Below are 121,896 nucleotides of genomic sequence, written 5' to 3' on the forward strand. Positions count from 1 at the left end.
CTCTCAGAGGAATAAAAAATAACAGGTGTCGACAAGAACGTAGAGAAGTTGGAACCCTCGTGCACTGCTGATGGGAATGTAAAATGGTGCAGCCATTATGAAAATGAAAAACCAGTATGGGGATTCCTCACAAAATTAAAACCAGAACTGCCATATGATCCAGCAATCCTACTTCTGGGTATATATCCGAAGAAACTGAAATCAGGACCTCGAAGAGATATCCACTTCTGTGCGTGTCTGCACGTTTTTGTGGACCGATCTTTTGTTCTTAGAGATGACCCAAAATAGGCATTCGGGGACTAGGGGACTTCTACTGAGGCATCAGGCGTTGTGTCATTATATGTTATAAATAAGGATGCAGGTGTACATATCTAGCTTGTAAGGCTTGGAAGACTAGTTCTGGAAGATGCCCTGAGAAACAAGGGTTCCATGGTCACATGCGTTTGGGAAATTCCATATTAAAGAGAAATTCCATATTAAATTTTGTTTAATGTTTACTTATTTTTGAGAGAGAGAGAGAGAGAGAGAGAGAGAGAGACAGAGTGTGAGCGAGCGAGGGGCAGAGAGACACACAGAATCCGAAGCAGGCTCCAGACTCTGAGCTGTCAGCACAGAGCCCAACGTGGGGCTCGAACTGTTGAACCTTGAGATCATGACCTGAGCTGAAGTCGGACGCCCAACCGACTGAGCCACCCAGGCGCCCTGAGAAATTCCATATTAAAGAGAAAATTCCATTTTAAAGGTTTCTAAACATGCTTTTAAATGCTAAAGTACATAGTCACTCTGAAAACGTGGAAAGAGTACGCAGAATTCCGCAGACTCATTTAATGTTGCAACTCTTCTGGATCCTTCCTTTGAGGAAGATTCTGCAGTGACCGCAGGTAAATGATGAGCTAGAAGAATTTTGCGTGAATTCATCCTGGCTGGTGTTAGAGAGAGCTGAAGGCTGGCAGAGTTATAGAGGTTCTTCCTTTTCATTCCTTCATTCATTCTTTCACTCATTCACTCACTCAGCATAGACCATTAAATGTATATTAAGAGCTAGGTGTTGTTAGAGACACTGATGATATAAAGATGGGTGAGAACGGGCTGCACCCTCACCCGCACGTAGTCCAGGAAAATCCAAATGCTAGAAGCCCCACCAAACCGACTAGAGGCAAAAAGTGGAAGTTATGGGCTCAAAGAGTTGAAAAGTCCAGGGAATTGGTGGGAAGGTGAAATGAGAAATTATTACAACGGCCCAAGAAACAGATGACGAGGGCCTGGGGCAGCAGAGGGAGGAAGGGATCCAAGAAACATTTCACCTATGAAATATTGGATTTGTCCACTCAACCAATACATGACCCTGGAATGCTGTTTTATGCTAGGCACGGCAGGGACACTGAACAAATAAATACAAGACATGGTCTTGAGCTTATGGGGGTTTACACATAGTTGCTTCACTAATTATCAACTATCTTCTCAACAAGGCTAACGAATTTTGTCAGAAAATGAAAATGGCACTCAGACGCAGGTGTGCAGAATGCAGAGCAGGAACGGAGAAGACCGGCCGGCTCCTTCTGTGCCAGTTGTCACAGGATGTGCTACCTCTGGGGACCCAGACAACCACTGGGTGACAGAGTGAAACGCTGCACCTTTTTTTCCCACGATAACTGGAATAATCCCAGCACAAGAGAGGAAGGAAATCGAACAAAACAGGAACAAGGGTGGGGTGGGATTCAACAAGCCAAACAGGACAACAAATTGTAAGACGCAGTAGCCCCTGCCAAGTTCTGCTGTGCCAAAGGGAAAGAATCTGCGCCAGGAATCAGGTGTGACTGCGGACATTCGGAAGGATGAATGAATTCCTCAACATGCTTTAGGAACGGAGGCTCCCTAAAATAGCCCTCTGGGCCCCCTATCACTTCCTCACCCCTCAAACTAAACAGCAGCCAACAAAGATGTGAACCATGAGTGCAGGTCCAAGGTACATACGCTCGTAGAGGAAAGAGGTTGGAGTCAGGGGTGAAATTCAAGGTTCATGTTTTACTAGTTTCTTCCCGGAATTTGTGGGTCTTGGGGTTGCAAACCGAGACCAAATGTTCCCTTTGAGCATTCTGGGCTGCGTAATTATTATTTGCATTTGTGTAGGGGTTGGGGAAAGCAGGCTGGCTGGAGAGTGTGTCCTTTCGTTTGCAAGCATTTGGAGGCTTCTTCCAGGCAGCTTTGGAAACCCAGTCCCCAGGAAGGCAGCCCTGTTCCTATTGATACTTTCAGGAGTCCTTCAACCCCCCTGCTTGAAACCTATCAATGATTTCCCACTGCTCTGGGGTAAAGGTTACAGTGATTCTTCACAACCATATGGTCCTGCTTTCTCTCTAGCTTCACAGTATCCATGCCTCTCCTTGTTCTCTGAAGTACATCTCACTGATGCTCTTTAAGTGTTAGTTCCTTCTACCGCAGGGCCTTTGCATATGCTATTTCCATTGCCTAGACCTCATTTTACACCTGCTTCACCAAACTAACTCCTGTTTATTCGTCAGATCTCCACTCACTTACTTGTCTCCTCCTCAGGGATGCCTTTTCCAGGGCTAATTTCTCCATTATACACAGCAGGTACTGCGCCTAGGGTCCACGGAAAACTGTTTAATTTCTTTGAAAATCAGAACAAAGTGACTCTAATAATAACCATATAATGATGAATCACTATATATATATATATATATATAATGAATGAATTTATACCAATTCAGTTGCAAAATGTAATTTTTTTTTTTTTTAATGAGAAAAGGGCCCATGAAGGCCTTTGCTGACCTCCTCTCAACCTCCCAGCAGCACTGGCCAGGTCTCCCCATCAGATGCTCTCATTGTGCCCTGAACTCTTCCATCATAGCACTTGTTACCAGGGCCCCTGGGTGGCTCAGTCGGTTGAGCGTCTGACTTCAGCTCAGGTCATGATCTCACAGTTTGTGAGTTTGAGCCCCGCGTTGGGCTCTGTGCTGTCAGCTTGGAGCCTGGAGCCTCTGCTTCTGATTCTGTGTCTCCCTCTCTCTCTGCTCCTCCTCTGCTCTGTCGGGCTCTGTCTCTCTCTCCAAAATAAATAAACATTAAAAAAAAATAAATAAATAAATAAAAAGCACTTGTTACCGTGGTCATTATGCACATGTCCTCTAAACTACAAGCTCCATGAGAGCAGGGACCACATCAGACGTGTCTCCATACGTCATCCTAACGCGGCACCTGACATGTCGGGCATGCTCAACGGATATCCACTGCAGGTGAGGCTAAGCCAAGGCCGTCTACCTGCATGGCTCAGCCATGTTCCAAACAAGAACACTCACTCGATCTGCTTTTAACCGCCTGGCTGGGTTACAGGACGGGAAGCAAGAGGAAAGACTCACAGTGGACATGGGGGAACCGACGGGGCCAAACTTCTCCCCTGGGGGAGCAACATGGGAGGGGCAGCAGAGACGGAGAGTAAACAAACATTTCCTTGTCTGGTAGGTCATTCTGTAATTATGTGCAGGTCAAGCACTTTAGACTCCCGGAAGTCAGACAATATCTGCTTCCAGAGGCCATTAATGGTCAAGGGCCCCCAGAGTGAAGAGGGACTTTCATTAGAAGGTCTCGTCCTATTCAGGCAGGAAGCATGCTAAGTGACAGTCCAGAGTGAAACAACGGGGCAGGCCATAAGGAGTAGGAGGGGGTTCTGACCACAGAGCTCAGAGAAGAGGAGGGGGAACAAAAACATACAAATGGGGAATCGGCCAGGTGTGGTCTGAAGTCCTGGGCAAGGGTGGGGGGAGGGCGGGAGGGCGACCATGGTTTTGACGCTATGCTCTTGGGGAGGGAAGTTGGCGAGGGGGATGGAGAGCAGTGCCCGTCTCCACAGGATGCTCTCCACGGAGGGAAACCGTGAACAGCCAGTGAGAGAGAGGACAGCAGGAGGCCGCTAAGAGAAAGCAGATGAGGCTGCTGGGACTCGTCTTGCTCGCTGGATGCCCTCCTTCACTCTCTCTCGCAAAGATGGTAGGGGACTTTGAGCTCACCCTCATGGCTGGGTTGCAGTGCTCCAGGAGGGATGGGGCTGGGGGCTGAAGAAGGTAAAGGGGAGGCCTGGTGGACAGCCAGAAAGAGAACTTAACCACACACACGCACACACACACACACACACACACACACACACTCAAAACCCCCCAACTGGTAGCAAACAGGATGGGCGGGTGGCCGCATGCCAAGATCCTTTGGGTTCACATGTGACTCGGGCCTGGTGGCACAGCGGCCCCGGCTTCCCCTCGCAGGAACTAGGCAGATTATAGGAAGAGGCACCGGCATTCTTAAAATTCCCCTGTCCTCACAGACCTAAAATTAACGTGACTGTTTCTGGTGCTGGATATGGATTCGGAACGTGTTCGTAAACAGCGTAATAAGGGTCCAGGGATCCGTTATCTGAACTGCACTTAGCTTTGCCTACAGCAGCCGACGGCCAACGCACTCAACAGGTCGTAATTATCATCACTGTCCTCTGTAGTCAAGGATGGACAGTGACTGATGTTGTCCGGGTACGCGGCAAAGATCACCACATGAACGAACCATGTAATGTTCCTCTTTAAACAGCTTTCTGAGGTATCATTCCCATGCCATACAATTCAATGGTTTTTGGGTACATTCACAGCATTGTGCAACCATCGCCACAATCTAATTTTAGAACATTTTTGTCTCCCCTAGAAGAAACCCCATACCAGCAGCAGTTAGACCCAAGTTCCCCTTCCCTCCATCCCCTGGAAACCACTAATCTCCTTTCTGTCTCTATGGCTTTGCTTATTCCGTATATCTCACACACAATGTGGTCTTTGGGAGCTGGCTGCTTTCACTTAGCATAACGTTTTCAAGGTTCATCCATGTTAGAACATCGCTCAGTGCCACATCACTCATTTTCATGACTAAATATTATTCTGTTGCAAGGACATGCCACGTTTTGCTTACCCATTCATCACTGGTGGACATTCGGGTGGTTTCCACCTTTCGGCTGTTGGGAATTGTGTGGTGGGAACACGGGTGCACTCCTTCAGGCAATGTCCACAATGGCTACTGCACGGATTTTCCCACGACTTCAAACCCTGCATATCTTTTTTGGACCTAAGAGTGTATGAAAACACACTCGACTTTCAATGTTACCTTTTCCTGAAAGGCAGTTTTGTGTGGAGGGATCATGGTAACCTATGGGCTGAAACGGTGGACGTGGTGATGAGACAATACTTTAGTGATCTGGAAAAAATACAACTGCTGAGCTAGGCAGTATTTTTCACGTGACGACTTCGCAGCATGTGTTAATTTGCACAGGTGCTCTTATGGGGCAGGCCATGTGCAGAGGTTGCAAACCTGGGGCCCACAGGCCAAATTCAACCCCACAGGCCTGCTGTATGAGGCCAGCATATATCTTCAAATTATCTTATCCAACATTAAAACAGGATAAAAATCTTAAAAATAAACAAAAAGTGAAACGGATAAAAAAATCTTGATTTCTACCTTCTCTTGAAGACGTAGGAACTCTAGCCCCATAAGTACTTGCCCTTTAAGATGGGGTCACCCTCTCCCTGTTGCCCAGACCCCACGGCTCCCTTTCATCCCCTTGGTTCTGAGGTTCAGCTGTCAATTATCATTCACGTGCACTGGCGTTCTTCTGACGACAGAGAACCAGTTGTCTGCAGCCAGGCCTCCACCAAATGTGAGGAAATCTAGCTGAGCAAGCTTTGAGACAAACGGAGAAAGCACATTTCTTTGTGGAGAAAAAATTACTTCTTTACGATTTAATATGCACAACCATGTACCTGCTACTCATATACATAGTGTGCATCTCTCCTGAACGATGCTCATCTGTCCCCTCCCCACAGGTGCTGGGGTTCTGTAGCCCTTGGCCTACAGTCTTCCCACGTGTGTTTGCAGCCTGTCTCTTATCAGAGTGGATCTACATGCTCTCTGAGGACCTCTAAATTCTTCAGTAGCCCCAGCCCCTAGTTCCCTACAGCACCTACCTGGGACTGTTGACCAAAGATGCCTCGATGGGTGACAGGCTGTCAATTCCAATGACGTCTCTGAAGATGATAACAGGTACCTTTATTAAGTACCTACTGTGTGCCTGGCTCTGTTCTAAGCTCCTAGGTACTCAGGTACTTAGGTTTTCACCTACCTCACCAAGTGACAAGCAAGGTAAGTAAGTTACTCAAAGTCACCCAGTAAACAGTGGAGCTGGGGTTTGAAGTCAGGTGGTCAGATTCTGGAACCCACCCTCTCAACCACCAGTTCACACGGCCATTGTGGCTTTGGTGTAAGATGTCTTTTTTAACCTAGTGGGAAAAACTGAGGCATGAAAGAGACCCAAGTCTCATCCAGGATCAAATAGAGCCTGATCGTCCAGGACTTTATTCCAAATGAACCAGCAGCAAATCCCCCCGTCCGTTTTGTGTAGATACCTGCTTCAACTTGACAGAGACCTTCCCATTCCAAGCCCATCGTTATTTTCCCAAGTGTTGGAGATTTGGGGATAGCAATGAATAATAATTGGGGGGATACAAGAACCCCACTCAGAAAAAAATGTTTAGAAAGCTTCCTTTCTTCGTACTACAAGTTAAAAAAAAAAAAAAAAAGAGAGATGCCTTGGTGGTTCAGTCGGTTTAAGAGTCCAACTTCAGGTCTGGTCATGATCTCATGATTCGTGAGTTCGAGCCCCACGTCGGGGTCTGTACTGACAGCTCCGAGCCTGGAGCCTGCTTAGGATTCTGTGTCTCCCTCTCTCTCTGCCCCTCCCCTGTTCGCATGCTCTCTCTCTCTCTCTCTCTCTCTCTCTCTCTCTCTCTCAAAAACAAATATTTAAAAATTAAAACAACAACAACAACTGTGTCCCACAAGGAGATACACTGTAATTCTTTTTTTTTTCAATAATTTTTAAAGTTTTTACTTATTTCTTTTGAGAGAGACAGAGTGTAAGCTGGGGGCGGGGGGGGGGGGAGAGAAGGCGAGAGAGAATCCCAAGCAGTCTCTGCAGAATGCACGGTGCCCGACGCAGGGTTCAAACTCATGGAACCACGAGATCATGGCCTGAGCCGAAATCCAAGAGTCAGATGCTTAACTGACTGAGCCAGCCAGGTGCCCCTACAGACTGTAATTCTTACAACCTAAATTAGTTACAGGCTGGACACGTCTGAGACACAGCAACAGTATCAAGAGGCGGCTCATAGCTTCAACTTTCCACCCATAGCACTTTTCGGGGTTTGTCAAGTGCGATAACATCCACTTTTCCCTTTACTCTAGAAACCTCTTGAAACAGCGCATGGAGGTAGGTATTGTGGTCACAGACAGGGACAGTGTGGCTCAGAAAGGTGAAGGAGTGAGCTGAAGGTCCCAAAGTCACATGCGCCCAATCAACAGCATAGCAGGGGTCAGATTTAGCTCATTCCGTACAACAGGACAATTAGCAAATATGTGCTGGGGCCTGGGAGAGGCACTAGCAACATGGAGACAAATCAGATATGCTTCTCTGCCTGTGGGGATAGGGGCTCTGTGCTTGGCTCACCCCCATGCCTCCAGGTGCCCCCAGCTGGCTGCTCTGGGTCCAGCCGGCTGTGGGAGTGGCCCTCCCTCGAGAACTGTCCCTACCAGGGCCCTCCCTCCTGCTAGTGGCTGCCCCAGCACAGTGAAGCCTGGGCACCAAGGAGTCTAAACAGGTTTCCCTGAAAGCCAAAAAATTAAGCTGGACCCCTCTATCACTCCTTATACAAAAATAAATTCTAAATGGATTAATGTTCAATTTAAAAATTAAAGCCATAAAAAGGCCAGGGAGAAAAAAAAAATGGTCATTAAAAATATATACAATCATGGAGAGGAAAAGGCAAACACAAAACCCAAAAGCCATAAAGAAAAGATTAATATATCCAACTACACAGAAATTAAAATCTCCTGTATGGTGAAAAACCGTACAAATGCAAACAATAAACTGGAAAAATATCTGTAACACATTTCTTCAGTGTTCAAAGAGCTCTTATATATCTCTATAAAAAAGACCAAGCCAAAATACGACACGTACAAAGGACGCGAAAAACCAGTTCATAAAAGAAATATAAGCGGCCAATAAACACATGAGAAAAGAAAAATGTGCTCATAATGTATGTGAATTAGAGCGAGCCAATTTTTCAGCCGTCAGACTGGCAAAGATGAAACAGGTTGACGATGTCCGAAACGGGTGAGCATGTGGGGTCGGCACTTTCACGCAGCCTTGGGGAGAGCAAACTGGTCAGCAACAGCCAGTGGGATCTCAAGGATGCACATCCGGGGACTGGCAGGGCCACCTCCAGCCATTTATTCTACAGAGACGTTTTGCCCTAGCACACTCCACAACGTACCTGGAAGGATGCTGCAGCTCCAGCACCATTTGTAGGAGATCAGACACGACCCAATATTTACCGGCAGGCAAATGATGAAGTAACTGAAATTACGTATTCTCCAGCCATGTAAACGAAGTAAGAAGTCTGCAGGTGCTCATCTGGAGAGGCCTCCAGCGTATGCAGAAAACAAACAAACAAACAACGAAAAACCAGCAATACCCAGAACATCGTCTGACTGGACCTGAACGCCGCGGCACCTCCCTCTCCTGCCTTATTCCAGCTCTAGTCCCAGGTCGGGGATAACTCACTCACTCAATGACCTTGGGTAAGTCACTCAGTCTCTCTGTGCCTCAGTTTCCTCCCCAGAGAATGGAGACCGTAACAGCGCCCCTGGCATAAGATGCAATGGGATAATGCACGGAAAGCACTTAAAAGAACTCACGGTACCTGGTAAACACTATCTAAATGTTGGGCTTTTAGGGGCGCCTGGGTGGCTCAGTCGGTTAAGCGTCTGACTTCAGCTCAGGTCACGATCTCACGGTCCACGAGTTCGAGCCCCGCATCGGGCTCCGGGCTGATGATGGCCCAGAGCCTGGAGCCTGCTTCCAATTCTGTGTCTCCCTCTCTCTCTGCCCTTCCCCCGTTCATGCTCTGTCTCTGTCTCAAAAATAAATAAACGTAAAAAAAATATTAAATAAATAAATGTTGAGCTTTTAAAAAATATTATCATAAAAGAAAAGAGCGAGAAGGAGAACAGTGTTAGACAGCATGCTATATAGCTGCTGTCCTTCAGGGAAAGAAAAGTAACATATGTAAGTTTTAGTGTGCATGTGCATAAACTATCTGTGACTGAAGGCAAGAAAACGGTGACTTTAGAAGGTAGCAGAGAGGCTGGGGGCAGGAGTGGGAGAGAGAAAAGCCCTTCTGAATGTTGAACCATTTTATATATATACATATATAGCACAAAATCTCAGGAAAGCTGTACAAGAAATTGGTACCAGTGGTTACACCTGGGAGTGAGGAGTTAGAAGACTTTTGCTCTCATTTCTGCCTTCATACCACTTAATTTCTTTCTTAATGTTTATTTTTGAGAGAGAGAGTGTGTGAGCAGGGGAGGGGCACAGAGAGAGAGAGAGACAGAGACAGAGAGAGAGAGAGAATGAATCCGAAGCTGGCTCCAGGCTCCGAGCTGTCAGCACAGAGCCCAAACCGGGGCTCAAACTCACAAACCACGAGATCATGACCTGGGATGAAGTCAAGACACGTAACCGACTGAGCCACCCAGGAGCCCTTCATGCCATTTAATTTTTTTACGCTTAGATGCCTGTGTGAGCTTTATAGCAAAACAACAGAAAGCATACCCTAGCTAAAAAAGATAAAGAAAAGAAAAAGGCTTCCTGTCCACCTCCCGTGTGAGGCTCATCTTCCCCAATAATCTGTTCTTTCAGCCGAGCAGCCAGCCATACTGGAAGCTGGGCCAGAAGCGGGGTGGGCGGCCCTTGAATCCGACGGGCAGTCGTGGTTCCGGGTTGCAGTCCGGCACTGGGTGTTCCTCCAATCCATCTCCCATGGGTAATGGAATCAATGTCCACTTAAAAAACCTCTGCCTACAGGAGAAAGTCCAAACTCTGTAGCACAGCACGCAAAGTCCTTTGCAGTCCCCACACCTCTGCAGCTTCATCCTGTATGCCAGAGTCATACCAAGCAGTGCGCTGCCGGGGGAAAGTGGGCATGGGGAGGAGACCGGCGGACCTGAGGGGAAATCTCAGTTCACCACTCGTTAGTTGGCCTTGACCTTGGCCAAGCAATGCAGCACCTCCCAGCATCATCTGAAAAGCAGGGATAATACCAAGCTAGCACTTGAAGGATGTTGGAGAATTCAATGAGCTGATCTCATTGACTCATTGACTGCTCTAAAGCAGTCAGCATACAGGCATATAGAATTATCCAATGATGCTGTTTGATGGCTCCAGCAACTTGTCAAGTCTTCTGGTCTAGGTAGAAGCTCTTCCTTCTGCCCCATAAGCTCCTTCCTCCTCTTCTGCCTGGCAAATGTCTCGTGAAGCCTTTCCTGACTCCCTCTTTGCATTCCCGTAATGTTAATTCACTTGCCCGTGGGGACACCACTTTGCGCTATAATCACGTTACAAGAGGGCACGCGTGGTGTCTTATTTATCACTTGCTACAGATCCAGGCAGACTAGGTGCTCAGTAAATGGTTTTTGAACAAATACACTTGCTCGCCGACCCTCAGTGAACCTCTGGGCACAAACTTTATCGTGTTCATTTACAGAAGGGGGTTAACTGAGAAAAAAGAAAAATATGCTTCCAATTCAAGGAAGCAGAAGAGGGCTGCAGTCAGCAACCAGAGGCTGGTCTTTTGTCTACAAGAAAGTCACAAAGACCTTTGCCACTGGCTTCATAATGCTTTGCCATTTCTCACTGAGGAGACTTGCCTTTAATGCGTACCTGTTTGCATACAATGTAACCCCTGGGCACAATAATGCTGCCTTCTCTTTCAAATGAAATGTTTATGATGAAATGGAGAGGCAACAGGAACCATTTTGCTTTCCAATTACCGATGCACTAAGGCACCAGCACCTGAGAAATATCAACCTTGTTCTCTTCCTGTCTGCGACCCCGGAAAATGTCAGAACAGATGTTTCCAAATTGTGTATGAAAAAAACCCACAAACCATCGATATAGGGCTCACTGCCCAGCCCCCATGTGCCTGGCGGCAGCCTGGAGTGCGATTTGATGGCGGTGGAGGGAAGCCCTTCAACGAGGGGTCCACGTGGGAACAGCCCAAAGGGCAGAACGGGGAGGGAGGGGGACGCAGGGCCCTGAGCCTGCCTCGGAGGGAGGGAGGCTGGCATGGCTGGATCTGGGTCCACGCCTGTCAAACAGTGGGAGAATGGAGGAGCGTGGGGAGAAAGGAAGAAAGGGAAGGCACAGGACAAGAAGGAAGCTGCGTTTACTTAGCAGCTCCCATGTGCCTAGTGCTGTGTTGAGGGCTTTTGTGTATATGATCTCGTTTCATCCCGACATCCACTGTGGGAGGTGGGTGTTCCCATTTTGCAGATGAAACTGAGTCCAGAGAGGGACACACGTACAGATGTGCAGCAAGTGGCAGTCGGAATTCCACCCAGCTCTGGGGGGGCCTCAAACCCAGCCGTTTGGACATCAACCCCAGCAGCAGACAAGGCAGGACTTCACCCTAGGCAAGGAGGGGGCACTCTTCGGCTGTTCGTGCATGCCTCTGCCCAGCAGCGCTAGCCTTCCTGCAGGCCCGAGAAAAGCCATATCCGAAGGCAGGAGGAGGCGGTGCTGCCCCCTAGTGTCGGGCGGAACACACACACACACACACACACACACACACACACACACACACACCTCCCTCCCTGTCTCAGGGCAGCTCTTCCCCTTGGAAGCTGCCTTAGATATCCATGCGGCATTAATCAGCATTTCAACTTCCTAATAACAGAGAGGCACTCTGTCATTCACCCTGTCTCAAAATGCTGGGGGTGGCCCTGGCCCAGCGGTGCACATAAAGAGGCCAAGTGTGGATGTGCCCAGGGAAGTCCTTATATGTCCTGGGTTCTCAGAATTAGTGCAACTAGATTCCAGCGCCCTCTTTTTCTTTTAAAAAAAAATATGATGATCAACTTTATTAGAGCAGAAGCTCTGATCCCAAGCACATCTGTGCAGCAACACAGCATGCTGGGAAGGCCAACACTGCCCCCACCCCACCTTTAAAGACAGAATGACTCACCCACATAGCAGGGCAGGAGCTCCGTGTTTGCTTGGGGCGGGGGGGGGGCGGCTTTCTCTGGTGGGGAAAAACCAAAGTTTATGTATAATTGATGCAAGATGTCATTTTTTGGATCAGATAAAAGATTTTCTGGTCTTCATCCTGCTAAAGAGACTTTCTATAAATTTCTTTTTATAGAATAAGTGCACAGTAATCAGAAAAGAATCCCACTCCAGATAAGCCCATGCTTTACAACAGAATCTTGGGCTTCCTCCTCTCCCTCAACAAGGCATGGATCCCACCTTCAGGACACTCTGAACGCTCTGCAACTTTCTGGAAATTTCCCTGACCCTTGTTTGCCGCAGTTCCTCCTACCTGTAAAATGGAGCCATCATGCTAGGTACCACTCCTGAAGAGATTTCCAGGAAGTTTTAGGCTCTTAAGGGAAGTTTCAAATATCCTGGACTTGGGATTCTCATTACAATAGCCTGTCTCACCTTCAAAGCACACTAGCATTAACTAGATCTGCCTAATTACACTGCAGAGCAATGGCTTGCATTTATGTTGCCTGCACGTGACGGAAATTGGGGTGGTCATTTGTCAAAAACGTTCCTGCGCCCGAGAGATAGATACATAAACTTTCAGTCTTTTCTGATTATCGGTGAAGGTGTTGTGTGTGTGATGTGTGTTTCAAAGGTCCAAATACCGGGTGCGTGACAAAAGAATGGTTCCTCTTTGCAATATGCCAGCTGTCATGGGTTTCTAGGCAAGATATTATCTCTGATAAATAGATATGGACAATAGATAATGTCTATATTAATATCACTAAAACGTGGTCCTCTCCTGCAGCTCACCCGAGACGAGGACAACAGTGTATAAAGAGGCAGATGCCAGACAAGAGACTTTTTTCTCGTGACAGTCTGAGCTCCCCTGCTGCAATTAACTTTTTCTCCCCTCCTTCTCCTCCTTCATCTCATGCAATGTGGTTCAGAAAAAGGGGGCCTGCATTTTCCTCCTGCTGATGGAAGTTGATTAGCAGTCAGGTGGAGTGATGCTCAGGGGACAACACAGCGGATTAATTAAATCACTTCTACTGGCTAAGTGGTGACACTTTGATTTATAGCAGAACTCACTCAACCAGACAGCAGCTTTTCTTGCGTGCCGAAGGAAGGGGGCCAAAGTGGCCACTGGTTGGAGGCCGAGGGCTTTGCAAACTTTAAAGACAAGCATCCTAGTCATTAAAGCAGAGGCCCCCCCACTGGGCTCCTCTCTCCGGGATGGGAAGGCCCGCAGGCTCGGGAGAGAAACCAGAGAGAAGGGAGCAGCTGAGGCAGGCCCCTACTCTGACAAGGAGCCAGAGGACCCGGTTCAGAACACACAGAACTCTATTACACCCCTGCACAAAAGCGGCCTTGAAATGGGTTGGCCCGATTTTCCAATTTTCTCCAGGCCTGTTGGTTTTGTTGTTTTTTGTTTTTTAAGTCATCTCTATGCCCAACGCCCAGCGTGGGGCTTGAACTCACGATCCTGAGGTCAAGAGTCTCACACTCCACTGACTGGGCCAGCCAGGCACCCCCACCCCGACCCGAGTCTGTTCTCACTGAACTGTTCCTTGGTATCACACCCTGGCTCACCCTCAAGAAACAGCCCCATGACGGTCCTGTCAAGCGGACTCGGGTGTTTGTGGCTCTTTTCCATTACTGCACGGCGTCTTCTCAATGAGGAGCCCGCAGACCAAAATGCACGCAAGAGCTGTGCTTCTGGTGCCACATTTTATGTGATGAGGTGGCTACATCTGTGGCGAATCCTATTTCGCTCTTTGCTTTGGCTGCTGAGCGGCTCAGAGCTGACCGTGCAGCCCAAACCACATGCTCTCACACACGCCCCGGGCATGAACTCCTTATGGATCCACGTGGACATCTCTCCCAACTCTGCTTCATCTGGAAAACCCCCGTTTCTCTGATCTTGAAATGTTTTGGTCGGGGGGGGTGGGGAGAGCTGTCTCCAATTCCCTTAGGGACGAGGATGAACAGGATGACGGTCAAAACCCTGGATCGTAGAACATATTGAGCAAGTCCTGGTTCTCTGATAACCTGTTCAGAGTAGGGTGCTTGTTAAGATACAAGTTCCCGAATCCCACTCCAGACCCTTCTGAACCAAAAGAGCTCAAGACCGGGCCCGGCAATTTGCATTTTTAATAGATTCCCCTGAGCAATCCCGGAGCTCACCAACATTTGACAACCATCGTTTGTAGAGTCAGACAGCCCCAAAACCCAACCTCGGTTCCACTAATTAATAGCACATTAGGAGACGCGACGTTCCTCACCTCCCCAGGCTTCCTTTCTCTCAACTCTAAGACGGCGCTGGTGAGAAGGAAGCTAGATGTCGGTCCGTAAGTAAACACCTGACATGGCTGACTGGCAACCTGTAAGACTTAATACGTGGCAGACAGCCCGGATGTCTGCGTAAACGTGGTGTGGTGTAGACGTACGATGGGATGCCGTTCGGCCTTACAGGGGAAGTACGTTCTGACGCAAGCCACAGCACGGATGAACCTTGAGGACATCATGCCGGGTGAAAGAGACCAGACGCTGAAGGACAAAGACCGGATGATTCCAACTGCGTGAGGTACCCAGAGTCATCAAATCCACAGAGACGGGAAGTGAAACGGTACGTGCCCAGGGCTGCAGGACACGGGGAGTCATGTTTCATGGGGACAGAGTTTGGGAAGATGACAAGTTCTGGAGATGGATGACGGTGACGACTGCGCAACACTGTGAGTGTGCTTAGTGCCGCTGCACGTCTAAAAACGGCTAAGATGGTCAATTTTATGTTGAGCGTATTCTACCGCAATAAAAAATAAAAATTAAATGAAAATAAAAACCACCGCCACCTCTCACTTGCTCTCTCTCTCTCTCTCTCAAAAATAAATATGATATTAAAAAATTAAAAATAAAATAGTTTTGGGGTGCCTGGGTGACTCAGTCGGTTGAGTGCCTGGCTCTTGATTTCGGCTCAGGTCGTGATCTCACGGTTCATGGGTTCGAGCCCTGGGTCGGGCTCTGTGCTGATGGTGCAGAGCCTGCTTGGGATTCTCTCTCTCTCTCTCTCTCTCTCCCTCCCTCCCTCTCTGTTCTTCCCCTGCTTGTGCTCTCGCGCTCTCTCTCTCTCAAAACAAATAAACAAACTTAAAAAAAAAAACACACACAAAAAACACCACCACCGCCAAATGGAATTAACGTGGGACACCCCCAGCCCCCTTTCCCACTCGGCCCTCAACGTCCTCCAGAGTCCATTTAGAACAGAGTGTGTGCTGAGGTGCAGGAGGAAGGGGCAAGGGAGGAGGGAGAGAGAAATGACAGGAACTGGCCCTCTCCCGGTTCCTTCCTAACTCAGGAGTCCGAAAACTCCCCGTGGCGCCACAGAGCGCTTATCCCAACTGTGAAGGAAGCTGACGGAACATCAAATATTAAAAGGGTAGAGCAACCAGCATAGTTTTCCATATAAATGACTCTATGAACATATATGAAGATGGCTTTTAAAATTCAAATATAATTATTTTTTAAAAGGCATCCTGTGCGCACCGTCTCTCTCCCCACGCTGACACTTCTGGGCTGTTGTCATGCTCCAGTGAGGTGCCTGCTGGCAGCCAGCCCAAAGCACTTTGTAACATGCCCTCCAGATCCTAAGTGAAAACTGATCAAAGAATTGGCACCAGCAAAGACATGACTGAAATCAGCTCTCAAAGGGGTGGGGCTGGGCTATTGTCCCTCTTTGTGGGAACAGCTGCTTAACGGGGAATTGGAGCGGCGTGATTATAATATGCATACGGACTGCTCTGTTAACAGAAGCCGGCTTAAAGTACTCCAGGGGCCTCCACCTTGCGTTTTGGCAAAGGGCTCTGCGAGGATGCTGTGTCAAACCTTTTTGAAAATGTCTCCTTGACACGCAGGGTGAGTAAGGGCGCCTGTGAATCTCATTACAGCCCCACACCTCCCTCTGCCGTTCTGCTCCCTCTTCTTGGCTGCTGAGAGGGAGCTCCACGAGGGTCATCCTGCCCCCAGATCAATCAGGACAGAGGCAACGCACGCAAGGTGAGCGGCGGGCTACCTGCGTGGACCCGGGAGCCGGCCCCTGAGCCCTTCGGGGAAGGGCCATCTGATCGTCTGCAGGTGTGCAGACCCCCCAGGGGTGAGTGCAGTGTTCCCCCAAGTCCTGACGAATGATACCACACCTCTGAGCAATCAGTCCTCACTGTGCCTGCACGGCACTGGCAGTCCCCGAGTGGAAAAGGAAACCGAAACAGGCTGTCCCGGCGCTGGGGGCCAGGAGGAGCCCCGTGGACACACCTGACCTCTGGCTCCCTAGCCCAGGGCAGGAGAGTGAACCGCCCCGGCCTCAGAGGCAGCGCCGGGCCCTCGCCCGTTCCTTATCAGGCATGATCTCACCAGTGGAGGAAACTGCTCATCAGGATGATTAAAGCAATTTCACAGAGGTCTCCTAGCCAGAAGGTGGCGAGCCTGGGACCCGCCAGTCTGCCTCACTCCCCGGCCTTTTGTTTTGTGGGTGGGTTTTGTGTTTAACTGTACCCACCCAAAGGAAACGGATGTGTTCCTTTTTCTAAAGGGAGAAGCTGGCTGCTCCCTAAGCCCAGCCTTGCCCCAGTTCAGGACGATTTCGCTGCCTCCTCTGTCGGCTGGCAGCTAAAAGGCCCCCTGGCCTCCATCTCCAGTGACTGTGAGTAGACACGCAGGGAGAGGGGGAGGAGGGAACAGTTTTAAAAATGAATATATGCATGTGTCTCTCCTGCTAATCACCGGAATGCATTTTCAGGAGAGGTGAGCAGAGGGGATTAGCTGCAGGACTCCCATTAATGCTAACTTTATTTCAGTAATGAGGTGCCAAGGTATGGAACAATCACGGGGGCTAATACGGTGTAATCACAGTGATGAGATGCGCGTGCTGGGAAGGGAGGGAGAGGGGGTGAGAGTCAGGACGCCTGACACGGTGGAGGCAGCAGGAGTCAAAGGCAGGAGGCAGGTGAGTCAGGCCAGGGGCTGAGCCGGCGAAATGGGAACCCAGATAAAGGGGGAATAACTACTCCTCGTGATCACGGACAGCGGCCAGGCCAGGAGCGCTGTTCATTTCATTTCAATCCTCACAACGAAACAGAGAGGTAGGTATTACCCCCACTGGACAGATCAGCAAACTGAGTTTTAGGAAAGGTAACTTGCCCAAAGTCGTGCAGCTAGGGGAGGGACCTGTCTGAAGTCAGATTTCTCCTCATCACTACACTTGACCGTGAGTGCTCCACCTCCACCGGGGACAGAGGGCGGGGAGGGGGGTAATGTGCAAACACCAGGGGCTACATCGGCAGCACGGGAGAGAGAAACAGCTGTGCGCACGCGCCCAGCCCATTGCACTGTGTGCGCCTGCGTTCCTGGGGCTCTGCACGCTACGTCACGGCTGACCCTTCGGAGGTCTGAGTAACACGGGAGAGGGGAATGAACTTGACCATCTTCATCGACCAGGTTCTAGATACCACTCGCAGCCACAAACGAAAGCTAGAGTGTTCTCTGAATCTCCAGACCTCCCCACCCTTCAGTTGGCAAATGCTTACAGATCCGGGGTAACTCACTCTTAACAGAGCTTTGTGTCTCTCCAACTGTGCTCTGCAAGCTCATGTGGGCACCTGCGGAAAACAGGTAAGCACGGAACTGGGGAGGGCCCTGGGGCTGCCCTTTACCAAGACCCCTGGCCGAGGTTTCCAGAAGGTTTCTCTGTGCTTTAAAGACGCTTTTGCAGGCATCCAAGGCACAGAATTTCTATGTCTGTGGCCAGCGAAACACACTCTGTAGGTCCAGTCTTGCCCAAAATCCATGAGGCCATTTGCCCCACTGGTTGTTCAGAAGGACAAAGTTCAGAGCATTCAACACATTTATTAAGTACCCACTGTGCACCAAGCTCTATTCTAGGCCCTGGAAATATAGCAGGGGACAAATCAAAATCTCGGCTTTCATAAAGCTTGCCTTCCAGTGAAGAAGACAAATAGACTGGATGTCTTACCAGAGAGTGTGGTGAAGAAAAATAAAGCGGGAGGAGGAGAGCGGTGGTTCTCAACCAGGACGATGTTGCCCCTCAGAGGACACTGGCAATGTCTGGAGACCTTTTTCATTGTCGCAGTTGGGTGGGTGGGGTCTGTGCCGCTGTGATCTGGGGCGGGGGGGGGGGGGGATGCTGCTGCACATCCCCCAACGCCCAGGACAGCCCCCACCACAGTCGTCCCGCCCCAAGTGTCACTAGTGCCGAGGCTGAGGACCCCTGACCCAGAGAGGACAGGTGTGCTCTTCAAGGTGGGGTCGGGGAAGGCCTCTAGAGAGGGGCATCTGAGCAGAGAGCTGGGACGACGAAGGACGTCTGTGGGCAGAGGGGACAGGTGCAGAGGCGAGGCAGGCACTCAGCGCACACCTAAGGTCGAGCAGGAGTTCCACCTAAGTGCCATGGTGCGGGGGGGTTCCCAGCAGGACCATGAGATCTCCCACTGATACTTCCGATGACTCCCTCTGGCCGCTGGGTGGAGGACAGTCTGTGGGGCGCAAAGGGGAGCAGGGCACCAGAGGGAGGCTAGTCACACAAGCGTGTCTATTCAAGACGCAGGGGCTTGAACGAGAGTAGGAGGGGCTGGACGGCAAGAAGTGGTCAGTTCACAACATGCGGTCAAGGTAGGGCTGCCTTTGGGACCTGCTGATGGTTGACATGAGGGTGTGAGACACAGGGAAGAGGCAGGAGTGGCTTGTGGAGCCACTTTCCATTAGGGCCCTGCTCCAAGCGTCTCCCTGAAAAACAGGACTCCTAGCCCTCCCCTTAACCCAGGGCTTCTCGATGAGGGGCAATTATCCCCTCAGGGGACATTAGGCCATGTCTGGAGACAGCTTTTGGTCATCACCATGGGGAATGACGGCTGCTACCAGCATCTAGTGGGTAGAGGCCAGGGATGCTGGTCAGCATCCTACAAGGCACCGGACGGCCCTCTCCCCCCACAACACACGTACACAGAACCATCTGATCCCAAAAGTCAACAGTGCAGAGGCTGGGGACCCCTGCCCTAAGCCCCACCCCCACCCCCGGCTGCCTCCTCTTGCACGGGCGGCCCCCCCCAGTTTGGCAAGGACTTCATCAGAGCCTGGAGCTTCCAAATCCATGCACGTCGGTGGCTAAGGTCCATATTAACTACATCTCACTTGCTTCTGACGGTGACACAGGTCGGGTGCTGCTGCTGTGGCCGCTGCCACCGCATGAAACAGAAATGTTGGAGAGCACATTCATTACCCAGCTGTTAAGAGCATGCACACGTCTCTCCTGGACTGGGGTACCTGAGAGCCAGCCCTGCTCTGTGATTGAGTGACTGCCAGCCGCCTCCTCTCTGTAACCTTGACGCACCAGGGCAGGGCCTCTGGGGCACAAGCCAAAAAATCCAAAAGGCAACGTCGGCCGCAACACATGGATGGGTTAATTTGTTTCATGTCCCCGTCGCCGCTGAGCTCTCTTAGGGAAAAAAGGAAAAAAAAAAAAAACCTCAAAACCTCCATTTACGGGGTTTAATATCCCAGCTGCTAGGAACCAGATTAGGCAGAAGGAAGAAAATGTGACGTCGATGCAGAGATCCATTTATACTCAGTTATGTTCGCCGAAAAACCAGTTTTTGATCTGCAGGTTATTCTTGCTGGCTTGGACCTCGAGCAACAAAATATCACACTTCCAGGTGGTATCTTTAAGGAAAGCTAATTAGGATTCTTGGCACCTTGTAGCACGAAACATTTTACAATTTTCTTCAAAGCAATTTGCCAACATTAGCTAATTAAAACGCCCAGCCTTCCGTTGAGGGACAATGGGAAGACAGCAGAATCTTCATTTCTCAGCATCTGCTGTAGGTTTAAAACTCCAAATTCCTGTTGCTTCCACTCGGTTGAGGTCCTTCTCTCTGAAGGTGGCCTTTCATGGTATTTAGCAACATTTCCGGGAGCACGGAGGAAAACATTCCAGCTTTTCTAGCACTTCATCTCTAAAATAAGAGACAACACTCAGAAAGGAGGTGGAGCAATGAAGGTGGTTCGGTGAGCCAGAGGTCAGCAACCTAAGGCCCGCAGGCTGAATCCGGCCCTCTACCTGTGTCTTTAAATAAAGCTTTATTGCGACGCAGCCATGCACACTGGTGTATATACTGTCTATTGCAACAACAGAGCTTAAGCAGTTGCAACGGAGATCATACAACCTCCAAAGCTGGAAATATTTACTCTCTGGTCCTTTATGGAAGAAGCCATCTCTTCGCATCAGCCAAACCACGATCATCCACCATGATGGTGCCTCTGTCCGTCCTCAGGTGTCTACACCATCAGTGGGACTTCCGTTGAAGTCCTCGACTCAGCACTCTCGGCCAAAACACGAGAACGAGCAAACCCACATAGGGAAGAAAACCTTGCGCACACTTCCACAGTAGACTCAGGGGCAGGGTTCAGCAGTGCCGTGCACATGTTGTCAGTAAAAGGTGGCTGAGAGCCCGAGAAAAAGCAGACTACCTTCATTTTAAGCCACTTCAGGCCTAACACTACTGCATCATGGTTTGAGGGGCCGTGTGGAAGAAGAGACCATGCTGGGGCTGGGGCTGGATTCCACTCCTCCCATAACCTCGTTACAGTTATGAGCATCAGCCCCCAGATGAAGGCCTTTGAGTAAGTTTGACAGTAGAAAAATTGTTAGGTTTATTTGCTTATTTTGAGAGAGAAAGAGAAAGCATGAGAGGGGCAGGAGCAGAGACGGGGAGAGAGAGAATCTCAAGCAGGCTCTGCAGTGTCGGCACACAGAGCCTGACATGGGGCTCGAGCCGGTGAGATCATGACCTGAGCCGAAATCAAGAGCCGGATGCTTAACTGCCAGAGCCACCCAGGCGTCCCTAGCAAAGTTCTCTTTTAAAAAGGGAACCTGAATTTACTTCTCAATGTAAAAGTGAGAATTTGGAAATGTCAAAACCCAACAGAGTCCTTCTCCCTCTTTATTTCATTTTCCTAAGAACGGCAGGATGAGTCTCCCCCTGCAATTTATCCCAAACATTTCTCTCTCCCCAGTCCCTGCGACCCAGTGTGAAAATTCCATGCTCCGAATTCATTCCCCTCTGCTGGGCACCCCCCTGGGGGAGGCCTCTCTCAAATGCAGGTGTTTGAGGAGGAGCACGTGTGCGGGGCTCTCCAGCTCACCCAGAGGCCTAGCACAGGGGGAGCACAGCAGTCACCAGCAGGGTCAATTTCATCTGGGTCCTGAGGTGTCTGAGGGCAGGACCACTGTGACTTGTTGGTCTGGGGATGGCAGAGATGCTTCTAGAAGCCCCCTGACATTCCCCCCCTCCGGCCTCTCTGGCACATTTGCCTTTATCCAACATATTGTCTATGTGGAGTAGCTTGAAGGGTCCTTATTCATCAGGACAGAGTTGTTTTAACAGGGCATGCGGGAAAAGCTCTGATGCTCGCCACACTCCCAGCACTGCCCTTGTTCTTTTTTTTTTTTTTTTTTAATTTTTTTTTTCAACTTTTTAATTTATTTTTTGGGACAGAGAGAGACAGAGCATGAACGGGGGAGGGGCAGAGAGAGAGGGAGACACAGAATCAGAAACAGGCTCCAGGCTCCGAGCCATCAGCCCAGAGCCTGACGCGGGGCTCGAACTCACGGACCGCGAGATCGTGACCTGGCTGAAGTCGGACGCTTAACCGACTGCGCCACCCAGGCGCCCCAACACTGCCCTTGTTCTAAGGCCACTCTGCAAATCGGTCCCTTGAGGAATGAGCCGGTGACGGTGAAGCCAGGGGCAGCCAGCAGCGAACACAAGTGCCCCTGCACCATCATTTCGGAATAAGGTAGAAGACGATGCACGTGGCCCACAAACCCATAAATTGACATTTTTTTAGGATCAGGAACTTGCAGGGTAGAATGAAGCAGACTCTAGCGGACATCTAAGGTAGAAAGGGCACCGAAGTGAGGAAACCACAGACTCCACGCTTTTAGCTCAGTCCAAAACCCTCATTTCACATTCTGAGTCCACTCAGCCACACTGCCCGCTAGAAGCTTCTGAAGGCAAAAGGACTTCGTCGAAAGCCCTTTCACTAGCCTGAAAGCCACAGAATCATAACAGCTCAGGGCTGGGAGATGGAAAAGATTATTTGTTGAACATAGCGTGTGCAAGAAAGTTTACATACATGGTCGATATAATCCACCCCCCCCCCCAAAAAAAAAACCTATACGGAAAGCATTATGTCTCTTTTGCAGGGAAGGAAATCAAGCTTCAGAGTGACTAAATATTCATGTAAAATGATGCTACTAGACAGGGGCAGAACTGGGGTTTAAGCCCGGGTCCACCTGGTGAGCCCAGCTCTCCAGACTGGATTTTACTTCCTCTGTGAGGATCCCAAGTACAATCCCCTAACCTCCTCACACACCAGCCCTTTGCTAATCTTTATTGTGCATATTTTAAAAAGTTTTATTGAGATATTATTAATATGTTATAAAATGCAACCCGATTTCAAATGGTATTCTTTTTTTTTTTTAAGTTTAGTTTCTTTTATTTTTGAGAGAGAGAGAGAGAGAGAGAGTGTACAAGTAGGGGTAGGAGCAGAAAGGAGGAGACCAAGGACCCAAAGAAGGCTCCACGTTGCCAGTGTAGATCCCAACATGGGGCTCGAACGCACAAACTGTGAGATCATGATCTGAGCTGAAGTCAGACACTTAACCGACGGAGCCACCTAGGCGCCCCTCAAGTGGTATTCTTAGTGTGTTCCGAGTTGTGCCAACATCCCCAAAATCCACTTGAGAGTATCGTCATCACCCCAAAAGAAACCCCCTACCCCTTAGCAGTCCCTCCTCATCTTTCCCCTTCCCCTCAGCCCCCGGCAACCATGAAGAATCTGCCTTTGATCTCTACAGGTTTGCTTACTCTGGACATCTCATATAAACGGAGGTGTACAACACGTGGCCTTTTTGTGGCTGGCTACTTTCCCTTAGCATCATCCATATTTTTCCAGGTTCATCCACATTGTAGCAGATGCCAGTGCTTTGTTCCTTTTGGGGGCTGACTAGTATTCCGTTTAGGATGTACCACATTTTGTTTATCCATTTATCTACTGTCGGGCACTCGGGCGGCTTCCACTTCCTGGCTGTTGTGAGTGGTGTTGATGTGAATATTCGTGTACAGACTTTTCTGCACATTTTTTGACAAGTCACATTTTTATACTCCTTTTATTAAAGGGTGAAATAAATTAGAAACACGTGCTCTTGGGGCACCTGGGTGGCTCGATTGGTGAAGCACCCGACTCTTGGGTTTCAGCTCAGCTCACGATCTCATGGTGAGTTTGAGACCACGTTGGGCTCCATGCTGACAGTGCAGAGCCTGACTGAGATTCTCTCTCTCTCCCTCTCTCTGCCCCTCCCCTGCTGCTCTCTCAAAATAAATAAATAAACAAAAAACACGTATTCTCTCATTGAACAACATCATAAATACTCATTGAAATAACTGCAGCATTTAGGACAGAAGCAGCAGCTAGGTGTGGTGAAAAGAAGGTGGGTCACGAGTTGGGATGCAGAAGTTTTTTTTTTTCATTCATTCAATAAATACTTATTAAAATAGAGTATATGACATTATACTAGGTACTGATGATTTCACATCCTGGCTGTTCTATCATTCATTAAAAAAAAAAAATCAGGTTGTTGCCCATGCTGTTCTAGAAAACATACAAAGGTCAGTTCTTTTTTTTTTTTTTAATTTTTTTTAACGTTTATTTTTATTCTTTGAGAGACAGAGAGAGACAGAGAGACAGAGAAACAGGGAGACACAGAATCTGAAGCAGGCTCCAGGCTCTGAGCTGTCAGCACACAGCCCTCAAAGGTCAGTTCTTTGTCTTCACAGGGCCTCATTGTTCTCATCAGCAAAGTGGGCACAGTCTACCCCGGAAGAGCTGGCAGCAAGTAGCAGGTATAATGACACATCTGGATGGATTCTGGAGCATTGGAGACCCGACAAACACAATGATAACGTTACCCGTCGGGCACAACAAATGCCTCCTACTCATCTCCCTTCCCTCACCTGTGGTACAGTACTTCCTAGTTAATGACGTTTTTCATGCCCCAGGTAGCGCCCATGGAGCAAGAACCACCCAGGCTTCCTTGCCTTGTAGAAAACAGATTTTGTTTAATAAAGGGTTTCATATTTAAACACTACCCCCAAAGGTGGGAAGAGCTTCAAAGCAACAGGAGTAGGCCCGAATGGAAAGAGTTGGCCGGTAGTCCTTGACAATGTGCTCTAAGTGCGATCTTCCTGTTCCTGGCGCCGCACTTTCCCACCTCTGCCAGCAGATGGCGACATGTCCTGCAAGGTTGTGTTAGTTGTGACTTTTGGCCATGAAATGACAGGGCAGAGGACACGCTTAGGTATGCTGCCTGGAGATTTGAGCACCTCCCCAGCCACTATGCAGAGGTCTGAGCACAGCCGAACACATTGGTGGGGGAGAAAAAGCATGTGGAACAATGAAGTGTTTATAAAGGCTACAGGAGGGGCACCCGAGTGGCTCAGGTGGTTAAGTGCCGACTTTGGCTGAGGCCATGATCTCACAGTTCGTGAGTTCAAGCCCCTCGTATGGCTCTGTGCTGACAGCTCAGAGCCTGGAGCCTGCTTCAGATCCTGTGTGTCCCTCTCTCTCTCTGCCCCTACCATGCTCATGCTCTGTCTCTCTCTCAAAAATAAATAAACGTTAAAAAAAAAATTTTTTTTAGAAAGGTTATAAGATGGGACAAAATGACTATGGTCTAACTGCAGCTATCCACCAGTGGGGGAGGGGGAATCATTTAAAACAAATGCCTTAATGCAAGTTAGAATCAAATAATTATTCCCTTATGCTACATCCATTCCAAGGAGTATGATCACACATTAAAAAGCAAATGGTATTAGACAGGACACCAAAAACAAAGTACGAAAGTAACAAAGTAACAAAGTAACAAAATAACAAAAGTTAAATTGAACTTCATCAAAATCAAACCTTTATGCTTCCAAGAACACCATCAAGAAAGTGAAATGACAAGCCACAGAATGAGAAAAATATTTGCAAATCATGTATCTGATAAGGGACTGACATCAAAACTGTATGTAAAGAACTCCATCAACTCAACACTAAAAAGACAACCCAACTTAAAAATGGGAGGATGAGGACAGGCCTCTCTCCAAAGAGGACATACAAATGTACAACATCATTGGCCACCAGGGATATGCAAGTCAAAACCACAGCGGGATTCCACGTTATAAACACAGGATGGCCATAATCAGTAAGATGGACAATACCGAATGCTGGAGAGGATGTGGAGACACGGAAATCCTCGTACACTGCAAGTGGGAACGCAAAATGGTACAACTCTCTTGGAAAACAATCTGGTAGTTTCTCAAAAGGTGAAACGCAGAGCTCCCAAATGACCCGGAAATTCCAGTCCTTGGGATACACCCAAGGGAACTGAAGACGTATGTCTACACAAAGCTTACACATGAATGTTCATAGCAGCATTACTCCTGAGGGCCAAAAAGTGGAGACCACCCACGTGTGCATCAACTGAAGAGTGCACAAACAAATGTGCATTTGTTTTCTACACAAAAGAATATTATCTAGCGATAGTAAAGAAGTTGATGCATGCTACAACACGGGTAAACTGAAAATATGCTGAGTGAGAGAAGCTAGTTACAAAAGACCACATATTGCATGATTCTATTTATATGGAACCTCTAGAATGGGTCAATCCATAGAGGCAGAAACTAGATGAATTGTTGCCAGACACTGGGGGGAGAAAGAATGGGGAGTGACTACTAATAGGCATGGGGTTTCTTTGGGGGGGGGTCACAAAAGTGTCTAAAATGAACTGTGATGGGTGCATAACTGTGAATATAATAAAATCACTGAACTGTATATACACTTTAAAGGGGTGGATTGTATGGTAAGTGAGTATATCCTGATAACATTGTTACAAAAAAAATAATGACATGGTAGACTAACATAGAAAACCACTTCCATTACCTTGATAAGTGAAAAAACAAAAATAGTTAGAGGGCTGCTGGGTTGTACAACCCAGGGGTGGGGGTGGGGGGCAACATTCTCTTTGTTACCATGGGAATGGTGCCCCCCACCCCAGGAGTTGTGAAATGAAACGTGGGGCCCCACCTGTCTTCACAATCCTGGCTATCTACTCCACAGCCAGCCCAGCACGCACACCACTTCCTGTGCTTGGTGATCTCCCAACTCCTACTTCAAAGCCCCATTCGAGGGCCTTCATTTGGTTACAAAATGATAAAACAGGATCCAAATTTTCTTTTTTGTGAAATATATTAATATATAAGTGTGTGTATATGAAAATAGACACATACCCAGAGTGGTTATCTACAGATAAAAGAATCATGAGAGCTTTTAATCTTTTTCATACCGCCCTAATTTTCTATAATGCAGTGTATTATTTTGTAATTAGAAAAAATTACAAATATTAGGAAAAAAAAGTATGTATGTCTAAACATGTCATTTTACTCTCTAAGTCTGCCCTCTCAGCCTCACCCACACAGCAATACTTCCTCTATCCTCACATTTATGATCCCATATGGCAGGTAGTGACATAACTGCCTATCTCTCACAACACACCATATTTTCTGGAAGCAGAGACCATTTCTAATTCATCGTTCTGTCCAACATCCAAATATGCCTGGTTTTGGTATGCTCACTACACATAGTATAGATCTAAGTATCAGTCAGTATCCTCTGTCAAAAGCCTGTACAAAAATTTCATTTTAGACTTTGCATTGAGGAAATGCTTTGTGTTTATGTCATTAATACTTTGCATTAACATGAGGGATTATTTCTCTTTTTGCCCTTGCTGCCAGGAAACTCAATTGCGTCACCTGTATTGTTCAACTGCATGTCTGCATTCTATTTTAAAGTTGTTCTAGGGGCGCCTGGGTGGCTCAGTCGGTTAAGCGTCCGACTTCGGCTCAGGTCATGATCTCGCGGTCTGTGAGTTCGAGCCCCGCGTCGGGCTCTGTGCTGACGGCTCAGAGCCTGGAGCCTGCTTTGGATTCTGTGTCTCCCTCTCTCTCTGACCCTCCCCCGCTCATGCTCTGTCTCTCTGTCAAAAATAAAACATTTTTAAAAATTTTTTAAAAATAAATAAATAAATAAAGTTGTTCTAGGGGCGCCTGGGTGGCTCAGTCGGTTGGGCGTCTGACTTCGGCTTGGGTCGTGGTCTCGCAGTCTGTGAGTTCGAGCCCCACGTTGGGCTCTGGGCTGACAGCTCGGAGCCTGGAGCCTGCTTCATATTCTGGGTCTCCCCCTCTCTCTCTCTGCCCTCTCCCGCTCATGCTGTCTCTGTCTCTCAAAAATAAACACTAAAAAAAAAAAAAAAAAAAAAAAAAAAAAAAGTTGTTCTAATTTTATTTCTATTTTACTAATCAGTATTATATATAAACATGTATTTTCTCAAATCCTTTTAGAAAATAATCAAGCTGTACAGGTGTAGGTCTGTGAATGAAGTAGGAATAAACATGTGGTGCCTGTGCCGTTCGAGCGTAAAAACGCAAGTGACACTTTATCTTAAGGGTAAATCAATACCTAAGGATGCTCAGGTACATTCCCCAAACCAGAGGCTTGGGATCCACTCAATTTTACATTTCAGAAGGTCATCTTCCACTCCTGTGTGCTCCCCAGCATCCAGCCCAGAGCTAGGCACACGGCAGGCGTCGTTAAATACCTGCAGAATGAATGGCTGGGGCTGGTAGTGTGGTGCCAGTCCCATTCAAGGGGTGGCAGGTTTAACCCAGGCCTTCTCCACTCGGCACCAGAGGCTCCGGGGGCCGGCTAACCGTCTGTGGAGGGGGGCTGTCCTTTGCGCCGTAGGACGTCGAACAGCCTTCCCGGCCTCTAGGAGATGCCAGTTGTGACTCCACATACACACTGGTGACCATCGAAAACGTCCGCAGACACTGGCAATGTCTCCTAGGGCGTAAAATCCCCTTCTGGTTAGACACTGCTGGTTTCAACCAACCTCTGCAGGTCCTGGCAACCAGCGCCTACAATCCTAGAGGGCTGGGGCCAGAAGGTTCCTTGTGCATGACCGTGGGCCCCACTCACAGATGGGCCAACGGGCCCAGAAGGGAGGAGACACGCGGAGCCAGAACGACTCCAGCGGTGCAGCCGTGTCTTCCCCTGCCCGTGCTGTCCTTTGGCTCAGGCTGCTGTCGGCAGGCTTGGCTTCTCCTGTGGTCCTTCGCCTTGGCTCGCAGACAGCCACCTGCTTGCACCACTGGTGTCTCTCTCTTCTTGTAAGGACACCAGTGCTGTCAGATTACAACCCACCCTAACGGCCTCATTTTCAGTCACCTCTTTGAAGGCCTCATCTCCTCCCAGGTACAAGGGCTTCGGACTTAGGCATATGAATTTGGTGGGAAGACACAATGCAGCCCATTACAAGGACTCTGCCTGGTGGAGAGTAAGACACAGCCCTCTCACTAGTACGGAAAGGGTTAAGTTCCCCTTCTAGTACAGTCTTCAAAAGCCCTTTCCGGCAGGGACCAGCAGCGAAAAGGTGAAACATTTTGCTTAAATCAAGGATCATCCAATCCTGGGGCCAAAGTGCAAATGTGAGAGCGAATGCCGACCGGTCCTCCCCCAGCACCTGCCCCCTGCCTTTCGTGCTCAGAGCCCCGTGCGGCGTTTACTCCATCACAGGGGCTAAAACAAGAAAGGTCTGGGTTCAGTCTTGGTCGTTTAAAACAAGACAGTGTGTCCCCATGCAACGTATTGAATCTTCGGGCTCGTTTCCTTAAAACGGGAATGAAAAGACCGACCTCCCTCCCTCATAGGAGTGGTTGTCAGGATTAAATAGGCCTCTAGCACCAGAAATGATTAGAAGAGGGTTGCTGTTATCACCGTCTGCCAAGGCCGTGTGCTGCCCACTCAGCCTGCGCGCACCTTTTGGAGATCTCAAGCGTGCATGTGGCTGCAGCGTCCCACGGCGTGGCCCGAGGAAGCTCACCTGTGCATCCAAGACTTCCTCTACAGAACGGGGAGAAAGAGCACCTGCCTCAGAAGACGGATGCAGAACGGGACACTGGGAGCGCTTCCAAGGCGCTGTCCTCTCCTGGGTAAGGACGGTTAAGAGACCTCTCTCCTTCTCCTCTCGGTGAACGGGGAGGAAAAAGAAAGTGGGTAGCATGGGCACCAGAGGCAGATCAAAGGCTGCTCTCCCGGGTGTCCGTGCACAAAATCAACAGCCCCGATGTGTCCTCAGCGGCAGCGGGCTCCCCGTCGACAGAAACCGCTTCATTGTTTTAAGGAGAGGGAGATCACGCGGGCTCCAGGCCCTCGGTCGCTTGACTAGCGGTGTGCTGGGACAGAAAACCTATGGAATTGGTGCCACCAAGTGGCACAGAGAGCAATTGTTGGTGTCTGTGCCACCAGCACCTCGTTCTCTCCTCTCCATCCCTCTTCCTTCCACCTCTCCATCCTCTCTCCCCCTCTGCCCTTGAAATGGCGCCCACGAGCATCGTTTAACCAGGCGGCTGTCCTTGGGGGTCTGCAAAGGCTGCAGACGAGAGACAGGGCTTTGAGATCTCATCTGACTTAACTCCACAGTTCCTCCCTGCGCTAAATCAGGTCAATGAGCTTATTTGTGTCGAATAAATGAGCCCAGCCGACTGCTGAGCTGCTGCAAGACTATTTATCTCGGGCTTCCAAGCTGGCACTTAGCAGGCCACAGGCAAAGCAAGGACAGGCACACGTGTCAGGGACTGAGCTCCGAGGGCATCCCCGAATTCTGCCCGGTGCAGACCTCCCAGGAGAAATGGAGTCCAGCACACGAGGAGAGCGAGCACGGCGGATCCCAGCCTCAAACAGTGCCCGCCGGAAGGCTCCATGGAGCACATGGGAGTATCTTTAAAAGCAGAGGTCCCTCGTGCCCTCAGAAACCATCACACTGCCAGACACTTGTCAAAGCAGAGCTGGAGCTTCGGGGGACACTTGGGCTGCCCTGAGCTCAGATCATCCTTCCTCCACACCAGATGTCCAGTAAGACGATCCACACATCTTTACCCAAACTTTTCACACAGCTTCCCCTTCCTTTCTGCATCTGAATGGCCTGCGTATGAGGAGATCTGGCGGGCTCGTCCCCGTCCTTCTCTCAGCTCGCAAGGGGAAGCCTGGGCCAGGCTCCGTCCCCGGCAGGCTTCGTGCAGGTCCGCTCTGGACAAGCCGAAGCGCCTACCACTTACTTGCACACAACAAAAAGCCACCGCATGGAAACAGCCATCCTCGTGTGCAACTCTGAAAGGGCTTTCGAAGCCTCTAACCTGGCTTTATTTCAGAGGCCGGATCATAGAAGCAAAAACCTGCACTTTCCTACTCTACAATTAACTATAATTGCGTTACATCAATCTAACAGGGACTGTTTATTTTTAAATATTATCTACAGGATTCTACTTGATTGGCATACTAACATAAAATGTTTATGTACAAAATACAGGCAAAACTTACATCGAAAATGACATGGTTATCTTTGGGGCCTAGGAGTCTAGTTTGGCACAATTTAATTTCAGTGTAGTTTCCTATACTGTAAGGTTTCTACTTTGTAATCACAAAAAGAAATGAAAGGAAGACCTTTTACCGAGGAACGACTACACAAGCCCTTCTTCGGAATTCCAAGATGCTCTGGGTAACTCAGGTTAAGCACACCTGAATAACTTAGCACCATACTCAGGCACAGCCGCGTATACAGCTCTGTGATTCCCTGCCAAAAGGCAGCTGTTTCTTATGATGGAAAACACAACAGCTGTTTTCACAGGTGCAGAGCAGCAATCCATGAGAAGCCGGTCCCAGCAGAGAAGAATACAGTGTCTATTTAACATTCGAGGAGGAAGAGGCAGAAAGCGGTGAGCCCCGGTTGAAATCTTCGCGAGAGAAGGGGGAAGCCCTGCTTTCAGGAAAACGGGTCTCCGATGGCTGGTCCGCTTGCCCTGTGAGGATCAGAGCCCCAGGATCCAGAGCCTGGGAGGCACGAGTTCCGGTCTTGCTTTCACACACGGCGGCATCTCTGGCTGGTCCCAAACAGAATTTCCCATCTGCGAGATACCTTGGCCATCACCCTCATTTCACCAATGAGGAAAGCAACGCCAGGAAACATTACTTTACTCCCAGTCTTTAATGCCTGCACGCTTGTCAATAAAATGAGGCAGCCACCCACACACCTCATACCGCTGGTGTTCTGCTTACACACACCAGCGCCCTTAGTAACAGTGGGGTGTGGCCGACATAGTCTGAACCCCCAAATTTCACTGAGAGCCAACGCAACCGTTTCTCACTCAGCCAACACAACTTTTGATGTCGTGACAACCCGGACGGCAAGCTGACCAGAGCTTGCCTGCTCCACCTTGCGTAAAAAGTCAACAAACTGGGGCACCTGGGTGGCTCAGTCGGTTGAGCATCTGACTTAGGCTCAGGTCATGATCCTGAGGGGTTCATGAGTTCGAGCCCCACATCGGGCTTGCTGCTGTCAGCCTGTCAACGTACTGCCTGCTTCGGATCCTCTGTCCTCCTCTCTCCACCCTTCCCCGACCTGCGCTCTCCCAAAAATAAATATTAAAAAACAAAAAAACAAAGTCAACAAATTAGAAAAGTCCAAAGCCGAAGGAACTTTTCCCCGTCTCAAAAACGTTTGTTTCTTTATTATAATATTAAAGGCTGGCCTTTCATTTTTAGAAAGTCCAGCAGCTCAGCTCTATCACTGGATAGGAATCAAGCCGTACGCACAAAATAACGGACAAGGGCCCCTGGGACAGTTGTCCCCACTCAGCATACCGCCAGCCCCGATCCCTCCTGGTGCCTGTGAAAGTGGACTGACCAAGGAACTTCGCAGATGCGTGACTGCGCAGGAACAGGGAGACCAGCACCCACGGCTGCTCCGGCACCCTGATAACAAACCATGCGGGACAAATCCAAGCAGAAGGGCCTCGAAGGCAATGTGCCCACAAGCCACGCGGTCGGGAAAGCACTCGTGTAGGAAAGACCCTCATGATCCACTGGCAAGAAAAGCGTTACTATATCCTTGTGCGGCACCTTCTTATAGCAGAGCAAACGGAATCTGCAGCGGCATCTCCCAACTCCCTCTACCCCCCCAGTCACCCCACACAAGGAGCTGCTGGGGGGGGGGGGGGACCTGGAGAACAAAGCTGTCATGTTGGGGAGGGGACTGTTTGTGAACCTGCAGGCCATCCCACAGCGGAGCGTCTGCTCTGGGATCACACTAGTGTGCTAAGGACATCATGGCAGAGTAATAATGCTGTTCGTGGAGGCAGCACTGGGCTGGGAGAGACCAGTGAGGGAAGTAGCAGGTCCCCTGGGATTCCAGGGTAATTTAATCAGCGGCGCTTTAGCACGGCTGAAAGCAAGGGCAGGGAAATAATAAAGTCAGCTCCAAGCTCCCGGTAGCTTCTCTGTTCCACCTAAGGGGGAAATGTGACCTGAGGGTAGGGCCTCCACCTACGCCCCGCTGACATCTGCAGCCAGGTAAACCATGTCATGGGGCCCACCTGTGCGTGGCAGGATGTTTAGCAGCGTCCTGGCCTCCACCCACGAGAGGCACCATCCTCCCCCAGTTGTGACAAAAATGTCTCCAGACCTTGCCAAAGGTCCTTTTGGGGACAGAAGTGCCCCCGCCATTGCTGTCCTAGGTCAACTGGAAAAGTTAGCCCTCACTTAAAAATGCTAAAAAAAAGAAAGAAAAGTTGGGGCACCTGGGTGGCTCAGTTACGCATCTGACTTCGGCTCAGGTCACAATCTAGCGGTTTGTGAGTTCGAGCCCCACATCAAGCTCTGTGCTAACAGCTTCAAGCCTGGAGCCTGCTTCAGATCCTGGGTCTCCCTCTCTCACTGCCCCTCTCCCATTCACACTCTGTCTCTTTCTCAAAAATAAACATTAAAAACAAATTTTTTAAATGCTAAGGAAGAAAAGTTGGCCAAGGTCAGGGACAGTTCACTACATTTGAAGAATGGCCAATTAGTACATGGAGGAGTTAATGTCAGTAGCAATTAAATAAATACAAATTAGAACACTGACATCCATCAGCAGAGTTAAATGATAACGTGAGGGTCTCAGGGGCATGGCAAAAAAAAAAAAAAAAAAAGACACTCCCACAATTTTTAGGTCACAGTAAAAACTGGTGAAAATAGTTATCAGATGAATATACAAACACGCATTTAAAAGTGCTATTATCAATGCATTGTTTGTAGCAGCCAAAAAACAAATGTTAATAAGCTAAGTGTCCTCAGCAGGGGGTTAATAACACTATTGTAATCCACAAAATTGACACCATGTGGTCATTACAATTATTACAGGCCTATATGTTCACATAGGAGGATGCCCATTACAGGACTGTCTTCAAGAGGAAAACGGGCGCCTGTTTCTGCCTGAAAAGTCATGGGAGAAGAGAAAAAAGACTGGGGCTGATCTCTGGGTCATGGGATTTTCGGTGACTATTAATTTCATCTTTACCTATTTCTGAGTTATCTGAAGTTCTTCATCGTGAGCATGAGTTCCTTTAAAACTAGTAATAAAGATAATGCCGGGAATTCTGTGATCGCCACCCTTCCACCTGAGGGGCCCACGGCCCCCCGCGTTGTAACCACCTGACACTGTCCCCCTGCTGGGCTGCAGACGGCGGACTTTGTGCTGAGCACTAGGCTTCACTCGCGCGGATACCTCACACGGGTGACCCCACTTTCCAGGTGAAGGGCCTGGGACTCGGGAGAGGAGACCACCCAGAGCCCCCGGTCAGCAAGCAGTCACTAACCACGAGACTGAGTTCTCTCCCGCCCGCGAGGGAGCCGCCAGCACCACAATAAGCAACATCTCGGCACGTGTACAATTTATCTGCAAATCCCAACGCCAGGAAAAGCCTCGCTGGGGATCCTGCAGGTGGCACCGCCGAGCCCACGGTTCTCTGCAGCCACACCAACTGAGGCACTTCCCGGAGGCCCGCAGTCCGCCTTCGGGAGCATATGGACAGCTGACGTCCAGGCTCTAAAACCCTAACCCCCGCTTTCCAAGAGGTGTCGAGCTCCCGCCGCGATGCGATGCCAGTCCCACGTTGCCAGGTCCAGGGCTGCCCTGAGGCCCCGGCCTGGTGGAGGCAGCTCACCCCTCCTTCGTACCTGCCTGCCTCGGCACCTGACACACTCTGCTGTTTGTTTCCCTGTTGGGACAGATCTTTGCGCTCCAGCAACAAGCAACGCAATTAAGATTCAGAACTGGGGGAAATGCTCTAAATTGTCCTCTTACCTTTTGCCCCAAACACTCATCATTTAGAAACTTTTTTTTAATTTTTGAATTTTTTTTAATGTTTATTTATTTTTGAGAGGGAGAGAGAGAGAGAGAGAGAGGGCGGGGGGGGGGGGGGAGGGGCAGAGAGACAGAATCCGAAGCGGGCTCCAGGCTCTGAGCTGTCAGCACGGAGCCCAATGCGGGGCTCAAACCCACAAGCAGTGAGATCATGACTTGAGCCGAAGTCGGATGCTCAACCGACTGAGCCACCCAGGCACCCCGTAACTTTTTTTTTTTAACTAAAGGTATTTTTGTCCCTTCTTTCAGGTTTCCCTAAAATCCCAGCATGTGTCATGTGCTTTGCTAAACTCTGGCCATGCAGAACTAAGGTGAGGTCCCTGATTCTAGAAACCCTCAGTCAAGGAAAAACAAACCACAGCGTGCAGAGCAGGGAGAGGTTCTGGGCTGGAAGGCTGGGGAGGCGGAACAATGTCCCAAGTCCTTCAACGACTTCATTATGTAGTCTTCAGTGTTGTGAGTTTCCAAACCAGTGAACTTAAGTTAAACAAACAAACAAACAAAACATATTCCAGGGCCAAATGAAAATGACTTTCAAATTACTGACCCAATTTGGCTACTGAGGCCCCCTCTCCTCTCTTTTGACCTGGACAACGGAAATCTACACTCTCAAGGGGGGGGACCGGTGGGGGGGATGATCACGGCAGAGCTGGCGGTGGAGCTGGCGAGAGGCGATAGCAGACCTGAAGCCAGAGATGAAGTTCTTGTTCTCGTTCTGTGGTCGAATCTCAGTAGGACTCTGGGAATTCGCTTCGCTTCTTTTTCCTCATCTGTGGGGTGGGCATACATGCGAGCTTAACTCTCTCACACAGCTGTAGGTACTGTTTATGAAAGCACTGAAAACACAGAATGTGCTCCTCGGTATTTCAAGTACGAAGTAAAGAGGTGTGGGTTGGTCCTCGATACGCGCTGTTTGCACATTCAGTCTACGTTACCCTGCTCAGAAGTTCAAATAAGCTCCAAGGAGAGACTGACACCAGTGACAACCACGTAAGACAGACTCCCACACCAGACTGAGTCACCAAAAAGAATGAGATGGTAAAACACCCAGACATGCACCTTTCTCTCACAGACGAAGTTTGATTTAGCACCGTGAATACACACAGAATCCAGAAAGTCCAATGCAAATTAAATAGATTTTCGGGGGAAAAAAACATTAAAAACCAATTGCCAGACAGTTCGCCCCCGGAGAAAGCTTATTTAGGGGGACAAACCACTTTGGGAAGATAAATATAAGATGTAACAGGAAGTTAAGGGAAATTTTAACTGCTACATACTGCAGAAACACACTGGAAGGCAAACACGGTCCAAAGAAAAAGCCGTGCTTGGGAAAAAAAAAAAAAATACATATACATATACATATATATATATATATATATGCATATACCTATGTACATATATATACATATATCTCCAAAGTGGATTGTAGAACTAATGCCCTGCTCCAAGGTCAACAACTTGAACAACCAAAAAATGAAAAATACCTTGCCCAAGTGAGGGGCTCCAGGAAAGATCTGTGCGTTAATGTCTCCTGAGAGCAAAGAGCCATACTATTTGAGGGGCAGGATGTCTTTGAGGACCAAAGATCTGAGACCTTGAGCTTGAGAGAATCAGTGTCACATGAGAAATCCTGGGGGGTGCCTCGAGCATGTGGACGCACAGCCGCATGTCCAGCATTCACGGACTCGTCCCACTGAGGGCAGGAGTAAGTCTCTTACAGAACCTTGACAGAAACCCGGGCTTTCTTCTTCCTTGCAAATCAGAAGGAAAGTGAAGGTCTGAACCTGTTATGTGTCCCGAAGCTGACAGCAATGAGGATGACTCTCACAGCCAGTTGCTAGATGTGTCTCCACGTAGCAATCACCTTGATACCGGGCTTCCACAACAGGAGAGGAGAGGAGGCCGCGGTGACGTTCCTGAGGCTCCCAGCGTGCCACGGCTGAGCGGAGTACAATCATTTCAACGGCGGCATGGGAAACGAGAACAAAATCCTCCAGAACAACAAGCCCGAACTTCTGGTCGTAACAGTGCTCACAGAGAGGTAAGCAAGCATATTCAAATACCACTACGAGAAAACCTGAGGGCACCCGGTGCCCCCTGCTAGGAACACGGTACGGAGCGGGAATGGAATAGTATCTTTTGAGCTATCGGCAATTTTACACGTCAGGATACGGTGTTCAGAGCCCACACCCGAAGATGCTGTGAAAACAAAACCAAAAATAACTACCTTGAGAGATCACGCGCTTTCAGAGGGGCGAAACACTTCATCTGGGTGAAGGGATGACTTAGCTCATGAAACTCAAGAACACAAGAAAACGACGACAACAACAAGAATTTCCTTGAATATATTCAACTATCAAGGCAAGGCATCCTCCCCTATCAAACATCATCACTTTCCCACTACTCCAAAGAAATGCAATAAATAACTTTACAGTGAAGGGTTCCATGAGTCTACCATGGTAGAAGTGTCCCCGAGTGCCCACGCCTCCACGAGCTCGCCCGTAGTCTGTTCCTGAACGTGACTTGCTGGCGTTTCCAAGCTGCTTTACAGAACAGTGTCACGGGTTAAAGCCCAGTGGAGAGTGAGGCCAAAAGTACAACACAAGAAGTGGTCAAAGCCAAGGTCAAAGCACGAAGACCCTCTTCTTCCAAGCGGACTAGAGATCACTGGAGCGTGGCTTCGGGCCACAAGTTCTTCGGCGGTGCCTGGTCGCCCGTGGGTCGTCTTCTGTGCCCGTCACGCAGGGAAGAGCTCAGGAGGGCTCTCTCCGTAGCAATACTTGGCTATGGGGTCCCTATAGGTGTTCTCGTGTTGCACGCTCTGTTGGCAAAAGGGAAGATAAGAGCGCCATGAGAGAGAGCAGAGTTTCACATTTCTCCCTCGCGGAACAGTGGAGATCAGAGCAGGACTGCGGGCAGTCACCCCCTGCAGGAGCCTGGACGAGGCCATCTCCAAATGCCACCAAAAGGCTCCAAGGCACTTGTCTGAAACAAAGGTGGAAGCTCAACACAGAATGCCAACGAAGAGCATGAAGATGGGCAGAACATCACTATGTGACTGTTTCTTTTTACGTCAACAGTGAGGGGTTTTTTTTTTGCTGTTTTGGTTTTTTTCTTTTTAAACAGCCTAGCTATGACCTGGGCAATTCGAGACAATCATTTTTTTTGCAAATGATTTTAAGTTAGATTAAGATCCAGTGGGTGCTTTGCTCCTGACTTCTGTGCTCCAAAGAAATGCAGTTCCTGGTCCTGAGCCCTGCAGAGACGAAGGAGATACCACTTCACGTGGCTCTCATGAAGGTTTATGTACCTCGAGGTCTGGCACATGAGCCCAGCCCCACAATACCACATAAGCCTCATCTGGCTAAGCAAACGGAGAGTGTGACTTAACAGACCATCATCCCCGATGGCTAATTTTCCAGCAGTTTGTTTTCATACAAGCAACTTGAGTTGTTGGCTAGTCTGGAGTTCACTAATTAGCCCAAAACCAATGTTTAGCAGCTAAATTGTAAGTATTAATCCAATTTATAGACATGCAGCAAATCTCCTTTTTGGGATACTGCAATCAACCGGGAACCAGGATCTCTCTCTTTGCAATAAAAAGATAGTTAGAAAAGTTAGCATCTTCCCTTAAGACTGGAAATAGCGTCTGGGTTTTATCGGTTAAGGAAAGAAAATATTCCGCCTTTTCTACCACTTCTCAGAATGAGAGAGAATCTGAATCAAAATGAGTCATGTGTTCAGCCTTCCTCCACATTTCCTTCAAAGCCCATTCAAGTGGAAAGCTCTTCCAGCAAAACAAGACCATCAGGAATTTCTTCATGTTTTCCAATGCTCATTATAATCCCTGAAATATTTACCCAGTGATTCTGAGTGCTCTGAGAGCAGACCAGAGACGGACAAAGTGGCATAAAATCAAAAGGTGGTCTACAGAAATCTGCCAAGGGTACGAGAGTCGCAGAGAATGACAAGTCTATCTCAGACGAAGCCAGCAGTCTTGGAGACACCAAGGACACAAACCAGAAGAAGCGTGCTTGCACAATACACGCCTGCTGATCTTACGACCCGAGCCCCGACAACACCCGACCACACAAGCTGAGAGCCAAGGCTGCAGAGCGATGCAAAGGCACAGACGTGCAGACACTTGCCGCGGCAGGTGCAGCGCCGAGTGCCCGAAGAGCAAAGCATTTACTGACAGCATGCTACTGAGTACCGAGAGCTCGACAACCCGCAGATTGATTCGTGTATTTTTAAATGCCCACCTGCCCTGCCCCCTCAAATCCTAAAATAAACCACAACTCTGTCCCAGAACAAATTACTACTTCCTCTGAACAAGTGGTTGCTGGAAAGCCTTAGTCACATTTCAGTCAAAGACGCGGGGAGAGAACTGCTCTCAGGAACCGGACTGCGAGGACTCCACCCAGACTTAAAAATAATTTTAAGCTCCCACTTGAAGTGCAGACATGCCAATCAGATAGGGGAGATGCAAGCTGATTAGACCTTGATTTAATATAAATATTTTACTTCCCTAATGTGTGCAACCTCCTGTTGACATTCTAAATACTATCACTGCACCAAACAAAGCTCGACGCTGCTTCGCTTAAATCTCTTCTCCATTATTACTCTGCCAAGAGGCCTCCACTGCGTATTCTCGAGTTTTCTTCTAAACCCTGACTCCCACTCGCCCATCCCCCAGCTAGAGGCATCACAGCTTCTGACCTGGGATGAGGTTCTGCACTTGGCCAAACACAATTCAAAGTGATCTTCGACGGCCATGAAGAGGTTCTGGAATGCCACAGCTGCCCGGTTGAGGAAGCGCTCCAGGAGAAGTTGCTATGGAAACAAAAGTTAGTACCTGCAATAAATTCAGACTCAGCAGCACAAGGTAACCTTGGATATTTCTCCTGAACTAAGAGACTGCTGATATGGAAGGGGGGTGGGGAGGGAGACAGCAAGCTCAAACGCACACGAGCCCTATACCCTATGCGTCAGGTATCTGATGAGCAATACATCAGTCCATCCTGCAAAACTAACTGGGAACCTCCTTTCACTGTCAACCTTTCTTCACAGCAGCAATTTCTGACATCTCAAAGTTCCCTCCTCGGCGTTTTTTTGTTTAATGTTTATTTATTTTGAGAGCGCGCCCACAAGGGCGGGGCAGAGAGAGAGAGAGAGAGAGAGAGAGAGAGAGAGACATCCCAAGCGGGCTCCGCACTGTCAGCACGGAGCCCAATGCGGGGTTCCATCCCACAAACCGTGAGATGACGACTTGAGCTGAAATCAAGAGTCGGATGCTTAACCGACCGAGATCCCCAGGTGCCCTCTCAGTTCTACCTTCAGAACAGCTGCACGTGGAGACATCAGTGCTCGTCATGAAGTCCCATCCTAAACAGAGAGAGGAGGGGACGTGGAGGGGAGCGGCTCCGCGTACCTTGCTGGGCTGCAGGCAGCAGGACACGCAGTACTCGTAAGCGCTGCAGCAGCCGTTGGGCAGGCAGCCGTCACAGCGGTACTGCTTCGTGCCGGGGACGTTGACGTTACAGCAGCCGTTCACCAGCAAATCCTTCCTTTCACAAATGTATCCTGGAAGTCAGAGACTCACCTGAGTACAAAGCCGGCAGTTCTCGCACCTCGCTGCCGGGGTGACCACAATGAGGGTACTGCGCGCAGAGAACGCAGAGACAGAACGCGGAGTCTGGAGCGTCCCAGGCACCAAAGGGCCAGGAGTCAGACACAAGGGGACCAGAGCTTTCTACGTGCGGCGTTTACAGGCAGCATGGACTCCCACGTTGTAAGCAGGCTATACATTCTAACCCACCTAAAGCGACCTTTCGGTCTGCTGTCATGTGTTTGATTTAATCACCACGTCAAGTCACACCTAACCAACGTAAGCTACTCTTTCACCTGTGATCGAAGAAAAATGGCATTGTTTTTAGAAAAGGAAAAAAAAAGACAGAAAATAGAAAAAAACCAAGGCATTCATTCCTGAAAGTCGGAGCCGTCTGGATTAAAAAACCAACCAACCAACCCTCCCCCTTTACAAATATATTTTAAATGCCTGGCATTTATTTACTCAGTAGTTTGGAAGATTTTTTTTAAAACGTAGTCCTACCTAATCTTCATAAATTGATTCAGGCTGTTTGTAAGTATATAGGCCGGGGACTCAACTAGCCCTCAGCGTTAGGGAATACAAGTTCTCTACCACCCAAGGGAGAAAAATCCTAATTCCCTCCACTCCTCATAAATCCCATCATCTGCACACACTCCCTCCACCCCAAACCCATCCTCAACTTGAAGGAAAGAATCTCCTTACAAAAACCAATTTATTGTTCAGAGCTGCTAAACAGACATTTCTCTACAACCTTCTGGGAGCAGGACAGAAAAATGTAAGAAAAGTGCACGAGGGACACCACATGGCCCATGGGAAACTCCCAGGTGTGTGCAACCAGCCCCCAGGTCTCCACCCGGGCCCACAGGTGCCCACAGGTGCCCAAGGTGTGGAGCAGCTGTCGCTAGCGTCATTCCTTTCCAAATGCCCCAGCTTCTTAATCCTCAGACAATGAGACTCGGTGAAGCACAAGGTCGTTTTCTGAAACTACTCTGGAAAACACAGCCTGTGCAGGAGCAGGAGGCACCAGTAAAATAACAATGGAAGAGACTCAGAGGACCCGCACCTAACACCTGGAAAACTGGAGCCTGGAAAGAACCAGACCCCAGTTCCCTGAGAACTAGGAACTTTGTGTTGCTGTTTCTAACTATGCCATTCTGTCTTCCATGTTGAAAGAAGCCTTGAACGCCATAGTAAATGTTTCCGGGATTCCCAACTATTCTTACTCATTTTCCCCACTGGGATTATAAACAAACAAACAAACAAAAGTCCAAACAGGCCAGCGTGTTTCTCAAAATTCTGCCCCAAATAACTACCCTCCAACCTTATTACCTCTGTGTCAGGAAGACGTAAAATATAATGTAACCTAAACTCCACTTGTGAAAACTATCTTTCTGCCCTTTTCTCTCTCCCGTGTTGTGTCAGCACCACTGCGTGCCTTTTGCGCCCCAGTGCCAGCTGCACGTAGTTAGCCTTGAAACCACAGGTCCTCCTGACTGCTGGTAAAATAAAGCTAATCGAGATTTCTCCTTTTGCATCGTAAATCTATTCATGCAAATGTTGTTTCCAACAAAGAGTCCAGTAAGATCACAACCTCAGAGTGTGTTGCTATTGACTGAGAAATTAACTCCTAACCCTGGAAAAGCTTGCCATTCTAATTGGTTGTCTTATTTAATAACTGTTACCCTGGAAATATTTGCGGTGGCACCTGCTTGCTGAAAGACATAAATTCCTCCAAGTTTTCTTTGTACCGTTTATTGCTTCTCACAGTCATAAAGGTACAATAAAGACTATGGCTCCTGGATTTTTATTGATTGATTCTTGGAACTTTTTACTTTAAGAAATCTGAGAGTCTTTGTCTCCCATGAATTAATCAGAGGGAAATTACTCGTTTGTTAGCTACAACAAAAAACGGCTGTCACTCACAACCTAATGTTAACTAGGAGACCCAGGGGGTTAAGACTTCATGTTTTCTCACTGGGTGTCATACGAACAAAACAGTCTCCAAGCAAAAAAGGACTGGACTCTAAGTCCAGTCCTGGCCCGGGGTCTGCCCACTGACTGGCTCTATCACCTTACGGAAGTAAATTGCCTTTGCCAAATTTTAAGAAACAAAACAGAACACAAAAAGAAGCTACTGCGGTATTATTTGCCTTCTCAATGTGATCTTAGAGGTGGAGGCGGACACTGGCAATCACTGCTGGAGCATGAGCGCATTTTTGTGCAAAACTGTCCAGCTCTCCCACCGTAGGTGGGTGGTTTGCCTCTGATCCCTTCTTTCAATTCCAAATAACCTCATCCGGTCTGATACCTTTGAGATCTTTTCGTCAAGGTTTTATTTATTTATTTTCTATTTTGCTGGGAACGCAAACTTTTTTGAAGAAACAATAAATGCACGGCCATTGTCATGTTAAAGACTGAGCATCTGCATTTTGGTCGGTCAGTGTGTACAGAGGAGTTTTCTAATTCAAGGTTGCCTGGGTCAATTTCAGTACTGCCAGAGTCACAACCCACTTGTGCTCAGGTTCCCTGAAATAAGAGCACAAGTTACTCTTGCAAACAAACCAACCGCATAATCTCCAAACCACCAACTGAAAAGAGAAAAAAAAGTCTGTAGAACTAGCAGGGAACTCTGAAAAACTGTTTGTGGATAGTTGACATTAAGGAAAAGTGTTACTTTTTTGATGTAATCATGGTATCCTGATCATGGTTTACAAGAGTCCTTGCCCTTGTCGGCAAGTTCCTTAGCCCCTTGGTGCCTGTGTCTTCACCTATTAAGTAACAAGAACAATGCCTACGCCTCACAGGACTGCTGCAAAAATCAGATGAGATATTGAAAGAGAGGTTTTAGCCCAGTGCCCGGCATGCAGTTAAGAGCTCACTTAATGCAGGTTGTACATTCATGAGAGACCCTCTTTGGGAAGACCGGGCCAGCCTTCGTGTAGTGAGCCCTCGAGCAGTGGTCTAATCCAACTACTTCAACGGCACAGGAATCGCCTTTCTTATAGACTAAGGAGGCAAGAAAACTGTGGGAGAAAACCCCCAGGCAGACAGGCAGCCATTTTCACTGTAAGAGTAACACATCTGGAATATGTTTATAATTCACGTGAGATCACCCAGTTAGTCAATGAGCACATTTCCGAAGTGCCAGAACCATGGGGATAGTATGTAGGTCACCAAGGAGGAATGCTGGTTACCCTGTAGAGTTCACCATTCAGAGAAGAGAACACTGGCAAGATCTGAATATCCTGGGGCCAGGACAAGACTGGCAGGAAGCAGCCTAGGGACTGGTGCAGGGTCCAATGCTTCAGAGACAGAATTATCAGGACCAAACTTCTCTGACAGTGAGGGGGATTATGAATGATGAGTAAGGTATGAGACACAGAGATGTGAGAAATACTGGAAACGAGCAGGAAGGGACAAGGCTCTGTATAAAACCCAAGCGATGGACTCCCACTGGAATCCATTGCTGGCTGCAGAGAGGATGGGAGCCAGCCCTACCTAGCTCGTCCGTGATGAGGTGCTTCCCTTGAATGGAGTTCCGGCACTGGTTGCCAGGCCGACTGCTGTTGCCCAGGTGAAACTGCACTTTCCACGGAATGGGCTGGTCGTGGTCTTGAACCTGGAGGAGATTCCGATCTCTCACTGCCCTCTCCTCCTACAGAGACGACAAACAGAAAGGTTAAAGTACCGTTTCTTGCATTTCTGCCAATTTTTCATACAAACTACAATAACAAGACAGAAACAATATAAAAAAGCTTGCCCAACAGGAACCGTCACCCCCACCCCCATATGAGCAAAGTCTGAGCCAAAGTCATAATATAAAAAGCAAAATAAACCTGTAGGAAAAGTAGTAAAATAAGGCTATGCTTCAAAACTGGCATAATTACATTAACGGCCCCTGGATTACATGCACATTGTAAACATGTATGAAAGTGTTAATTCCATGCAAAACTTTGGAGGGAAAAAGTCTTAAACCTTAAATGATTTGCCATCGATAAAATAATTTATTTTTATATCAAAACAAACACATTGTGGAATAAAAGGTAAAATGTGAATACACTTTTAAAATAGAAGAGGAGACTTCACAAAATTTTGCAATGGTCATTTCAGACAATACCTGGACTCATCTGGAGCACAAGGTCACTTCCACTACGAGTACTTCAGTGGTAAACTCAGGGGATACTGAATTGGGAGGTTGGTTTTAGGGGCAAGAAGAAGCATGTCAACTCGCAAATTTCTCCTATGAAAAAACAGTGAGTATGCAACCCTTACAACATACCTTTCTTTACATAAGACATCCTTGCCGGCCAGCCCTTTACCTACATGTGCAAAGGGACTTGCTGCTCTACAGGCAAGCCCCTGCACCTTCTCTCCTAGCCTCCAAGCTGCAGCCGAGCTTTCAAAACTGCTTTTCCTATACTATTACAGAAACTAAGGGGAAGGCACCTGAGTACCAGAAGACAAGCCAAGCATGAGATAGCCATCTTCTGAATCCTTTAACCTGCTGTTGGAAAACAAAACAATTATATAAGACTCTCTCCCAAAGGCTTTTTATATACTTTAAACATTCTACCTTTTTAATAGAATTCTGTGGCTTTTACCATTAATGATCTATCACGTGTCACCAGCGAAAGGGACTAACCTTGAAAGTTTGATGGCAAATGATATATACTTTAAAACAATGGAACAGATCTTTATAGTTACTGAGATTTCTTTAGGAAAGCAATCTGGAAAAAAGCTATTAATATTTAAAATAAACACATCCACAGGGGCACCTTGGTGGCTCAGTCGATTAAGTGTCTAACTTCAGCTCAGATCATGGTCTCACAGCTTGTGAGTTCCAGCCCCACGTTGGGCTCTATGCTGACAGCTCAGAGCCTGGAGCCTGCTTCGGAGTCTGTGTCTCCCTCTCTCTCTGCCCCTCCACAACTTGTGCATGTGCTCTTTCTCAAAAATAAACATTAAAAAAAATTTTTAAAAAGGGGCGCCTGGGTGGCTCAGTCAGTTAAGCGTCTGACTTCGGCTCAGGTCATCATCTCACAGCTTATGGGTTCGAGCCCCACGTTGGGCTGTATGCTGACAGCTCAGAGCCTGGAGCCTGTTTCAGAATCTGTCTCTCTCTCTCTCTCTCTCTCTCTCTCTCTCTCTCTCTGCCCCTCCCCTGCTCACACTCTGTCTCTCTCTCTCTCTAAAAATAAATAAACATTAAAAAATTTTTTTAATTAAAAAAAATAATACACATACACATACACTCCTTTGGCACAGCAAGCACATTTTTAAAAAAAAATTTTTTTTAACGTTTATTTATTTTTGAGACAGAGACAGAGCATGAACGGGGGAGGGTCAGAGAGAGAGAGGGAGACACAGAATCCGAAACAGGCTCCAGGCTCTGAGCTGTCAGCACAGAGCCCGACGCGGGGCTCGAACTCACAGACCGTGAGATCATGACCTGAGCTGAAGTCGGACACTTAACTGACTGGGCCACCCAGGCGCCCCATAAACACATTTTTGAGCTTATCCTATAGAAAGTACCACTGTGTAAGGATGCACCAGGATGTTTACTACAGCACCGTTTACATGGTAGGAAAAACCTAGAAACCCAACGGAGAAATGACTGAAAAACACTGGCATAGCTTTGGCCACTACAAACAACTCAGATGTGAATGATACATACTTATTTAGAGTAAGTTCTTAAATCTGAACTTGCACATTAAATTATACAGGGCCTTTAAAACAGATTCTGATTCCTGAGCCCAACTTCAGACTGAGTAAAAATCTCTGTGAATGGGACCTAGGAATCAGTATTGTAAAACCACCCAGCTGATTTTAATACAGAGACCACTGTGTGTAGACCACTGCATGCCCACAATATATTAAGTGATACCAGCGAGTTACAAAAGAACATACATATTATCACACACTATAACAATTATAATAACATACACATACAAGTTTGTAAGAGCTGAGATAAAAGTATGGAAAGATATGCTACGGACGTGGAAGGGACAGAGGTGATTGTTAACACCTTTTGTCATCTTTGGGATATCTTCACTTTAAAATAAAATGATAGAAGCATAATTATCATTAATATGAGAAGACACTGAGGGATCTACACAAACTCTGTATTATCCTTGAAACTTTTCTTTATATCTGTAATTGCCCCAAAATAAAAATTTTACTTTAAAAAAGCATGATTACCAACATTAAAGACAAAAACTGCCCACAATCCCACTGCTTAAACAAAGCTGTATCAATATTTATACATTGACTTCTAGCCTGTGACCCTGGCGTTTACAGTACAAAGTAGGAGGCTTTGCATTCAACTCTTCCTGATACTAACTGGATGGTAAGCCATCCAAGTACCTACATTATCTTGACAAGAACATCTTCAAGGCTATATAATAACCTATCACGTTCCCATGCCATAATTTAGTAAACACATCTTCCACAGAATAACACCTTTGTTATCAGAGGTAGCATTGCAATAAAGTTTGTTTATTCTCTTCGATAACTTGTAGTAATAATTATCAAAACCAGTTAATGCTATATGCGCCAAATAACTCCCCCAAAGTTATATATACCATTTGTAACATCACCAGCATTTACATAACAGTGTTTGCAATTTTACCACCACTGCACCAGTACTGGATTTTGTTCTTTAATTTACTAAGTGCACAACAGTCACACTTAGTGGCTTTAATTTCTATTCTGCCTCTCCCTTTTGTTTCATTTATAGGCAAAAACTGGCACTGGCAGGAACAGGATGGGTTATATATAAACAACATCTATACTCCTTGGTTGGTGCAAGAAGAGGGGCTAAGTGCAGAAGCCTTGGGAATATGGGGCAAATTACTTAGCTACATACAGTTTAACTACCTGGACATTTATATTCCTCTGCTCTGCTGGGACCCTATCAGTTAACTGCATAGTCAAGCTATGTCCAATCGAAACTGAGCTTCGAATGCTGCCCTAAATTAATAGCCATTTAGACTAGTAAGCAGCTGGTCAAAGTACACTGGATCTCACAACAAGATTAAAAGCACTCCTAACATTACTCTCAAACTATCCTGTTAGTCTTCCCGAAAGAAAACAAGTGTTCACAGCCAAGTGCATCCCAGAAGGACCTCTTCCACATAACTACACTCCTGGTAAACAGGAAGGCAATTCTTCCAGCACTTGAACTTGTTTTCAAACATGAATATTTAAGACCTTGCCAAAAAGACTGGGTAAGAGTTGTACGATCAAAAAAAAAAAAAAAAAGCTATACAAGAGATAGTGTAACACATGGTGACTTATGTAATGAATTAACACACATTCATTTTTCTGAGGGTCCAGTCTCACCAAGCGTGGGGGGGAGGGGCACTGAAGGGATCCCTTCCATGGTTTTAAGCCCCTACCAAACTGATCTACCCTACTAGGTTGTCTCAATTCTAGGCCTGTATATATACACACGTGCATGCACCTGTGTGTGTGTGTGTGTGTGTGTGTGTGTGTGTGTGTGTGTTCCCTCCGCAAAGGTAACAAGTCCTTACAATGCATTAAGGATATACAGACAAAGGCAGTCAGGCTCTCTATTCTCAAGGAGTCCCCAGAGCAGTCGATAAAGAAGCATGCACAGAAATCAGTGCAATTAACCACAATGGATGTCCACACAGGGTACGCGAGGGTACAAAGAAAAGAGCAGGAACAAAAAGGAGCAAAACAAAATAACATCTGAACTTTCTTCATAAATTATAAGGAGTTACTGTAATGCTTTTATTACTAACATATGTTACTTAGCCTGACTTAAAAAGGAGTACTTCAATAACTGTCCTATTTTACAGAGGTTATCATAATGGTCAAATGAGATAAATGTCCCAGGGTTGATGAAATTACAGGTCACTGTTTGCCTCCTCTACCCTGGGCAGTACTTGACAAACCTTCTGAAAAATATTTATATCTTGATAATCAGTGAACAACAAAACAAAAACATTAGCAGCTCTTAGGATGTATGACACTTCAGAAATATCGAACTTACACTCTTAGTCTACCGCAACTTACATACTTAATTACGTTAAAGCTAAAGATGTTAACATATTTTCAAAGAGTTATGCACACAGCCCGGAAACTTACAGGAACTGCTCTACTGGAACATCAGGAGGACATTTATTTACATAAGAGGACCTCTAAGGACCCTTCCACCTGAGCTCAAATGCCCCACAAGGTTAGGCCCACCTTGCTGCTCTACCACAACATCTTGGTTTTTTTCTCTTCGTATCATAAGCCTGCAACATTTCTGGTCATTTGCCATTTCTGCTCCCTTATTCCCTGGCAGAATACAGGCTCTCGGAGAATAAGACCTTGTCTGCTTTGGGCCTTACCACCCCGCCCTCCATCTTCATCACCTAGCAGACAGCACCTAGTGCACAGCTGGGGTTCACTGAACATTTGTTAAACACACCCAAGTCACTCGGCACCCAATCCTCTCCCCCAGTGGCATTCCCACCACTGTCACTAATTTCTCCTCAGCTCCCATCTCTATCGCTACAATTTAAACTATCCCCCAAAGCATTAATTAACGTGAAAACCAAAGAAAAGAGGAATTCAAAGCAAGAGAGGATAATCAGCTATTCTCTAGGCAAAACAGCACCTGCATTTGCTCCACGAGTTCAGGATCTCACTTGAGGCAGAGCTTGGGACCATACTGAGCTTTACAATTTTTCGTGGCCTCTTCTCAATTCAGTCCCAACACACACGCCCCCGCCCCATATATTCTATACCGCATCTCTGTTCCACAAGTGACGAACCTGAGGCCAGGCAAAACGAAGCACACGCGCCTCGTGTTGCACAGGAGCGCCAGCGACCAGAACTGCAGGGAGCAGAGAGCAAGAGAAGCAAACTCAAGTGCATGTAAGACGGCATCAGCCAGAATGGGCTCCGAGGTGGGTCCCGAGAACGCTTTATATTCTTTACACGGAGAATCTCGATATGGTGGTTCATGAGGATCATGGCTATTGATATTCATCATATCGGAAATTAAAAAAATAAATTCTTAAATTACTTTAAATAAATTATCTATTCATTTAAAAATAACAATGAACCTATTACATGTCAACAGGTGTTTTTTGTTTGTTTGTGGTCTATGAAAAAAATCTTCTTCAAAACAAGAAAGAAATTTGGTGAGAAGATGCTTTTACGTTTCTGCAAACCCTTTTAACGTCTGGCAGAATGGAAGACACCTGGGTTCTCACATCACCCTCTGCAGTCAATCTGTTGCAATATGTTGTTTGGGTTGAAGCATATGAAGAAAATCTACCTCCCGCAGATGTGTCTTTGGAAATGGGAGGGATAGTTTAATGGTGTTGTCAAATAATTACAGATAATCTTCTTTAGTACTACGTCAAAACTTGACAGGTGTAGTTTCTTTTTTTTGGGGGGGGGGGGGGAGACAAGTGTGGTTTCTTAAAAGGTCATTGCAAATGATGCAGCCACTTTGGAAAACAGTCTGGCAGTTCCTCAAAAAGTTAAAGATGGAGTTACCGTGTGGCCCATCAAGTCCACTCCGAGGACCATACCTAAGAGAACTGAAAACATATTTCCAAATAAGACGGACATCTAAACTGTGAATAATGTTCTGTTGTATTTGGAACAGAATATTATTCACACATGAAAATGAAGTACTGATGTATACTACAACATGGATAAAACTTAAAGTCACTGGCTTCGAACTGAAAGAAGCCAAACATAGAAGAATACACGTTGTATGATTCCATCTACATGACACGTCCAGAACAGCAAATCTGTAGAGATAGAAAGTTGACTAGTGGTTGCCAGGAGTTGATGGGCAGGGATAGAGAGAGGCGACCGTGAAAGTGTTTCTTCGTGTTCGATAGGCTGCGGGGGGGTTGTAGGCAAGATCGCAGAGCAGACGGCATCTGAGTCAAGACATGAAAAATGAGTTCGAGAAGGAAGGAAAAGTCATCCAATTAAAAAGACGCACGCCTCACTCGTTTGTTCAACCCATATCTGAGTGCCCGTTAAGTGCCTGGCAATATTCTCAGGGGTGAGATTCTATGAGCAAGATTCTATGAACAGACAAGGTCCCTGTTCTCAAGAAAATTACCTTCTAGAAGGAAGAGAGAGGGAAGACAGATAAGTAAATGAACAAGAAATGTCCAGTTAGTGATTCCTACTACAAAGAAAATAAAGCAAAATCTATGGGCAAGGAACCTTAATTTAAATTGTGTCACCTGGTGTGGCCTGAGACAGTAACAGTCTGGCCTGAAGTGCTGAAGTGACAAAAAAAAAAAAAACCTCACCATGCAGTGACCCTGGTACCCAGGGGAGTGCTGTGATTTTTTTTTCCCCCCACCCCCTAGATTATCAACCCTGTCACTGCTGGGTAGAGAAACAGACTGCCAGACAAGAAAGGAAGCAGATACCTGCTGGTGAGCTACTGCAGAAGTCCAGATAAGAGACGAAGGTAGTCCCACCTAGGGTGACAGCAGTGACAATCATGAGAAAGGAACAGAATCAGGATACACTGTGGAGGTAGACGCAGTATTTTAGATGTGGGGAGCGAGGGAAAAAAGGAAGTATTTGTGGCTTGACTACCTGGTGAAGAGTAATGCCACTTATTGAGCCTGGGAAGACTGGAGAGGAAGTGTCGGTGGTAGAGAATCAAAAGTTCTGTTCTGGCCAAGGATGAGAAGCCTACGACATATTCAAGAAGACGTCAAGTAGGCAGGTGGATAAAAGAACTGAGGGTTTCTGTATAGGTCTAGGCTAAAGTTATAAATTGGGATATCAAGAGCATGCAACTGGTATTTAAGCACTGGGTCAGAGAGAAAGGCAGAGATCTGAGTCCAAGATTACTATAACACTCAGTGGTCCACCAGACACAGAAGGAACAACGTGTGACCACGAGAAAATATCTGTGAGGCTGCAGAAAACACAAGTCCCTGAAGCACTTAGTTCATGCATGTCACCAACACGTCCCAGTCAATATAAGAGGCTCACAACACTCAGCCTCTCTGTTTGCCTAAGGTAAGAGGTGGGGTACCGTTCTCTAATCTGCACTTTACTCAGCTCTCCCACCAATCCCATTTAACTAGGGTGACCACACAGTTCGTTTATTTGCTATTCGTTAACATATTTTATTTACGAACTTGACCCTTGGGAGTCAAAAAAAGAGCTTTTATTAATAACTACATCAGAGCAACAGCATAAACCGGATCGTCCCTGATTACGCTGTGAGGTATGCGCACCCCTTCTAAAAACCCAAACGCTCAAAGCAGACGTCCGAACAAACTTTCAATTGCTTTGGCCGCATTTCTCACCAAAGCATCCTGCCTTTTCTCCCAGAAATTCTCACATGGGAAGAAAAACTAACGGGACGGGGAGGTAAGAAGAAAATTCCATCCAACCAAGTTACGCACAGAAGGTTACCTCGTGGGTCCTGCTGGGTCTCCCGGATGAACTGCTGAGCCCTCAGAGTAAATGCAGGCGAAGCACGCAAGCTCTGGTCTCGCAGTTCGGCTTCTTACCACCCCTGCCTCTCTGAGCCTCAGTTTCCCCCGCTGCAATCTGGAGACACCCATCCCTCAGGACTGCCAGGAGAATGAAACAAGAAATGCACGCCCCCTCTAAGCTCTGGACCCCGCAGGTAGAAGGCACGCTGATAGCAGTAAGGGTAATAACCACAGCTAAGGGCCGACACACCTGGGTTCGAGTCCCACCTGTACCCCTAGCCTAGCAGCTCCTTCTCGCCCGGGCACCAACGAAATGGGCAGGTCCCTTCGTCCATCCTCAGTCCCAGCGCACCGGACTCTCGGACACACTGGCAGCGCGGCTGCAGAGGGGGTTCCCCCCAAGCCGGGGGAAACCAGGCGGCCGGGAGAGCAAAGGTGGGAGGGCGGCGGGCAGCCACTGACCTGCTTGAAGGTGCTGCTGAGGAAGTAGACGAGCGAGAGCCCGAAGACCAGGGCGAGCACCCACCTCTTCCGGAGGAGCCGGCGCCACACCATAGCCGCCAGGTTCACCATGCCGGCGCGGACGCGGGGCGCGGCGGCCGGGGCGCACAGCGGGGAAGGCCCGGGGCCCGGGCGGCATGGCCCCTATACGGCCGGCGGACACATTAACCGCGGCGGACGCCGGCCCCTCGGCGTTCGGTGCAGCCAGCTCCCGGCAGCCACCCCGCGTCGCCCCACGTGACCCCTCCCCACGCCCCGCCTCCGCTCCGCTCGGAGGGGCCAGGCGTCCTCGCTCGGCTCCTCGCTATTGGTCCCTGAGGAGCGACGGGCTCCTATTGGCTGAATCCCGAAAAGGGGGCGGGCAACCGCGTGCGCACAGCAAGAGTAGCCGCGCCGCGCCGCGGTCTTAGCGCCTGGCTAAGGCTACCTGACAGAGAACCCAACAAGGGGCCGGAAGCACTCGGAAGTCACGTGCTACCCGGGCCGCGCGCGTGATTGGCTTGGGAGGACGTGAATGATGCCGCTGTGATTGCCGAATTGTCTGGGCAGGTAAAAAGAACGCGGTTTTTTTCTCCGGGGATGGTTCGTATAGCCTCCTGCCCTTGCAGTCCTAGGGCGTTTTATGCTGAACGTTGGTTGCAGAAATGAGAGACGCTAGCGGCTTTTTTCCCAAAGTGCACCTGCCTCTTTCCAGTGCATGTAACGCAGGAGATGCTCTCGCGTGCATTTCGGTGCATGTAACGGCCCCGGGGGCGCAACTGAAAACGAAGCATATACTGAAAAATCTCAGGGTAATTCTTCATGGGGATGTAGAACAATGAATGGAACAGAAGGTTAAGAGACGTTTCATTCAGTCATTCAGATGCATCCCACATGCAGAATTTTGTTCTGGAATTCAGTATAGGAATAATTACGTGTGGCCTGCTTCCAACAGAGAACCTGAAGCCCCTCAAAATTGAGCGAGCATCTCAAAGTAGACTCTTGCACATGTGATTTTGGAAGCTGTGTCAAATTCGTGAATGGAAACTTTGGGAGCTGTATTTTTTCCCCCAAGGATTTGCAAGTGATGGTGGGGGGGGGGGCGTCTTTGGGAGGGGGCGTTAAGGTGACATTGCAAGTTCTTGAAAAATATTTACATAATGAACATTCCTTCATATGTGCAGATGGTGATACTGACCCACTTCTTAGCTGAGTTTTCAAAAGAGAAGAGAGGCTTAGCCACTGAATTGTCTCCCTAGTCAGCTGACCTAGTAACGCCAATGCTGCCCCCTGAAGAAGGTGGTCATGATTAGGAAATGATGCAAAACCAATTATGATGTACTCAACCTAGCATCTTTGATGCTGATGAAAAAAAATATATATATATGTATATATATATCTTTTTTCGGGGCTAAACCTATTCATGGAAAGTCTATGGCTTTTATTTCTCTAGGGAGGGAAAAGGGGGTGTACAAAAAAAGTAACTGAGACCCATAGATAAATGTTGAATAAATATTCGAATATTTGTTGAGTGCAACTCTGTGCTAGGCAGTGTTCCGGATGCTGAGGTACAGGCGTGAACCAGACATAGGGTGCCTGCTTTTGTGGAATTTACATTCTAATGGAGGACAGATGATAAATAGGCAGACATGTAAGTAAATGGTAAGTTCTATGAAGAAGATGAGACAGGGCACATGGTGGGTCAGGAGGGTGAGAGGAGAAGGCCTCTGGGAGAAGGTGACATATGACCTGAGGAGCTAGACAGAAGGAAAAGCATTGGAGGGAGAGAGAACAGCAAGAACAGAGGCCCTGAGGCAGGGACAAGCCAGCAAGTATGAGAAACAAAAAGGCCAGTATGGCTGGAGGAAACCGGTTAAAGGAAGAGTGGAGGGAAATGAGATTGGAAACAGGTGAGGCTGCATCAGGCCGAACTTGTAGGCCATAAAGAGTTTGGATTTTATTTGGGTTGCAGTGTGATGCCATTGGAGGGCCTAAAACATATTTTCTGTGTTCCCCAATCAGGACTCATAGTTTGACAATAGAGCAAAATACATTGAGATAACATCCCCAGGAGTCCTAAAGAGGGATCAGTGAGAGGCTAACCAGAGACACGCTTAGAGCTACCGTGATGCCCTAAGACATTGTCAGGCTCAAGCCATCGCGTGGACTGTTCCCTGAAGTGTTCTGTTCCGTTCAAGGTTTGGAACCTGATGAGCTCTGGTGACCTGTGCATCCCTCTGCAGAGAAAGAGGAGGGAGAGGCTTGCTTTCTCTGGACTCTAGCGGTCACATCCCATCAGGAGCCCTGAAGGCCCACCTCAAGCATCATCAACATGGAGTTCTGAAGTCCATGTGGCTCCTCACCGTGAACCAGGTGACATGTCTCCGGGAGAATTCACATCCTTATTACCACTTTATTAAACGGGAGGACTGGAAGGAAGCTTTGGGTTTCGGCAACTCCACACCCGCTCCCCACCCCCCCACCCCCCATTCCCCATCCTCAGATGGGGAATCTGAGGCCACAGAGAGGTTGCTGATTTGCCCAAGGTCACACAGCAAATTAGGAGCAGCATCGGTCCAGAAGCCATGTCTTGTACTGCCAGTCCGCTGCTTACCTCCTGTCATCCGACACCTCTTTGCTGCACGGTCCACTGCTTCCTCTCACGTGAAGACTCCCCTCCACCCCTGGGTCTCAACATCCTCATCTGCAAAATGGGGTGATAACACTTTCCTCACTGGGATCGAATGTTGAATGGAGGATTGAATGACATAACAGATGCAAACAGGGTTTGCAGAATGTGAGAGAGGCCTGGGGATGTGAGATAGGAGTCATATTTGTTTACACCTGCCTCGGCAATCTGACGGGCAATGGGAATGTTGAGAGACGCTAGCTCATTCCATGTGTTGACTTTCAGGTCTTAAGGAAAATGCAGAGACGCCACAGCAGCAACACGGATAACGGTCCACCTGAAAGGTAGGTAGACCTCCCCCGGGTCCATTCCACCCGGAGGCTCCGGGCTCGGGTCGTCAGGGGCAACTCCAAATCTGGATTGAGTGACACCTGCTTCTCGGGTTATTTGTTAGATGAGCAACGGAGATCTGGTGGGAGACTGCTTTGCCCAGTGATGGCATATGTTTCTCAATGCATCGCAGCTTGTTCTTGCTTTGATGGTCATTCCCTAAGCCTGTGTGACAGGTGATTCACTTGACTCACTGCATCCAAGATTGTTCCCATAGGTTTTAACTTCTAGAGGTGGAAGAAGATTTCTGTTGCTTACATTTCCTGGGAGAGAGGGACACGCCTTAGCAGGCAGGGCCACGTGGGGAAGCACCAGTCAGGAGGCAGAAAGAAGCAAAGAGTAAACAGAGGCCATAGCTTTTATTGTGCATCAGGCGGAAACGGCTTAGGATTGCGTAGCTTGAATAATGTCACCAGGCTCTGGGCTATAGCGGTGTTCTCTAATTTTCTGGTACCTGGCCCTGGGGATTTAGAGCAGGGGAAATATTGGCTGGGTGTGCCAGACGCACATAAGGAAGCGGTTGGGGATACAAACAACTTTGGCTGTTACTTTGGCCCTCTAACAGAGGCCACATAGACCAAGAAAATCTAAGAAAACACGGTTAAAACCCTCACGAGCTAGAATTACTGTCTGGTGAAATCCAAGAGAGTACACACCATGGGGACCTGTTCTTAGATTGTGATGCTCTCCCCCTGTGCTGGCACATACGTCCGAGGAGCCGGCAACTGAACTTTTCCTCCTTCGCCTCCGATTCTGGGTCCCCCACAACCCCAAGGTTGACTACAGAATCCCAAAGAGTATTAACTGGTCCCATTAAGACTGAGTTTTGCATCAAGCCTGCCTGTTCTGCCAGGAAGAGCAGTGACGTGAAGTCAGACGACCCTTAGCCAAAACCCCAGCTTAGCCATTTTGCACCTACAGTGCCTTTGGCAAGCAACTTCACCCCCGAGCCTCGGTTTCCCCATCCATAAAGTCTGGATAATAAAACTCAGGGTTGTTTCTGAATGAGTGAATGAGCATGAAAATGCAGGAACACGGTATCCAGCGCGTAATAAGCGTGCCTCTTGGAGCTGTCCTAGCCTCTGAAGACACAATTGCCATCTGCTGTCAAGTGAACCATGAGGTCTTTGGGGGCAGAGACCACAGCAGAAAAACAACGGCCACGGTGTGTTGTGTGCCTACCCTGTGCCACCCTCACAGAGGGTGAGGTCCCCTCACCCTCGTCCCCTCCTGACGAGGTCAGGACTATTTTTATCACTGTTCTTACAGATAAGAAACTGAGGCTCAGAGAGGGGAAGTAAATTACCAGAAGTCACACAGCCAGGAAGCAGCAGGCCCTAGTCCATTGCCCACCATAGTCTATGCTTTCAGTCACCGCATTACGACTGCCTCCTATCTGGGTGGACCTACTTCTCCTGGGCCGCCTCACATTCTGGGCCCTAAGTGGTTAAGTTGGAAGCCTCTGCCCTCCAAGGAATATTCTTCCCCATTTAGGCTGAAATCTCGGCTGGATACCGGGGAGAGGCCCAGGGAATGGAGGCCAGCTATAAAAAGCTCCTTGGTGGGTTGAGTCTTCCCTGATTGTACTGCAGGCCCCTGAGCCCAGTGAACTCCAGGCTGGTGAGCTCACAGGGGGCCAGGAAGGCTTTCCATGGCCCGATGGGGGAGAAAGCTTGGCCCCTATGTGGGTCAGCATGGGCACCTGCCAGAACTCCTGCTTTCTGAGCTCAGTTTCTTGAAGTGCAGAAAAAGCTCATGGCCCCTTGAGGGTCATAGCCATGGTGTCTGTTGTTGTTGTTGTTATTAATATTACTTTAATGTTATCCCGAGCCCAGGTAGTAAGACCATACATCTCTTGGGTTTTGGAGCCAGCAGGGATGGGCCATGGGGTGGGTTTATAACTTTCCCCCCAGGTCAAGTTTGTGGAGCCAGAGACGCCAACCCTGAGATTTCTCCAGGTCAGCATTTCCCCTGCTGGGTTTCACAAGTGTCCTATAAGATGTGAATAGTTTAAAGAATTCAATGGTCAAATAAGGTTGGGCAACACGAAGTTTCAACAAAATCAAAAATTTTAATGCAGTTGCAGGCCTTCTCAGAGCCTTTAGTATGTTCATTCGGTCATTACTTCAAACAGTATTTTTTGAGCGTGCTCTGTGTGCCAGGTGCATTTGTGCTGGGCAGGAGAGAGACAGTAGGAACAAACAATCATGACGTTTGACCTCTTGGAGCAGGGCCCTGTCTAAAGTGCTATTCCCAGTGCTGAGTGACCATTAGAATCACCTGGAGGGCTGTCAGGGACTAGTGATGTCAGGGCCCACCTCCAAAGGTTTTGATTCAGTTGGTTAACACAGGGTCTCAGGCACCTGTATTTTTCGGAAGCTCTGAGTCTGTTTCTTTATCCGTAAAAGAGGAATGACATTAGCCCCTGTCCGAAGAGGGTGTTTATCTGTGCCTGCAGGAAGTTTAGAATGGGAAGCTCTTTTAGTGGGAAATAATCATCTATGTGTTTTTTAAAAAGCATCCTGGTCTCTTGAGTGGACAGGAGATTATACAGAGTCTAGTGTGATGTGCCTGGATGATAGCTTGCACACATTGATTAGGTGCCTACTGTGTGCCCTGGGTTGTGGGGTCCAGAGAATGAATGAGACTCAGCTCTCACATTCAAGAAGGTCATGGTGTATTTTAAGTACCATAGGGGTCTGGGAGGTGCCTCGGGGGCCCTACTGCAGGGTGAGAGAAGGGAGGGAAGGGGAGGGAGGCTCTTCACTCCTCCCCCCGACACATGCACATATAGCAAATCAGCTCCACTTATATCTGTGGTGTAGACTGAATTTCAAATGGTCCCATTTGAAAAGAAGACAAGCCCAAGACAGAAGACATCCAGAACTCCAGGTCCTCGTGATCATGGAAAATGTACCCAGTTCGGGGGTCTCTCCATTCTTATGGGGTAATTATTCTGGGCTCTCTGCTCCTCTAGTGATGACTTTGAAAAAACCACAGAATCCTTTGCTGGATTCCAATACAGCAAGCTTTGTTTGGAACTAGAGAGGGCAGTTGGCCCTGGGGGTCTTTCCCTAGGGATTAGAGGTAATCATCCCCATGTATTGAGCACCTACTATGTGCTAGGTACATTGAAAAGGATGTTCTAAATTTGATCCCACAGGAGTTGTATGGATGGATGATGTTTATGCCATTTTTCAGGTGAGAAAACAGTGCAGGGTTGGTAAGACCTCTAGGAAGGGTGAGGGGCACCTGGGTGGCTCAGCCGGTTAAGCGTCCAACTTCAGCTCAGGTCATGATCTCACGGTTTGTGACTTCCAGCCCCATGTTGGGCTCTCTGCTCTCAGCACAGAGCCTGCTTAGGATCTTCTGTCTCCCTCTCCCCCTCCCTCGCTCACTCTCTCTTTCTCAAAAATAAACAAACGTTAAAAAAAAAAAAAAAATCTTTAGGAAGGGTGGAGCTGGAGTTTGAACGCGGGCTTCTCTCTTGATTCTTCTTTACTTTACTTCTAATACTGTGTGTTGCTCTCCAAATACCAGCCAGTGACCAAGAGGCTGGGCCCTCTTGGAAACTGGGAGTCATTGAAGATTATAGGGCCAGGGGTCTCTGAGTTCCTGAGGTTCATAGATTCTGGAATCTGGATTCTGGGATCATAGATTCTGTGCTAGCTTTTCTGTAAACTATAGAGGTTGAGAAAGTAGACTCTGGAGTTAGCTAGTTGAATCTCTCTTGTTCTGTCTCTTACCAACTATGTGGCTCAGGACATGTAACTTTCTCTGTGCCTTGGTTTCTTGATCTGTCAGATGGGGGTATTATTAGTACCTAATTCATGGGGTTGGTTGGAAGGTTTAATGATATAATCCATGAGGAGCCCTTAGAAAAGTGGCACACAGTACATTTTCAATAAATGTTATGCCCCTACTGCTATTATTATTGTGTTAGTTTTACACGGCTTCTGTGACAAGGTACCACATGCTGGGTGGCTTAAACATTAGGGATTCACTTGGGTGCCTGAGTGGCTCAGTCATTTGAGCATCAGACTCTTGATTTTGGCGCAGGTCATGATCTCACAGGTCTGTGAGTTCAAGCCCCAAGTTGGGGCTTGGGATTCTCTCTGTTTCCCCTCTCTCTCTCTGCCCCTATCCCTCTCATTCTCATTCTCTCTCTCTCTCTCTCTCTGTCTCCTCTCTCTCTCCTCTCTCTCTCTCTCTCTCTCTCTCTGTCTGAAAATAAATAAATAAACTTAAAAAAAATTAGCAATTTATTGTCTCACAGTTCTGGAAGCTAGAAGTCCAAGATCAAGGTGTGGACAGGGTCAGTTTCTTCTGAAACTCTGTCTTTGGCTTGTGGATGGCCTCCTCCTCCCTTTGTCCTCACGGGGTCTTCCCTGTGTGTCTGTGTCCTAATCTCCTCATGTAAAGACACTAGTCATGGGGCGCCTGTTTGGCTCAGTCGGTTGGGTGTCCGACTTTGGTCAGGTCATGATCTCACAGCTCATGAGTTCGAGCCCCACGTTGGGCTCTGTGCTGACGGTTTGGAGCCTGGAGCCTGCTTCGGATTCTGTGTCTCTCTCTCTGCCCCTTCCTGCTCATGCTCTGTCTCTCTCTCTCTCTCTCTCCTTCAAAAATAAATAAACATTAAAAAAAAATAATGATAAAGACACTAGTCCTATTGGATCAGGACCCAACCTAATGACGTCATTTTAACTTAATCACCCCTACAAAGACCATGTCTTCAAGTACAGCCACTTTCTGAGGTCCCGGAGGTTAGGGCTGCAACACAGGACACGATTCAGCCTGTAACAATATTGGTACTGTTATTTGTACCCCCCCACCCATCCTCCACTGGGGTGCTTATCTCTCTGACTTGGTGGGGCTCTCTCTTCCCTCCTGGCCCAGAAATCGCAGCCAAGCGCTCAGCTCCGAGGCGAGCGTGGATGAAGGCGGCGTCTTTGAGAGTCTGAAGGCAGAGGCGGCCTCCCCACCTGCACTCTTCTCCGGCCTCCCCGGCCTCCCTGCCAGCAGCCTCCCCACCGCCCCATTCCCATCCAGCCTGGTGCTGGGGGCATCGGCCGGAGGAGGGGACGTGTTCATCCAGATGCCAGCGTCCAGGGAGGAGGGCGGGGGCCGGGGCGAGGGGGGCACCTACCACCACCGCCAGCCCCTCCATCACTTCCATCATGGCGGCCACCGCGGGAGCTCGCTGCTGCAGCACGTGGGTGGGGACCACCGCGCTCACTCCGACGAGGGGGGCGACGAGCAGCCAGGGACGCCCGCCCCTGCCCTGTCCGAGCTGAAGGCCGTGGTCTGCTGGCTCCAGAAAGGCCTGCCCTTCATCCTGATCCTCCTGGCCAAAGTGTGCTTCCAGCACAAGCTCGGTGAGTCCAGCGGGTCCCAGGTGTGTCAACCGGGGGCTTCACCTGCCGGGTCGGGGGCAGGAGGGGTTCACCCCGAGTGCCAGGGCAAGGCAGCAGAGGTCTCCATGGTGCACGGTGCTAACGGTGCTTAGGATTATGGGATTCTGAGTGAGTCCTGGGTTCCAGTCCTGGTTGACCAGCTCCGTCGACCTGGGACAAGTCAGTCACCTTCTCTGAGCCTGTTTCTTCCTCTGTGCTGGGGAGCTTGGCATGTGTCCAGCAGAAAATTTGCTGCTTGGTGGGTGTGAAGCAATAGAGGGTAGTGACCTTTTAATGTTGCTCACGGTCCCCAGTAAGCTAGGGCCAGGCCCGATGCGTCTAAGTGGGTGGTGTCAGACCCTCGTCTGTCCCGCAGGCATTGCCGTGTGCATCGGGATGGCCAGCACCTTTGCCTATGCCAACTCCACGCTGCGAGAACAGGTCTCTCTGAAGGTGAGTCACCTGGCGAGTTAGTCTCCGAGGTTGCTGTAACGCGTGACTACAAACCCAGCGGCTTAAAACGATACAGATCTACCCCCTTATAGTTCTGTGGATCGCAAGTCTGAAGTGGGTCTCTCCAGGTGAGGGTCACGTGTCAACACAACTGTTCTTTCCAGAGGGTTCAGAGGTGATCCCCTTGCCTTGCCTTTCCCAGGTGCTAGGGTTGGCTCATGGCCCCTTTCTTCCTCCTTTGAGCCAGCAACCAAAGTGCCACCTCTGTGCCCACCTGCCCCTAGTCCCTTCTCCTTCTGTCTCCTCTTCCACTCTTAGGGACTCTTGTGATTACATCAGCCCCAGCTGGACAGTCCTGGAGTCTCTCCCCATCTCGGGGCTAGCTGGTTAGCAACCTAAATGCCCTTTGCCATGTAAGCGGACATATCCACAGGTTACAGGGATGAGGACGGGGACACCTACGGGAGGCCTGTGAGAGGCTGTTCTTCCGCCTGTCCCCCCCGGACACATCGCCTGCCATCTTTCTCCCAACCTTTCTGACAGCAGCGTCTCGCCCCCACGCCTGCCCACGGCACCCTCATCTGCCTGGCTTCTCTCACGGTTAAGGCCATCCCACCGGCGTTCCAGCTTCACACCAGCATCATCCAGAATTGCCATCTAATATCCGCTTGGCGCTAACCACGCCCAGCGCAGAGCTGGGCAGACGGCACAGCTCATCTTGCAGATTTGTCCCGGCAGCCCAGGAGGGAGGCAGAATCGTTCTTACCTCATTTTCCCAGTGAGGAAACGATGGCTCAGGGACACTACGTGCCTGGCGTACGAGGTCACACGGTCCGTGAAAGTGGTGGCGTCAGGCTGAACCGGGGCCTTGGGCCCACAGGCTGTGCTCACCCCAGGCTGATATCCCAGCTTCTCCAGCCACCTGCACACAGGCCCTTGGATAGGTTACCTTGGTGATCTCAGTCCCAGGTGCCGCCCTAGAAGATGAACCATTCAAATGAGATAGTGCCTAGGCATTTAGCACAGGGCCTTCCGTAGAGGCAACGTTTAACTGAGCTGCTCGTAACCAGCATGCCCCTTCTGCGGTGCACGTGATCCCAGAACAGCCACCATCCTCCCTGACCCTTCTCTGGGTCTTTCTCAGAAGCATCTGGGCCTCTATGAGGGCAGCTCGGTCTCCATTTGACTCATGAGCATGTTGAGGCCCAGGGTTGGGCATGGGGCCATAGCTTCCTCATCACCCTTGGTCTCCTCTTCCTCATGCACACCCCTTTCTGCTGCTGTTAGAACAGCAGGTTGATCAACGCCACAGTGGGGCACTTTTAGGACTGGCTGTCTCTGTTAATGCAGTAACATCCAAGTGGTGCCTTGGCTTACATTTTAGGGGGCAAAAGAGTGCCTGTATCCATCGATAGGCATTCCAGGCAGGGATCCTTGAGCCCTATGAAGACACAGGTGATGTTTTGCCCATCTGTACATATTTTCTGCAAAACAGATTCTGCATGACCCTCAGTAAGTTTAGAAATATCAACTTACTGCTAGAGAACTCTCCTCTTTGTCCTTCAGAGTTTGGCTTCCCAGGGCATTGCTAATTCTCTCTTTGTATTCCTCCTTTGGTTTGGATTTACAGGAGGATTAGACTGGAATCCATTATTTATTGGAGTAAGAAGGGCTGCTGAGTAGATTATTCACATTGATAAGAGCCGTGGGTTGGTTGGAGGTGGTTTCTAGGGTCATTAACCTTGACCACGCCTGGAATAATGGGTGGATGCAGATGCATTTATTTTGTCTACTCTATGGAAATGTGTTTTGTAACCGTGCACGGAGCACTGATCTGTGTCTGGAGACAGTGGAGCATTTACCAAAACCGCAGGGAAGGTTACACTGAGAGAGTTATGACCTCATCTGATTCCAGCAACACAGCCACCCTGATCCAGGAAAAGATGAGCTTTTGAGAGTCAGCAGCACAGGGGTCTGTGTGCATGTCTCCCCAGAATGCATGCACCCTACTCTGTGCCTTCTCCACAAATTCCTTGGGATCGCTCTCAGCTGGAGAAGCTGCTGGGAAATAGGAAACCAAGTAGGTTTTCCTTCTCGTCTTCCTGGGGACTCATCAGAAATGCGGCTGGAGAGGGGCACCTGCGTGGCTCAGTTGGTTGAGCATCTGACTTTGGCTCAGGTCATGATCTCATGGATCCTGAGTTCGAGCCCCATGTTGGGCTCTATGCCGACAGCTCAGAGCCTGGAGCCTGCTTCGGATTCTGTGTCTCCCTCTCTCTCTGCCCTCCCCCACTCCCGCTCTCTCTCTCTCTCTCTCCCTCCCCCAAAATAAAAAAAATTGAAAAAAAAAAAAAGAGGGGCGCCTGGGTGGCTCAGTCAGTTAAACGTCCGACTTCATAGTTCATATGATGTCATAGTTCATGAGTTCGAGCCCCGCATCAGACTCTGGGCTGACAGCTTGGAGCCTGAAGCCTGCTTTGGATTCTGTGCCTCCCTCTCTCTCTGCCCCTCCTCCGCTAATGCTCTGTCTCTCTCTCAAAAATGAATAAGCATTAAAAAATTTTTTTTTTCTAAAAAAAGAAATGAGGTTGGAGAGAGAAGCAGGGATGACTTGGGCAGAGTCTTTGATGGCCTCGTGTACAAACTTGAATCTAACCCTATAACTGTGACCCTGTATTGAATGGCCAGGCCAGGATAGTAGCCCAGAAGTCCTAGAAAAAGTGGGAGCGGAACTTGCCAACCTGTAGATCTGAATCTATTGCTGGGTTGTAAAGTCTGAATAATAGTCCTACCATTCACTGAGCCTGAAACATGAATCCATGGTAGACTGAATGTTTACCTTTAAAACTTTACTTAATCCTTAGCAAAACTCCCATCCTCAAATGAGGGCACAGAGACCTCAAACAAGTGCCCTTGAGCAAGAGCTCTTTACCTTCTCTGTGCCTCAGTTCTTTACACTAAATGTGAACTAACATTTACTGCATACAGCACTGTTCTGAGCATTTCGTTCACGTCAATTCTCACAACTCTGTTGTGGAGACACAGTATATACCCATTTTCCAGATGAGGAGAGGGAAATGCAGAGAGTTTCGGTAACTTGCCCATCCCTCTGATTATAGACGAAGGGTTTGAACCCAGGCCGTCCATCTCCAGAATCTTCTGCTAACTGTAGTGCCTTCCTGCCTTTTCACATAGCAGGTTTCTACATTTTGTGGGGGGGGGGGGGACTGGGGGGGAGATATATATAGAGAGAGAATCATATAGAGAGAATCTTAAGCAGGCTCTATGCCCAGCACAGAGCCTGAGGCAGGGCTCAGTCTCATGACCATGAGATCATGACTTAAGCCAAAATCAAGAGTCAGATGCTTAACCGACTGAGCCACCCGGGCACCCCATGTTTCCACATTTCTGTCACCTTCTCTGTGACCACCCCTTGGGTTCCAGTGGGATGGGAAGATTCCAGCACCCTTCCCTTCACCATCAGCCCTGCTTCTTCCAAACCTTTGAGAAAGGGGGAAATTGGCACTTGTCAGAGAACATTCTGGAATGTTTTGCCATGTGCACCTTTGGCATTGCAGCATCCCTACAAATCTCTTGTTTTGTCTCCAGGAGAAGAGATCGGTGCTGGTCATCTTGTGGATCTTGGCCTTTCTGGCAGGAAACACCCTATACGTGCTCTATACATTCAGTTCCCAACAGCTGTACAACAGGTGAGCAGGGGAGGGGTTCTGACCCCTAGTGGGAAAGTGGGGGGCACTTTGCTTGGGACACACAACTCCTTCACTTGGGAACAGTGCAGTGGCTCTGTGTCACGTAACCTTTAAATTCCACCCTCTTGTATACATGCATGCCAGAGCAGAGCTCTCTAGTAGAAATACACCGCAAGCCATGTGTATGATTTTACGTTTTCTAGTAACCACACAGTGGGGAGGTGGGGGAGGGTCAGCCAGTAAAGACCTGTAGGACTGGGTTGAAACTCCAGCCAAGCTTTCAAATCATGTACATCTGTTTTAAAAATGGACTTTGAGGAATGGGAAGTTTCCCCACTTTCTGTAGCCACCCCATAAAAGCTATTTGGAGAGTTAGTTTTAAGGCATCAACACTCATCACACACAATGCGTTATTGTCTGGCCCAGAATATCAAGGTCCTGATGGGTGGAGGGTGGAGGAGGTGGAGTTTCCCAGAATCTTGGATGAATTTCCAGCTCATGCCATTCTCTGGGCATGATCACATTCGCAGGCTCAGACCTCCATGCTCCCATCAAACCAGAGCTGAGTCAAACTGGCAGCACAGAAAGAGAGAGGGAGAGAGAAGCTTAGGAGAAAAGCAACAAAGCTGAACCCCTTCCGTAATGATGTCAATGGTCTATGTGTTTGATACCCATAGGCATCACCTTATTTTACCCTCTCAGTGACCCAGCAGGGTATTGATGGCCCCATTTCACGGGTGAGGAAACTGAGGCGTAATGAAGTTTTTCCTAATGAGTCTTAGTCCTGGTAGGCGGCCCTTACCAGCAAGACTGAATCTTCCTAGGATTTGCAGTCTGATGACCAGCGTCCTTCCACTTCACCACCTTTGGCAAATGATGGAACCTCCTTAGGCTTCGCCCTGTTTCCTCATTGGTAGAACCAGGACCAGGTTATTCTTGCTTTATCCACCTGACAGGCTAATTGTTAGGAAGGCCCAATGCTATAGTGCATGAAAAGTACTGGGTAAACGGAAACATTGATATGTCATAATCCTATCCTGATTGATAGTATTCTTTTATAATAAATTACCTTTTATAATAAATGTACCTGTTGGTGGTGGTGCCTAACGAGGAGGGAAACTGATAATAAAATACATCAGTCCATGAAAGTTTATAGGGTAGTTAGAAATAAGTGGATTTAGTGATCAATTCTACAAAAACACTTCGGTCCCACCCCTCCTTCAAAAGCCAAAACAAGAAAAATCCCCTAAATGGTGAACTAAAACCCAGACAGATGAATCTGAGACCAGCTGGTGTCTCTGAGATGAGTGGAAGGCAGATCTTAATGTATTGCCATCAAAGAAGCGTAACAGAGAAGCAGAGTGTAGAAGTCAGTTAACCAGCCCAAGATCCCAGGAGGGACAGGAGCAGAGGCAAAGGGCACCTGGGGCTGCCAGACTCTCCCTGGATTGTAACACAGAGGGCCACTCAAACCTGGACGCGAGGCGTCCTCTAGAGGCAAGGCTAGAACGTGAAAGGACACAGAGGGTATCGGGTAAGATTGCCAAAATAGATTATTTTCATTTGTTTATTTATTTTTTAACGTTTATTTATTTTTGGGAGAGAGACAACATGTGAGCGGGGGTGGGGGGCAGAGAGAGAGGGGAAGACACAGAATCCAAAGCAGGCTCCAAGCTGTCAGCACAGAGCCCAACGCAGGGCTCAGATTCATGGACCTCGAGATCACGACCTGAGCCGAAGTCAGACACTTAACGACTGAGCCACCCAGGCGCCCCTGATTGTTTTTATTGATTTTGCCCTACTCTAGCTGTTTGAGACACTTTATTATAAATAGAAATTGATTTTTTTTAAATAAAAGTAAAAACCAGACCAGTTTGGGGCAGCTGGGTGGCTCAGTCTGTTAAACATCTGACTCTTGATTTCTGCTCAGGTCATGATCTCATGGTTCATGGGATCGAGCCCCGCTTCAGGCTCTGCACTGACAGTGCAGAGCCTGCTTGGGATTCTCTCTCTCTCTCTCTCTCTCTCTCTCTGTCTGCCCCTCCCTCCCCCCCTCCTCTAATAAGTAAACTTAAAAGAAAAAAAAAAACAGACCAGTTCATTCCTGGGAGGCTATAATAAGCAATCCCAGTTTGCACCACTTCCTGCCAGCCCAGCAGAGTATGTCAGAAGCATTCAGAAAGCATCTGTGCTGGGCTGTGTGCACCGGTCCTTACTTTATAGTGGACAGAGAGGACTTGGTGTAGCCTTTGCTCAGAGCTTGTAATCCAGCAGGAGGAAAAGTGAGTGGACAAGCACAGTTTGGCTGCTGGTTCCTGTTCTGGCTCCCGTTCTAGCCAAGAGCTGTGCGCAGGCGACTGTACCTCTTAGGGCTCCCCCTTCCCCAGCTCAGATTGGAATAATCACAGTGCCTGCCTCCTAGAGGTAGGAAAATGAAATGAGTTAAGACATGTAAAGTGTATAGAAGAGGCCAGCATGATGATGTAAGCAGCCAAGATATTTTAGCTCTTACGTTGTTATTATAAATAACTTCATCATCCTCTGGGGGTAGAAAGCAGTGCTACTCAGAGTGTGGTCCATGGACCGGTGGCAGTTTGAGAATGGCTTGATGTCTGTATTTAACAAGGGAAGTACAGGAACTGAGTGTAAACTTACCTCGTCCCAAATGGGTAGAACGGGTTTACATACTCTGAGTCGCGCCGCTGTGGATACAGATGGAAAAGCACGAACTATAGCCGGGATACCTGGGTCTGAATCTACCTCTGTCCCTTAGTATCTGTAGGACCTTGTGCACGTTACTTTATCTTTCTGTGCCTCTGTTTGCTCATGTGCAAAATGGGGCAGATTAAATAGTACCTACCTCGTGGGTTGCTGTTATTATCACTGCTGCACGGCCGGGTCTGTCGTACGTCTGTTCTCCTGAATTCCACCAATGACACTATGAAGGAGGGAACGAGTCCCATGTTGCACGTGAAAACACTGAGGCTTACAGAGATGACATTATTTGCCCAGGGTCCAATAAATAGAGAAAACCGGATTCAAACTCGGGTATGATATTAATGCCCGTATGTTTTTCATGCAACTTACTTCACCTCTCCAACCTTCTGTGCCTCATTTATAAATTGGGAATAAGCAGTGCCCACTGTGGAGGACAGTGGGGTACAGTGAGTAAGTAGCTTAGCACAGTGTCTGCACATCAATTTCTCTCCTCCGTATGTCGTGCTGGCCAGCTTACCTGCCTGCCTCCCCTTTGCTTCCTCTTATGAAGCCTGTGGTGGACTCATAAAACTGGAGGAAACCCTAACTGATGAGGCTCCTGGCCAATCTTATTGCATAGCCTTCAGGGGAACTGAGGCTCAGAGAGGTTAAGATACCTACCTGAGGTCACACAGCAACTTAGTAGCAAATTCAGAAACAGGACACAGATATCTGACTCCCCGTTCAGTGCTCTTTCTACAGGTTATATTCACAAAGCTCCCAGAGTGAGTAGAAAGAGCTTCCAAGGGTCCGGGATCCTAAGTGAGCATCCTGACTCTCTCCCTCCAACCCCCACCAGCCTCATATTCCTGAAGCCCAACCTGGAGACACTGGACTTCTTCGACCTGCTGTGGATTGTGGGCATCGCAGACTTCGTGCTGAAGTACGTCACCATCGCCCTCAAGTGCCTGGTCGTGGCCTTGCCCAAGATCATCCTGGCTGTCAAGTCCAAGGTAGGCATTGGCTGCGGCCACGAGGTAGCCCCATTAATGCCCATCATGCAGGGGATTCGGGGCACCTTCTGGAGGAGGAAAGAATAGGCCTGGGCGGAGCGGATGTCAGCGTTTAAAATAAACAGAGCCCATCACCCACCTCTTACAATTCCCTGAGTCTGAGCCTGGCTTCTCGTTGTCACCACCGTCCTTTGCTCTCCAAGGGCACTGCCTAAGTTTCATTGTTCAAAACTGCTCTTGATGCAGTTTTCATCTAAATCTCACCTGAGAAAGGAAAAAAGTATGTTGACACGTCCTGCTTCTCCCAGGGAAGGGTGGCTTTCATAGGTTTCCACTCTTGTGACTTCAGGAGTGTTGTTTGTTTAACGGCAAGCGTTCTGAGGCTCAGAAGAAATGAGCTCCATGATCGATTAGTGATGTCTGCCATGGACACAGGACCAGGCGTGGTGGCCGTGGTGCTTTGCCTGCAGGGAAAGGCGTGCCAACAGGTGTTGGGGTAGAGAGGTCTTGGGGGATAACTATTGTCATTCAGAGGACTGAGCAGAGCTAGGAAAAGGCAGCATCTTTAGGGTGTAATGAATGCCTGTGCCTCTGCGAGAACACCTGTAGCAGGGAATCTGGACAGAGGCAGATGCACCAAAGAATCTCTGGAGACTCCTCCTTTCCATTCTGTGAAAGTAGCCATCTTTTCAACTTCAGAAACCTCAGAATTTGGGGCACCCAGGTGGCTCAGTCGGTGACGCGTCATACTCTTGATTTCGGCTCAGGTCAGGATCTCATGATTCGTGTGGTTGAGCCCCGTGTCGGGCTCTGTGCTGACAGAGTGGAGCCTGCTTGGGATTCTCTCTCTCCCTCTCTCTTTGCCCGTCCCCTACTCACAAACTCTCTCTGTCTTTCTCTCAAAAATAAATAAACGTTAAAGAAAAGAAAAGAGAAAAAAGAAAGCTCAGAATTAGTCCCAGGCATTGGTTGGCAGGAGAGCAGGTTGGAACGGGCCATCCATCTTGAGGTTGCCCAAAGCCCTGTGCCAGATGTCTAGGAAAAACACTGCTGTGTCCCTTCTTCACTCACACGCTCAGTACTTCTGACCCCACGTGTATGGGTTTCCCACACATCAGGCAATTCTCCGACACCAGCTGGGTGTCCTACAGTTCAACTCAATTCTGACACTGTCTACCTGAAGGTGGCATCACGTCCTACGGGTTAAGAGCTCAGTCCCACAAGATGTCCCCACCCCACTTCCGACACCCATTTCTAGTCCAGATTGTCACTTGTGCTTCTGACCGACTGGTTAGAAATCAGGGTTTCCACGACCCACTCCGTGGGTTCAGTCATTTGCTAGGATAGCTCACAGAACTCAGGCGTAACACTCGTTTACCTGCTTATTGTATAATTAAGGATATGGTAAAGGATGCTGATGAACAGCCAGGTGAAGAGGCGTGAAGGCGAGGTCTGGAAGGATCCTGAGCACAGGAGCTTCTGTCCCCATGCGTTGGGGTGCACCACCCTCCTGACCTGTAGACGTGTTCACCATCCCTAAAGTTCTCAGAATATCCTGCACTATTGGGATTTTTGTGGAGACTGTCACACAGGCAGGGTGGATCATAAGCTCCATTTCCAGCCCCTCTCCTCTCTCTGGAATAAGGGAGGTGGGGCTGAAAGTCCTAAGCTTCTAATCATGGCTTGGTTTTTCTGGTGACCAGCTCCCATCCAGGAGCCCAGCAGGAGTCACCTTATTAGACCCAAAGATGCTCCAGGAAATTCCAGGGGATTTAGGAGCTCATTGTCAGCAATCGGGGGCAAAGACCGATAGATACATTTCTTATTATTCACACCAGGGCAGTCTGAGTCCGGTTTTGTCCCTCCACATCGCACTCCCCTCCCCCACCATGTGGTTTATTCGGTTGACCCAAAACCCTCAGCTGTTGTGGTTTCCTTAGATAAAGCCACAGCTCTGGTGCCAGAGGCAATGCCAGGAGGTCTAAAATGGCATAAAGACAAAATGGAGAAGAAAGACAGAAGGGAAACAACAGACCTCAAGAAGTCCTGAGATGCCTCCCCACCTGCCCCTCGGAGACCACCGTCACCGTTACCATTTGCCCCCTGAGCTCACACCATGTATCAAGTAGGGGGCGGGGACTTGACAGTGGGAAGCAGGATGGCCCAGTGGTTCCACACGTGGACTTTGGCATTGAGCACGACTACATTCAGGTCCCAGCTACCCCCTTCCGAGCTGTGTGACTTTGGGCAGATGACAGAACCTCTCTGAGCCTTAATTTCCTCCTCTGTCAACTGATAACAAGAATGCACCTTCCTTCTAAGTACGTAGAACTAAGTACTAAGAACTATTGCTGGTAGCAGATGGGAACTGCTTTTCCCCACGCCTGGCACATAGCAAGCACTCAGTGATTCACATCGCTTCTTAGTATTGTCTTTATGACCAGCTGTGTGACCTTGGATGAGTTACTTAACCTCTCCGTGCCTCGGTTTCCTCATCTGTAAAATGGGGAGAATAACTGTGCTGGGTGTCTTCCTCTTGCCCCTCCAGATACACTGTTCACGTTTCTTTCCCACCCTGCTGTCTGCCCTGGAGGCTGACCTGGGTGAAGTGTACCAGCGGGCTCCCGCAGCCCCCAGCTTCCAGCGGGGTTCACCAGGGGAAAGCCTGAAAGGAGAGAGAGGCAGAGGTATTTATTCCTCTAGGGTGTTAGTCTTCTACGGCAGCCGTAACAAACCGCCACATGAATTTATTGTTCTTTGGTTCTGGCGGTCACATTTTCAAAATGCGTTTCCCTGAGCTCATCTTTCGGGTCAGCACTGTTCTAAGTGCTGTATACGCATTAGCTCGTTGAGTCCGCACCACCCCATGAAGTAGGTACTCTAATTACTACCATCCCCTTTCACAGTTGTGGGAGACAGTTCTGACCACACAGGTCCCATCGTGGGCAGCCCCCTGCAGACAGCCTTCCGTCAAGGTCTAGTAACTACGCTCTCTGCTCACTGCTTCCAGGCGCGGTGGGGGATAACAGCTCCCCACCTGTGGAAGTTTCTCCACCCTGGTTACCTGCCCACACCTTTGTAAAGAGCAGATGTAGTCAACTCTTTCCCGATTAATAAATGTTTAGTTAAAAGACTTAAACACCCTTCACCAAAGCAGATCTCCTGGTGGCAGATATGCACGTGAAAAGATGCTCAGCCTCATTAGTCTTTAGGAAATGACAGTGAAAATCAGTGTGTGAGATGCCACACTCATCCATGGTGGTGGCCAACACGGAAAGGCCAGACCGCACAGCTGTTCGCACAGGCACAGCCGTGGGCAAAGACCGATAGATATATTTCTGGAACTCACACTTGCGGCGGGAATGTAAATGGCACCTCCACTCTGGAAGCCAGCTTGGAGGTTTCTTGGAAGGTTAAGCATAACCTGTCGTACAGTCCAGCCCTCCCACCCGTAGGTGCTCACCCAAGAGGAATGAAACCATGTGTCCGTGAAAAGGCCTCTGCATGGGGCGCCTGGGTGGCTCAGTTGAGCATCTGATTTCGGCTGAGGGCATGGTCTCATGGTTCGTGAGTTCGAGCCCCGCGTCGGGCTCTGTGCTGACAGCTCAGGGCCTGGAGCCTGCTTCGGATTCTGTGTCTCCCTCTCTCTCTGTTGCTCTCCGGCTTGCACTCTGTCTGTCTGTCTGTCTCTCTCTCTCAAAAATAAAGACTAAAAAAAAATAGGCAGACAGATCAACAAATTTTGGTGTATCCATGCAACGAAATACAACTCAGCAATGTAAAGAGATGAACTACAGTTGACCCTTGAACCACATGAACAGCATGAATTGAACCACTCCTACACGATTTTTTTCTGATAAATACAGCACGGTATTATCAATGTATTTTTCTCTTCTTTGTGATTTTCTTTTTTTTTTTTTTTAATGTTTATTTTTGAGAGAGAGAGCGCGCAAGCAAGGGAGGGGCAGAGAGAGAGGGAGACACAGAATTCAAAGCAGGCTCCAGGCTCTGAGCGGTCAGCCCAGAGCCCGATGCGGGGCTCGAACCCACAAACCACGAGATCATGACCTGAGCCGAAGTCAGTGCTTAACCAACTAAGGCACCCAGGTGCCCCTAGTTAGGATTTTCTTAATATTATTTTTCTCTAGCATACGTTACTGTAAGAATACATACAACATACAAAACAGATGTTAATCGGCTTTCTGTTGTCAGTAAGCCCCCCAGTCAACAACAACTGTAGGCTGTTAGTAAAGTTCTTGGGGAGTCAAAAGTTATATGCAGATTTTTGACTGCACAGAGGTCAGTGCCCCTAAACCCCTGCATCAGGCTCTGTGCTGACAGCTCAGAGCCTGGAGCCTGCTTCAGATTCTGTCTCCCTCTCTCTCTGCCCCACCCCTGCTCACACTCTGTCTCTCTCTCTCTCAAAAATAAACATTAAAAAATTTGTTTAATTATATAAAAATAATAAAAATAGATTAATTAAATCTTATTTTAAAAAGTCACTTCCAGATCCTTGAACCTTTTCCTTCCTAGCACTGTGACACTTTGGGATTATCTGTGGTTCACTTCCACCTCCCCATATCCCAGAAGCCTGTTCTGACCTTCCACTCTGTCTGCAGGACCCGGCATGGCACTGGGCGGAGCAGGGCTCTATAAGCTGGTGGGTGAGGGACATGGTGGAGAAACTGGAATTTCACTCCGTCCCCGCCCCCGTGCCTCCTGGTTGATTATCTCTGGGCAGAAATAAGATGGAAAATCGTTTCGATGTCCATTGAGGGCAAGGGACATGAACCCAGCCAAGCGGGGAAGCTCGCTCAGCACTGACCGCCTGGAGTCATAAGAGCTCGCGATTATTGAGCACCGACCGTGTGCCTGAAAGCTTGCTAAGAGCCCTTCGTGTACGAATTACCTTACGTAGCCCCTTGCTGTTCGTCTCAGGTGGGTACCATTACTCTCATTGATGGATAGGAGATGGGAGGTTGAGGGGGCAGGTGGCTTCTCAGTCCCACCGCTGTGACCATTTCACACTAGAGCTGGGGTTCCCGCCCAGAACTTCACATCCTCAAGGGCCCCAGCTCTGCCTCAAAGTGGGCGTGGGAGAAGGATAAGGAAAACAGGCAGCTAACTGAGCAGTTACTCAGCACCTAGCACACTCTGGTTCTTGCTGGATTCTTTCCCGTGTCCTGACTCACTTCGGGCTCTCATCACCCCCGTGAGAGGGAATTCATTAGCACCTCTTTCTAGATGAAAAACTCAGTTTGAGTATCCTGTCGGTGCCGTGCCCAGTGCGTTGAAACCACAGAAACTTGTTTTCTCGTAGTTCCAGAAGCCAGAAGTCCAAAGTCAACATCACTGGGCCGAAATCAGGGTGTCGGCAAGGCAGCGCTCCCTCCAGATGTGACGAGAGGATCCGTTCCTTGCCTCTTCCAGCTTCTGGTGGCTGCTGGTGTTCCTTAGCCATGTCATTCCCATCTCTGCCTCCGTGGCCCTCTGTGTGTGAAGTATCCCTTTCTTTGTCTTTTATAAGGATGCAGGTGATTGCATTTAGGGCCCTGGATAATTCAGGATGTTCTCCTCATGCCAAGAGCCTTAATTTGATTGTGTCCTCAAAGACCCCTTTTCCAGGTAAGGTCACCTTCGCTGGTTCTAGGGATTAGGACCTGGTGTCTTTGAGGAGCCATTCTTTCACTTACTCCACTGAGGCTGAACGAGGTTTGAGACACCCAGCCAGTCACTTAAAGAATCAGAATAGGAATCCACGTCTTCCAACTCCCACGGCCGTGGCCGCTTCAGGAGATCAGCTGCCAGGCACCGAGTGGACCACATGCCGGAGCTCCTGGGCCCCTCCTGACCCTGCCACTTTCTAGCCACGGGGCCTTCCGGGAGTCATTTTGTGCCCCTGAACATGTTTCTAACGGTGGGAAGTTGAGATGTTAACAAAATTCTTTTTAAGATGCTGCAAAGATCAAAAGACTTAACGGCTATGGATGGAATGAGGGGCAGTTCGGTCACTGCCTGGAGAGGAGGCAGGCAAGGCTTTTTGCAGCCCTCTGCCGCTGGTCCCGCCTACCCGTCCTCATGCTTCCTCATTGCTTTTTCCTCCCCGCCTGCCCCTCCCTCTAGTCTTTGTGCTTCAGCCAGATGCTACTTCTTTCATTTCTTTACACATAGCAACTAGCACCATTCTGACATGTGGTAAATGCTCTCCTTAACCCGATTGCTAGATGAGAAAACTGAGGCACTGAGATACTGCATAACTAACTTGCACAGTCTCCAGAGTGGGTTATGTGCTATCCTGTCTCCTACCCACTGCACCTGCTGATCCGTCTTCCTCAAAGGCCCTTCCTCTGCCTCGTGTCGTAACTAACTCCTGCTCCTTGGATCACAGCCTCTTAGAAACCTTCCCTGCCCCCTTCAGGCTAGGGATGGTGCCCCTGATGAGGACTCTATACTCTCCCCATTCTAGCACTCACCATCCTGACTGTCATTGCTTGCTTAATTGTCTGCCTTCTCCGCTTGATTGTCACCTCTGTGATAGCAGAAATGAATGCCCCTAGCTTGTTTGTTGATGGGACACCAACATCTGATATGCGCTCAGAAGCATTTGTTGTAAGTATGTATGGGTAGATGTGTGGATGAATATATGAGTGAATAGATATATAGGTAGGTGGATGAATTTGATGGCTGGATGGGAAAGTTGGTGGATATGTGGATAGATGGGTAGGCAAGTGAGTGGTGGGTGGACGCATGGATGGATGGATAGATATTTGGATGGATGGATGGATGGATGGATGGGTGGATAGATTGATGGGCAGGTGGATGGATGGATGGATGGATGAGTGGATGGGTGGGTGGATGGATGGGTGGGTGGATGGATGGGTGGGTGGAAGGATTGATGGACAGGTGGATGGACAGATAGGTGGATGGACGAATAGATGGTAGATGGATGGGTGATTGAATGAGTTGATAGTCTAGCCAGCTGCACTAACTCTCATCACCTCCTCTTATAGCAGCAAGGAGAACTTAAATTCCTTTCCCAACTCTGCTCAAACCTGTTGTATTTGGTAGCTGTCCAAACACCTCTGTCATGAAGACACAGAAGCCCACAAGACAGAGTAGTACTCACTTCTGTGTGCTGGAAAGGACCATATAGGGAGCCTTAAAGCTACCTAGGAGCCAAACCAATAATAATAAATATGGCCAAGCATCGCTGAGCACTTACCAGGAGCTAGGCAGTAGGTTAAGTCTGCCACTTGTTCAGGATGTATTGACTGAATGCCAACTACATGTCAGGCACTGTTGTAGGCACTGAGGATATATCCATGAACAAAGTAGACAAAGATCCCCGCACCCATGGCGTTTTATAGTCAACTGAAGACATTGTCTCATTCGGTCTTAATCCTGGAATGGTAGATGTTGCTGTCTCTTGTCACAGAGCGGAAACTGGGTGAAATCACATGCCGAAGACTGCAAACCTCATAGTTAACACCTAGCAGTAGGAGCCGCGCGCGTGTGGAGTCCGCACTCTATATGGGCCAGGTGTTCATTTCTTTCTGACATCTGTCTCCCAAGGCAAGTGCTGTTGGTTTTTTTGTGTGTCTTGTATTGAAGTCCTGTTCACACGCTGTAAAATTAACCAGCAACCATTTTAAAGTATACCAAAGCCGTCTGCGTTCAGCATAGTCACAGTTTGTGCAACCGTCACCACCTGTCTCTAGTTCCAGGACGTTTTCATCGGCCCTGATGGAACCCTCCCCGTTTGCAGCCGCTGCCCCCCTCACACTCCCAGCCTCTGGCAACTGCTAATCTGCTTCCGGTCGCAGGGATTTATCTGGTGCGGGCATTTCGTAGAAGTGGAATCACACGTTCTGTGACCCAGTGCCTGGCTTCTTTCCCCCTCCTGTCCATGGTGTTTTCAAGGTTCCTCGATGTTGGAACAGGTACACTTCATCCCTTTTTATGGCGGAATACCGTTCCGTTGTATGGTAGACCACCATTTGCTCACTCGTTCGTCTGTTGATACACATTTGGGTTTGATGGACACTTTTTGGCTATGTGACTAGTCCTGTGCCAACCCTTTGTGTACAGGTATCTGTTTGAACACAGTCTTCCTGGGCACATACCTAGGAGTGGAATTGCTGGGTCATGTGATAATTCTTTGACTTCTTGAGGAACTGCAACACTGTTTCCCACAACGGCTGTGCCGTTATACACTCCTGACAGGTGCTGTTTTTATCCCTGTTTACCAGAGGAGAAAACAAACGCAGGGAGAGGTTAAGGAAGTAACCCAAGGCCACACAGCTTGAAAGTGGTTGAGCAGGGATTTGAACTTGGGGAATCCGACTCCAGAACCCCCTGCTCTGAGCTTCTAGGCCATATTCCCTCCTATGTAAGTTCCCTGGATTTGTTTGGGAAGTTGCTCAGACTTGATTAAGGAGAGGGGCCCTCATATCTATATAAAATTCCCCCAAGTACAGACCGTGGCTCCCTCACTTCCTTCTATTTCAGACGGGCATTTCTGGGGGCGAGAGGGTGGGGATGTGACCTGGCACCCCTTCCCTGTGCCGCTGAGGTGTGGGCGACAGTTATTAATGCCTCGCTGGCAACTGTCCAGCTCCCTTTTTCTGATTATTATTATTTTATTCGGCGAGATTAATGTGCCAGGTCACAGCATAATCCAGCCTGTAAAAAGTGATGTGAATAGTCTCCTCAAGATAAATTGCAGGCTTGGAAAAGGTTCACAGCCTTTCCTTGCCTGTCTGAGTGCTCTTCCGAATCCTCATCAATCCTTGTCTGGGCAGAAGAAAAGGACGGGTCTTCATTTGCAGCTGGGGGGGGGAGGGGGGAAAGAGCACATCTGTCAGGGACCCCTAATGGCTCACAGCACAGATGCTGTGTCCCGCACCTCTGTGCCATCCACTGAGAGGGTGGGTCGGTTTTTAATATGATAATCGTCGTACTGGAAGGGCTTTTGGCATTTGGATTTGCTTGATGGCTCTGCGGTCCCCGACGTGTGAGACCGGGTGAGCCACCAATTGCAAGGTGCCTCGGGACCCCGGAGGGTCTGTCAGGGATCTTCTCTCGCCTGGGCCTCCCAGGAGAGCCGGGCTCATCGGCCAGCCAAGATGAGGATGGGATTAAGGGTGGCAACCACTGGCTGGCGATCTCAACCCCAAACCATCACGCCAGCTGGGTGTCTAGAGCACCCACTTGTATTATGAATCCAGATGACTTCTATAACCCGTGTGTCTTAGCTTTGCCCCACCTGGCTGCTACCCACCTGCCTGACCTCATCACTGGTGACCATCTCCCTTGCTCACTCTGGACCAGCCACAAGTGGCCTTCCCTCTCAGGCCCTTTGCACCTGCTGTTCTCTCCGCCTGGGGCAGTTTTCTCCCCCTATGTCCCCATGACTGTCTCCTTCCCGTCATTCAAGTTTTGCTCCAGTGTCACTTGCTCTGAGACCACATCACCTCCCTAACCACCCTGTTGAAAGTGGTTGTCCTCAAACTGCATTACCACACCCCCATCTTATTTCCTTCCGCAAGAACGTAGAGTTCTTGGTGACTTCTTCCCACCCCTGCAATGCCCCCTGACATTATTCAGGACCTGTCGGCTGACAAGGGCCATCCTAGACCCTGAGAATATAAAAATAAGTATGAAACCTGTTTTTATATTAACCTAATCAAGACCTAGTTAAAAGGGTAAAAAATCTTGTCCCAGAAACATGTATCTCACACACTTGAACTCCTACTATTAAGTAGTAATAATAACTAAAAATCTGGCTTGTATGCGTTGCTCCTTCCCTTTATTAAAGTGAAATAGTCTTGGTCCAGAATTCTGCTGCACTGTCCAATATGGCAGACAACCAAGCCACATGTGGCTATTTTCCTTTTTAAATAAAGATTTTATTTTGTTTTAAGTACTGTCTACACCCAACGTGGGGCTCGAACTTACAACCCCGAGATCAAGAATCGCATGCTCTGCAGACTGAGCCAGCCAGACACCCCCACGTGTGACTATTTAAATGTAAATCAGTTAAATTTAAAGCTTGATTCCCCGGTTGCCCTGGCCATATTTCCAGTTCTCAGTAGTACATTCATTGGACAGCACTGTTGTAGAACATTCTGAGCTCAGGATTTATTCAACCTCCCAGTGGTCTGGGTAGCAGGAAGCTGCCATTCTGCCCATGTTTTCAGATGGAAAAAGATAAAAGCAGGCGCTTGTCTAAGGACTCTTTGGCTCTAGTAAGTGGGGCAGCTCCACAGATCAGAAAACACCAGCCTTGAACAAAACAGGGTTCAAATCCTGGCTCCGTGATGTATTCCCTATGCAGCGTTGAGAAAGCGACTTCACTCTTTGGAGCCCTCAGCTTCCTCATCCCCAAAGTGGTCATTTTTAGGCTCTTCAGGTTCTCAGAAAGTAGAAGACCAACATAGCTGCTCAGTAGTTCCTAGGGCCAGCTGCATCTAAAGCAAGGAAAGCCTTCGCTGAACTCTTTTCTCCAAGGAACCCAGCATTTGCCCACCTTTCTGCCCTTTCCATGAGAGGAAAGAAGCCCTTCCTGAGTCCAAAATCCTCTTAAGCTGAACTTCCTGTTTGGCCTGCATAGCCACACCCCTGGGACAAGAGTTTTCAGTAGGGTGAGACTCCATGAGATATCAGCCTCGTTGGCTCACCTCCAGGTGCAGGGGAGGAAAAGGGAGAGAGGGAGGGTGGACGAAAGTTAAGAAAGGTGGTTTTCTCTGACGTGAGAGCCAAGATTCATGAGGCTTTTTGTGCCGTTAAAATCTCTCTATGTTCTGGGCCCTGAACCCAGCACTTTTGCTCTCAGAGAGGTTCCCCATCGGCTGAGTCTCCCCCCACCCCACCCCGCCCCTTCTGGAGGTCAAGCGTCCGCTCTCTGCCCTGCCCTCCCCTCCCCTCCCCTCCCCAGCAGACATCTGTCTACTCCAGGGCAGGTCTGGGTGTCCCAGGCCTGGGCTCTAGTTCTCGCAGCACATCATCCTGTGTACGAAAGTGCAAACTTCTGGAAGGGCCAGCTGCATTTGCCCCAGATTCTTGCACAGGGGGTGCTAGAAGGGGTTAAACCAGTGGTTAGCAACTAGGTGGGGGGGGGGCATGGGACATCTGGCAATTTCCGGAGACATTGGGTTGTCACGATGGGTTTGCGGGGGCTTGCTATTGGCTTTTAGTGGGGAGAGACCGGGGATTCTGGGAGACGTACCGCAGGGCACACGACAGCCCCTCAGCACACAACCGAGAATGGTCCCGTCCAAAGTGCCAGCCGTGCCCGGGTTGAGAAACACCAGGTTGAATGTTTGTTTTATGGCCCTGAGTCAGCTCCCCTGCTGTTCTAGGCTGAATTGTGTCCCCTGCAACCAAAATTCAGATGTTGAAATCCTAACCCCTGGTACCTGAGAACATGACTGCGTTTGGAGAAAGATCTTTTAATCAGGCAGTTACGTGGAAATGAAGTCATTAGGTTGGGCCCTGCCTGATCTGACCGGTGTCCTTACAGAAGGGGACGTTTGTACACAAACACAGGCACACACACAGGGAAGACCCCGTGAGGACACGGGGAGAAAACAGGCACCCGCAAACCAAGGAGAGAGGCCTCAGAAGGAATCAACCCTGCAGACATCTCGGTCTCAGACGTCGGGCCTCCAGAACTGGGAGAAAATACATCTGTTGGTTGAACCACCCAGTCTGTGACGGTTGGTCAGGGCGGCCCCTGAGAAAACTAACACACCCACGCACCCGTGTCCCTGCGGTTCTGTCCTCTCTCGAGAGTGCTTTTGCATTCACTCAGATGTGTCCCACCTTTCTGCCATCCCTCTAATTACTGGGGATCTTTATTTTTTTGGTAGGTTACAGGGTCACAGGATTCGGAAATGAAAACACCAAAAAACAGCCTCTGGTGAAAAATCCCCTTTGCTCTCTTGCCCCCAGGCACCCGTTTTACCTCCTGGGAGGTAATAATCACCCCTGGATCTTTCCATGGCTGTCATATACATAGTCAAGCAAATGCATGTATCCCTTCCTCCTACCTGTCTTTATAGGATCAAACAGTAATGTTCTGCATGCAGCTTCGACCTCCATGTTAGAGACCATTTCAGGCAGATAGACAGGACACAGCATGCTGGTTAAAAGCTAGACCGCCTGTGTTCAAATCTGGTTTGGGAAACCCTCTAGCATTGGCCCTCTGTGTGACCCTGAAACGTCACCTCTGCTTGCTCTCATTTCCTCATCTGTAAAATGAGATAGTAATAGTGCCTCCCACTATTAGTTTTCTTTCTTTCCTTTTTTTTTTTTTTAATTTTTTTTTTCAACGTTTTTTATTTATTTTTGGGACAGAGAGAGACAGAGCATGAACGGGGGAGGGGCAGAGAGAGAGGGAGACACAGAATCCGAAACAGGCTCCAGGCTCCAGGCTCCGAGCCATCAGCCCAGAGCCTGACGCGGGGCTCGAACTCACAGACCGCAAGATCGTGACCTGGCTGAAGTCGGACGCCTAACCGACTGCGCCACCCAGGCGCCCCTATTTCTTTCCTTTTTTAAGTTTATTTATTTTTGAGACAGAGTGAGAACAAGAGTGCAAGGGGAAGAGAGGGAGGGAGGGCGAATCCAAAGCAGGTGCCACACTGTCCGTGCAGAGCCCGACATGGGGCTCGAACCCACAAACTGTGAGATCATGACCCGAGCCGAAGCCAGATGCTTAACGGCCTGAGCCACCCAGGTGCCCCCGCTATTAGTTTTCAATCACTGCCTAACAAATTACCAACTTAGAAGCTTCAAACAGCACTTGTATATTAGTTCACAGTTTTGTAGGTCTGAAGCAGGCGGACTTGACCGTGTTCTCTTCGCAGGGTCTCACAAGGTCAAAATCAAAGTATTGGTCGTATCTGGAGGTTCTGGAGGAGAATCTGTTTCCAGGCTCATTTAGGTTGTTGGCAGAATTCAGTTCTGTGTGGGTGTAGGACTAAAGTCCCTGTTCGGCTGGGTGTTGGCCGGGGGTCACTCTGAGCTCCCAGAGACCACTCTGGTCTTATCCTGTAACCTCCTCCACCTCCAAGCTAGAAATGGCGGGTAGAATACTTCTGCTTCGTATCTTCCTGACTTGTTCCCCTTCGGCTGTGAAAGGTTTCATGAGATTAGATTAGACCCCGCCCAGATAGTCTCCCTTCTGATGAACCCAGAATCAACTGATGGGCGACGTTAATTACATCTGCAAAATCCCTTCCCTCCTGTAATATAACAGACTCCCGGTGAGATAGCCCATCTGGGGGATGCATAACACACCGCCTCAAAGGGTGTTGTGACAACTCGACTGCATATCTCATGGCATATGCAGTATTTAAAAGTTAGCTTTTTGGGGGTGGGAGTCACCTGGACTTTTGTATTGTGGAAACGGCTTAGATTTACTAAGGATTTTCAAAGAGATTCCTCTAAGGACACCTTGAACGGTTGTGAATCGCTTTGTCCTCTTTGACCCATTGATTCTGTGATTCTCCAGGACTCAAGTTAAATATCAGTTTCCCCCGCCCCCTTAAGACAGTGGTAACTGCCCTCGTTCATTTTCCTTCATCCCCTCAGCCCAGTACATCCTGCGCTGCTTGGTAATCATCTGGGCCGTTGGGGCGCCTGGGTGGCTCGGTCGGTTAAGCATCTGGCTCTCAATCTCAGGTCAGGTCATGATCTCACAGTTCATGAGATCTTCAAGGGGATCTGTGCTGACGGCGTGCAGCCTGCTTGGGATTCCATCTCCCTCTCCTCTGCCCCCTCCCCTGCTTGCTCTTTATCTCTCTCTCAAAATAAATAAAAGTAAACTTTTAAAAAATTATTTAAAAAAAGAGCAGCTAAGGCATATTCAGGATGCATGCACTGCGCTAAACACTTTACATGGGCTACTCCATTTAATCCACCAGCAGCCCTGGCAGATAGGCACCCTCATTGCACCCATTTCACAGATGGGGAAACTGAAATAGTGGGGAAGCTGAACAGATATTACCTGCCCCAAACCACTGGGCTAGAAAGTGGCAGAGTCGAGATTTGAACCCATGCAGTAGGGCCTCGCTCACTCTGACCCACCCTGATGGCAGATCAGGCTCACCAGGGTATCCAGAAGGTCAGGAAAAATCTTTCAATTCAGCCACCACGCTAAGACGTTCCCTGAATCCAGTCCTGGGGCCTTAGGGAGACGTTAATGGGTGTTTTATAAAAAGGTGTTCTGTGATCAGATAACTTTGGGAGATGCTCTGAGCATAATCTACACTCCCACCCCCTACCCTTCTTGCTTGCTAACATAGTAAAGGCTCTGAGAAATCCTGCAATCAAGAAATTCATTTCACTTTGTTTGACATTTCCCCAACTTGTTAACCACCGAACCCTTTTACTGAGCACAATATGCTGTAAAATCTAGTTCAGGGGTTGGCAAACCCCAACCTGTGGACCCAGTGCTTATTTTCATGAAATTTTATGAGAACACAGCCATGCTCATGCATTTAAGTATTGTCTGTGGCTTGTTTCATGCTGCAAAGACAGAGTTGAGCAGTAGAGACAGAGTCTGTATGACCCACAAAACCTAAAATATTTAATGTCTGGACCTTTAAGAAAAAGTTAGCTAACCCTGATCAGGAGTTTGAATCTATTTATGTTCCTAATTCCTTCTCATTTGGTCTTCGCAAGAAAGCTATGTGTAAGGGGGAATCTCCGTTGTCTACAGCAGACAGACACTTTGGGAAATAGAAGACCCCAAGGGGTGAACTATGTCCAGAGACTGTGCTGGAAACCAACGGAAGAGAGTTTGACTAAATGTCATTGTTAAGGACTTGACTTTTTGAAATTGCCAGGCTAATGTTTTTATAAAGTTTATTCATGTTTTCTTTTGAGAGAGAAAGAGCACGAGAGTGTGCATGCGTGCATGCAAGTGGGGGAGGGGCAGAGAGAGAGAGAGAGAGAGAGAGAGAGAGAGAGAGAGAGAGAATCCCAAGCAGACTCTGCACTGTTAGCACAGAGCCAGATGCGGGGTGGGCTCGGACTCACAAACCAAGAGATATGGCCTGAGCTGAAGTCCCAGGCTTAACCAAGTGAGCCACTCTCGGGTGCCCCTGCCAGGCTAATTTTTAGATTCACCCTAAGGCAACAAGTGGTCTGCAAGACTTCTTAGGCTCACACTCATCTTTAGGATTTGTTCTTTATTTGCTCTGCTTGAAGTTTGTAGCTCAGGTACCCACTAATCCCTGGAGAAGCGCTGAAGCCCTGAGATAACAGCCTGAAAGCTCCCATTTACCAGCCTGTGTCAGGCATCCCTAATCCATCATGGCCCTGCTTCACCCAGGTTCTTCTCTCTCAGTGCAACAGTGCCGACAGCCTCCACCAATCAGTGTCAGAACATGAGATGAAGCCTAGGTCTTAAACTTCAGTTGTTCCTTGAAAAGAAAATGGAACATTCTGGCATCTGCAGACCTCTGTGGCCTCTCAGCTAATTGGATAAGGCCCACCCAGATTATTGAGGATAATCTCCTTTACTTAAAGTCAACTGATTGTAGATGCTAATCACATTTACACAATACCTCTGGCAACAGCCTCTGGGTCAGCATCTGACTGCATAACCCGATGCTAGAGCCTAACCTGAAGCATGAAACTGTCCTTGCAATCCCCCATTAAACAAGATGCCCATTTGGGGGCTGAGGCCAGCGTTTTATCACGTCAAGGAAATAGCCATCTAGTCCAATGTATTGATTACAAACATTTTTTTACTGTTTATTTATTCTTGAGAGAGAGAGAGAGAGCATGCGCATGAGTGGGGGAGGGAGCAGGGAGGGAGACACAGAATCCGAAGCAGACCCCAGGCCCTGAGCTGTCAGCACAGAGCCCCATGTGGGGCTCAAACTCACAAACTGTAAGATCATGACCTGGGCCAAAGTTGGACCCTCAACCGACTGAGCCACCCAGGTGCTGCTATTGACATTTTTTTAAACTAGGTGTTGAACTTGGTAAAAATCATTTGATTTTCCTCATTGATCTGTTAGAGCGAAGAAGAACTGTATTATCAGGTTTCCTGTTAAGCCTTGCATTGTTGGAGTGAACTGCATTTGATCAAGGTGTGTTCACTTATGCAGGGTCACACAGCAAGTCTGTGGCAGAGCTGTGGCCTAAGGTGAGGTCTTCCGGATCCCAAGAGAGATGCCCCAAGGACCAACAATCATACTAAAATATCATATAATGGAATAGAATAGAATAGAATAGAATAGAAGAGAATGTAACCAATTCGCCTAGTACTATTTTAGGAGCCTCATAAACATAAACTGATCCTCATAACAATCCTCTGAGGTTAATTCTCCTCTAATCCCCAATGTGCAGATGAGGAAACCGAGGCACAGAGAGGGTAAGTAACTTGCCAAGAATCACACAGCTGGTAAATGGCAGGGCTGGGATTTGAACTTGGCAGTCTCCTTCCAGAACCCCCAGTTCCAAGCATCACACAGTCCCCTCTGCCCATCTTTCACCACCCCCACCCTCCTGACTCAACTCCCCCAACACAGATGATACAGCAAATATTCTGTGAGGCTGCAGACGGGTCGGAATCATTCCCCAGCAGTCCAGGCCCCACACACCCTGTCTCCAGCCACAGCCAGCCGCCGGTCCATCACCTCCTCCCTCTGCCACCCTGCCCTGCTGTGTCCCCGGGGCCTGCACATCACTTTCTGTTGTTGTTCTTGTTTTGCTTTGTTTTTTTCCTTCACCGTGATCCCTGGGAGACTCTCAAAGTCTACATTCTGCCACCAGGGGACCCAGGAGGGACAGGGCAGGCACCTGAGATTTCCCAAACCCCTCCTGCCATGCCGTAAAGTGGGGGAAAGTGGGGGGGGGGCATTATTTATTTATTTTTCTGGTCCTGCTCTGCTCCACACCCCCCAAGCTGTTGTTCCTCACCGGGGAAGATGAAAAACGGCTTCAGACAATGGAGGACAAGGCTTGCCACATGGCCCCCGCAGTTTAATTTCCTTTAATTCATTTTACATTGAACCAAATGATACTGTTTGTTTTTAATGGCCAACACTCAGCACGGAGGAGGGGCGGCCAGGCCTCCTCCTGGGGAAATTAGGAACACAGCTGCTATTTAAACTCTCCTGCCACTCTGCTCCCCCCCCCACCCCCCACCACCCTGCACTGGGCCTCTCGAAATCACTTTCCAGGTTGAAAGATGACACCCTTCACCAGCTCAGATGGTCACTGTGGAGAGAGCTGGCCCAGCTCTGCCCCAGCTGCAGTCAACCCCCCCTTAGGGTGGCCACCCCATCCCAAGTCCCATCTTTCTCTGGGAAGATGTGGGTATACAGGAATGGGGACCAAGGTCATGGCTGTTGAGTGCCCCTACCCCACTGCCCATCGCTGAAAATCCTGCACAGGCACCTGGCCCAAGCGGGGCCGATCCAGCGCCCTATCCCAGGATATGAACAATATAGAAGTTGGGTGTGTTCATTCAGCACCTGGGTCAGTCTGCCTTCTAACCAGGTCCCCAGGCGATCCGTGTATATGTGAAAGTTGCAAGAGGAGAGATCCTTCCACTTGGGCTGATGGCCTGGTGGTCCAGTGCTCCTCTGAAGCCTGAGATAAGCCACAATCCCTCCAAAGTCCCTTTTTTTGTGTAGGTGGGCCAAAGCCAGCTTCAGCTCCTTGCAGGTACAGAGACCTTGATGGATACACCAGCCCCTTGGCAGGTGCCAGAGGGATTCACAAGGCTTTGGCCTGCTTGTGACATTAGTAGGGGTCGATGATGATGATTAATGCCCAATTTGGACATTCCAAAGGCCCCTCCAGTCCTTCAGAGATTGAATTACACCTCTGCCCTGTTGGCCACAGACTGTTAGATGCAGAAAGACCTTATCGTACAGATGGGGAAACCAAGGCCCCAAAGTTAGTTTCAGGTCATGTGATGGATCTTCTCGTACATTCATTGTACAAATACTTATTGGGCATCAACAGAACGCTAGGTGTGGGGGCTACCCAGACCCCGGACTTTGAAGCTCAAACCTCAGTCTGATGGGGCAGCAGGCCAGGGAAGCAGTGACTTAAGGGCCCTCTTAGAAAACAGGGGGAGCAACCAAACCAGCCCCCAGCGAAGTCCTATAGAGTGACCTCAGAACTGAGGGTTAAAGAGGGGTAGGAGTTGGCCAGGCAAAGCCAAGCCACAAGGACACGCCAGAGAGAAGGGACAGCCAGAGCCATGGCACGGCAGCAGGAAACGGTTTGGCGTGTGCATGTTTCCCGGTAACTGCTGCGCATCCCCTCCCCACTGGACTCTCAGCTCCAGGAGGGCAAGGGTGACACCTGCCATGCTCGCGCTTAGGCACAGTGACACACGGCAGGTGTGCAGTGACTCTTAAACGAACAGATGGGTGCGTGTACATGGTCGGTGTGAAGGTGCACTCAGGGCAAGGCAGGGAGGCCCGAGGCCCTGCCCTGCCTTTCCAAGCGACATTGTGGGTATGCATGCAGCGGCAAACCCCTGCTCTGGGGTGCTGCGGGGATTAATTAGCCTGCTAAGTGGTGATTATTGTGCTCTTCTCCGGCTAAATGATTAGGGAGGCAGCCAGGCTCCCTGAGGTGGCCTTGGAGGCATCCCCTTCCATCCTCCCTCCAGGTGGGGGCCTGGAGGTTTTCTGTGTTGGCTTCCAGGGCTGGGGGGGGGGGGGTGGTGCTGTCCTGCCCTTCCGCTTCCCCCAGATGTTCCTCCTTCCCTGGGGTGAAAGAAGGGGCCTGGAACTGAGATTTAGCCCAGGAGAGCCCACCACTTGCTTAACGTTTCTCCACTCCATCGGCTTCTCCAGAAAGGTCCCAGAGTCCATGGCGAAGTGCTTAGCTCTGGAGGCAGGCGGATCCAAATTCAAACCCTGGCCCTGCCGTTCCCATGGGTAGCACCTCAGGCCAGTCACCTCTCTGCTCTGTGCCTCAGTTTCCTCGCCTGTGAAAAAGGAGATAATGCTGTTTACCTACCTCTCTGGGTCTTAGGGGAGAATTAAGGTGAGCTAGAAAATAAATTTTAAGTAAATAAAACACAGGTGGAGGTCCCTTCAGCCATTTCTGGCGGGTATTAGATGCCCGATGTGTGTATACGTTTTTTCTTTTTGTACGTTCTGTCACGGCCACCATGGGTCAGGACTCTGCTGGAGGTTGGAGTTTGGAGGTAAAAACCAGGTTCATTGCTCAGAGACTGAGAGCCCACTAAAATTTGGTTCTTCTCCTCAAGGCCCAGAAGTGCCAAGGTCAGACCTTGAATGGCCCAAAGAAGGAAAGAAGTGTTACATTTCCTAGTTACCTATTTGCGCCCAGCCCTGGACAGGATCTTGGAGCCGTCTGGGTTTGAATTTGGCTTTGCCACTGGGTGTGTATCCTCAGGTGAGCAAGGTCACAGTTTAGAGCTTCCATAGCCCCATCTGTGTATAGAACTGGTGGATAGTATTACCCGCCTCAAGGAGGAACCTTGAGCTCAAGGGAGGAGCACACAAGGTCATGTATTAAGAAGGCTTAGCAGAGAGTTTTCAGAGAGGAGCCCCTTTCCTGCCTTCAAGAGGCTGACAGAGAGGTAGGGGGAGACACACACACACACAAACAAGAATAAGGGGCTCCCGGGTGTCTCAGTCATTTGAGCGACCAACTCCGGCTTAGGTCATGATCTCATGGTTCGTGGGTTCGAGCCCGGCATCAGGCTTGCTGCTGTCAGCGAAACGTCTGCTTCAGATCTTCTGTCCCCATGTCTCTCTGCCTCTCTCCTGCTTGCGTTCTCTCTCCCAAAAGTAAAGAAAAACGTTTAAAAAAAAATTAAAATTAAAAAAAAGAACAAGACAGGGAGATAGTACCCCTCTCTTATTCCCTGCTGTGCACACATTTGGGGTCCCTTGCACATCGCAGCCTTTCATGAACACATGCTGAGTGATGGCAGCACAGGTGCACGGGGGCCACAAGGTGGTGGAGGAGAGCAGGGGCATGCTGTCTGTTACCTCGTGGGCTTGGCCTTGACTGGCTTGCTGTAAGGCCCCTGGGGCCTGGCATTACTGAGAACACACTTGTCCCTTCACTAGGTGAGGCAGGGGCTCCCTGCAGCCAGGCCTCCTATTTTAAGAGGAGGAAACCATCATCCCTAGGGTTTCTGCGCTTTGTCCGTAATCTTGAAGCCGCTCAGAGGCAAGGGAGTCTTTTTGACGCCCACCTGGCCCTTGCCTCTTTCCGGCCTGACATCCATCCATCACTTGCCAGTTTTGAAGTTCTCTTGGTTCCTCCTACATTCAGTTACACTCTTGTTATGTCACCTCGTTCCCTCTTCCGGGAACACTGTCCCCTGACCCCAGCCGCATCTGGCTGACCTCAAATCGCTCACACATCTGTGTTTACATCTCACTTCCCCTGGGAATCCGGGACTTAACCTGGCCCCAGGTGGGCTTGCTGACTCACCTGTGTGCCCCCCATGGTGCCTGGGTTATTTCTGTTCTGTGTGCAGCAGATGAGGCTCTGATCGCTGGTTTGTCTCCCCCCGTGACACACACACAAACACCTGAAGCCTGGTGAGAGCAGAAGCCGGGTCTCTCCTATGTTTCATTTTATCCCTAGCCTGGTGCTTGGTACATTCAAAACAGAGGTTGAGTTACTAATAAGTTACTAATAAGGAACTGGGAATGTGGCAAAGGCACGTTTGCCCTCAAGCAGGCTGCATGCAGGCAATGGAGAGGGTCTATTAGGAGTCAGACAAGCAGGTTCCATCCCGGACCCTCCACTCACTAGCCATGGGGCCTTGGGCAAGCAGGCTCTCTAAGCCTCAGTTTCCTCATCTGTAAAAGGGGGATAGTAATCATACCAGTATGAAGATTAAACAAGATCATGCCTGTGAATGAAGCATTCCAGTCACTGCAGCTCAGTAAACATTCTTATTTAAGGAAGAAATAAAGTAAGCAGAGGAGGGGGGCCCTGGAAGGGTTGATACCACCCCTCCCCTACACCCCCAGGAGTAAATGTTAATGTTACTGCAACATTGCAGAAGCTAATTACAGTGTGCGTGCTCCATGCCAAGCATGGGTCCTACTCTGTTTACATCCATCCATTCATTCATTCAAATGGTCTTTTTTTTCACTACTTACTCTGTGCCAGGCCTTGTACTATATAGGTCCTAGGGATTCAGCAGTGAAACAGGCACAATATCCACTTTCAACGTACTTATGTAAACAAGATGCTGAAATAAAGCAGTATGTGAGGTGGAAAAAAAGAAAATGGAATGCTATGACAGGCACTGCTCTTTTAAATAGGGTGGTCGGGGAAGGCCTCAACTGAGAAGCTGACATTCGTGCAAAGACTTGAAAGAAGCAGGGGAGTGTGCCATGCATACATCTGGAGAAGAGTATTCCAGGCAAGGGAAATAGCATGTGCAAAGGCCCTGGGGTTGAAGCATGCTTGGCAAGCTCAAGGAGCAGCAAGGCAGGATGGCCAGAGCAGTGTGCGGGGCAGGGCCAGCTTCCCGGGTGTGCAGCCTGTGCAAAAGGGCCCCATGCTTGGTTTAATGCTCTGCTGCTGCTGCCTTGAAATTCCTAGTGATTTTTTAACAAGAGGCGCCACATTTTCACTTCCCACTGGACATTACAACTTATGTAGCCAGTCCTGGTGGTAGGAGATACAGTCAGAGAGGCCTCTCCCCTCTGTCCCAGCCCCAGGCCTGCATTCTGGCCTCCTCCCATCCTGACTCAGAGCCAGGAGAGAGACCTTAAAATAAAGTTATCTGCACATTTCATCCTGACACTGTCCTTGTGACGGTGGGAACGATTTCTTCCCTGTATTAATTTCCGATTGCTACTGTAACAAATGTAAGCCAATTGAGTGGCTTAAAACAAATTATCTTACGGTTCTGGAGGTTACAAATCCAAAATCAGCCTCATGGGGCTAAACTGAAGTCCAAGTGTCCACAGGGCAGCTCCTTCTGGAGGCTCCAGTGGAGAATGTTTCCTTGCTTTTTCCAGCTTGTAGAGGCTGCCTGCATTCCTTGGCTTTGACTCCCTTCCTCTACTTTCAAAGCACATCCGTCCAACCTCTGCTCCCTTCACTCTGACCCTCCCACCTCCCTCTGACAAGGACTTTTGTGATTACATTGTCCCCCATAATCCAGAATAATCTCCCCATCTCAGAATCCTTCACCTGGTCACATCTGCTCAGACATGATCTAGAATAATTTCCCCAGCTGTGAATCCTTCACTTAATCATATCTACACAGTTATTTTGCCTTGCAAGTTAACATGGGTTCCAGGGATTGAGATGTGGACATCTTTGGGGGAGCAGTATTCAGCCTATCACCCCACCCCACCCCCCACAGACACACACAAACATACTTTGCAGATGAGAAAACCAAGTCTCAGAGAGGTGATGTCGCCTTTGGGCAAAGACACCTCCCAGCGAAAGGACAGACCTGCCATTGGGGCCCATGTCCATCTAGTTCTAAGTCATGGGCCCTAGACCACCAGGAAGAAGGCCCCTTCTGCTTATCTCTGCTTGTCTCTCTTCCTTCCACCTGACACCCAGGAGGGAGACAGGCTTGGGCAGTTGTAACCCAGAGCGTTTGCACCTAAGACTGTAGCTGACATGAGGACAGGTAAGGACATCCATCCACCTGGGACCGGGACAGAAGGAAGAATCCGCCTTTCTGCAGCTAACAGGGTCCCAGGCCACTTCAGGCTTAATCATCAACACCTTATAATTGGGCCTCTCTTGGGTCCCAGGGAGCAGGGCCCTGTTTGTAAGGAAGCTCCTGATGTGCACGTTGCTGGGACACGTAGCCTGAGCCCTTTCCTGTTCATGGGGCCAAAGCTCTTAAATCAGGGGAACCACAGCCAATGAAATTGGGTGCTTGCCTGTTGCTGTTGAGGGGCAGAGTTCTCCTCCCAGGCTAGTGACTCCTGTGGGGCCACAGCCAGGCCCTAAGGACTCTGTGTGCTGGCCCCTGGGGCAACAGCACCAGAGACCTATCCCAGCCCTTGGCATGCTTTCTGGCCTCCTCCTCATCCTGGGCATAGAAGCCAGAAGAGGAGAGGGGACCTTTGTAGGAAATCGGGGGTGTGAGGGAGAAGATGACACATTTTAACCAGCTCTGGTCTTTAATATCGAGTGTCCAGTTATCAGAAGGCAGGATGTGGTGGTGGATAAGGGCATCCATGCTGACATCAGACAGACTTGGATTCAGATCCCACATCTGCCACTTATTAGATCTGTGATCTTAGGCAAAATGGTGAACTTCTTTGAAACTGAGCCTCGGTTTCCCTGTCTACAAATTGAGGGTACTAATTTGCCCCCTGGCTCATGAGATTGTTACTGGCAGTTTAAAATTGTGGGCAAACTTTCTGTTTGTGACTTTCTTTAAATAACCCATACAAGGTATAAAAAATAATAACAAATAACCATGTTTAAAACGTAGAAAATGGATAGCACCTTAGAAACTCCCCGTGCATACATCCTGGCTTCCATCCATCTCCCTCGCTCCCTTTGCTCACAAGAAACAAGTGAGTTTTGCTGTTACCCCTCCCTCATTGTCCTTCCATCTGCTTTTTTGTCTCCTTTCTTGCTGAGCTATTAAAGAGCAGAGCGGGCATAAGCATGTATAACCCTATTGCCTTCCATACCTAACTTCCTACCAATTCCTCCTCTGCTCTCTCTTTTTACCAAGCAAGGCCGCTGCTGCTTGGGAGACCTGAACATCAAGTTTGTCGACGCCGTAATAAACTTAGAATTAATAGGCTCTGATGAGCACCAGAGGAACAGTGCAGAAAGTACTTGTAACCAAGAACCTTGGACTTCCTAGAAAGAACGCAGTAAGACCAAACTTTATACTCAGACAGACCTGGGTTTGAACATCAGCCCTGCCCACCAGCTTGAGCCACCAATTCTTTGAGTTCAGTCCAGGAATATGAAGTATCTACTGTATGACAGGCCGTGAACCAAACGGACAGGATCCCTGCTTTTATTTAGTTGGGAGATCACCATTAAACAAACATGCAGCCATAACACTTCAAATTGTGGTAAGCACTAGGCAGAAAATAAAACAGAATTCGTGGAGGACCCATTTAGGGAAATGGGAAGGGCATTGTCTGCCCAAATCGTACTGGAACTGAAACTTGTACTTCCTAGTAATCGGACTTTGGTTAAAATAAATTCAGTTTTCCCATCTGCAAAATGGAGCTGGAAATTGCCCCCTCACAGCGCTGCCCTTGGTAATAGGCTCTGAGTCCATCCATGTCAGGCTCAGTACAGGGGCTCAGGGTCATTTGCCTCTCTCCCTGTCTGCCATGGCATTGTATGTTGCCGAGGTCTGTTAGTGAGCAGTTTGTGATGGAGAATCTACTGCTGGGAAGTGAACTGTGAAGCTTTCTAAGGGTCTCGTCGGCCCCTCCGTGTTTGATGGCTGACCCTGGGGGTGGGAGAGAGGAGAGAAGGTATATTGTCCACTGTCAACAGGAAGTCTTCGTCTTTTTTCTGGAGAAAGTGGTGTGGTGGAGTAATACAAAGGCAGCGCTGCTGAATCACGTCCCAGCTCTGCAGCCTGCCATCTCACCTCTCTGAGCCCCCTCTACTCATCTAACGAGTCCTATAACACTTCTCCAGTGGGTTTGTCACGTGGAATAGTGACCTTTAATATAAAGTGTCCAAGTACTTCGTGGGGCACCCAGCAAGCGTGGCCTTTACCATTCATTGTTCCCACCCCACCAGAGCGGGAACTAGGACAAAGGTGCAGAGAAGGAGAGGCAAAACACCATCCTGGTTCAGGTCCTTGCTCCGCCCTTTCCTAGCTGGGGAACCTTGGGGCAGGTCCCTCAGCCGACTGAGCCTCAATTCCCGGGTAAGACAGAGCTAAGAACAGCACTTCCTTCCCTGGGCGCTGTGAAATGACTCAGGCAGGTTGCCTGGCACCGCTCTTGACCCCAAGGCCAGGGGAGCTGGTGCGGTCACTCCCTGCTGGTACTTGGGGGTTGCGAAGACGCGCGAAAGAATGGAAAAGGCGGCTTTGCCCTTCGCAAATAGCGACGTCCTTTGTCCACAGAGGTCGGAGAGCGGCCGGTTCTGGAGTCGGTACCCGCGCGGGGCACGCGGAGGCCCCGGCCCGGGGCCGGCGGCGCGCAGACCCGGGCGGCCGGGGGCGCGGGGCTGTGACCTCATCGGCCGGCGCCGTCCCGCGGGGCCATGAGATCATGAGATGCCGGCGCTCGCCGAGGAGTCGATTTGTTGGGAGCGCGGGGACAGCCGGTCGCCCGCCGCGGTGATCTCATCCGGGCCCCGGGGAGGAGGAGGTAGGCGGCCCGGCCAGCCCGCTCCGCCCGGAGGGGGATTAATGGCTGCCGCCGGCCGGTGACGTCACCGGCAGCGCCCGTTGCCGGGTAACTGGCGGCCTCTGGCCCCGCCCCCCACCTGCCGCGCTCTCAGCCTCAATCCGTCCTGGCTCGCTCCTCTCTTTGCTTTTTTCTTTCTTTCTTTTTTTTTTGCATTGAGGCACAACTTACATACTGTAAAGTGATCTAATTATAAGTTTACAGCCTCGATGAATTTTTACATATTTATGTATCTATATGTAAAATATGTATATGTATGTCCATATGTTTCCAGATCTCAGCGCTCCTAAATAGAAATGTAATGCAAGCCACATAGATAGCTTCACATTTCTTGGTAGTCACAATAAACAAGTAAAAAGGGAGCAGGTGACATTACTTCTAATAATATATTTTATTTATCCCAGTATCTCCAAAGAATTAGTATTTCAACAGGGAGTCAGTGCAAAAACTTTAATGAGCTGTTTTATTTACCTTTTTGCTGTTTTTTTTCTAAGACTTTGAAAATCTGTGTATATTATACTTGCAGTACATCTCCATTCGGATCTAGCCACATTTAAAATGCTCAGTAGCCACATGCGACGACTGGCTACTATATTGGGCAGCACAGGTATAAAACATTGCCAGCACCCGCAAGCCTCTCTCATTCCTCCTTTTCTGGTCAGTACCCCTACCAAGGTACCCATCATTCTGACTTTTATCATCCCTGTTCGGTTCTCTTCCCCCACACAGACCTCCTATCTTTTCTTTCTCTCTCCCCACACTTCATTTTAACTCCTAGGGTCAGAGCACTATCTAATGGATAGTCGGACTGGATTGGGGCCCCAGCTCTCCCATGTCTAGCACTTGAACAACCTGCTGTCTTTTTGAGCCCGTGTTTCCTCACCTCTTAACCGTGGCTCATCATAGCGGGGTCCTTCTCTGAGTTTGAGAGCAGCACGCAGGTACTAAGTGTTCCACAGAGAGATTTTTATCACCCCACTGTGAGCCAGCCCTAGTTCTCTTTCTGCTGGTTTCTTTTCTCTCCCCTCTCGTCATTCTTCCTGTAGCTTAGTCTTCCACAGTCTGTTCCTCCCTCCCATGCCTCTGTTGAGCTTTCTCATCCGAGAAATGGGAATGGATCATAACTAGCCACCAGGGGAGCAGTGGATGTGCAATTCCTGGCCCATGGCAAGTGCTTGATAAGAAGATTACTTTCTTCTCCTTGCCCCTCCTCCTCGGCTCCTCGCTCCTCGAATGGTCTCTGGGGCCTGGGTGTCCTTTTTCTTCTGTCTCTCCTCTTTTCTTCTGCCCTCGTTCCCTCTTCCCTGCCTGCACTCGCCTCTAGCCTTCCTTCTGCCCCCAGTCCTGTCAACACTTCTTTCTCCCACCACTCACGGCCACGCTGTTAGAAGTCAGTTTCCAAGCTCTTCCCCACCCGCAGCCTTCTCAAGATGGAGAAGACTGGGCGCGCCCACCCCTCGGCTGATGGCACCGCACTTCAGAGGTCGCTGTTCCTCTGTTTTGCCCTGAAGGGCTCCGCGGTCCCCGAGCAGCCTGCCATCATAACAGACCACAGGCCTCCTTCCCAGGAAAACAAGTCTTTGTTTTCAGCTCCTCGCGCCGGCCCAGCCCGCCCGTTTCGGCGCAGGGAGTGCGACCCGTCCAGGTGGCGATCAGATGCTAACCAGCAGTGCAGGCGAGCAAAGCAATGCGGGAAAACCGCAGGGGAGGCTGAGGGGACCTTTTGCTCTTGCCCGGGCCCCTATGGCCCTGGAGGCTGGTTGCAGTTCCCGCTTATTTCCCCCCCACGGGAAAGGAGGGCTTTGCAAGGAGGACCCCGTGTGGCTCTGTGCTAGTTTGGGGAAAGCTCTCTGGCCTCTTTTTCCCGAGGCTCTTTTCCTGTTTGGGGAGTCTCCTAGCCCTCTCCCTGCGGTTCAGAGGGGGCCGTGGGTCCCGGCGCCCCGCCCACCCTTGACCATGTGACCGGGCCCGGCCAATCATAGAAGCCTGTGGCCTCCTTTGGGCTCTGAACTTGGTTCCAAGGATGGAGGCTTCCCTTTCATTTTGGTGAATGGACCCAGGGAGAAACAGGTCTCTCTTCATGTTGGAGTTGAAGCTGTAAGCATGTTGGCTTGGGGCTGCCACTGGTCATCTCTCCTACCAGATATAGTTGAATCCAGCACTTTCTACCCGTGTCACCTGGGACTGGTTACCTATCCTCTCTAGGCCTCAGTTGGCTCATCTGTAAAGTGGGAGCATTAATAGCACCTCCCTCAAAGTGTTGCGTACAGAGTGATGCCTAGTACATAGTAAGAACTAAGAAATAGTAATAATTACAATCATCATCATCATCATCACCACCACCTGGAGAGGGCCTGTCCTTGGCAGGAATGCATGAAGCTTACACACAAGGGCAGCAGAGACAAGCCGAGAGATTTGGGAAAGAGGAGGAGAGATGGAAAGAACTATAGAAATAGAGATCTTACGCCACTCTGTTGGCACTCCTGGACCCAGCTGTACTGGCACCAGAACCACCCCTGCCTTCGCAATTTTGTGACCCAGTACATCACGATCTTTCTATAACCTACTTCAAGTTAGCTTTCTGTCACTTATGGCCGAAAGTGACACTATAATAGAAACTCTTATACCAGTAGTTCTTGTAACAGTGTTTAGCAGTGTGGATGTTAGAGGTGGGTTAACACCCCCATCACACAAAACAACACTGATGCCCAGAGAAGGAGAATAATTTGCCCAAAGCCACACAGCTTACGAAGGACGCACCCCCAGCCATCTGACTTCACACTTGGCACTTTTAACACCATTTTACATTACAAATGGTTACATATGAAGATCTGTTCTTTTCCATCCTGCCTGCCTCATTTACTGTCATCCCATTTAATCAGGCTTAGTTAATTCATTTTATCTGAAAGATGTTTTACACCCACCACACTGCTAGCAGGGGCAGTGGTGCACCCATGGGCCAGGCACTGGACTCAATGCTTTGCTTGCATTAGCTCGTTTATCCTCCCACAACCCTCGGAGGTATGTATTACCTTTAGCCCCATTTTACCACGAGAAGACTAAAGCATAGAAGGCTGAAGTGACTTCCTAAGTCAGTCGGTAAGAGACAGTCAGAATTCAAGCCAGGTCATCGGACTCGAGCATCTTCACCACTGTACTCGCTCAGACTCCAGGGCCTTACCAGCTTGGAGGAGGCAGAGCTGGGACCCCCACCTGTTACCATAGTCCTCCTTTCCTTCTTTCTGCGCTGCGCGTCTTTCCCACGTGTGCTCAGCCCAGCGGTCACTGGACAGCCCCCCTTCCTCCTAGCCTCATCATCTTGTAAACCCCTCCATGTACGCAGAGCCTCAGTTCCTAGCATCTTCAGCATTAGGGTTCTCTATGAGCTGAGCCACCCCTGTGAAAAACCTAGCTATTTGGGCCACAGACATTTAGCGCACCCATTCACTTGTTCGTTCGTTCATTCATTCATTCATTCATTCATGCATGCATGCATTCAACAAACATTCGTTGATCACCTCCTAGATGCCAAGGCCTTTGTATTAGTTAGAATTGGAATAAGCTAATAACAGCAAAGAGCTCAAAATAACAGTGGCTTAAATGTAAAAAGAGTGTACTTCTTTCTTATGTGAAGCCCAAAAGCAAGCAACCCGAACTGGGTAATGTGACACCTTCCAGCTCACTGCTTCACTAATCCTAGGGTGCGGGACTTCTCATGGTCCAAAATGGCAACTAGAACACGAGCCATCACGTCCAAGTTCCAGACAGCAGGATGGAGGAAAGGGGGAAGAATACAGTGAAAGGTTCTCTGAAGTCACATGACACGTATACTGTATCTTAGTGACCAAAGTGGCATCTAGAAGCAAAGGAAGCTGGGAGGTACAGTCTTTGTTCAAGGTGGTTGTACCTCCAGTTACAAATTTGAGGACTCTAGGACTAAGGAAGTAGGTGAGAAAGGATAGGGTGACAGCCAGATGCTAGAGACCCACCCTGACGAGGCGTAGGGGAAAGATGCTAAACAAGCTAGGGTTCTCGACACTCACGAAGCTCACAGCCTACTCCAAGAAACACGTAATAGTCAGTGACTGAACACTCACTCTGTGCCAGGTGCTTCTCAGGGGTTTTCAAATGTTTTAGACTCGGGTCCTCTTGACACTTTTTAAAAAAAGTATTAAGGACCCTAAGCAACTTCTGTTTGCATGAGTTACAGCTATCCACATTCACTGTCCTAGAAATTAAAACTGTGACCTTTTGGGGGGCATCTGGCTTGCTCAGTCAGAGGAGCATGTGACTCTTGATCTTGGGGTCATGAGTTCGAGCCCCCCGTGGGGTGTAGAGATTACTTAAACTTTTTTTTTTAATGTGTATTCATTTTTGAAAGACAGAGACAGAGCACAAGCAGGGGTGGAGCGGAGAGAGAGGGGGACACAGAATCTGAAGCAGGCTCCAGGCTCTGAGCTGTCGGCACAGAGCCCGACGTGGGGCTTGAACTCACCGACTGTGAGATCATGACCTGAGCCGAAGTCAGACACTTAACCGACTGAGCCACCCAGGTGCCCCCCCCCTTTTTTTTTTTTTAAGAGAGAGAGAGTGTGTGTGTGTTTGCGTGCAAGCAGAGGAGGGGGCAGAGGAAGAGAGAGAATCTCAAGCAGGCTCCACGCCCAGTGCGGAGCCCGACTTAGGCTCGATCCCACGACCCTGGGATCATGACCCGAGCCAAAACCAAAGAGTCGGATGCTTAACTGACTGAGCCATCCAGGCACCCGGCTCCTGGCGTTTTCTTATGTGTTGTAAATCACGTGTCACGAGCCTTAGGAAAAACCCCATTGCACACCTGGTAGAGAGCCACAAAAGTGTCAAATGTGTGTCAGTACTATTATGAAGATGATTTGGACTTCACAGACCACCCCCGCCGGACCCAAAGCAGAAAAGATTCTGCGTCAGGAGTTCTGTCAGGGCTCGCCAGGGACAGCTGGTCTCCGGCTGGTTTCTGCTGGGGCCAGACCATCCAAGATGGCTTCTTCACTCCCAGGTGTGATGCCTCAGCTGCAGCGGCTGGAATGATCCACCCAGGGTCCTGCACCCGAGACCTGAGTTCTCACTGTTAGCTGGGTTCCTTGCTTCTTGCTTCTACCTGTAGCCTCAGAGCCTCTCCCTCTTTGTAGGACCTCTTCACATAAATCTCTCCTTGTAGCTTGGGTGTCTCACAACACTTGACTGCAAGAGGAAGGCCACGAAGCAGTGGCCTTATCTACCTCTTATCTGCCATAAGATCCAGACAGCACTTCACCTCATTCGAGTGTCCCTTAGTTCTTTTGAACCTGACATTTCTCCTCTCCAGAAGAAGTTGGCGTTAATAACGCCCCTATCCTCAGATGATCATGACATTCGTTACTAGCTCTGACCACACACGGAGCCCTTCCTGGGTACCTGTATGTTAGGATTATTTGCTGGTGTGATTCTCACGATCACCTTGGTGTGTTGGAGCCAGGTTGCACTGGCTTCTGAGGGCCAATGGTTAAATTTTCAGGAAACTTGCAAGCAGTTGTTAAACCCTTGGTAGCTTGAATTGGCCTTGTGGGAGTATTTACACCACAGAAATTGACAAACACAAAAATCAGGGCCTTATTTTGTTGTTTATGGAGACCTGGTTTGCCTCACACTACTGCATGTATGCGTGTGTGTGTGTGTGTGTGTGTGTATTCAACCCCATCTACAGATGAAGAAACTGAGGCTCAGAGAGGTTAAATTACTGTCTAAAATCAATTTAGTAGGTGGCAGACCTGACCTTGGAGCCCCAGATCCCATTCCCTTAACTGCTGTGCTGTCCTTGCTCCTGCAGATGAGACAAGGGTGTATGAAACACCGTCATAAACAGGCAAAGCTGTCAATATTCGTTATGAATTTTGATGCAGAAAAAAAAAAAACCTTTCATCCCTGTCTACCCATTCTTTATACATTAACGCTGCTAACGACTATCTGATTATGTCTCCCCTCCCTCCTCACCCCCAAAGTTCTTCAAATCCTCTCCCCCACCCAGGTTCTTTCTCAAAAATCCTTTTCTCTGTTCATTTCTTATGCTTCTCAGCAGCCCGCTCTCCTGCATTTACCAGCTCCCCCTGCAGAGTCAGCCTCTGTTGTTTCCTTGTTTCCCATTTCACTTTGTGTCCCCCCCAACCCCCACCCATCCTAGCAGTAACCAAGCCAGCACAGAATCCGCCTTCCCGTCTCCACCGCTCCCGCCCCCCTTTATCAGAATCCCAGCAGAGAAGTCTGCTCCCATTCTCGCTCGTTCTCCCTCACGGGTGGCAGGGGGGCCAGACGGCTCACAATCTGATCGCGTTCCTCGTTCCTTGACACCCCAGAGAAACCACACATTCCATTTGGTGGTCGTCAGAAATAACATGCTTAAGAAACCTGGAATTACAAAGCTGCTTAATTAGAGAGAGACGGTTTCACTGGGATATGCCCGGTTTTCCCCGGTGGTTGTATCTCCTTCTCCAAGTGGCCCGCCCCCCAGCAGCTAATTGCTACCTTGGGCATGGGTGCCACACAGGCACTCAAGTCTCTTTATTTTCTTTTCTGTGACATCGGTGCTCGCCTCTAAACAGAAGTTCTGTCTTCCATCTCTCCTTCTCCATCAGTAAACCCAAGAAGCTGACGTGAGTAATAAGGGTGGAATCTCGAGCTTCAGAAAGGTCCCCAGCTATTAAGCGAGCATCTACTATGTGTTAGATGCCAGGAACACGACCTCCAGGAGCCAAATCATCTCTGTGCTTATGGGGCTCCCAGTCCAGCGGGAGAGACAGACACTAACATAGTTTCTTAGATATCGTGGGAAGTGCTCAGAAAGGAGTGATTTGGTGGGTGTAACAGGAGTACCTGATTTAACGGAGGACTCAGGGAAGTCTTTCCGTAGCACGTGGCAGCTGACCTGGAAGATGAACAGGTGTTAGCTCACTCCCTAAAGAGTAGAGGACAGTACTCCATCTGCAGGGGAAGAGCATGGTCTACATCGTAAAGGAACGGAAGGAAGGGCCAAGAAGCTGCTGTCTGAGAATGCTGTGAAATTCCGGGGATGTGTTAGAGTCCCTGCCATGGTTTGACTTATCTGGCTTCTGACATTTTATTATTTTTATTTTCTTAAGTTTATTTATTTCTTTTGGAGGATAGGGAAGAGCAGAGGGAGAGAGAGAGAGAGAGAGACAGAGAGAGAGAGAATCTCAAGCAGGCTCTGTGCTGTCAGCAGCGGAGCCCAACACGGGGCTCGATCTCCCGAATCGAGAAATCATGACCTGAGCTGAAATCAAGAGTGGGATGCTTCACTGACTGAGCCGCCCAGGTGCCCCCTGGGTTCTGACAGTTTTAGACCGGGGTCGGCAAGCCACAGGCCACCGGTCACATGGACCCTGACACCTGTTTTCATTAATAAAAGTGTTCTTGGAACACACTCATGCCTGTGTGTTTACCTATATAGTTGTCACAGAGACCGTATGACCTGCAAAGCCAAAGTATTCACAGTCTGGGCCTTTGCGGAAAAATGTTGTCAACCTCTGATCCAGACCCACTCGTGGGCAAGTGGGAAGCTTGGGGATCTGGACCAGGGAACCAGCCCGTGGCTAACAGAGCCTGAGAATTGGAGATCCAAAGACGATGACCAAAGCTGAATAAAGGCAGTAGTAAGAAGGTGGTGGGTGACTGGGCCTGACCCCAGGCTGTCTGGCTTCCAACGCAGCATTCTTAACCACCGAGCCAGGCTGGTTGTGCAAGATCTGCCAGAGAGGAGACAGCAGAGCCTGTCCCCAGAGTCAGCCCGATGCCATCCTGCGGGGTTTTCCAGAGGCACAGGGACACAGGACCTTTCATGAGGTGGCTGTGTCCTCACCCACTGTGAGGCCAGGCCGACAGAGCAGGAGGCTGCCCACCAAGATGGCACAGGGTGGGGGTGGGAGGGGGGGGGCACTGACTGTCCTTTCTGTCACCTTGGGGCTTCTGGAACACCTGCCTTCCCTCATCCTCCTCACATTTCCTTCATCATTCTGCTTCTTATTCAATAAACCGTGCTTTTCAAACTTTATGTGCACAGAGATCACCTGGGAAACTGAAAATGGAGATTGTGTCTCAGCAGGTCTGGGGTGAGGTCTGCGATTCTGCATTTCTAACAAGCTCCCAGATGGTGGTGACGCTGTCCGTTGAGGGACTACAAGCCTTGAGTAGCAAGGCTTTCAAGATCAGCTTAAATGAACTTTTTTTTTTTTAATGTTTATTTATTTTTGAGAGAGAGAGAGCAGGGGAGGAGCAGAGAGAGAGAGAGAGAGAGGGAGACACAGAATCTGAAGCAGGCTCCAGGCTCTGAGCTGTCAGCACAGAGCCCAACACGGGGCTCAAACCCACAATGGTGAGATCATGACCTGAGCTGAAGTCAGACACTTAACCAACTGAGCCACCCAGGCACCCCATGATCAGCGTAAATGATAGCTTCTCTCAAAAGACTTGCCTAATCACATCTCTACACCCACTCCCACCCCCATACCTCGATTCTGGGGCCCCCTCATGGTCAGCTCTAGCAAACTTGTACCACACTATATTATAATGATTTGCCTAGTGTCTGTCTTACTCATTAGGTAGTGAGCTCCCTGAGGACAAGGACAAGGTCTTAGTCATCTTAGTATCACCAGAGCCTAGTGCTGTGTCTAGTACATAGTGGGTGTCCAGTAATGGAAGGTGGGGGGAGGGAATTGGTGGATGGAAGGGAAAGAAGGAAGGAAGGAAGGGAGAAAGGAAAGATGGGTGGATACATCAATGGATGCATGGATGGGGGAGAAGGAGGAGAAGACGAAAGGAAAGGAGAATTCTCTGCGGGTTCACTGAATTCAAGGAGGAGTGGGAGAGACTGGAGTGTTGACCCAGAATGAGATGGAACATGGAGTAGTTGAGAGACCCTGGGTGAGAGCAGTTAGATGCAATGAGGGAAGCACAGGGCAGCTGAGGTTGAGGTGGTGCAGGAAAACAAAGCTTAGACATGCATGGGTATTCAGCAGAGCCTGGGGGCTGCTGTCAGGACAAGGGCAGAGCCTGAGTAGCCCTAGCCATCCACTGAGCTGTCCCATTGTTCCCTCTTCCACCATGCCATTGGCATGTAAAACAAACATGGTGGCCATCCCCCATATCTCTGCTCCCCAGTCACCTCTGCCTTCCTAAAGGCTACAGAGGGAACCAGCATTCTCCAGAAGGGAATATATCCATGGGTCAGGGGCTGGTGGGAGTCTGGAGGGGGTAGAGGACCCTCACAACAAGGACTCAGCCAAACAGTCACAAAGGTCAGGCATTGGGATGAATGGACAATTGGATGCCCTTCCTTGGTCCTTAGCAGACGTGGGCACATCTGCTTCAAGAGGTCCCCTTCCTAGGCCCAACAAGATGGAATTTAGCAAGATGGATATAAAGTTTCTACCCTCATCTCAGACATCATCCATTTGATGGATACGCAACATCTTTTTGTAACCTTTTTACCCCTCCAATGTAAACATATCATATGCTCAATATAAAAAAAAAAAAAAAAAGGAAAAAACAGGAAAACACAAAGGAAACAAGTGTTTCTTCATTCTGTCTCCTTTCCACTCGGGACTATAATGTGAACATTTCCTTGAGTGAATAGATAGTCTTCACCAGGATGACTTTTTACCTTTTAATTTTGAAAGTTTAGACTTACGAGTTGTACTTACAAAATAGTACTGAGAGTTCCCACAAACCCTTCACCCAGCTCCCCCTAATGTCGACATCTAGTGCAACCACAGTACAATTAGCAAAGCCAAGAAATTAACATCATTGCCATCGCTATTAACTGAACTACAAATCTTACCAGATTTTGCCAGTTTGTCTCACTAATAACATTTTCGCTGTCTAGGGTCAGTGAATCCCAGATCCCACGTTGCATCCATCTGTCATATCTCCTTAATCCTCTCCAATCTGACAATGCCTTGATCTTACCTTTGTCTTTTGTGACCTTGAGGCTTTTGAAGAGTGCCGGACATTTCTTTTATAGAATGCCACTTGATTTGGAGCACCAGGGTGGCTTAGTCGGTTAAGCATCCAACTCGACTTTGGCTCGGGTCATGTTCTCACAGTTGATGAGACTGAGCCCCCACCCCCAACCCTACCCCTCCTGTCGGGCTCTGTGCTAACAGCGTGGAGCCTGCTTGGGATTCTCTCATCTCTCTGTCTCTCCATCTCTCTGCCCCTCCCCTGCTCATGCTCGCTCACTCTTGCTCTCTCTTTCTCAAAAATAAATTAATTAATTTAAAACAATAGTAATTAGGGGCGCCTGGGTGGCTCAGTTGGTTAAGCGTCCAACTTCGGCTCAGATCATGATCTCACGGTCCGTGAGTTCCAGCCCCGTGTCAGGCTCTGTGCTGACAGCTCAGAGCTTGGAGCCTGCTTTGGATTCTGTGCCTCCCTGTCTCTCTCTCTGCCCCTCCCCCTGTTCATGCTCTGTCTCTCTCTCTCTCAAAAATAAATAAACATTTTTTTAAAATTTTAAACAATAATAATTAGAAGGAAAAAAAAGAATGCCCCTCAATTTGGATGTGTCGCTTGTTAGTTCATGACTCCACTGAGGTTTTATAAATTGTTGCAGAATAAACACAAAAGCGATACTATGTTCTTCTCAGTGCCTCACAGCTGGGGTCCAGCCTGTCCATGTAACTAACTTACTGCTGCTGGAGTAAACCTTGATCACTTGGGGTATTATGTGCTGGGTTTCTTCATGGTAAAGTTGCTCTTTTTCAGGATAATGTTTGAAAGGCGGTTCAGCTTTCCATTGTAGATCTCTCTCTTAACCAGACTCTCTCACGGTGCATTTAGTTTGTTACTTGTCTCTGTTGGTACTGTTACAGAGAACCAAAGACAGCTGCAGCACCTGTTCCTGCTGGCACATCTCAACACACATCCCTGATTATTTTGTTAGAATAAATTCCTAAAACTAGGATCACTGGAGCAAATGCTATTCACCTTTTTAAGGCTGTGCATGCCTGGGGCAGGGTTGGTTGCTTCTTTCTATGTTGATTTGTTTTAATCAGCTTTACTGAGGTGTAATTTAAATACAAAACATGCAGATTTGAAGCATATATTTCAGTGAGTTTTGGCAAGCACGTACACTTGTATAATCACCCTCCCAATTGCAATGCAAAATAGCTCTATCTGCTCCCCCAAATTCCTAGATGCCCCTTGCAGTCCCCTCCTCCTCACCCCAGGCAGCCCCTGATCTGATTTCTGTCACTGCAGGTTAGTGTTAACCTGTTCCAGGATTTCATAGAAATGAGAATTGTACAGTATATTTTCTCGTATCAACAGTCTCTTTCGACTGGGCCTAATGCACGTGGGATTCATCCACACTGTTGTGTATATCAGTCATTTAGTCATGTTTATTGCTGAGTGGTGTTCTATCGTACAGATATACCACAATTTGTTTATCCATTCTTCCACTGATGGGCATTTGGGCTGTTTCCAGTTTGGGGGTATTATGAATAGAGCTGCTGTATGAACATTTGTGTACAAGCAGATGCATATTTTCGTTTCTCTCGGGTACATACCTGGAAGCCGAGTTGCTGGGTCATAAGTAGGTGTGTGTTTAACTTTATTATCCCCAGCAGGGTGGGGTTATTTTCATCTCATTTCACAGCACAGGCCACAGAAAGCTTGAGGGACTTGTCCAAGGGCAGAGGGAAGAAGGGAAATAGAATTTGAGGAGTACTGCTCTGTGCCAGGCACAGTGCTAGGCGCTTTTCCCATTTCTCTCCGGGAACCTTCAGAGCCACCCTGTAAGAAAGGAGTTGTGGTTCCCATTCTGTTGATAAGGAAGCTGGGGCTCACGAACTGGCAGTGACGTAAGCTTCAAACCCAGCCCCGTCTGAATCCCAAGTGTCTCTTCTTTGCCCAGAAGCCATCCTCCTCCACCTCTAGACCCGCCCTTACCTGCCTCCTGTGGTCCATCCTGCCCGTGCCCCTGAGGGCAGGCACCCGAGATGCCCTAGTCCGCCCTCGAGACAAGGGCGATCTGTGTGCAGGGCCAGGGACTGTGCCCCCAAAGCCACAGCAGGCACAAGGGAGTGGCCCACACTGCAACCCCCAACAGGAGTGTCCAGTTTCTCCCTCCTTGAAATGCAGTCCTCAGAGCTTTGGTCCTCGGGGCTGGTGGGCAGCGGGTGAGGCCGGCGGGCAGGGGCCACCTCTCCCCGGCCATATCGCAAACCCATTAGGAGCCGGTCTGAGTGCTTTCCAAAGCTGATTAATGGCCTGCTTGTGACCTGGAACGTCATTACTGCCCAGGCTGGGGGACCCCCGGCTGCCTCCTTTGGGTCTTTACAGCTAATAATAATTGATGCTTTCTGTGCGGTTGCAGGGAAAGTTCTATCTGGTCATCGAGGAGTTGAGCCAGCTGTTCCGATCACTTGTCCCCATCCAGCTGTGGTACAAATACATCATGGGGGATGACTCTTCCAACAGCTACTTCCTAGGAGGGGTCCTGATTGTTCTCTACAGCCTCTGCAAGGTGAGGTGGGCCCGAGGGGCTGGAGGGCTGGCCCGAAGAGGATCCATGCATTTGCTGGGTTTCGGGGGGTGGCGGCAAGTGGGGAGCTTGGCATCTTTTCTTTCTTTTAATGGAGGTAAAATTCACACAACACAAAATTAACCACTAACCATCTTACGGGGTACAGTGACACTGAGCCGCTTCACAGGGCTATGCCCCCTCCACGTCTAGTTCTAAGACATTCGCATCACCCCCAAAAGAAACCCTATGCCCATTAAGCCGTCCCTCCCGTTCCTGCCTGCTACCCTCCCCCAGCCGCTGGCAACCGGCAGTCTGCTCTCTGTCTCTGTGGACTCTCCTATTGTGGACACTTCATATAAATGGAATCCTACACTGTGTGGTCTTTCCGTGTCTGGCTCCTTTCACTTTAGCATCATGTGTCTGAGGTCCATCCACGTCGTAGCATATATCGATACTTCATTCCTTTTTGCGGTTAAATCCACCCTCATTTCTTGCCCATAAAGCTCACCGTGTGCTCTCCATTCACACATTTCCATTATGACTCCCGTGTTATGGGCGAGGAGATGGGGACTCAGAGAGCAGCAACTTGCTCGGCATCACTCAGCTACAGATCACGGAGTGAGGGTCGAGGCCAGGCAGTCGGCTTCCAAAGCCTGGACCTCTTACCCCAGGTGCGCCCCCCAGACTTGTTTCCATTCTTCTTCAACCGCACACCCTCATGCCTACAGTCAGGATACAGGGCTTCTCTTTCCATCACGGGTACAAATCAGGTTTCCCTCCCCACCCCAGGCATAAAGACATCCTCCTCTTCCTTCTTCCTTCTCTGTTTCTGGCTCTAGAGAATCCTGGGGGAATCCACATGTTCTCCCCTCCCCTCCCCCTCCTCCCCTCCCCTCCCCTTCCCCCCAGCAGGACTAGCCAGGCAGTCCGTGCCCCATCAGCCCCTGGGGACTTCTGTTGCCTGCCGATCCTGATCGACTGGCAGTGGCTGACTGGAGTGCTGGCTCAGAAGAAGAGTGCTGTGATCAATTAGCAATGCCTGTGCTGGGCTTGGCAGGGGGAAAAGGCAGTATGCCTGCCATGTATTCACTCTCCTGGTCCAGGAAGCAAGGGAAACTGTTGACGTAAGGCAGCAAGACGAATGCCAAGCAAAACTGGTAGAAATGAGGAGCTCCAAGTGGGACAGAGTGCCCTGAAAATGTCCACAGTCAAAGATGAGGGGTCAGTAGGGATGGTTCAGGAGTGGTAAGAGAGGTCCTGAACAACCCTTGGAGACTTTTCAGCCATCACCCTGCTCTCTTTTCAGTCTTTCGACATCTGTGGCCGTGTGGGCGGAGTCAGGAAAGCCCTGAAGCTTCTCTGCACCTCTCAGGTGAGTTGACTTCAAGTGGCCCCAACTGAAGACGAAGGAGCCACGAGCTGGAAACAGCTCACAGTGCTTCTGCGGGTGTCCGGTGAGGATCCACAGCTGAGTTCACCTCTGTCTCCTCCTTTAAACAGAATTACGGAGTCCGGGCCACTGGGCAGCAATGCACAGAAGCCGGCGATATCTGCGCCATCTGCCAGGCTGAGTTCCGGGAGCCTCTGGTCCTCATGTGCCAGGTAAGCAGGGCTGGGCGGAGCCATCGGGGACTGAGGCTGGGGGACCTCTGGGGCCCTGTCCCACGCAGAAGTCCCATGTGCCTCTCCCATGACCAAACCTCAGGGCTCTGAGATGGGTCTTTGGGAACAGTGTGGTCAAGGCTGGAGTCGGTCAGACCTGGGTTCAGACCTCAGGTCTGCCTCTTACGAGGTGGGTGGCCCTGGGCAGGTTACGTCACCTGTCTGAGCCTTGGTCTCATCAGCCGAGTGTCAAAAGTGAAAAATTCAGTATGGTGTAGCGTCACAATGTCCTGAGTGAGAATCCCAGCCGCACTGCGGACCCTGTAGGCGGATCACTCCGTCTCCCCCTGAGCCTTGGTTTTTCTCATTTATACAATGGGCATCATAATACCTACTTCGTAGAGCTATTGTTAGGAATTAACGAGATCATCTGAGAAAGAGCTCAATTTGAATTGTTCGCCCATAAAAAATCCTCTGGTTGTAATTACTATCCTCGTTGTAATTACCATTACTGTTTGTTCTCGTTTTGAATTGTGGGTCACCAACCCATAGCAACCCATGTTGAACTCCCTAAACATACAAGGGGCTAAGATGTCAATTCGGCAAGTGCATAGGAGTCAAAGTATCCTGTCAGGTACCAGAGAGGGGAGACAGAGGGCACACAGACCCTGTTCCCTCCTCTGGAAGCTCACGGTCCCCGTGGGGAGACAGACACATACATAAATAACTATGAAACAAGGCAGGCAGTGATAAGTGCTGTGTAAGAGAGATTCATGCAGCTTCCCGGGGGACCAGGACAGAGAGCAATGAGTCCTACCTCAGGAAAGCTTTTTGCGGGAGGCACAGCCTGCCCACTGGAAGACACGGGAGCGTGGATGAACCCTCCCTCCCTGCCCCCACTTCTGCAGCCACCAGGACCTTCCGGGGGTGAGAGGGTGGGAGGTGAAGGTTTTGGCATCAGCAGAATTCCTGATTATTTTGCTGTTTGGGGATGTTAGGAGGTTTTGTTTGTTTGTTTGTTTTTCCTTTCATTTTATTTTTAAATGGAGAATATATTTGCATGATTCAAAATTCAAACCGAGGAATGCATGAGTAGGAAGTCGCAGGAACTTAATGCAGCAGGTTGGATCCTGGAACAGACAAAGAGCATGAGTAGGGAAACTGGTTTGATGAGATCCAGATACGTCCAGAGTTCTGTGGTTGGTAATATATCCATGGGGGGCTTCTCGGCTTTGACAAATGTACCACACAGTAAAGCAAGATGATGATATAGGGGAACTGAAACTTGGTGAGGAGCTGTATGAGGAGTCTCTACACCATCTTGGCAACTTTTATGCGAGTCTAAAATTATACCAAGGTTAAAAGTTATTTTTTTTTATTTTTTTAAAGTTTATTCTGAGAGAGAGGGGGAGAAAGAGAACAAGCGGGGGGCGGGGGACGGAGGGCTGGGGACAGAGGATCCAAAGTGGGGTTTGTGCTAACCAGAAGAGAATCTTAAATACAGAGAACAATCCGAGGGTTGATGGAGGGGTTGGGGGAGAGAGGAAAATGGGCGATGGGCATTGAGGAGGGCACTTGTTGGGATGAGCACTGGGTGTTGTATGTAAGCGATGAACCACGGGAATCTACCCCAAAAACCAAGAGCATACACACTGTATATTAGCCTATTTGACAATAAGTTGTATTTTTTTAGAAAGTGGGATTTGTGCTGACAGCAGACAGAGCTATGTGGCACTCAGACTCCTGAACCGCAAGATCATGACCTGAGCCAAAGTTGGCCGCTTAACCGACTGAGCCACCCAGACGCCGCAAAAGTTTATTTTTTTTAATACTTTAAAGATACAAGGGGCCCCTGGGTGGCTCAGTTGGTTAAGTGTCCAGCTTTGGCTCAGGTCATGATCTCCGGGTCTGTGAGTTCAAGCCCTGCATCAGGCTCTGTGCTCATAGCTCAGAGCCTGGAGCCTGCTTCGGATTCTCTCTCTGCCCCTCCCCTGCTCGCACTGTTTCTCTCTCTCTCTCTCTCTCTCTCTCTCTCTCTCTCTCTCTCTCAAAAATAAACATTAAAAATATTAACAAAAAAATTTTTAAATAAAGATACAAGAAGGGAAATAGTGACCAGCCCCCTACCCTTCCCCAGCTCCCCTTTATATCTTTGTAGAGATGCTTTATAGAATTTAAACACACACACACACACACACACACACACACACACACACACACACACATGTCTTTTTCAAAAAGACCTACATTGGAACACCTGGGTGGCTCAGTCGGTTAAGTGTCGGACTCTTGATCTCAGTTCAGGTCTTGATCTCAGGGTCGTGAATTCAAACCCCGTGTTGAGCTCTGCACTGGGCATGAAGCCTACTTAAAAAAAGAAAAAAAGGAAAAAAAAAAACAAAAAAAAACGCTACATTGTAGCATATCCTACCCAAGCTGTGTTCTGCATCTTTCCTCTTTGACTTGAAACTCTTAAGAGATGTGTCCTTCTTTGCAGATCGTCCCATTTCATGGATGGACCACCCTTTGTTTTGTCTTTCTCCTATGGAAGGGCATTTCATAGCTTAGAAGCTTCTGTTATTACAATGATGTTATTACAATGGCTGTCATGAGAGGTCAGAAATGGGGAGATCTATAGTACCTACCTGGGCCCATCGTGTTGATTGAATGAGTTAATTCAAGCTTCTAGGACTACGTCCTGGCACGTGGTCAGGCTTCAATGAACTCTCTGCTCTTATTGCCACACATTCCACTTCCCACATGTGCGAGCCCTTGGTAGGATAAATTCCTACTGGTGGAATTACTAGGTCAAAGGGTATCCAGTTTTGACAGATATTGTTAAATTGCCCTTCATAAAGAGTGTATCCATTTACGCTCCCAGGGCAGAGCAAGACATGACCTCTGGCTCCCCTCACTTACCAACACAAGCCTTTTCTGAGCCTTGCCAACCCAGCAGGTGACAAACACTATCTCGGTGAAGTTTCAATCTGCATCTCCCTAATTACGAGCACCTTTCTCCTGTGGCTCAGAGCCCATCTGTAGAACCTTTTCAGTGGCAGTGATAACTTGAACTTGATGTCAACGGGCAAGTCTTGCTTCTTTCTGGCAATCTCTCCCAGCCTTGGTGTGTTTATTTCTCTCCCATTCTTCTCCTTGTGCCATGACATCTTCCCAAAACTTGATTCACATTCTTGTGAGGGCTGTCCCAGATCCGGGAGCACCAGCCACAGCCAGTGGCAGTTGGAGCCCACGGTCCTGGCCAAACCAGTCTCTGCTGCCATGAGCTGGGCCTGGGAGACGATTTCCACAGGCAAAAGGGCCTCCCTTGTTCATTCCTAAGTGCTTTGAATGAATGAATGAGTCTAGTGCTTCTTCCTTAGTCAGAGTCTTCCCTGATTCTGCTTCCTCAGACTAGCTGGTGCTCCCAGTGGTATGTTCCCAGAGATCCTTGTGTTTTTCCCTCATAGCAGTTATCCCAGTTGTCAGCTAGTTAACTGGGCAACTGTTTGTGTAAGGTCTGTCTCCTCTTCGCTAAAGCATAGGCCACTTGAGAGTGGTGACCATGTCTGTCTTGTTAGCAGCAGAATCACAGTACTGACTCAGTAAATACTGGATGGGTGGATGGATGGATGGATGGTTGGATGGTTGGGATGGAGATGGATGGATAGATGGATAGATGGATGGATGGATGGATGGATGGAATGGAGATGGATGGATGGATGGATGGATGGATGGGATGGAGATGGATGAATGGATGGATGGATAGATGGATGGATGGATGGATAGATGGATAGGTGGGATGGATGGTTGGGATGGAGATGGATGGATGGATGGGATGGAGATGGATAAATGGATAGATGGATGGATGGATGGATGGATGGTTGGGATGGATGGATGGACAGATGGATGGATAGATGGATGGGTGGGATGGAGATGGATGGATAGATGGATGGGTGGGATGGAGATGGATGGATGGATGGATGGATGGATGGTTGGGATGGAGATGGATGGATGGATGGATGGATGGTTGGGATGGAGATGGATGGATAGATGGATAGATCGATGGGTGGTTGGGATGGAGATGGATGGATGGATGGATGGATGGATGGATGGATGGATGGGATGGAGATGGATGAATGGATAGATGGATGGATGGATGGATGGATGGATAGATGGATGGATGGATAGATGGACGGATAGATGGATGGTTGGGATGGAGATGGATTGTAGCCAGGTGAAGGGGTGGATAGATGAATACAAAGGTGAGTGGATAGAGGTATAAGTGTGTGGGTGACTGAATGGATGGACAAATGGATAGGTAAGTAGGTGGGTAGTTAAGGCAATGAATGGGTAGACTAATGGATGGATAGATGGATGGATAGATGGATCAATGGATAGATGAACCGAAGGACAGATGAATGAGTGGGTAGATGAAGAGACTGCTAGGCTAAAGGAACATCCTATCTCCCCTTCAAAGAGGCATCAAATTAAGCAGTGTGTCACTCAAGCACGTGCCCCGCCTACCGCTCCCCGCCAGCCAATCAGAGCCTGGGAAGCAGATCGTCAGTCTAAGCTAGTCAGGCAGACACTGAGCATGCCCAGAGGTTAGAACTTTCTGCTCAGATAGAATGTACCTGTCCGGTTAGTCACTCCACAAGTATTGTGGCATTCCTCCTGCCAGGCTAGCAGGGGGATCAAGGGAAGGGCATTTTGAACACAAAGTCAGAAACTCGGCTTATTTAAAGGATTTCTTGCCAAAGAGAAAAGTCGGAGTGTAGTTAGTTCTTGGTCACTACTTGATTTGGTTTTGTTTTTGAGTATTGATAGTGTAAAGGAAAGAGGGCAAGAGAACAGCGACTCCTATTGATTGAGGGCTTACAGCTGCTGCACACTTAATGCTTTATACTAGGCCTTACCCGTTTCCATCCTTACAGACACCTTGTGGGGGAAACAGTGACCCTATTTTACAGAGAAGGGGGTGGGCTCAGCAAGGTGAAAGCAAGGCCCCCCTGCTCCTCGGCAGCACAACCAGATTCCAGCCCAGGGCCCCTGATTCCAGAGGCCAGGACCTTTCCACCATATGCGGCCTCTTGCTTTGAGATGGCCTCAGGGCCACATTAGAAGACTAGAGACCTTTTCCCAGAAATTCCTAGCTGCGTGCTGTCCCCTGTGCCACTAAGTCCAGGGATATGGCTGAGCAGCTGAGCTGGGATTGGACTTAGCACCTGTGCGGACTCCTCCCTCCACGCATTTCCTCAGCAGGTACTTTCCGAGTACCGACAGCGTCTCGGCACTAACTTTGCAACCCTGAGCAACACATGTCATGGCAGCCCTGGCCCTCCATGTCCTCTGTCACCCAGGAATGAAAATCCCTGCCCAGGGCGGCTTGCAGGCTTTTCAGTACAGTCAAGTAAGGTGACATGGATATCTGTGTGTGGGTTTTGAAAAGCACAGCGTCTCATGCTGATATTCGGTGTAAGTGTTTAATTCTCAATCTGGACAAAACTGGCTGGGTTTGTGTGATTAAGGAAGATCTGGGGGGTGGGGCGCCTGGGGGGCTCAGTGGGTTCAGCGTCCGACTCTTGGTTTTGGCTCAGGTCATGATCTCACCGTTGTGAGTCCGAAACTCCACATCAGGCTCTGCCCTGACAGCATGGAGCCTGTGTGGGATTTTCTTTCTCCTTCTCTCTCTGCCCCTCCCCAACCTCTCAAAAAAAATAAAAATAAAAAAAGAGGATCTGTGATTAGGGGTGTGTGTGTGTGTGTGTGTGTGTGTCCCTGGTCTGGTAGTAACACCAGTTTTGTAATGTCATTTTTCACAAGTACTACAAACACCCCTTCCCACATTCTCCATGTGTGACCAGTATCTGTCCTAGAACGGAATGGGCATGAGTGTTTACTGTGGAGTCAGACATCTCTTGTATCAGTTATCCTTTGCTGCGTAACAAATTACCCCAAAACTTCACAGCTTAACGCAACAAGCATGTATCATCTTGTGGTCTCCACGAGTCAGGAATCCAGGCACAGCACAACTGGGTCCTCTGCTTCAGAGTCTCTCCCAGGCTGCGGTCAAGATACCAGCCAGGGTCACTGTCATCCTGTGGCTCCCCTGGGGAGGAATCGACTTCCAGGCTTAGAGTCACGCAGTGGTGGCTCGATTCCGTTCCTCCTGGGCTGTAGGGCCAAGGGCCTCAGTTGCTCTATGGCTCTCGTGGCCAGAAGCCACCCTGGCTTCCTTGTCTCACTGGCTTCATCAGAGTGAGCATGTGAAAAGCACGAGATAGAGGGCAAGCGAGATGGAAGGCGCACAGTCTTCTGTACCCTAATCTCAGAAGTGACATCCCATCATCTTTACAATACTCTGTTGGTCTGAAGGAAATCACTAAATACAGCCGCCCCCAAGGGGAGGGAACTGACTACACAGGTGTGAATCCCAGGAGGAGACGATCACTGGGAGTCATAATAGAAGTCAGCCTGCCGCACCCCTGAATTGAATCCAGCCTCACTGCTTAGCCGCCGTGTGCCCTTGGGCTGGTGGCTCTCCCTCTCTGAGTCTCATGGTCTGTGAGCTGTCAGGAGACAGTGTGTAAAGGACATTAGCAGTGCCCGGCAGGGCATTTGTGCTCAGTGAGGGACAGGGCCTGTGGTCGTTACCTGTACTCCTCACCTGAATACATCCACCTGGACTCGGCCTGGCTGCTTCCTTTGTTCGCAGCTCATGCTGAACATCAAGTGCTGGGCTAAGAGATGCCCGTCTCCCATCCAGAGCCTCCTCTGTCACATGGAGGTTAGCTGCTGTGGTTGTGGGAGCTCTTGACCCACGCGCTCACTTTACCCACCTCCGAGTCTTGGAGCAGGACTTGGGAAGTCTGGATGGAACTCAGGAGAAGGGGAGGGTGGCCCATCTGACCCCACGGGCTCCAACAGCTAATGACCCAGCACCACCTGCCTTCCCCACTGACCGTAAACCCACCCAATCCTACACTCCCCAGCCCAGAAGGAGCCCCTCCTTCCCCTCCCTCTGCAGGGGCTCATCCTTCTCTCCAGATGCTGCAAGTGGGTCCAGGATTGTGACCTCCTCCAGGCAGTTCCCTGGATTAATGTGTGTTCTCTGCACCTCTTTATTTGGCAGTAGATTCCATCCTGCCTAATTCTTTGATGGAGAGACTGTGGGCTCCTGGAGGACAGGGACCAGGTCTTCACCATCCTGGTATCTCCAGAATCTCCCACCTGACCTACCTGGGAAGGCATTCCTTTGTCAGCTGTCTGTACAGAGTCCCTACTCTGTGTAGGCTTTAGGGCCGGGCAGTGGGAACACGAGAGTTGCCTCATGAAGTTTACCACCCAGAGGGCAGGGAAATTGGTAAATAAGCAGTTAGAAGAGTGGTTCTCAAAGTGTGACCCTGGTGTTCCCTTTCATCTTCTTGTGTTTTCAGTAGATCTTGGTTTCAATGTCTGCTACCCTGAATACAGCCAGATTTGACCCACAATGTACAGATCTCTTCGAGATCATCAGTGATTTTTAAGGCTGTAAAGGGGTCCTGAGACCAAAATGTTTGAGAATTACTGAATGACACGTGTGAGAGCCTCAGTGAACGTTTTTCTGAATGAACGAATGAAAAGCTGCTCATTTCCTGTTCACCTGACCCGAGTCTTGAGCATCATGGGAACAGAGATCGTATCGCTTTGTTCTATGTAAGTGCCTCCTTTTCCTGGGGGACACAGAGAAGTCTCGTTCATTCGTGGAGCAGACCCGTACTAAGCATCTGCCACACGCTCAGAACCGTGTTGGAATCGTGGCCCCCTGCCCCTCCAGAAGCCCCTTAACCCAGTGAACAAGACAGAGGAGTTTGCAGATCCTTCCGGCGGCGTGAGTGTGATGCTGTGAGAGAGGTCTTCCCCAGGAGGGATCTGGAAGGGGAGGGCACAACAGCACTTAGATGTGTGCAGGAGATACAGTGAAGGGATGGGGGGACGGGGAACGGCACACAGGGGAGGTGTGACTGCTTGGGCTGAGTCTTCTGAAAGAAGTAAGCGTCCACCAGCCGATAAGGATGGAGAAGGGGCCCCCCAGACAGACATCACAGCTTGCCCAGAGGCTTAGCAGTACGGGTGAACTCTGCGTTGCACGTCATCTGGTGTGTCCGTGACATTGGCTCCCTGGGGCTGGGGGTGATGAGGACGAAGGAGGGAAGGCACCATTATGGGGGGCCTTGACTGCCCTGGGTGGGAGTCTAGAGAAGCTGCTGGACCTGCTGACCCCTAGGTCCCGCCCTTCTGACCATGTGGAGAGTCCAGGCACAGCCTTCAAGGCTCTGTGTGGCCTGCTCACCTCCTGTCACCCACTCCCCTACACTCTTCTGCCATAGCCACATTGGCTGTCCTTGAGGGCCTTCAGTGCCTTCCCATCCCAGGAGCTCCGTGAGGCTGTTTCCTTCACCAGGAATGTTCTATCCCCACCCCCCTCTCTTCACCCAGTCAACTCCTAAACATCCTTCAGGTCTTAACACAAGTGTGCCCACCTCCAGGAAGCCTTCCTGGGCTACCCCCTGGATCAGACCGGTCCCCATTGTATAGAGCATCGTAAAGCTCTCCTTTAGAGCACAGTTTACAATTAAGCACCCAAGAATGCTAGGTGCTAGGAATGGGTTTGCAAGAAGCTTAAGTCTGGTGTGGAGAGACAGATAATAAATAATAAACAGTTATAATGTAAGAATAACTATTACTATGTAATAGCCAACATTTATAGAACACTTACCATTTGTTAGGCATTGTTATAAGTGCCTTTTTTTTTTTAAGTTTATTTGTTTTGAGAGAGAGAGCAAGCGGGGAGAGGGCAGAGAGAGAGAGAGAGAGTGAGAATCCCAAGCAGAGCCCCAACGCAGGGCTCGAAGCAGAGCTCAGACTCACAAACCATGAGATCATGACCTGAGCTGAGATCGAGTCAGATGCTTGGGGCACCTGGGTGGCTCAGTTGGTTAAGCATCTGATTTCTGCTCAGGCCACGATCTCGCGGTTTGTGAGTTCAAGCCCCGAGTCGGGCTCTGTGCTGACAGCTCAGAGCCTGGAGCCTGCTTTGGATTCTGTGTCTCCTCCTCTCTCTGTCCCTCGCATGCTCACGCTCTGTCTCTGTCTCTTGATAATAAATAAACGTTAAAAAAAAAAAGAGAGAGTCAGATGCTCAAACAACTGAGCTACCCAGGCACCCCTCTAAGTGCCTTTTTAATTTAAAGTTTTTTAAATGTTTGTTTATTTTTGAGAGAGAGAGCAAGCATGTGGGTGAGTTGGGGAAGAGGCAGAGAGAGAGGGACAGAGGATCTGAAGAGAGCTCTGCATTGACAGAAGAGAGCCTGATGTGGGGCTTGAACTCATGAACCATGAGATCATGATCTGAGCCAAAGTCAGACGCTTAACCGACTGAGTCACTCAGGCGCCCCTAATTTAAATTTTTTAACTTTTTAAGAAGCACTGTATCTGGATTTTCATATTATCATTTTAAATTATCAATTTTATTTTGAAACATTTCAAACTATGGAGCTGAAGGATATAATGGACAGCCGCCTTTTTAGCCTTCCTCTAGATTCACTAACCATTAACATTTTACCACATTTGCCTTGATGTAAATTTTTTTCCCCTTAACCAGTCGAGAATAATTTGGTGACATTTTGATTCTTCCTCCCCAAATATTTCAGTGTTCATCTTTGAAACACAAGAACATTCTTTCTCATAACAGTAATTCCACCATCACACCCAGGAGATTTAAAATTGATGTAAAATATTATCTAATATATAGTATATATTCAGATTTCTCCAGTTGTCTTCAGACTCTCCTGCATAGCCATGATTTACCCCTCATCCAAGCTCCAATTGAGATATGTAGACTGCCTTCAATTGTTATGTCTGAGCATTTTTAATGTTAATCAGTCTTCCTATGAGTGGACTACTATTAGGCCCATTTTACAGATGAGGAAACTGAGGCAGTGGGAGGTTAAGTCATTTGTCCAAGTTATATGGCCAGAAAGTGATGGAACTCATTGATATTTCCAGTCTCCCTGCCTTTCTACTAACCCCTGAACTCTGTTCTCAACCCAGTGCCTAAAGGGATCTTCTAAAAATGCAAATCCTGGGGGCATCTGACTGGCTCAGTCAGTGGAGCGTGCGACTCTTGATCTCAGGCTTGTGGGTTTGAACCCCACGTTGGGTAGAGGTTACTTAAAAATAAAATCTTACAAAAAAAAAAAAAAAGATAAATCCTGCTCAGGTCACTCTTCTGCTCAAAGCCCTACCATGGCTCCCTATTTCTCTCTGAATAAAAGCAAAAGGCCTCATGATGCCCACAGAGCCCTGTGCATTTTGCATACCTTCCCCATAGCCTCTCTGACCTCATCTCTCCCTCCCACCCTCCACTCCCAGGCTCAGCAGCACAGCAGGCACTCCTGCCTCAGGATCTTTGCACGTGCCATTTTCTCTGCCAATAGCACTCTTTTCCTAGAGATCCTCAGGGCTCAGTCTTCACCTTCCTTCAGGTTTCACCCAAACGTGGGTATTCAGTGAAGTTGTCTTGTGCCCACCACGCTGAACACAGCAGCCCTCCCACGCGTTCTCTATCTCCTCCCCCTGGCCTTTTCATCTCAGCCCTTACCGCTGCCGTCCGCTACATTTTGGGGTTTCCTTTGGCCAGTTGTCTCCCTGACTAGAGTGCAAGCTCCATGGGGGCAGGAGTTGTCTGTTTTGTTCACTGCTGTGTCTCCAGCTCCTAGGACCGAGGCGGGCACACTGTGGACACTCAGTGAAGTGTCCCCAGTTGTACTGATCGCTGTCCCCGCAGCACGTGTTCTGTGAGGAGTGCCTCTGCCTCTGGCTGGACCGGGAGCGCACCTGCCCGCTCTGCCGCTCGGTTGCCGTGGATACCCTGCGCTGCTGGAAGGACGGGGCCACTGCAGCACACTTCCAAGTGTATTAGGGCGGAAGACTGAGGCACCCTGGGAGCTGACGGATGGCCAGCGTGATCGGGTCCGGCTCTGGGGACTTCCTGGAAAACAGGCCTCAAGCACTGACTATCCTGCCTCCTGCCTTTCTCCCCCTCTTCCCCTAGAGCCAGGCCCCTATCCTCCCGACCTCCACCTTCCTCTTCTGTTCTGCGGCTTAGCGCGGGCGTTCTTTCCTTCAACCCTCCTCGCTCAGACTTGGCCTCCTCCCGGGAGGGTCTCCTGCCCCCTCCAAGTGAAGGGACCGGGGATAGACAGGTCCTGCCTGTTGTGATTTTAACTCATGGTGGCCTAACACCCGATGCTGCAAGCTGGAAGGGGCCTGGAGATCACTGCTTCCCCCCAACACGGCTCAGGTCTGCAGATGGGTGTCACTGTGGAGCGTTTCCCAAATGCCAACGCTGGGCCCCTTATACCTGCAATAGCTTAGTGTCCCAAGCACTTCGTGCGAGCTGAGCATCTGCTTGGAAGACCTCTTGGAATCGTCACAACAGCCCTGGGGTGGAGGTACTGTCGTTTCCTCTGTTTTACAGACAGGGAAACTGAGGCACAGAGCTCCACGTGGTAGCTTTCCCAGAGTCACCCAGCTAGCAATGGCGGACGGAGTTTCCAAACAGGCCTGTCTGGCTTGAGAGCCCACACTCTCAACCACCATATGCTCACCTGCTCAGACACGGCAGGCGTGGGGCCCAGCAGGCTTGGTGTGTGTTGGTTGGTTGGTTGGTTGGTTGGTTGGTTGGTTTTTTAAGCACCAGAGGTGATTTTGATTCCCATCAGTGGCCCAGGTGCATAGCACAGTGATCTGGGCCCCACTGAGGATGCCAACGGGGAGCACTGGCCCTGGAAATCTAGCTGTGGCCAAGTTCATGGAAAGAGTTGGTCTTTAAAATTGCTCATTTGCCAGGCTCCGGCTGGAACGCTCAGTCACATTTGGGTATCAAGAATGGCCAGCTTTGGTCCCCATGCAGGTATCACGGGGTCTCTACACCTGTCTTCATGTCTCTCCTCCTCCTCCTGTTCTTGTCCTGCCCCTCACTTAAGTCTCCGCTTGTCAACAGCGCCCGTGGCCATTGTCTTCTCCCCCGGTAGCCTTGAGAACAAAATGAATGATCCATGTTACGGATTTTTCCACAAGCCAAGGTGGTGGCGTGGAGCACTGCAGCACTCGGTGCTTCTGGAACGTCTATACCAGAGCCACTAATCTCTGTAAGAGAACAGTTTCTCCACCTGCGAGACCCTCCCTGCTTTGAATCTGGAAGGGGATAGCACAGGTGATCACTTAGAAGCTACTGGAATCTCGCCTGCCCTACCCCTCTCCCCATTCTGTTCACTCGCCGTCAACCTCAGCACAATAGGCTGGTGCCAGTGGCGTTACAGAGAAATCAATCTTGTGGCTCGTGAGCAGATGAGCAACAAAGCCCCAAGCAGAAATGGTGGGAGACTTTGCTGCCACCTCGCCCTCGGCCAGTAATAACAAGCCCACCCCATCCCTGATAGTTGCAGGACATTTGCCCCCCGCGTGCTATCAAGCCAGGACCTTTTCCTGTGCCTGACATCCCTGGCTCTTCCCCGGGACCCAGCAAGACGTCCCTTCCAGGGCAGCGTGGCATCTTTCAAGCTCTGTTACTATGGCGATGGCGGCGCTGTTACAATCCCACTCGCCTGGATAATCAAGTCCGAAGGGGAAGCGGAGGGAAGTAGGGCCGGGGGGATGCGGCTGCTCTGCTCCCCCTACCTTCAGCAAGAGCCAGAGGGAAGCAACAGGAGCTTCTGCGACTGGTTTTTATCAGAAACATCACCCTGCCTGCAGATGCCATCAAAGAGACACAAGAGATTGGAGCTGGAGATTTATTAACAGGCCAGCTTGTGACAGAGCAGGCAGAGCAGAATTCTGATTCCAAACTCTGCGTGACTTTGGGAAGTCACTTCGCCCCCCAGTAGCCGTCTCCAGGATAAAGAAACCTCGTGCACTTTCTGCCGCAGCCGGGGAAACTAACAATGTAGAACACGGGTGGAGACGCCAATGGTTGTGTCCGTTATACTCATGCCACCAAAAAAAAGGAAAGAAAAGAAAGCCCCCCACATCTCTAAATATTCTCCAAATAATAAGCCATGTTTCTGACATTATAAACAGTGTCACTTGGGGATACCAGGGACAGGTGGGATGACTTCGTTTAGGATTTTACTTCTTCATTCCCTACCCTCTGGGGAAAAGTTCTGTTCTGGAGGTTTTCTTTTTTTACTTTTCTTTTTTAACGTTTATTCATTTTTGAGAGACAGAGAGCAAGCGGGGGCAGGGCAGAGAGAGAGAGAGAGAGAGAGAGACACTGAATCCGAAGCAGGCTCCAGGCTCTGAGCTGTCCGCACAGAGCCCGACATGGGGCTCGGACTCACAAACGGCGAGATCATGACCTGAGCCGGAGCCGAAGTCGGACGCTTAACTGACTGAGCCACCCAGGCGCCCTGGAGGTTTTCTTTTGGATGGGAGGATCTCACTTCTACCCTAAGGAGAAACAGCAGCCAGTGAGGAGTTGTCCAAACATCAGGCTGCCTATATTCCCCACTATGGGGTAAAAGCAGCCAAAAGTCGTTGTTGGGAAAGAACAGCTCCACTCTCCATGGCCCATCCTGGCTCTGCACTCATTGGTTAGAAGCAGGATTAACCGAGTAGCAGGTTGGGGTATCCTGCTTTTAATATTTTGTGACCCACTGACTGAGGTTTCTGACACTCTTGGAAATGGCCGTCTTAATGTAAAAGATCTTGAGCATAATGAATGTGAGAATAGGAAGGCGAGCTTTGGACCTGGATGTGACAGGCTCATTACCTTCATAACGGGAGAATGGGAGACATGCTTGGAGACACCGGGCGGCTAAGACTTGGGGTTGCAAAGAAGAAATGTAAAGCGAGTCCCAGAATCTCTTAGTAATTTTGCTCTGGGCTGAACAGAGCCACCTTCGGTGTTTTTAATGTCCCCTTAAGTTCCCTTCCGCCAATAAATATCATCTGTCGATG

General features: G+C 49.1%; 2 protein-coding genes across 7 annotated transcripts; one reads left to right on the forward strand and one right to left on the reverse strand.

Moving 5' to 3' along the window:
- Positions 1-23,982: 23,982 nt before the first annotated feature.
- On the reverse strand, positions 23,983-52,340 carry SPRING1 (SREBF pathway regulator in golgi 1). Of its 5 annotated transcripts, none has more exons than XM_042962310.1 (5): positions 52,144-52,340; positions 43,666-43,822; positions 39,988-40,139; positions 39,276-39,389; positions 23,983-24,148 (listed from the first exon to the last, which is right to left on the reverse strand). In XM_042962310.1, the coding sequence occupies exons 1-5, from the start codon at positions 52,255-52,257 to the stop codon at positions 24,074-24,076; spliced, it is 612 nt and encodes a 203-aa protein (XP_042818244.1). In that variant the 5' UTR covers positions 52,258-52,340; the 3' UTR covers positions 23,983-24,073. The 5 variants fall into 5 exon arrangements, with proteins under 5 accessions (XP_042818244.1, XP_042818245.1, XP_042818242.1 ...); XM_042962311.1 differs by lacking the exon at positions 23,983-24,148 and adding an exon at positions 34,720-35,326; XM_042962308.1 differs by lacking the exon at positions 23,983-24,148 and adding an exon at positions 36,886-37,377.
- A 268-nt stretch (positions 52,341-52,608) lies between these two features.
- Positions 52,609-121,167, forward strand: RNFT2 (ring finger protein, transmembrane 2). Of its 2 annotated transcripts, none has more exons than XM_007079626.3 (11): positions 52,609-52,667; positions 54,296-54,470; positions 55,012-55,070; positions 60,016-60,494; positions 60,889-60,965; positions 64,575-64,675; positions 68,232-68,385; positions 106,144-106,293; positions 107,600-107,665; positions 107,794-107,895; positions 118,724-121,167. In XM_007079626.3, the coding sequence occupies exons 2-11, from the start codon at positions 54,447-54,449 to the stop codon at positions 118,856-118,858; spliced, it is 1,347 nt and encodes a 448-aa protein (XP_007079688.2). In that variant the 5' UTR covers positions 52,609-52,667; positions 54,296-54,446; the 3' UTR covers positions 118,859-121,167. The 2 variants fall into 2 exon arrangements, with proteins under 2 accessions (XP_007079688.2, XP_042818507.1); XM_042962573.1 differs by lacking the exon at positions 118,724-121,167 and adding an exon at positions 115,335-115,462.
- Positions 121,168-121,896: the final 729 nt, after the last annotated feature.

This window comes from Panthera tigris, chromosome D3, assembly GCF_018350195.1.
Source record: "Panthera tigris isolate Pti1 chromosome D3, P.tigris_Pti1_mat1.1, whole genome shotgun sequence".
Taxonomy (NCBI): domain Eukaryota; kingdom Metazoa; phylum Chordata; class Mammalia; order Carnivora; family Felidae; genus Panthera; species Panthera tigris.

Coding starts and splice junctions, on each gene's coding strand:
- SPRING1 (XM_042962308.1), bottom strand. CDS start 52,257: ATGCCGCCCGGGCCCCGGGCCTTCCCCGCTGTGCGCCCCGGCCGCCGC. Junction 40,140..43,665: donor CCTCATCACGGACGAGCTAG/GTAGGGCTGGCT, acceptor TCTGACTTCCAG/GATACATTTGTGAAAGGAAG. Junction 39,390..39,987: donor GCTGCCTGCAGCCCAGCAAG/GTACGCGGAGCC, acceptor TTGTTTCCATAG/CAACTTCTCCTGGAGCGCTT.
- RNFT2 (XM_007079626.3), top strand. CDS start 54,447: ATGTGGCTCCTCACCGTGAACCAG. Junction 60,966..64,574: donor GAGAACAGGTCTCTCTGAAG/GTGAGTCACCTG, acceptor TTTTGTCTCCAG/GAGAAGAGATCGGTGCTGGT. Junction 107,666..107,793: donor AGCTTCTCTGCACCTCTCAG/GTGAGTTGACTT, acceptor TCCTTTAAACAG/AATTACGGAGTCCGGGCCAC.